Genomic DNA, 143,755 nt, shown 5'->3' on the forward strand with positions numbered 1-143,755 from the left:
TGACTGCAGCTCCAGTGCAGATTACGGGCTCTCACCAGCTCTAGTCAAAGGCAGAGTAGAGAAAGTTGATCCTCTCTCTCAGTGTTAGGACAGTCAAGACAGATCTGAGAAGCTGTGTTTGCTAAGTATTGACTTCTCCTTGGGGAGCCTGGATGGCATCTCTGCCTTCATCTTGTCTGTCTGTCTCCTATATATTGACTGAAAGCAGAGAGATAAATTGTTCTAAACAGTTGCTTTGAATTCCAGAAAAAGAAAATCTTCAGAGAGAAAGAGACCACCCGTAGAAGAGGAGAAGCAGGCTCCAGCAGGGTACAGAAGTTAGATCTTACAGGAACTAGACCAAGCCCCTCAAGCAGTGACAACAGGAAAGGTTTCATCAACACATTTCAGAGTCAGAAGCAGATCTTACCTTGACCAGGGTTGTTTAATTATGTATGTCCATGTCAAAGCCTTTAAAAGGAGACTACTTAATAATTAAATATGCTACAGTGATTCTAGTACAATGAATGTCCTGTATAGCTACGACTAGAAATGGGTAGAGTTGTGTGTCTAAACTGAAATATTATACAAAAGTTGAAAAGCTAAAGGCATCTGAATTGGATATGTGCAAAGAGACCAGTAACTGCTCTTTCATTGATTAGTTGTTTGAGATAGTTCCTGGTGTACCCAGATTAGCCTAAACTCATGGTGTACTCAAGATAACCTTGAGCTCCTGATCCTCTTGCCTCAGCTTTGCAGTGCTGGGATTGCAGGTATATGCCACTATACCCAGCAAACAAATGCCCTATTAGAGTTCTCTTTTCTAAACTTTGCATCACATATAACTCTGAACATGTGAATTGTCCAGTACAAATTTTGATGTTTCTGTGGTCTGTGTACCATTCTGATGGAACCCACCATCAGCCAGCCTGATAGCTCAACTAGTTCAGATCTGGCTGCCGTCTATCGGCAACGGCTCATTGCACATTTCATTGTGAGCTAAGGAACACTTGACATCAAGAATAAAACCTGGGCAGCTTGTGCTGTTCCTTACACTTGGCAATTTGAACATTAAAATGTCATTGACAAGTTATATTTTCCTTTAACCAGAAACAAGAATGTAAATGTATGGCTGGGAAGAAAATGAGGACAACTTGGGAGACCTAGCATAGCACTGTCAATCATAATCACTTTCTTCAAATGCTGAATGCAATGAAAATAAATGTTTTTTTCTGTGGCTGAGGTTTCTGAAAGACTAGCCCTGACTGTCTGAAGTCTTTGTCCTCTAAAGTTTTGATCCTTGTTTTACAATTAAATTAATGAAAAATTGTCTTGAGTGGCATTTTTCAAACTAGCTCTTTAAATATCTGTTCTCATGGTGTTTTATGAAAAGCTTCCTGACTGTTGTCTGCCGACATTCTGCAGAACTGCACCTCCTAACAAATGTAATCTGAACAGAATTTAAAATTTTGTATTTTATATGTATGAATGTTTTGTCTTTGTGTAAGTGTGCATGCATACCTGGTGCCTACAGGTGGGGGAAGAGGGGGCAGATCTCATAGGACTCCAGTCACAGATGGCTGTGAGCCACCATGTGTATGCTGGGAACCAAACTCAGGTCCTCTGCAGGAACAGAAAAGGCACTGAACCACTGAGCTGTTTCCCCAGCCCGGGAAAAGTATTTTTAAGATGCTAGGACATCACCTACACCGCAAACAAAATGAATGGGAGAATGGGCCCCAGGGAAGCCAGGCCTAAGGACCATTCTTTTCACATCAGTTACCTGCTTGAATCCTGTCCTTCCCAAAAGGATTATTTAGCACTGACTACTCCTTGGCAACTGCTTCCCTCCCCACATAGTCTATAATGTAGGATCAGAAAAGCACACGTGGGACAATCCAGACCAGATTACAAGGCCACTAACCAGGGTGTTCAACCACAAAGGAAGTACTCCAGTATACAGAAGGCTGAAACTTGAGAATCATGAGTTTGAGGACAGCCTAGGCTACACTATGAGACCCTGTCCAAAGGTAGCAACAACCAAAAAAAAAAAATAGATGAACCCAGGCAGTGGTGGCATATGCCTTTAATCCCAACACTTGGGAGGCAAAGACAAGCAGATTTCTGAGTTCAAGACCAGCCTGGTCTACAAAGTGAGTTCCAGGACAGCCAGGACATACAGAGAAACCCTGTCTCGAAAAAAATCAAAAAAAAAAAAAAAAAAAGTTAAGGAAAAAATCGATGAAGTCACTTGTACTTCATTCAGCACGGTCTGAAGAAGGTTCCCAGGAGAGTTTGTCTAAGTGCACGTCTGCTGACTTGGGCTTCTAACTGTATTCTGTTCTAGAGTGGTGCTTCTGCTTTTAGGTTTAAACAGCTAACTCTTTCACTTATATGCATCTGTCATTGTCACCTGTCCCCTTCTTGTGTACTAGTTTATCACTGGGCTAAATACCCTGCAAAGCCAGATGAACTAGCATCTGAATCCCCTCAAAACTGTGATGACTTCAAACACAAGGAGAGTTGAATGGGCACTTTGAAGGTGCTTATGCTAAAAAGTATACATTCTTGGATTTGGGCTCTAATTGCAGGATAAGGACTTGCCTCCACACCTCCATGCCCCCATTCCTCCATGACCCCATGGCTCCATGGCCCCTTGCCTCGATGCACTCGTGCCCCCATGCCTACAAACCCTCATGCCCCCATGACTCCATGCCTCCATGCCCCCTTGCCTTAACGCCCTCATGCCACCATACCCTCATGCCCACATGCCTACATGGCTCCATTCTTTAGAGGGAGACCTGCTCCATTGCTCTAGCACAGTGGATCCTGATGAGAAGAGGCAGACCATGGTTTTAAGGCGTTTATTGTAGAAAGGCATAGAGAGGAAGAGAGTAGGGAAGTAGAGGCTGACCATGGCCACATGGAGAGGGAAGGGAAAGGAATGCAGAGAGAGGGGGAGCAAGAGGGCAAGAGAGAAGCAAGTGGGAAACAAGAGTAAGAAAGAGAGGAGGGGACAAACAACCCCTTTTACAGTGGGCCAGGCCTCTCTGGCTGTTGCCAGGCAACTGTGGGGAGGAACATACCAGGCTGTTGCCAGGTAACTGGTGGGGCCTCCTGTTGGGAGCCTAGTGTCTGTGAGCGTGGCAAATGGGTCTTCCATCTCTTGCAGGAACACCTGCTGGGTCTCTGGGTTTAAACCAAACTCCACCAGAAAACAGATCTTTCACCATCCCACTACATGCACTCTTGCCCCCATGCCCCAAAGCCACCATGCCCCATGCCTCCATGCCCTCATGCCCCCATGGCCTCTCGTGCACATGCCCTCATTCTTCCAAGCCCTCATGCCTCCATGGCCCCATGCCTCCCCCCAATCCCGAGGGGCCTTTATGCCCACATGCCCCCAGGCCTCCATTCCCTCATGCCACCATGACCCCATACAATCATGTCGTCCTCAAGGTTCCATGTCCTCCTGCCCTCATGCGCCCATGCCCACATGCCTCCATGTGTCCATGACCCCATGATGCATGCCCTCATGCCCACATGGCTTCATTTCCTTATGCCCCCATGACCCCATGCCTACATTTATCCATGCCCCCATGCCTTCATACTTCCATGTCATAATGGCACTATGACCCCATACATTCATGCCCTCATTCCTCCATGTCCTCGTGCCTCCATGGCCCCATCACCCTATTCTCCCATGCACTCATGCCTCCATGCCCTCATGACTCCATACAATATACAGATTCAATGCAATCCCCATCAAAATTCCAACAATTCTTCATAGAGTTAGAGCAATTCTCAAATTCATCTGGAATAACAAAAAACCCAGGATAGCGAAAACTATTCTCAACAATAAAAGAACTTCTGGGGGGGAATCAGCATCCCTGGCCTCAAGCAGTACCACAGAGCAATAGTGATAAAAACTGCATGGTATTGGAACAGTGACAGGCAGGTAGATCAATGGAATAGAATTGAAGACCCAGAAATGAACCCACACACCTATGGTCACTTGATCTTTGACAAAGGAGCTAAAATCATCCAGTGGAAAAAAAGACAGCATTTTCAACAAATGGTGCTGGTTCAACTGGTGGTCAGCATGCAGAAGAATGCAAACTGATCCATTCTTACCTCCTTGAATAAAGCTCAAGTCCAAGTGAATCAAGGACCTCCACATAAAACCAGATACACTGAATCTAGTAAAAGATAAAGTGAGGAAGAACCTCGAACAGATAGGCACAGGGGAAAGTTCCTGAACAGAACACCAATGGCTTATGCTCTAAGATCAAGAATCGACAAATGGGACCTCATAAAATTACAAAGCTTCTGTAAGGCAAAGGACACTGTCAGTAGGACAGAACGGCAACCAACAGATTGAGAAAAGATCTTTACCAACCCTACATCTGATAGAGGGCTAATATCCAACATATGCAAAGAATTCAAGAAGTTGGAGTCCAGAGAACCAAATACCCTATTAAAAAATGGGGTTCGGAACTAAAAAAGAATTCTCAACCAAGGAATACCGAATGACTGAAAAGCACTTAAAGTAATGTTCAGCATCTTTAGTCATCAGGGAAATGCAAATCAAAACAACCTTGAGATTCCATCTCACACTGGCCAGAATGGCTAAGATCAAAAACTCAGTGGCAGCAGATGCTGGCAAGGATGTGGAGAAAGAAGAACACTCCTTCCTCCATTGTTGGTGGGATTGCAAGCTGGTACAACCACTCTGGAAATCAGTACGACAATTCCTCAGAAAATTAGACATAGTACTACCAGAGGACCCAGCTATACCACACCTGGGCATATAATAAGGACACATGCTCCACTATGTTCATAGCAGCCTTATTTATAGTACCCAGAAGCAAAAAAGAACCCAGATGTCCCTCAACAGAGGAATGGATACAGAAAATGTGGTACATTTACACAAAGGAATACTACTCAGCCATTAAAAACAATGAATTCATGAAATTCATAGGCAAATGGGTGGAACTAGAAATTATCATCCTTAGTGATCACAAAAGAACACACATAGTATACACTCACTGATATGTAGATATTAGCCCAGAAGTTTGGAATACCAAGATACAATTCAGACCAAATGAAGCTCAAGAAGAAGGAAGACCAAAATATGGATACTTTGGTCCTTCTTAGAAGGGGGAACAAAATACCCATGGGAGGAGATACAAAGTGTAGAGCAGACACTGAAGGAAAGACCATCCAGAGACTGCCCCACCTGGGGATCCATCCCATATACAGTCACCAAGCCCAGACACTGTTGTGGATGCCAACAGTGCTTGCTGACAGGAACCTGATATGGCTGTCTCCTGAGAGGTTCTGCAAGTGCCTGACATATTCAGAGGTGGATGCTCTCAACCAACCATTGGACTGAGCACAAAGTCCCCAATGCTTCAGTGGAAGAGCTAGATAGAGAAAGGACTGAGGGAGCTGAAGGAACTTGCAGCTCCATAGGAGGAACAACAATATGAATCAACAAGTACCCCCCAGAGCTCCCAGGGACTAAACCACCAACCAAAGAGTACACATGGAGGGACCCAGAGCTCCAGCTGCATATGTAGCAGAGGATGGCCTTGTTGGACATCAGTGGGAGGAGAGGCCCTTGATCCTGAGAAGGCTCAATGTCCCATTGTAGGGGAATCCCAAGATAGGGAAGTGGGAGTGGGTAGGTTGGTGAGCAGGGGTAAGGGGGTGTGGGATAGGGGGCTTTTGGAGGGGAAACCAGGAAAGGGGATAACATTTGAAATGTAAATAAATAAAATATCTAAGAAAAAAAGAAAAGAAAAAAAGCAGACAGACCTTGGGTCTGAACTCTGCAGCCAGTCCCACAAAACCCAGAGGAAGCTCCACTTCCAGGCTGTCTAACATGCCCAGGATCATAGGATCAGAGGTGAGGAGGACACATCATCTGTCCCAACACCACCAGAAGTAACTGGGACCAGGGGGATCCAGGGAAGGAGGAATCCCACAGGTTCCTTCCAGTCTGGGTCGGTGCCCTGAGCAGACCTTGGGCCCAAACTCTTCAGAGGAAGTCCCACAACACCCAGGGGAAGCTCCACTCCCAGGCACTCTAACACACCCAGGATCCCAAGTTCCCAGAATCACAGAGACAGCTGGACTCTGGGGAGTTCTGACACAACCAGGATCACAGGAAGGACAGGCTCCAGTCAGATATAGCAAGGGCAGGTAGCACATCCATCGAGAACCAGATGGTGGGAGGCAAGCATAAGAATATAAGCAACAAAAACCAAGGTTACTTGGCATCATCAGAACTCAATTCTCCCAACACAGCAAGTCCTGGATACACCGTCACACCAGAAGAGCAAGATTTGGATCTAAAATCACTTCTCACAATGATGATAGAGGACTTTAAGAAGGACATAAATAATTCCCTTAAAGAAATACAGGAGAACACAGGTAAACAGGTAGAAGCCCTTAAAGAGGAAACACAGAAATCCCTTAAAGAATTACAAGAAAACACAATCAAACAGACAAAGGAAATGAACAAAACCATTCAAGATCTAAAAATGGAAATAGAAACAATAAAGAAATCACAAAGGAAGACAAGGCTGGAGATAGAAAACCTAGAAAAGAGATCAGGAGTCATAGATGTAAGCATCACCAACAGAATACAAGAGATAGAAGTCAGAATCTCAGGGGCAGAAGATACCATAGAAAACATTGACAAAACAGTCAAAGAAAATGCAAAAAGCAAAAAGCTCCTAACCCAAAACATCCAGGAAATCCAGGGCACAATGAGAAGACCAAACTTAAGGACAATAGGTATAGAAGAGAACAAAGATTCCCAATTTAAAGGGTCAGTAAATATCTACAACAAAATTATAGAAGAAAACTTCCCTAATCTAAAGAAAGAGATGCCCATGAACATACACGAAGCCTACAGAACTCCAAGTAGACTGGACCAGAAAAGAAATTCCTCCCGTCACATAATAATTAAAACACCAAATGTACAAAACAAAGAAAGAATATTAAAAGCAGTAAGGGAAAACAGGTCAAGTAACATATCAAGGCAGAACAATCTGAATCATACCAGACTTCTCACCAGAGACTATGAAAGCTAGAAGATCCTGGGCAGATGTCATACAGACCCTAAGAGAACACAAATGCCAGCCCAGGCTGCTATACCCAGCAAAACTCTCAATTACCATAGCCAGAGAAAAACAAGACATTCCATGACAAAACCAAATTTACACAATATCTTTCCATAAATACAGCCCTGCAAAGGATAATAGATAGAAAACACCAACACAAGGAGGGAAACTACACCCTAGAAAAAGCAAGAAAGTAATGTTTCAACAAACCCAAAAGAAGATAGCCACACAAACATAATTCCACCTATAATGACAAAAATAACAGAGAGTAACAATCACTTTTCCTTAATATCTCTTAACATCAATGGACTCAACTCCCCAATAAAAAGACATAGGCTGACAGACTGGACCCAGCATTTTGCTGCATACAGGAAATGCACCTCAGTGACAAGACAGACACTATTTTGGAGTAAAAGGTTGGAAAACAATTTTCCAAGCAAATGGTCCCCAGAAACAAGCTAGAATAGCGATTCTAATATCAAACAAAATTGACTCAATAGAAACATGTATAAAAGTTGGGGTCATACACAGAGGCACTTAGCACTTAAAACGAGCAGAATGCATAGAAACAAACACTTTTGTAGGACTAATTGGCAATTCTGGGTCTTTTGTTGTTCCATATCAAATTGAGGATTTTCTTTCTATTTATGTGAAGAATGAGATGAAAATGTTGATTGTGATTTCGTTGAATCAGTAAATTGTTTTGGAAGGTCTTTTTTCATAATGTTAATTCTACCAAGCTTTACGCTTGGGAGGTGTAGCCGCCCGGTTCCCAAAAGAAAGGCTGGGGCTATATGGGAGAGACTTCGAAGAAACCGCAGGTGTGGCAGAACAACAAACCTTATCTAGATCGGAAGACTCCACCCTAGGTGGACTACCTGACAGTGGCAGAGCAGGTCTGAGCCAGCCTGCTCAAGGCTGGGAAGGCTATCAGGAGGTTTTCAAATTCTAGCATGTTTCTTAATCTCTTTCTTCACACATTTACAGTTTTCATTGTAGAGGATTTTTACCTCCTTTGTTATGTATATTCTAAATATTTTATTTGAGAAACTGGGAAGAGGAGTGTGTCCATGATCTCTTCCTCAGCATGCTTGCTACTTGTATGTATTAAGACTGGTAAATTTTGTTAAGTCAATAATGTATCATAACACTTTGCTGAAATTATTGATAATTTCTACAATTTTTCTAGTCAAATTTTGTGAACATTGGGTATAAGATAATATAAGTCTTCAATTGAAAATAATTTGACTTAATTTTTCCTATTTGTATCCCTTCTCTTGCCTTACTGCTTCAGCTAGTGCTTCAATCACATTATGGATAAGCAGTAGGAATAGTGGGCAATCCTCTCCCATTCTTGATTTTAATGGGGCTTATTAATGGCTTTATTCATTTAGGATGACATTGGCCATGGGTTTGTCATACATAACCTTTATTATGTTGGAATATGATCCCTACAATCGTATTTGTTCTAGGGCTTTTATTAAGAATGCATGTTGCTTTCACTTTTTCTTTTTTCTTTCTTTCTTTTTCTTTTCTTTTCTTTTTCTTTCTTTTTTTTTTTTTTTTGCTTCCATTGAGATGATCATATGATTTTTGTATTTTTTGCCCATGTATTTGGTTTATTACATTTATTTCTTATGTATGTTAAAAAATAAAAATAAAATAAATAAAAAAGGAAGGAAGGAAGGAAGGAAGGAAGGAAAGAAGGAAGGAAAAATAAACCTAGAGCTTATGTCAATACCAAGAAGGTTGTGGGACTGTGAAAGGCAGCCTAGTTTCTGGTTGAGCTAGGTTTAAAACCCCAGAGACCCATCAGATAACTCTGCAAGGGATGGTAAGCATTTGCCACGCTCCTAGACACGAGGCTCCAGACACGAGGCCTCAGCTCTCCTTAATTCTATGGCCATCAGTCAAGTAGGGCAATGCCTCAGAGGCCCTCCACAGGTAGAGAATGTGACCACAGATTGCGTAGCCTCAAGACAGATCTCCATTTTTAATGAGGCACCTAAAGGCCTGAAGGGCTTAGTCAATTAAGCTCCCCTTCCCAGACACTCCTCCCTGCAAAAGGTATGTAACCTCAGGCCCGCCCTGAGAAAGTGAGGTACAGTTTCACTCATCACAACTCTGCCATGAAAATAAATGCTTTAAAACCATGAACTGCCTCTTCTCATCGGGACCACCATGAGGAGCAATGGAGCAGATCTTCCTCTAAAGAGTCACATCTAATCTCCTGCAGGAGTCCTCTCTGCACTCCCAGTCATGGCCTCCATCAAGTCAAGCTGCTCTTCCGAGCAAGCCTAGGACATTCTCGTCCCAGTAGGACCCAGTGGGAGCTCTCCTCCCCTCTTTCCCCTTTGGCCCTAGGCTAGAGCCAGCCCTCGGGCCCCCACTCCATTCTCAGCTCTTTCGAGACATCCGGCAGCATCTGGGGTGTACAAGAGTCAGAGAAACTGTTGTCCTCGGCCTCTGTGAGGGCCAGGATCCCTGAGCCCGACTACGGCAATCTGAGGGGACCTCAGACTGTGCTTCCACACCCCCAGAGCAGGGTCCTGCAGCTTCACACAGCCCAAAGCTGTGACAGCATGGAAAACGGAGCATGGGAAAGATCTCCCTGTCAAAACTTCCAGTGTCCCACCTCGCCCTTGGGCCACCATTTTGACCCGCAGAAGATAACTTGGGATCACTAGAGTATATTATCTGCACTGCTTCCCACTGTGAACACATGGATCAACTTCCCCTCTGTTTTCCCCCAATAGTCCTATTGGCATGTTGGGATGGGTAATGTATTAGTCTGGATTCTCTAGAGTCACAGAACTTATGGGTAGTCTCTATATAGTAAGGGAATTTGTTGATGACTTACAGTCTGTAGTCTGACTCCCAACAATGGTCAGCAGCAGCTGTGAATGGAAGTCCAAGGATCTAGCAGTTGCACAGTCCCACAGGGCAAGCAGGCAAAAAGAGTAGATCTTCCTTCTTCCAATGTCCTTATGTAGGTCTCCAGCAGAAGATGTGGCACAGATTAAAGGTGTGTGTGACCACGCCTGGACCTGGGACTTGCTTTGTCCCTGATGACTTTGAACTCAGAGATCTCCCTGTCTTAATCTTCTGGGATTCATAGCCACTATGCCTCAAGATCTCCATGCCAAGATCCAGGTCAGAAACTTGTATCTCCCAGCCTCCAGATTAGGATCACAGGTCAGCCTTCCATTTCTGGATTGTAGTTCATTCCAGATATAGTCAAGTTGACAATCAGGAATAGCTGCTACAATCCACCCCCTGTCATTTGACACAAATAATATCTCATGTCCACATGAAACAATAACAAGGTCATGAATATGCCTAACATGAAAACTATGCCTTGTACAATCACAAATGCATTTGTAAATTTATAATGAGGCAATGTTCCTTGCGAACATTCTTTTAGTGTCTCTACTTAAATACCAATTGATATTAAAGAAATTGGAAGAAAGACAAATGTATTCTTAACAAAATAAAACAGAAGCATTCTTATTACTTTATAATCCTCATTTCTACAACTGGTTACATGGCCTTAACTGGTCTTCATAACTACATTCCTCTACTACCCATTCTGTATTTCCTTCACCCTCGGCAAGCATCTCAGCAGGTCTTGACTCTTCCTGGAGGATTGGCACATACCTTCGTTCCTGATGAGTCTGAGTCCTTTGTCGCCCTGCTTGGATTAGGCTGTTGTAGTTTCCCATTGACTTTAATCACAGGACATAGTAGTACTAAGAGACACCCTAAGGGATCTCCTGCACTCCAGACATAATCCTGTTTACATCCATTGTGGAGAGGCAATCCAATTTCCCTATGGTAATCTGGATCTATCATTCCCCCACCCCCACCCCGACACTGTTATTCCTTTCTTTGCCTGTTGGTTTAAGGGCATTAGAAGCCCAAAATGACCAGGGGGAAGTCTGAGCTTCCAGTTCAGTGGAATGTTTGTTGTGGGTCCTGGTAGGAGCACTTCCCACACTGGAACCAAAACTTCTAGGCCAACAGAACCTAGAGTTGTGGGGACAGGAAGCAAAAGTTTTCCTAGAGGATCACTAGGAGTGATAGTAACTAGAACTACTCCCTTTTCCACACCTTGATTCCTGGACCCATGGATCCTGGCTACGGGAGAAACTATACCATCTATCAGATGCTGATTCAAAGCATATACTGCCTTCTGAAGAACTCTGCCCAGCCCTCCATGCTGTTGCCACCTAATTGGAGCTGTAACTGTGTCTTCAAAAGGCCATTCTATCTTTCTATCAGATGAGCTGCTTCAGGATGATGGGGAACATGGTAAGACCAGTGAATTCCATGATCATGGGCCCACTGTCGCACTTCTCTGGCTATGAAATGAGTTCCTTGGTTAGAAGCAATACTGTGTGGAATGCCATGAGGCTAGATAAGGCACTCTGTGAGTCCACCAATGGTGGTTTTGGCAGAAGCATTACATGCAGGAAAGGCAAATCCATAACCAGAATAAGTATCTACTCCAGTAAGAACAAAAGTCCGTTCCACGAAGGAAGTAACCTAATGTAGTCAACCTGCCACCAGGTTACTGGTCACCTTGACGAATGGTACCATATCTGGGGCTCAGTGTTGGTTTCTGCTGTTTACAGATCTGGCATTCAGCAGCAGCTGTGGCCAGTTCAGCCTCGATGAGTGGAAGTCCGTGTTGTTGAGTCCAAGCATAACATCCATCTTGGCCACCATGGCCACTTTGTTCATGTGCCCATTGAGCAATGACAGAGATGGCTGAGGAAAGAGGCTGACTATCCACAGAAGGGGTCATCCTATCCACTTGATTACTGAACTCCTCCTCAACTCAAGTCACCTTTTGGTGACAATTTACATAGAACACAAATATCTTCACATCTTTTATCCATTTGGAGAGATCTATCCACATACTTCTTCCCCAGATGTATTTCTCACCAATTTTCCAATCGTGATCTTTCCAAGTCCCTGACCATCCAGCCAATCCATTGGCTACAGCCCATGAGTCAGTGAACAATTGTACAATTAGGCATTTCTTTTTCCAAACAAACTGTAGTACTCTGTGTACTGCGCAAAGTTCTGCCCACTGTGAAGATTTTCCTTTACCTTTATCTTTCAGGGTTGTCCCAGAAAGGGGTTGTAATGCTGCAGCTGTCCACTTCTGGGTGGTGCCTGCATAACGTGCAGAGCCATCAGTAAACCAGATCTCCTAGTCTTCTCTTCTTCAGTCAGCCAATCACAGGGAACATCCCATGAGGCTATAGGTGCATGCTTGGCAACAGATGGCATTGTAACAGGGATAGAAACCATAGGCATTTGAGCAACCTCTTCATGTAACTTGCTTGTGCCTTCAGGACCTGCTCTGGCCTGATCATATATATACCACTTCCATTTGATAATAGACTGCTGCTGTGCATGTCCTACTTTATGACTTGGAAGGTCTGATAGCACCCAGCTCATGATGGATAGTTCAGGTCGCATAGTAATTTGGTGTTCTATTGTCAAACTTTCAGTTTCCACTAAGGCCCAATAGCAGGCCAAGAGCTGTTTTTCAAAGGGAGAATAGTTGTCTGCAGATGATGGTAGAGTTTTGCTCCAAAATTCCACAGGTCTCTTCTGTGGGATTCACCTACAGGGACCTGCCAGAGGCTCCAAACAGCATCTCTATCAGGCCTGCTGGATCATATGGTCCAAGTGGTAGAGCAGCCTGAACAGCAGCCTAGACCTGTTGAAGAGCCTTCTCTTGTTCCAGGCCCCACACAAAGTTAGCAGCTTTCTGAGTCACTTGGTAAATGAGCCTGAGTAACACACCCAAGTGACAAATGTGCTGTCTCCAGAATCCTAATAGACCCACTAAACATTGTACTTCTTTCTTGGTGGTGGGAGAGGCCAGGTGCAATAACTTATCTTTCACCTTAAAAGGAATATCTCTGCATGCCCCACTGCCACAGACCCTCTTGGGTCCCTTGTCTGCGTAGAACAGGTCTCTAGTTGCAGATGGGCAAGGAGTCAGCGAATGACAGACAGATGCAACACAAGAGGTTGTGTAGAATCTGAATGTAAGTTTTCAAATTGAGCATCAAACTTTTTATACAGAAGAAAATAGGGAAGTTAGGTGACACATCGGCAAGGTACAAATGAGGTTACTGGATGCTTAATGACTCTTACACAAAACAGAGGAAATGCAAACACAAAGACTGGCAGGATCTGGGCAATAAAACACCTGAGACAAAGTCAGCTCTAAGGTCAGCTATATTCTTAGAAGCCAGGTGTGAAGTCTTTACATTCCTGGAGCAAGGGCTTTCACACCCAAGTCATGGTTCTAATTAGGGAGTTCCGCTCTAGCTAACCTTCTCATGAATAATGCAGTACTCTAAAACCACAGCCTGATCTACTTCCTAAACCATAGTAAATTCCTGTATATGGGAGTGACTCGGCTTTTATTCTAAGTGATAGTGTGGGGGGACTTTCTACTAATAAGTAATGTAGTCTGCCATACATAACTATAATAAGATTTCTAAACTTACTTTGCTAAGCTTGCCCTGAGATTTCTAACTCTATGTAGTAGATAGTAATGACTGATTTCTTTTACTATCTCTCTTACAATATTAGAGGCAATTCTGAATGTTACTGAATAGGCAACATTCTTACTGAATTCCAAGCCCAGGGTCGGCTCAAGGACTACCTAGGGCATTGGTGAAGGCCAGGAAGCAAAGTTCGATTTTGCTTAGGTATTTGGCAAGTCATTGCTTGGAGGCACCTATAACAAAACAATACTGAAAGGAAGCATAGAGATCCATTCGCAAGGACAAAATTGGAGCATAAGTGCTATGGAATGCCACAGTTCCAGGAGACTAAGTTTCCATGAAACTCTTTGCCTCAGGACTGCATCCAGGCTTTTGGCCTGTCATGCATGTCACTAGTGGAGTGGATGTAGCATCCCACACCACTGTACTTCTAAGAATTTCACTGAGGTAGATGCTCCTTGAATTTTGGTTAGATTTATTTCCCATCCTCTGATACACATGTGTTACCAAAGAGTCCAAAGTGGTTACTACTTCCTGCTCACTTGGTTCAATCAGCATAATGTCATCAATATAGTGTACCAATGTGATATTTTGTAGAAGAGACAAACCATCAAGATACTTCTAACTAAGTTATGACACAGGGCAGAGAGTTAATATATCCTTGAGGCAAAACTGTGAAGGTATACTGTTGACCTTGCCAACTGAAAGCAAATTGCTTCTTGGTGGTCCTTATGGACAGGTACTGAGAAGAAGGCATTTGCCAGATCAATAGCTGCATAACAGGAGATGTGCTAATTTGCTCAAGTAACAAAACTACATCTGGTATAGCAACTGCAATTAGAGTTACCACCTGACTTAGTTTTCAGTAGTCAACTGTCATTCTCCATGATCTATCTATCTTCTGCACTGGCCAGATAGGAAAGTTAAAGCGGGATGTGATGGGAACCACCACCCCTGCATCTTTCAAGTCCTTGATAGTGGCAGTAGTTTCTGCAATTCCTCCAGGAATACGATACTGTTTTGATTCACTATTTTCTTTGGCAGAGGCAACCCTAAAGGCTTCCATTTAGCCTTTCCAACTATAATAGCCCTCAGTCCACAGGTCAGGAAACCAATGTGAGAATTCTGCCAATTTCTCAGTATATCTATCCCAATTAAACGTTCTAGAACTGGGAAAATGACCACAGGATGTGTTCAGAGTCCTACTGGACCCTCTACTGTGAGTCAGACATCAGCCAAAACTCCATTAATCACCTGCCCTCCATAAGCCCCTACTTTAACTGGAGGCCCACAATGTTTCTTGGGATCTTCTGGGATCAGTGTCAATTCAGAACCAGTATCCCATAGACCCCGGAAAGTCTGGTTATTTCCTTTCCCCAGTGTACAGTTAACCTTGTAAAAGGTCGTAGGTCCCTCTGGGGAAGAATTGGAAAAAGGCTAACAGCAAAACTTTTAGGTGTCTTATCAAGATCCTTCCTCAGGGGAACCTGGCTTCTCCTTCATTCAAGGGGTTCTGGATCTGCAAACTGTCTCAAGTCTGGAAATTGATTCACTGGCTGAGATTGCCTTTTGCCATGATCCAATGTAGCCTTTCTTTCATTTTGATGAGAATTTTTCTGCTTATACAGATCAAACAGATATACAGTAGTCTTCCTATCTATTTCATGCCTGGAAACACCATGATTGATTAACCAGTACCAAAGGACCAAACGAGTCATGACATTATAAATTTCATCTGTCCTGTGCTTATTATGGGGTATGTCATTATAAACATTGTTTTGTCTACAATCACCTTGTCTCTGGTGATTCAATGCTGCCACCTGGCCCTTGTTATCTTGGGGCCCAATTAAACCCATTGAATTTAATTCATCTAATTGAGCAGCAGCATCTCTAACCCTAAGGTCTGGCAAGTGCTGGTGCCCCTCTCACCAGTTTGTATCTCATAGGACTGGTGAAGAGCACATCTTCTGGGCCTTCCCCTTGTGGAGGATTAGGTTTTACACAATGTATTCACTCTAGCATTGCCATTTCCCTAAGCCTTAAAATCCCTTAGTCAACACTAAGCCAAGAGATACCAGGCATCTTCCAACTCATTTTCAGTAGGCTCTTTTGATAAACACTTCAGCAAACCATTCAAACAAACTTCTGACACCTTTTTAAACTGTGTGAGCTTCCATATTAAACTCATAGGGCCCGTGTCAATAAAACTCAGCCTGATCTAGTTTTATATTCTTTCCACCATTATCCCACACCCTTAAAATCTATTCCCACACATATTCCCCAGACTTATGCTTGAATAAATTAGCAAACTCATTAAGTTCATGGACAACACTGTCTACCTCCCCTCTAGGGGCCTGCTTTGACTTGAGTCTGGTTATAGGTCTAGAAGAAACTATTGATGGGTCTTGAGAAACATCAGTATTGTCTTGTCTAGCATTTTCTTCAGCGAAAGTAAGTGCTGGTTTATCAGACTCTGCAGAATTAATTTCCTCATGTGGGGAAGGCATTATTTCAAGGGGTGGGGCTGAGGATACTACTTCCTCAGGTAGGGCAAATCCTTGAGAATCTGAAGATTCAAAATTCTCAGCTTCGGGGGCTGGAGAGATGGCTCAGTGGTTAAGAGCATTGACTGATCTTCCAAAGATCCTGAATTTGAAACCCAAGAATCACATGGTGGCTCACAACCATCTGTAACAAGATCCGATGCCCTCTTCTGGAGTGTCTGAAGACATCTACAGTGTACTTACATATAATAAATAATTTTTTTTTAAAAATTCTCAGCTTTAACAGGGTCCCCCCACACATCTCCATCCCAAGTTATAGGATCCCATTCTTTGCCAGTTAACGCCCTTACTTTAACTGCTGACACCCTCTAAGGCTGAGGCTTGAATTTTCACTGTAGTTCAGCCAACCTTACAATGAGGGTTTCAGTTTGATTTCCTGCAGCTTGAGCTCTATGGCTGCTGGAGAGAAGATGCTCGTCAAGGACACACTTAGCAACTTTTAGATTGTTTACTTACATCTGGAGACGTTCAATTTTATCAAACAATTCCTTCTTTTCCTTTATTGTTTTTTTCCAAGATGCTAAGAACAACCAGCTAGCAAAATCACTTTTCAATTTTTTTCCCCAACTTGTAGAAAGTTTTGTATACTGAATCACCTAATTCATCAAGATAATCAAGGGCATTATCTTCTTTAAGCCTAAAATGCAGTTTCAACCATGGGTCTTCAATATTCTCCAAGCTCCCAGGAGGGAGAGAATCTGGAGAGGTTTTAGTAGTTGAAGGTGCTGGTGAAAAATCAAACCAACTTCAGATTTTTAAAAGATTCATCCTTATACTTCTGCTCCTCCAGAACCATTCCCAGTACAACTTGGCAGGTTGGTATCAGCGTAGTGGGGTATTCCTGTGACAATCTGACCATGTTTTGGGGGAGGACTGTAGAAGGACTTTGGAACTTTGAGCTAAAAGAGCCATTGGGATGTTAAAAGTTCTGTGGGATGTTCTGTAGGAGCTTGGAAGATAATGTTGAGAACAGTGCAGACGATGGAGGTCTGGCTTGTGAAATTTCAGAGGGAAGATTAAAGACTCTTATCAGGGCTGTTGCTATTTTGACTGTGAAGGTTCTGTGGTTTTGGTTAGCTGGGGCTAAAGATTCAGCCGTGATTAACAATATATCAGAACTGGTAAAGTGAACCCTTTGCATTTCTGGGACTGTTGATGCTGGTTAGCTGGTGCTAAGAAATTAGTGGTGATTCGGAAGACACCAGCATCCTCTTAAACTCTCACCTTTCTTACTCTCTAGCCCTCCTTCTCTCTCTCCCTTCCCCCTTCTCTCCATGTGGCCATGGCAAGCTTCTCTCTCTTTCTACCTTCTCTCTTTCTCCCTGCCATTCTGCAATAGAGCTCTAAAACCATTGAGAGAGAGAGAGAGAGAGAGAGAGAGAGAGAGAGAGAGAGAGAAGCATCATTGAGGTAAAATCTTCTGGGAAGTGTTTTCTGAGCGCACAAAGAGGCTGTGTTCCAGAGATAGCTAAGGTTGTACCTCGTGCTGTGGATGGACATGGTACTGATTTTGAAGGCATGAAAGGGTCATGAAGAGCAGCCGAGGCTCGGCACTGTGAGTGGCCATGGAAGGTCATTGGTGAAGGTGCAGCCTCAGTTGCAATTGATGGCTCAGAACTGAAGGGGTCATGCAAAAGAGTTGAGGCTTGTCACCGTGAAGAGAGGCTATAGGTGAAGCCTAGTTGCAGCAGAAGACAGCAGTGTTTTAGAGATGCCAGTACCATGAGATGACTACCAAGAACAGCAGCAGCAGTGGAGAGCAGGCAGCTGGAGTCTAGAAGACAAGGTGTGTGCGACAAAAGGGCAGGGCTGGAGAAGTGACTCTTGGAGGAACCCAGAAGATCGTGAGTGGACCTCAGACATTGGAAGGTTGGAGTTTGATTTTGCTTTTGATTGTGACTTTGCCCTGATATTTTTCCCTCTTGAAGGAAGAAAGTATTTTAGTGGAGCCCACAGTTAAGAGACTTTTAATTGTAACAAGACTTTAGATTTTAAAAGAGATTGGATATTTTAAAGGGATTGAATTTGAGTATGTAAGAATTTGTAAAGACTGTGGGACTTTTAAAGTAATTTAGATCTTGGGGAATGAATCAAAAGTAAGGGTTGAGGCTTAATAGTGATGTGTTTGTGTGTCAAGTTGACAAGAAGTCAATTGTACTAGCTGGTTTTGTGTGTCAACTTGACACAGGCTGGAGTTATCAGAGAGAAAGGAGCCTCCCTTGAGGAAATGCCTCCATGAGATCCAGCTGTAAGGCATTTTCTCAATTAGTGATCAAGGGAGGGAAGGCCCACTGTGGGTGGTGCCATCCTTGGGCTAGTAATCTTGGGTTCTATAAGAGAGCAAACTGAGCAAGCCAGGGGAAGCAAGCGAGTAAGGAACATCCCTCCATGGCCTCTGCATCAGCTCCTGCTTCCTGCCCTGCTGGAGTTCCAGACCTGACTTCCTTTGGTGGCAGCCAGCAATTTGGAAGTGTAAGCTGAATAAACCCTTTCCTCCCCAACTTGATTCTTGGTCATGTTTTGTGCAGGAATAGAAACCCTGACTAAGACAACTGGTGAGTCTAGCCTGTTGTAGTTGCCAGTGCTGTGGCTTTTGCCCTGAAACTTGTTACACTACCACTGTAGGCACAACATATGCCAGTAATGATTAGGGGTCATGGAGCATTTTACTTCATATTTAAAATTACATGGGCCATTGTAAACATCTAGCCCAATTTCCCAACCCTGTTTCCCATCTTTAACAAGAAGCAGGTTTTTTTCAGGACATACATCCTGGAATGGCCATACAGATGCCAGCCTCCCTCTAAGCTAGCCACCTTCATATTTGGAAAAATGCTTTGACCACCAAAAACCTTCCTGGGTGGCAATAGCCAGTCTACCTGTCTTAGAAAGAACTGGCTGTATTTCTGGCTCTGAAGGACATACAAGAGACCATTCTATCCACAATCTCCCATCTTTGGAGAGTCAGGTGTTTTTAAACTTCTGTGGAATACAGAGGATTAAATGTGGCAGAGTGGGCAATCCCAGTCTGGGCAGTTTCTCTCCAGTGCTGGTCTACCCAGACCTCAGACCTGACCTCCTGCTGCCTATCAACTTCGTCTTCTTTTCTTTTCTTTTTCTTTTCTTTTTTTTTTTTTTTTTGGCATTGGGTATTTTATTTTATTTTTTTCCATTTTTATTAGGTATTTAGCTCATTTACATTTCCAATGCTATACCAAAAGTCCCCCATACCCACCCCCCCCACTCCCCTACCCACCCACTCCCCCTTTTTGGCCCTGGTGTTCCCCTGTACTGGGGCATATAAAGTTTGCAAGTCCAATGGGCCTCTCTTTGCAGTGATGGCCGACTAGGCCATATTTTGATACATATGCAGCTAGAGACAAGAGCTCCGGGGTACTGCTTAGTTCATATTGTTGTTCCACCTATAGGGTTGCAGTTCCCTTTAGTTCCTTGGGTGTTTTCTCTAGTTCCTCCATTGGGGGCCCTCGTCTTCTTTTCAAATGCATTGTTTTTTCTGTAAGTTTATTCATGTGAGATAACAGAATTTAGAATCCCATTGGAAAGGTAAGGGGAAAGACTGGGGAGAAAGGTCTGTGTCTGGTCACATTGCAGGACAAAGTAGACAAAAGAGGAGCTGAGCCAACTCTCTGAAAAAGCAGCATTTAGACAACTTCCTAAATGAAATGTAGGTGTGTGGGTCCAGTTAGAACGTGAGGGAAGGAGTCTGAGAGAAGCCTCTCAGGAGCTGAGAGAGACCCCAGCACAACAAACACTTGCTGCAAAGGCTGTGAGCATGGAGTATTCCCTCTATGTATAGACATTTATGTTCAGAGGGCAACGACCTGGTCTCAAGACTGGCTGCTGATAGCCTTGGGTAGGGGCTTCATTCCTTTCCCCAAATAAAACTTTATAGTAAAGATCTTGCCTAGCTTCCTGTGTCCTACTACAACCATATCAGTTGTATCTCTCAGAATCCACCCAATGATTGTAACTTCAAATTGCACCAGAACCCTAAATATGACTGACTTAAATTACACGAGCTGACCCAGAACTATGGCAAACACCTTTGGTCCCAGCACTCAGGAGGCAGAGACAATATGGACTTCTGTGATCTTAATGTCAGTCATAGAGAGACCTAGAAAGAAAAAGGAAAGAAGCCTAGCTTTCTATTTTCCTGTGAGTGGTAGTGGGGAGACTCCTCGGATGCTGTGGGGGGCGCTGCGAAGCTGATTTCTGTCTCAGCCTACATCAGGATCTGGGCTGCACCATAATATCATCCATCACCCAGCTCTGGGCAGGTCGTACTGTCTCGTCCACAGCCTGGTAAGTACTGTAGCAAGCACAGAGGCATTCGTGGCAGTTTAGTAGGACCAAGGGTCCGGTCTTCTGCTCTCTCTGAGTCTGACTTGGTAAATTTACAGGCACGGTTACTCCTCTGGGCAATGCAGAGTCCAGGCCTTGGTGAGTTGGATTATAGCCCCAGACAAAGGATAGATTCGCAGTTGAGTTGAGAGAATTAGATTTTTTTTTTAATTTTTTTAAAGATTTATTTATTTATTATATGTAAGTACACTGTAGCTGTCTTCAGACACTCCAGAAGAGGGCATCAGATCTTGTTACAGATGGTTGTGAGCCACCATGTGGTTGCTGGGATTTGAACTCCGGACCTTCGGAAGAGCAGTCGGGTGCTCTTACCCGCTGAGCCATCTCACCAGCCCGAGAATTAGATTTTAAGTGATTTTTACTTTGATTGGTTGACTGATTTTGTGTGCATGTGTATGAGTGTGCAGTATTTGGGTGCCACTCGGAAGTCCACATATACCATTCAGGACTCAGTTCTTTCCACTTTGTGAGCCCCAGGAATCAAACGCAGGTTACCCGTCTTGACAGCAGACACCTTCAGCCACTGAGCCCTCTTGCCAGCTGAAAGAATTATGACATGCTAAAGACCACAGGAAATCTAAGCTATATTACCACCCATTTTTTAAGGGTTAATTCATTAAAGGATTATGGGATATCTTTTGCCAGACACTGAAATAGGCACTGATGTGGAGAACAACACTGGGCAGTAAGTCTTTATCTAAGAGAACAATTCTAACACATGACCGCCAGGTGGCAGAAGTGTCTTTTTCTGCAGCTGAAAGAGCACATATCTCACCTGAAGTCTCTATCCAGCCTAATTCCTCCCCGGATCTCCATGTAGATACCCAATGCTTTGGCCTTTGCATCCTGAATTTCGCCTAGAATGATCTTGCTGTAGCTTTTCTGCCTTGATCTTCCTGACTGCAGCCTCCCTTGAGTACCCCCCACCCCCTCAGGCAGATGGGCTAAAGTCCTCAGGGCTGGTGGGCTTTAACCTCAGGCCACATTGTGTCCTTGCCTTTTCATGAAATCTGTACCTGAATGACATAAGACTCTGCCAGCTCACTGCAGGTCCAGTATACGTGAAAGGATATCCGAAGCCATTAAGGTTGTGGAAGCTAGTCTGCTGTCTGTGAGAGTGGGGAATGCTTTCCCTATGGACAATCACCCAGAGATGACAACATGAACCATTCGATTGGGAAAAAACAATCTTGGCAGCAGAGGACAAAGGAAAATTCAGGAAGGCAATTTTTTTTTTTTTTTGTAAAAAGGGTGTGCCAGAACCCGAACGCTGACAGCAAGCAGGACCAAGATGGCCTCTGTCTTTATCCTTGACATAGGTAAAGAATGCCTCTCTCATCCCATAATGGGGGCTCCACAGCCTGACATGCTCGGCAGAGGGGAAGAGTGGGAGGGTATTTGTTGGATTAACTATATTTGAGAGAAAAAGAAAATCCCTTTCAACTTCTCTTTACATCTTTAAAATGACTACCCTTCAGAGGTAACTCTAACTACCATTATGGAACTAGGTCAACAACCAGTCTGGCTTTTTCCAGGTGTAGCAGTCAGGGCAGTCCTCCAATGGGCCCATCTAAAAGACCCCCAAGAGTGTGCTGGTAGTTATCTGTGTAATAGCCAGGTGTGAAGAAGAAAGAACGACCTGGACTGGCACCTGAGAGAGATGAGATGAGGGCAAAGTGTGTATGCTGAGTGCTGTCTTCTTAAAGGGATGTGAAGGTGACGTTCATATTCTATCGGTCCTATTCCTTTAAAGAAGCTTGACTAATCCAGTTTTGAAGAGTGCGGGTAGCAGATAAAGAGAAGCAGCAGACACCCAGCAGGACATCAGCAAATTGATGTTTACAACAGACAGAACTGAGCTAGGGGAACCCTTCTAGTATGACGGACACCACAAGAAAACCTACCAAACCAACTAACCTCCGCCTATAGTGCCTCACTGAGACCGAGCCAACACCCAGAAAGCATGCAGGGGGTGGTCCTGGGCCCCCTACACATATGTAACAGATGTGCAGCTTGGTCTTCATGTGGGACCCCTAACAGCAGGAGCAGGAGCTGTCTCTGACTCTGCTTCCTGCCTTTGGACCCTTTCCCCAAACTGGGCTAACTTGTCTAGGCTCAATAGAAGATGTTCCTAGTCCTACTGCAACTTGATATGCCAAGGCCTGTTGATATCCATGGGAGGCCTCCCCTTCTCAGAGGAGAAAAGGAGGGAGGCCAGAGAAATGGTGGGGAGGGAGAGGGAATGGGAGGAGAGAAGGGAGGAAAGCTGGAATCAGATATCAAGTAAATAATGTACTTAAAAAAAACAAAACAAAACCCTATGAAGGCGGAGTTAAAAGACCTTGGAGAGCACAGGATCAGCAGACTCTGCCCATGGAGCTGTAACAAAAAAGCAAAAGCAAAGTGGGGAGGGGGCCAGTGGTTCAGAGTGATTACATGGTTACATATGTGCCACCCGCACACACACAGGCACAAATCTTCTTCTTCTCCTCCTCCTTCTTCTTCTTCTCCTTCTCCTTCTTCTCCTTCTCCTTCTCCTTCTCCTTCTCCTTCTCCTCCTTCTCCTTCTCCTTCTCCTTCTCCTTCTCCTCCTCCTCCTCCTCCTCCTCCTCCTCCTCCTCCTCCTCCTCCTTCTCCTTCTCCTTCTCCTTGTCCTCCTTCTCCTCCTCCTCCTTCTCCTCCTCCTCCTCCTCCTCCTCCTCCTCCTTCTCCTTCTTCTTCTTCATCTTCATTATATTTAAATACAAAAGCCAGGGTACCCAGGGCTCAATGGGCAGAAAGAGAAGTAAATAACAAACAGCAAACAGGAGTCTGGGGGAAAAGGAATAGTCTGAGCCAGATATAGACAATCAGGAGCAGGCACGGAGAGGCAGCACAGCCGCACCTCTGGCCCACTCTCTACCTCCACTGCTGTGGCCGCCCCCTACTGGCAGCTTGTCTGGCATGTGAGCCACCAAACCTTCAGCTCCAGCTGGAATTGTACTTTCCCAAATTCTCCCTGGGCTGCTGCAAATTCACAGAGGCTCTCTAAGTCTACAATTCCAAGTGTTGGCTCCCTCTGACAGCAGGCTAGTTTGGGGAGCACACCGGCTGGAAAAACTCCTAAGGCCTAGAAACCAGGAAATACAGCATGTAAAACAATATGTCAAAATTTACAAAACGAAACCTACCTTTGAGGTCTGTTGTTAACCTCTATAGTCTAATATAAAAATACATTGACCTTGGCATTGGTGATACACACCCAGGTTGCAGTCTCTTCCGGGTCTCCGATTCCATGATCTCACCAGGCAAAGTGAAAAACAGAAAGGAAAAGGAAGAGGGTCAGGGGGTGTGACCGTAGTACGCCTGTGGTTCAGGTAGCTCTCAGTGGTATCAGCAAGGTTTACAGGGGACACCACTTTAGTTGATTGATGTCATGTGGTGCATTAACCAAGATAGCAGTGAAATCATATGATCACCACCATCTTGATGATGTCAGGAACCCAGATGGTGGCTGTATTAGTCTGGGTTCTCTAGACTAGTCTCTGTATAGTAAGGGGATTTGTTGATGACTTAGAGGCTGTGAATAGAAGTCCAAGGATCTAGCAGTTGCTCAGTCCCACTAAGCAAGCAGGGAAAGGGAGGGAGGGGGAGGGGGAAGGGGGAAGGGGAGGGGGAAGGGACAGAGAGGAGGGAGAGGGGCAAGGGGGAGGGAGAGGGAGATCTTCCTTCTTCCAGTGTCCTTATGTAGGTCTCCAGCAGAAGGTGTGGCCCAGATTAAAGGTGTGTGTGACCACTCCTGGACCTGGGACTTGCTTTGTCCCAGATGACCTTGAACTCAGAGATCTCCCTGTCTTAAATCTTCTGGGATTCATAACCACTATGCCTCAAGACCTCCATGCCGAGATCCAGGTCAGAAACTTGTATCTCCCAGCCTCCAGATTAGGATCACAGGTCAGCCTTCCATTTCTGGATTGTAGTTCATTCCAGATATAGTCAAGTTGACAACCAGGAATAGCCACTACAGTGGCCAAGTGACAGGGTCAGCTCTACCCTGACAGGGTTGTCCTGCCATGATAGTAACAAAACAACATGGCTACTTTTGGAGCCCATCTCCCATCAGGGCATGAGTGCTATGGAGACAGGAGACAGCAGATACCGTCTAGGCATGTGGGCTAGAAAAAGGCAAAGAAATAGAGGAAGGAGAAAATGACTTTGGTGCCATTTTATCCCACCCAAGAATAATGTGGGCTGAGACCAGATGGATCTGTGAATATTGAATGGGGTCTGGGAGCCTCTGGATTAGCCAGGGAAGCTGTTGTCTCCCTTAACTTGGGGAATCTGTTTCATTAGAGCTCTCCCCCCCCCCCCAATTATTTCCCATTCTAGCATCAGGAGAACTAAGCTATCAGAGGTTCAGCTTCTCACACTCTGATGACCTCCTGCCCCAGAAGTTTATTCTGATTTTGAATGCTTTATCCATTTCCAACCAGCTCCCCTGTGGGGGTGTTGTATGTCAGGCAGTTCTTAGCAATAAGAGACAGACACTCATGACACCAAGAGTTATGGACTAGGACTCCGCCTTACACACATACCTTCATTTACTCTCTCTTATTCAACGTTTTTGGACCAGCCAAGAAGAGCTTTGCCATTCTTTGTGCCCCTATCTTGGTGTTATGTACAGGAGTTACCTGGTTGCCTTGGTATTTTCTTGGCCTTTCCCTGAAATACTTTTTATCTCAGAGGATGCTCTCCAGGCCCCTTCAGCTGGAGACAGCTCCATTCGGACCCAGGTCTTGGTAGAAAGTTAGCCTGTTCTTTCCAGTCTGTGGAGTTTTCTCTGAGGATAGGCTGCTGCTTCTGAGCTCCTTTCAGTTGGAACATCAGTCTGACACAGGCTTTGGTGGAGAGACTGGCGGGACCCTCCTGATTGGCAGAGCCCAAATGGGACAGGCTGCCATCAGCTTCCTTTTGGTTTATCTCCTGGACCCCTGTAGGGTTGTTTCTGTGTTTGTGTTTTATTTGTTCTTTTTTTTTTTTTAAGATTTATTTATTTATTACATGTAAGTACACTGTAGCTGTCTTCAGACACTCCAGAAGAGGGCGTCAGATCTCCTTACAGATGGTTGTGAGCCACCATGTGGTTGCTGGGATTTGAACTCTGGACCTTCGGAAGAGCAGTCGGGTGCTCTTACCCACTGAGTCATCTCACCAGCCCATTTGTTCTTTTTCTATTTTCTTGAGAACTACTATGAGTCAGACTGCTAGCTCTGCCCAGTGAACCTTATCCAGTCACACTTCGGGACTTCAAACACCTGCCAGGGACTTTGTGCCTAACTCTATGGTCTGGGAGATTGATTGCTTTTTGTGGGAAAGAATGGCCAGCTTTCAATGTGAGATGGCCAAAGGGAGGCTCGTTCCATCTTACCACCTTAAAAGTATCATATGTGTAAATCCTGGGCACCCTGACCAGGATCCACTGTCTGGTAACATCTGGTAGGGAGACCCCTGTCTGGCTAAGGCCTTTCCTACCACCTACCCCAGTGATCTCACAGGTCAAGGAGCCATTAAAGAAACGTAAGCTGGTTACCCTTAGCTACAGAAGAAGACAACTTCCTGCTGGAGAGATGGCTCAGTGGTTAAAAGCACTTCCAGAGACTGCTCTTCCAGAGGTCCTGAGTTCAGTTCCCAGCAACCACATGGTAGCTCACAACCATCCGTTAATGAGATCCGATGCCCTCTTCTGGTGTGTCTGAAGAGAGTAACGGTATACTCACATACATAAAATAAATAAATCTTTAAAAAAAAAAAAGAAGAAGACTTCTTCCTATGCCTTATCACTCTGTCCTGGTGCAGGCTCCTCCCTTGCAAATGGCAGATGCTAATTCAGGCCCTGAGGAAGCAAGAGGGAATTTAGTTAGCCCTCCTCACTCATGAGCCTGCATAGCAAGGCAGGCAGGTTCCACCACAATTGCACTGCCCTTGCCGGTGACTGCCCCACCCCCCACCCCTATAGGCAAGGCAGACAGTACATGTCTTAGTCAGGGTTTTTATTCCTGCACAAGCAAGAAGCAAGTTGAGGAGGAAAGGGTTTATTCAGCTTACACTTCCAAATTGCTGTTCATCACCAAAGGAAGTCAGGACTGGAACTCAAGCAGGTCAGGAAGCAGGAGCTGATGCAGAGGCCACGGAGGAATGTTTTTTACTGGCTTGCTTCCCCTGGCTTGCTCAGCTTGCTCTCTTATAGAACCCAAGATTACCAGCCCAAGGATGGCACCACCCACAATGGGCCCTTCCCCCTTGATCACTAATTGAGAAAATGCCTTACAGCTGGATCTCATGGAGGCATTTCCTCAAAGGAGGCTCCTTTCTCTGTGATAACTCCAGCTGTGTCAAGTTGACACACACAACCAGCAAGTACAGTACAGGATACGCATCTCCTTTTCCACTAGTGATCTATACAGCTGGAAGATGCAGAGTCCCAAGTTTTCAGAGAAACCCTCCATGCTCATAGACACATTAGACTCTAATGGTTACTCGTGAGTCCACTGAGGATGACTGCCAACAGCTATGGCAGGTATTCTTCATGACTGAGGAATGAGAATGGGTGACAGTGGCATCCCAGAAACTGGTTCTGGGTGCAAAGTCAGCCCACCACTGTACAGACCAGCACTGACATGGTTTTCCCTTGATCCATCTTGACTGGGATCCCAACAACCCTTTAGGTGACGAGAGGCTAAAAGTCTATCGCCAGATTCTTGTGAGGGGTCTCCGTGAGGACGCTAAGAAGCCCAATAATTTGTCTAAGATAGGACAAGTTATACAAGGTAAGGAGCTGATCACTATCCAGGGGCATTTCTCGAGAGGTTGATGGGAGCCTAGCACATCAATACGTCTCTGGATCCAGGAGCAAGGGAAAATCAGTCTGCTGTGACCTGTGATCCTGGCATTTGTCAACCAGGCAGCACCACACATCCACTGAAAACTCCAGCAACTGGGAGGATTTGAAGGTAAGCGCATGGCTAGAGCCAAAAAATGTCTTTAACAACAGGGAGGCGCTAGAGGATAGGTAGACTAGGGAACCCCCACTGAAAACTCCAGCAACTGGGAGGATTTGAAGGTAAGCGCATGGCTAGAGCCAAAAAATGTCTTTAACAACAGGGAGGCGCTAGAGGATAGGTAGACTAGGGAACCCGCCGAGGTGCCTCTAGCAGGTACTGGAAGAGAGAGGTCTGATGCCCATGAGTTGAAGAATATAGCATATGAAAAAGGAGGGGGGAAGCAGACCCTTCCCAGAAAGGGTGGACAATCTCATTCTCTCATTTGGAGTGGAGGCCCTGTCTCCAAAAGAATCAATGTGCATACTGTAGAGAAACAGGCCACTGGAAGAAAGAATGCTCCAAGATGGAGATAAAAGAACTGACTGACTGAGGGTGTCGGGGCTCACCCCTGGGTAAACCTAAAGGTAGAGGGAAGCCAATAGATTTCCTGGTAGTTATCAGGGCACATTCAATCCTGAAACAACCCATGAGATCCCTATCCAATTAAAAAAAAATCATGGACCCAAGGGGTTACTAGGACTGATCAATATTCATGGACTACCTGAAGGAAAGTAGATCTAGGAATGGGACGTGTAACTCACTCTTCTATGGTGATCCCAGGCTGCCCATATCTGCTCTTAGGCCAAGACCTCCTAACCAAAATGGGGGTGCAGATCCATTTCAGCCCTGAGGGAGTACAGTTCCTGAATAAAAATACATGTACTGATTGTGGCATTAGAAGAATATAAACTATGTCATATCTCCTCCAGACATTAATAAGGACCCATATCTAGAGAGGTTATGGGAAGAAATCCCAGGGGTATGGGCTGAGAAAAAAATCCCATGGAGCTGGCTAGGCATTGTGCCTCAATCCTGGTGCAGCTAACGGTCAATGCCAGCCCAGCTAGGGTGCCAATACCTCAAGTCTAGGGAGGCAAGACTGGGAATAGTGCAACACATAATTTGACTCTGGGAGCAGGGGGTACTGGGTCCTTGCCAATCTGCCTGGAACACACCCCTTTTTTCAGTAAGAAAACCTCACTCCAATGGCTACCAGCTCATGCAAGACTTAAGGGAAGTCAATAACAGGGTAGAAGATATTTATCCCATGGTGCCCTTACACCCTACTGAACAGTTTGCCTCCCAAGGGAGATGTCTATGCCATATTGAATCTTAAGGGTGCCTTCTTTAGTTTGCCACTAGCCCCGGCTAGTCAGCCTTTGTTCACTTTAGAATGGAGCGACCCAGAGATCAGATTCAATGGGCAGCTAACGTGGACCAGGCTGCCACAAGGATTCAAGGACTCGCCTACCATCTTTGATGAAGCATTGCCTGAAGACCTGGGTGAGTACAAGCAAGCCCACCCCCAAATAACTCTCTTGCAGTATATCAATGCAGTATATTGTAGCTGCCCCAGACAAAGAGACTTACCGTTTGGCAACTGGTGTCCTTTGCTCAGTCAGAGAGCTAAACCGGATGGGATATTTGGTGTTTGAAAAAAAAAAAAAAAAAAAAAAAGCACATCTCTGCCAAAATGAGGTAACATACCTCCAGAACATACTCAAGGGAGGGGGCAACGTCTGCTCTCCCAGGCTAAAGAAACGATTCTCAACATTTCCGTTCTCAAGACCTGGCATCAAATTCGAGTTCCTGGTTTCATCAGGACTGCAGACTGAGTACCAGGATTCACGGAGATTGCAGAGCCTCTCTATGATGCCACCAGGGGGCAGGAGAGTACCTTAAACTGGACTTTGGAGATGGGCAAAGCTTTTCATGGGCTCAAGGAAGCACTAGATGAGGTCCCAGCACTTGCCCTGCCAGACATCAATAAGCTTTCCCACTTGTATGTGGGTGAAAACAAAGGCATAGCCAAAAGAGTACTGACTCTTGGAAGAGGCCAGTGGTGGCCTATCTGTCTAAGAAATTGGAATCTGTTGCATCAGGATGGCCAGCTTCCCTGCATATTGCGGCAGCTGCTGCTTTGCTGGTCAAGGACGCAGATAAGATCACCATGGGACAAGAACTGATTATAACCACCCCTCATGTCATCAAGGGTGTGCTCAACCACCCCCTCAGACCGCTGAGTATCTAATGCCCGACTGGGTATCTAATCCCTGCTCCCGAACCTGCCCCTCATTACGTACCACCCACTCCCCCCCACACACCTTAAATCCCGCTACTCCCAAACCCATACCTGTCTCCAAACAAGAGTCAACATTCATTTCTCAGCTTCCATAGCACTTTCCTGCCATATCTGCTTTTGGGAAACAAAACTCTGCCTTGCTATGTGATAAATGACAATTTTGGAATTTTTTGGTGTCTTTGAAAAACAGAAATATTATGTTTCTCCTTTAATCCCAGGTCTGGGATATGGGGCTGCTTCAAATTGTCCACAGCAGCTGACTATGATTTGCCTCATGCTCTGGTAGGGACATGATTTTGTCAGCTGCAGCTTGTTTCTGTGATTGTGTAGTATTTGGAATTCTGAACTTTTCAGAGGGTATATAAATGCTATGGCCCTGAGAGGCAGTGAGGGTTGTTGGTTGCTGTTGGTCACTGGTAAGCAAAGAAGAAAAAGAAAATATTCTTACAGGGAAGATTAAGCTCCCTGAAAAGAATTTGATGCTCTTAATCATCAGGAAGTAGTCTAGTGATACCATCACCCTTTCCTCTCCTTAAGGGGCTGAAGGGGTGGAGGAAAAGGGCTAGAGAAGGGTGAAAGAAAGAACCCACAAAGTAGGCACCAAAAAGTGCCAGCCACCAGTAACCCCACCTGGGTGGGTTTACTGATGAAGCTCCTGCGGAGGGAGTGGTTGTGTGTAGTGAGTCTGTCTTTGGGCATAGTAGGTCCACATCCAGCTTTAGTTTATAGGGAACATTCTAGAATGTCAGCCCATTTCTCAGGTATACCAGGCCCACGGGCATTAGCAGAGGGTAGGAAGGGGCAAGAAGAATCTTGCTTCCCCTGCATCCCGGACCACAAACAAACACCATACAATTATCCAAATTCTTTAAACAGAGACCCAAAATAATTTTAATGCAAATGACAAACATGGGTTAGTCTGTCTCTGTTGCATACCCCACCCCCTGAATTACAGTACTTTATAAAAATGTAAGATACGCAAACTAAAGTTCCTTTAAATACAGTAACAGGTTTTGGTCCTAATACTTGCTTCTTGGATAACGCAGCTGTCTCTGCTGTTCTTTGATAACTAGTGATAAGCACCAATTGAGAGCTGATCCTACCTAGGAGAAGGGTGGATCTGTTCTCGCTCACACCCTCACCTCTTCTTAGCATCCCAAATGCAGGGCATAGAGCAGGAGAGGCACTTCTCATGGCACAGGTGGCTGTAGGCACAGGTGGCTGTAGGCACTGGAATGCTGGCCACAGTGGCAAGCAGAGACAACCCACAGGACTATTCCCATAGCGTTGGACAAGGGCACTTCCATAGCCCTGGGGTTCTGAAGTGGGAATCTGTGCTGGTCAGGTCAGGCTTTCAGGCCTCTGGTTCTAAGGTGGTCTGTCTGTTTCCATCATGATCATCAGAACAATTTTTAAACAAGTATTACAGAAAAGCCCCCAAGGGGAAGGTATGGAGGACACTTTAGATTGGCCTCCTTCCTTGGGCCTCACAAGACAAGGAGAAACTCTACGACCTAGCCAGCAGTGAGCTGTGGAAAGTTCATTAAGGCAACAGGTGATCGTTTGCCCTGTCGCTGTCCCATATCACCTTGGCAGCCCTGCTAAGGGAAGGAAGGAAAGGAGGATAGAAGAGAGGGAGGAAGGGAGGGGAGTCCGTTTGTACTGAGGTGGTGTCAATGATGGCCCTAAAGCCACTCAGACTCATCATCCCCCCAGCTCCACTGGGACTGAGCTAGAGGCAAACATCCCCTCCCCTCAGGCAGCTTACATGTGAATGTGTTTAAACAACACAAATATACACACCCTGTCCCAGAATCACCTCTCCAACTCGATGCTCAAAAATGGAAAAGGGTGTTCAAGGGAGAAGGTTGCCATCACAGAGCTCCTGGGACTCGGGTGTTGTCACTCTTCCAGGACTTCTGAAGACCTCCCCATAGCCTCAGGGTTCAGGGCCCACTTGGAAATGACTGGATTTTCCTTCGAGGACCATCTTAAGAGCCATGGCTCTGGGAATCCTTTCCTGTCTCCCTGTGGGGAGTATAGAATGCTCTACAGTAGTATTCTCTGGGGAAACCTCGTGGGCACTACCCATGATAGCACTGGACCAAGTGGACCTCTGTTCAGAGCAATCGAGAGCCATCAGGGCTCTTAGAAGAACACAGAGAAAGTAGGCTCCCTCTCACCCCGAGGTTTTGAATCCCTGATGTTCCATCGTGGTTGGTAGCTTCTCTAATTGGTTTCTGGCGTGTGCTCTTCACTAGACTGTGAGTCTCGTGAGGGATTGTTTTGAAAGAGTATCCCTTGCACCCAACACGTGACATGACCCATTCATGTTGAATGATGGATGGGTGGATGAATGAATGGAAGACAGATCTTCCAAGGCTCCAGAAACAGAGGATTAATGGAAGCATCCACATTAGAAAAAAGGGCGGGAAGAAAAGGAGAGACCTTCCCATGTAGGTCAGGGAGGAGGCTGTCCAGCCCACCTTCCAGGCTTGTATGGCCTGGGAATGGGGCACAAGTGTCCCAGATGTAAGCAGCTGTGGAAGAGGCAGCAAGAGCTGATGGAGGCTGAGACGTAGCTAGCAGTGGGGCCATCTCATTGTGATTAGCCTGATAACATTTACAAGGTGGCTCTGCTCCCCCCGGTTCTAAGGCTCTGACCTCCAGTTATAGTGCATTTAACCATATTGCAGGGAGCTCATCAGAAATTCAGACACCCAGGCCCAGCCCTTTAATGAAGGATTCTGAGGGTCTTGGAAGTAGATTTGTGAACCGACGTGTACTAGATGCCCTACGGAATGACCTATGGACACTTAATGCCTAAACATGACATCTGCGTCAGGCAAGGGTCACTATCCTTAAGGCAAACAGGAGCAAACATCAACAAATTAGTGTGATGACCTAGCTCATGGCAGGGGGGTTGGGAAACTCTGGGTCTCTTACAGACAAACCAGGGCCAGTCTTTGCCCACTTCTTACGTGAGCTTAGGTTTAATATCTGAGCATAGATGTCCCACATTTGGGCCCTCATCATTCCACCTGTGGCTGTCAGAGTGGAGTGGGCAGGGGAAGAGGGAAGGGCAGACTCCTACAAAGAGTCTGCTCCCAAAGACTGGCTTTCCCCACCTTTGGCCGTACCCACACCACAGAGCCACCCTTGAAAAGCATCCTGTGGAGCTTGCTGGGCCTTGCTGAGACTTTTGGTAGGCAGGCATTCTGAATGCCAGCTTTCATGGTCTGGTTTGTGATCCCAAGAATGCAGAAACTCCTTCTCTGTCTCTATTCTTTCTTCTTCTTCTTCTTCTTCTTCTTCTTCTTCTTCTTCTTCTTCTTCTTCTTCTTCTCCTTCTCCTTCTCCTTCTCCTTCTCCTTCTCCTTCTCCTTCTCCTTCTCCTTCTCCTTCTCCTTCTTCTTCTTCATAAAAGCTTTTAAAGGAAACAATATGTTTGCTAGAAAAAACACAAAAAATGATTATATACAAAATGGTTATGTGACCATGGATGCCACCCTGTGGGAGGGTGGTCAGACTTCTGACACTTATTTACGCTTCCTCAGGATCATGTACATGAGGCCGCTGATGAAAGTGAAGGCAAAGGCCACCCAGGCCAGGATGAAAGAGTAGCCGTAGCTGCCTTCTTGCAGTAGGTAATAGAGTTTTCTGTTCTGTTGGTGAAGGTCTTGGCGCCGGTCTGTATAGATGGAAGCTCCGATCATGACACACAGACCTGTCAGGAACAAAGACAGGGTTCAGAAATATTGCAGGCCACACTAGAATCTGGACCTGGCCTAACACTTGTTAATGGCTTCCCACCAGCTTAGGATACAGACCTCAAGTCCTTTCCGTGGCTTATGAGAGCCCGTTCAGTCTGCCCTCCTCATTCCGGCCCTCACAGCTCTGCTTCTTCATCCCAGCACTTTTGCCTGCCAAACTGTTCCTTCCACTCCACACCCAGACAACACATGGTACCCAAGCTCAGGCTTCAAGCTTTGCAGACACCTTCCCTTTCCCCCTAAATCCAAACTCCTCCATATGGAGTGTGTGCCAGCTTCTCCTTTCTGGGTGTTCCCCAACTTCCCTCCTTCAGTGATTTTGGTGGGATACAATGCAGAAGTGCAGCACAAGCTATAGGAGAAGAGCTTCACTTTGCCGGAAGGAGTCTGTGTGTCACCTGCTAATGGTCTGTCTGTTCTGAGTTAACCATAAATCTACATGCCGTCCAAAGTGGTGAAGGAGAAGGAACTCAAGACTTCATGGCCTTAGTGTGTGCAAGAGATGAGGAGGAGGAAAGATGGATCTCAGAGATGAGAGCCACCTGGCCAGAAGGCCATGCCTGAACTTGGAATTGATTTATTGTTTGCCCTCCACTAGAGGAGCCCAAGAAAAGAAGGAGGGCAGGCTTTGCTCTGGCAGACTGTCCCCTTTCGAATAATGTATGCTCTAAAGAGTCACTTCCTGGCTGTGTGTGTGTGTGTGTGTGTGTGTGTGTGTGTGTGTGTGTGTGTAGGCAGCACAGGCTGTCTCATGTGTGTACAGGCAGTACACGCGGCTTCCAGGTTCACTTACAGGACATGAGCTGGATGATGGACGTCAGGACGAACCTCTCTCCCTGCTTGAGGCGGAAGAGCTGGAGCAGAAAGATGAGGAAGGAGATGCAGGAGAGGATGGTGGAGAGGATCATGGTGGCCTGCACCGCCTGCATCACAGAATAACCTGTGGGCAGAAGATGAAGGCTTCACACAGAGGGTTATAGGACTGTCTGCAGCCAAGCATGTCCATCCAACTACTGGGCACTGTGACACAGGGTTGTCATCTATAAACTTCACACTGAGATCTGACACCAGGGTAAGCTCATGTCTTAAGTGAGTCCACAGCATTGTGTTGGGCCCCATTCCTAGTCACTGTGCTCCGTGGGCCACAGACTGAACATACCTGGCCACCCTGGCAGTGTGCCAGGCTACCTCGCTCTTCTCCTCCAGCTAGGCAGTTGATCAAATACCAACTTAAACAGAAGATGAAGCCAGAACCAAGACTCTCCCTGCTCTGGATTGCAGCTCCTACCTATTTGGCTTGGGAAAAGAGCAACAGCCAGGTCTCAACCTTTTTAGTTTGCCTGATGGCTGGAGGGAGCTTTGATTATAAGGGCTGGGTAAGGCGTTAACAGCAATGGATCGTATCGCTCACATTAAGCTGCACATCTGGGCCCCACAGAAAACACCTGGTCCTGCTTCCTGTTTCCTTATGGCAAACAAACGTACTCTCCAACAGAACACATCACTCCTCAAAGTCCAGGATCAGGGGTAAATAAGCTGGGGGGGTGGGGCTCTCTGGCTAGGAGTTGAGGGGAATGGGCCAAAGGACCTTGTGGGGTGTTAGGAAAGTCCTCTGCTTTGCTTTCAGTGGTAGTTTGCTAGGATTATAAAGAATTGTCAAAACTCATTGCACCAAGGAGCCCTTAAGAAGTATGCATTTCCATGTTTGTAAATGATGGCTATATTCTAAAAAATATTACCAGACTTTCCTGAGACAAAATGAACTGGAACACCAGGCACGGAGAACACTTCTAAAGTCTCCTAGGGAATTTCAAAGTGAGCCAACGTTGTGACCCCGTGGCTTTGAACATTAGTAATTAAATTTTCCAAGGAGCCACCTAGGAAGGCTTATTTAAAATGCAGATTCCTCACTCAGCCTCCATTCCTCTGGGGTTGGTGCCAAGATAATATATTTTTAGCAAGTACCCCAGGTGATTCATATCCTGTGACGAAGCAACTGTAGAAACTGGTTTTGTGAGAAGAAATGACTCGGTGCTTTTAGACTAGGTTCCTTGGCGATGAGCTGCTGAGTGTGCTGCTGGTGGCCGTGATGTCCGTGTGGGTGAAACCCAGCCAGGCCACCAAAAGCAGGAAGTCAGTCAGGGGAGGGCTGTGACCTTGCTGTGGTCTCAGGGTTCCTGGAGGCCTCAGGAATGGGCTCGCTTGCAGGGCTACCACCTCATAATACCTGCTAAGACAGCCAGGCCCCATAGCAGCAGTGCCTGTAGTCTTGGGCTCAACAACTATTTCTGAGGTGTGTCAGTTGAAGGGAGAACCCAGAAAGTTCCAGAAATCAAAATCTGAATCTGCCATGCACCATACCGGGTCACACAATGAAACAACATGCAGAGATTGTATTCGGTGTTGTAAGTCATCTAGAAACTACGGTGCAGAGGTGGTGTGCACCCTTCCACAGCCTTGGGGAATCCTTGCAGGGTTTCAGAACTACTCCCTGCACAGCTACATGGGCTACAACTGCATTTGAGTTGCTTAAATTTTGGTTTTGTTTAGCACAAAAAAATCAGTAAGGAGAGGATGGGCCAGAGAGATCTCACTAGCTAAGGCTTCTCCACCGTCCACAACCATGCTGGACAACCTGAGTTGGAGCCATGGAGAACTAACCCCCACAGTTCTCTCTGATGTCCACGTGTGTGTCATGGCCTCTGACAAACAGAGACAGAGGGAGTCAGTTGGGTTAGACTTCACTGAGGGTCTTTGGCTTTTAATTTAGCCTTTCCTCCTGTTTTCACGGCTTGTGACACCAGTTTACCACTGATGCTGCAGGTACATTTACTCAGGAAATAAATTTACATGTGGAAGAAGTTGGAGCTGGCACAAGGTTTTTTTTGTTTTTGTTTTTGTTTTTGTTTTTTTTCTTTTACAGGAAAGAGCCAGGCAATAAATTACTTTAAGCTTCTGGTCACATTATTATTATTATTATTTCTTCTCCCCCTTTTTTTGTTTTGAGGATTTTGTTCTTTTTACAACTCTTTTAAAATGTTAAAAGCATTCTTAGTTCATGGGCCACACCAAAGCAGGTCTTGGGCTGCATTTAGCTGGTAGTTCACGGATTCCTGATTTAAAGAGCTGTAATACAGGAATTCCCACAGGGAGGCATGGAACACCAAGAGCAGAGGCCCAAAAACACTGCTTCTGGACTCAGCAAGCTGTCTTGATGGGTCCAGTTTATCACCACTGCTGACTGTTTCTGGGGCTCAGTCAGCATTACATACAGGGACAGAGAGCAAGCAGATAGGCCTGGGTCTGCTGAGATGGACCTGACCTGGCTGGGTCTGCCAAGTCTCAGGAGGGAGGGGATATGGGAATGGTGATGCCCCAGCCACCCACACTCACCTTCAAACGCTTCAGGGCCGGTCAGCTCATTGATCTCGGTACAGTTTGTGCTGTTGGTGCACACTCTCCAGAGGTCAGCAGAGAAGCTGTCGCCTACCCACCAGGCCTGTGAAGGGAATGGAAGCCGCTGGTTAGGGACGCGCAGATCCTGAGTCCTGCTGGGCCAAGGAGTCAATGTGGGCCCTCAGGACTCACTGCTTCTCAAGGGCAGACCACAAGTGAGTCTCCTGAGGACTTGGTTCAAATGCACACTTGTGAGTCAAGAGGCCTCAGGTCGGTTCTGAGTCTCTGCTAAGTCCCATGGGATGCCAGGTCTTCAGAGGGATCTGAGGTGGCTCATGTTCTCATGACCCATGGGAGAAATATCCTGAGGGTCAGTGGAGGCCAGTTCTACCAGAATGGCACGGGGAATGTGGAGAAGAAAGGGTGACATCAAGGGACCAGGAGATCTGATGGGTGGATAAGAAAACATGGCACATGTACACAGAAGAAAAAAAATAAAATCATAACATTTGGAGGAAAATAGGTGAGCACACGAGCGAGGCTCAGGGAGACAAACACTCGAGTTTCTCTTACATGAAGAACTGGATTCAGAGCTGTGTATGCGTGTGTGTATCTGTGTGTGGTTATAGGCCATGGGATTAGGACCGGATCAGAACCCGGAAGAGGTGGGAAATAGAACATAACTGAATTCACGTGATGAGCAGAGGCAGGGTGCTAACTGTGAAAGGAGAAAGGCCCAGCTGGAGAAGGGGAGAGGGAAAGAAGGGCAGAGGGAGGGAGGGGAAGGAAGGGCAGAGGGAGGGGAGGAGAAGGAAGGGCAGAGGGAGGGAGGGGAAGGAAGGGCAGAGGGAGGGAGGGGAAGGAAGGGCAGAGAGAGGGGGGAAGGAAGGGCAGAGGGAGGAAGGGGAAAGAAGGGCAGAGGGAGAGAAAGGAAGTGCCCCACCCCCACAGGAATAAAAAAATATAAATAAATGCTTAAATGTTAAAGTATTCAAACAATAAAGAATTAAAATGAAAACTAAAAGCGGAGCGTCCTGCGCGACCAGTGGATATTCTCGCTGCCTTAGCTTTCCCTCGCAGCAGCCCTCTCCTGTCCCTGCCTTAAAGGCCGGGCGCCTCCTGCACACCCACTGAGCCTACAGGTGTCCACGGGGCAGCACGGTATCAAGATGTCCTGTCTCACAGGCTGTCTCACAGCTGCCACACTTCCACCTGTCCTCTCAGTGTCAAGCTAACAGAAACGCCTGGGTGTGGGAGCATATTCCTGCCCCAAGGCCTGTCCAGTCCTTTCACTAAGCTCGGGACCTTGCCGGAATCTCAAAGGACTCGATGCAGGAAACAAACAAAAACGACAATTCTAGAACAAAATTCAGTACCTTTCCTTGGCAGCTCCAAATACTTCAAGCCAAGGTATCTGTGTGACCACAGCCTGGGCCACTCAGCAGCTTAGCAAGACTCTCCAACAGGCAAACCGTGTTCAAATCCCTTGGCAGAGTTGAGAACCAGAGTTCCTGGGATGGTTCGAGTCCTGGCTCTACCTCCTACTACAGTGTAGCAAGGGCCAGGACCAACTGGGGGTTCAATTCCTTCTCTGGGAACCATCAGATGCAAGTCCCTACCTCCCAGACAACCCAGGATGATGCACACAAGGAGGCTGAATACTGCCAAGGGGGTCATCAGACTGACAGATGGAGTGATTAATGTTGCTGCTGTTACGATTACACTGGGTAGATATGTGGGCAGCCCTGGGTGCCATATGCACAGTGCACGTTAACTCCTGGGATATATGACCACGGCCATCCACTTGGTTAGACAAGGAGATGTCTAGGGGAGTCTGAACACACTTCTAAGTGTCTATGAGGATGTTTCCAAAGAGGGCTGATATGAAAGGGTAACAGAAGAAAATAAGGCCTGCTCTGAATATGGGCAGAGTTATCTACCCAGTGAACTGGTATCCTGCATGGGAGTAAGCTGAAGGAAGGCAGTGTGTGTGTGTGTGTGTGTGTGTGTGTGTGTGTGTGTGTGTGGTGTATGTTTAAACACATACACACATACAACACATACACATACACACACATATACACACACACACTCCTAGAGATCCCCAACTGACTTGTGCCTTCTGAGCAGTTTTCTTCCCTTTAACAGTCTCTGCAGTTTGAAATGATGAGATGAAGCTCAGCCTTTGGGTCAGGACCAGATCTCTGTTAGAAGCATCACTTCCTGCCCGAGGCCAAGAGGGAATCAAATATTCTCTTGCTATTATAATACAGCTGCCAGCTGGACTCTGGGGGAACAAGTTATATGTTAGGGGCCTGTGGAGAGTTTAGAAAGTTCCACTCATGAGATCTACTGGGAGTCCATGAGTAAGCTCCTAACACAGGGGTCTGGCTAGTAAGAAGATGCAGGAGACCAGGAAGAGATGACCTAGGTAGGTCATGCAGACTGATTTTACTCCCTGTAGGGTAGCTGTCAACATCTGGAGAAAATATTCCTTCAACTCTGCATTCAAGCAAGACTGATGCCCAGTGAGGAAGGCCAGGGATGTTGTTAGACCATCTGCAGGGCACCAGATGGCCTTCACATGAATTACCACCCCGTTAGCCATTGTGAATACAACAGCAGTAAGCATGCCTGTGTGAGCATCTCTGTGGTAGGATACAGCACCTTTGGGAGTGCTCCCTCGTTGATGTGTAGTATAGCTGAACTTGTGGCAGTTCTAGTTTTACCTTATTTAGAAAATAATCAAGACATACAGTATGGGGTTGGAGAGATGGCTCAGTGGTTAAGAGCACTGACTGCTCTTCCAAAGGTCCTGAGTTCAAGTCCCAACAACCACATGGTGGCTCACAACCATCTGTAATGGGATCCGATGCCCTCTTCTGGCGTGTCTGAAGACAGCTACGATGTACTCATAAATAAAAAATAAATCCTTTTTTAAAAAGTATATATTTTAAAAAACAAAAAGACATACAGTATTAGGTTTCACTCCGGCACTGTCAAAGTAAGTCTGTGCGGATTGCTTCTCCTGCTCTTCTCTTTCCTCCTCCTGACCTGCGCTTGACCATCCCTACACCACGACCTCCCCTTGCATCTACCTCACTCACGTCCTAGCATCCTCTCCTCCCACGCTCTCGCACCTCAAAGTCTTGGGAGATCTTGTTTGTTTTCTTTAACTTCTTTGAGTACTTCATATACACACGGATGCCCTCTCCTCCCTCTCAGCCCTCCTCTTCCTTCCCCACAGCATCCCCTCTTCTTTCCAACAAATTCCTTTGTACTCTCAGGTCTTTCTGATAGTTGTGTGACCCACTGAGTTTAATTGGACATGTCTGCATGAGTGTGGGTGGGGTTGTTCACTGGAATCAGGCAACTCACAAGTGGCTACACCACCGAAGAGAATGTTGTCATTTGCGTTCCTGATAGAGTCATTCTGATAAGGGTGAGGTGAAATCTCACAGGAGATTTAATTTTCATTACCCTGGTGGATTTATTGATCCATTTATTAACTCTCTCTCTCTCTCTCTCTCTCTCTGTGTGTGTGTGTGTGTGTGTGTGTAGGCTAAGAACCACATGAGAGCTGAATTCACCCTTGTGTGTGAGTATATGTGTCTGTGTGTATGTGTACATATGAGTGTGTATGTCTGTGTATGTGTTTAAAAGTTTTGCAGTTTTTAATGTATTTTAGATATTAGCTCAGGCAAAGCTTTGGAGAACTTATTTTGTATTCTAATTTAAAAAGTAAAATAGGAGCTGGAGAGATGGTTCAGAGATGGTTCAGCCAAGAGCACTTGTAAAGGACCCAAGTTCAATTTCCAGAGCCCATATGGTGCTCACAACCATTTGTGATTCCAGTTCCAGAGCATCAAGATCCTTTTCGGACCACAGTTGGTATACGCAAAAGCACACAGGGAAAATATTCATAAACATAAGATAAAGTAAATAAATTTAAAGAATAAAATAAAAATATTCAATAGAGAAACAGAAGAGTTTTCTAACTCCACATGACAATGGTGTGGAAACTGAGAACTGCAGGACAGCTGTGCTCATCCTTGGGGGCTTCCAGGACCTCATCCAGACCTGAGCTCAGGATGCCTGGGATGAGATGTTCCAGAGAAAGGACACCCCAGATCACAGTCGCTTGCTCCCTGTACTCCACCCCAACCTAGGGACTCCTCAGTGGCTGACAGGAACAGGAACTTACATTGTCAATGGTAGAAATGAACAGGAGTGCCGTGGACACGATGTGGAAGACAATGATGAAGGCAAGAATCACCAACATGTTCACAGGGCAGTGAAGGCCAAGGGGGCAGCAGGAAGTCCAAAGAGAGATGAGGAGACAAAGATGGCGAGAGACAAATCCAAACCTGTCAACAAGACAAAACTCGAATCAATGACTTTTAACAGGATCTCAGAAAATGTATGACAGCTCTTCCCATCTTCCTGCTTGGAGCCTTCACCATAGCAAAGTCTGGAGGGCTCTGCAGTGCCGGATCTAAGTGGAGCAGAGGCAGTGAAGGTCAATTCAAATCTCTCTCTACTTCAGAGCTGAGACCTGTAGATTTCTTGCTTTGCATGCAGGAGGCCCAGGATTTGATGTCCCGCCACTGCATAAGCATGGGGCACCTGCCTCTAATCCCAGTATTTGGGAAGTGGAGGAGGGGTTATAATTGCAAATCCTTAGTGACATGGTGAGTCCAAGAGGCCAGCCTGAGTTACACGAGGCCCTGTCTCAAAAGCAACAGAGCCCAAACACATGGATCTACAAGTACTTGTCACACCAACAATGGAAACCTAGTGACCTGAGTTCAACCCCTAGACCCTACTTCCAAGTGAAGGGAGAGAACTGACCTCCACAAAGTTGTCCTCTGACTGCCACGTCTGTACAGTGGCATGCATACACACATATCACAAACCATACGTGCACATACATACATTTTTTTGGTGCTTTTGCTTTTTGTTCTTTGAGACAGGGTCTCAGTATGTAGTCCTGGCTGGCCTAGGATTCACTGTAGACCAGGCTAGCCTGGAATTCACAGAGATCCACCTGCCTCTGCCTCCCAAGTGCTGTGCCACAGAGTTCAGTTTACATATACATTTGAACAATGTTGGCTCCTGAAATATTCATACAATGCATGGTAGATAGGTTTTATTTCACTTTCCTCTCTGATCTCACAGGAAGACTACACTTCCCAGAATCCCTTAGGATGGGCATTTTGGGTGGGCCAGTATAGCAAGGTGACACTGAAACCTCATACCTTGGATTGAGATTATGATTGACAAAACTGGATATTCAGCCCCTGAGATTTCTGGGTAATTGTTTTTAAACTCTGATAGGACAATCTGAATCATACAGAACAGGAAGCAACTTCGAAATGAAGCCAAAGTCCTATATACCACACTCAGGAAAGACAGGCCACTCCATGTGTGAGCAAAGAAGCAAAAAGGAATGGATGCCTGTGGTCAGCTCTTCTTCTTGTGCATTGAAGGACCAAGGAATGGTGCCACCCAAAGTGGATGTCTTCCCACCTCAAGTAACCTAGAGAAGACAATCCCACAGACATGGCCGGAGATCTGTCTCCCTGGTGATTCGAGATCTCACCAAGTTCCCAGCTAAGACTTATCGCACCCGTGATTCAGTGCAGGCTGTTTTCTTAGCAGGAATGCTACCTAAGAAATGTGGCATCAGCGCATCCCACCAGCAGACACAGAGTGTCCATCTGTCCCTCACTTGGTAGGGAGCTGGTCAGCTGGTTATGGTCTGTTGAAGTCACTTACTTTTCTTTTGTAATCACAAAGCACTCTGGGGATGGAGGTCTAGCTCGTTGGCAGAGGGCTGGCCTAGATGTGCCAGATCCTGGAGCTGAGCTCAGAACTCTGTGTTTGTGTGTATGTGTGTGTGTGTGTGTGTGTGTGTGTGTATGTTTGTGTGTGTGTGTGTGTGTGTGTATATGTGTGTGTATGTGTGTGTATGTGTGTGTATGTATGTGTGTATGTGTGTGTATGTATGTGTATGTATGTGTGTATGTGTGTGTATATGTGTGTGTGTATGTATGTGTGTATGTGTGTGTATGTGTGTGTATATGTGTGTGTATGTGTGTGTATATGTGTGTGTATGTGTGTGTATGTGTGTATGTATGTGTGTATGTGTGTATATGTGTGTTTGTATGTGTGTGTATGTGTGTATGTGTGTGTATATGTGTGTTTGTATGTGTGTGTATGTGTGTATATGTGTGTGTATGTGTGTGTGTATGTGTGCACATGTGTATGTGTGTGTATGTGTGTGTATATGTGTGTCTATGTGTGTGTATGTGTGTGTATATGTGTGTTTGTATGTGTGTGTGTATGTGTGTGTGTGTCACAGAAAGACAGAGACAGAGGTTGAGAGATAAAAAGATACACACAGAGATAGAGAAAGAGACAGAAAGAAAACCAGAGATAATAAAAGGAAACAGTCACAGAACCATCTGTAGGCAGGGGGCTGCACCAGCAGGATGGCCTGAGTCTAGGTCCCCATGAAAAGTGGATAGGACACAGTGTACCTGTTAACTCCCACCCCCACCCCACGAAATGGGGAGGTGATGGTCAGAGCCTGAGGGTCGGCTAGCCAGTCTAGCCAAAATGGTGAACTCCAGGTTCACGGGAAATCCTGTCTTGGAAAACAAGGTGGAGATTGATGGGAGAAGACAACTAATACTGAGCTCTGGCCATACACGAGTACACAAGGACCAGTGAGGGGGTCCACACACAGACATGTGTAACACACACAGGGAAAGACTTGTTACTACATGCATAATATTTTCAGGGAAAGATTCTTTATTGTGGTAAAATATGAATAAAATAAAACTTGCCCCTTGTGGCTTTATGTTCAAACGCTGTATCTCCATTACCGCTCCCCAATTCTAGAGCAACCTACTGCTCTAACATGAAACGGGTACCCACTATGCCATCGTTTCTCACCCACCCAACCCTAAGTCTCTGGATTGGTCTACATGGACACTTGACAACAGAATGGCATAGTTTGTGATCTTTTGGGCCTGGCTTCTCTACTCAGATTTGTACCCCTACATTATAGCTCGGTCATGGAGACGTCCTCAGATAGTGTGAGGACCCAGCCTTCATGAAATGCTCACCTCAAAAGCTTGAGTGGCACCAACTGTCCTGCCGGCTTCTCTGATGGATATGCCCTGGACACAGGCACTACCCCCTCTGCCAGCTCTCTCTCACTGACATGCTGCCTGCCCCTCCAGTATTCCCTCTGGAACTGATTGAGGCTTGTGGGCTCACACCGGCTAGTCTCTGAGCCCAGAAATCATCACACAACCCAAGAGATGTAAAGCCACAGAAGACATTCAGGGAGGTCCGGGCAGCCATTCTTGAAGTGGCCGGCTCAGAGATTCCTCCAATTCTCCACTAAGGGACAAATTCCCCTTTGTGGAGGCTGCATTACGCCCAGTGCCACCACACACTGACTCCAAATAACTGCACTCCTGACCTTCCAATAAAAGCTCCCTAGCCAGGCTGAATGCCACGGCACTGCCATCTGCCATCTGCCCAAAGGCCGGGTCACCAGGACAGAACTCCAAGACTGTAATGGTGGTCTTCAGAGAACATAACACAAAACAAACATGCACACGTACAAAACTGAAAACTCCTAAAAACGGATGGAAGCTTTAGCCACTTTTCAAGAGTATGGTATTTAGACAAAACCTGATTTCTTCATTATTTTGGTGTGTATTTGTGGGAGGGCACATGTACCATGCAATGTAGAAGTCAGAGGTCAACTCTTGGGATTTGGTTCTTGTCTTCAGCTGTGGGCTCAGCGTGCGTCATCAAGCTTGGCAGTCAGTACTTTTACTCAGTGGGTCATCCTGACTGCCTGATTTTGGATGTACACCAGCGTGGCATTAGCTAACACTAATTCCTCACGTAGTGTAGAAGAGCACATTCTAGCCTTTCTGAATACCCCGTGGAAAAAGGCATAGCTGACTGTCAACCTTGTCTCCATTGCCGCCTCCCCACCCTACCCCACAATGCTGGTATCTAGAATTTAATAACATCTTTTAGTTGTTCGGTTTTTTTTAAATATTCTTTCTTTCTCATAATACCATTTATAGTAGTGATACACAGCATCCTTTCAAACAAACCCATTCAGGTTTTAAAACAATTAATTGGAGAAAATGACTATGTTAAGCTTTGTGCTGAGGTAGTTGTGGGAGGACTGGGAACTCAAAACCAGCTTTGGTGGCATCGATAGTGAGTCTGAGGCCAGCTCGGGTTACAGGAAGGCCTGTCCCAAAAAAAGGAAAAGGGAAGAAGAAAGACATGAGAGAGGAAACAAGAGAGGGAAGGGATAGGAGGGGAGGGGGTGGAAGAAGGAAGTGGGTAGAGGAGGGAAAGGGAGAGAGGGGAGGAGAGTGACAGAGAGGGGAGGAGAGGGAAAGGGATGGGAAAGGGGGAGAGGTGGGAGGTGTTTAGCACCATGATTACAGCTCCTGACTGGTTTTCATATGAATTCTGGGGATCTGAACTCTGGTCCTCTGGCTTGCAAGGCAAGCACTTCACCACTGAGCTCTCTCCTCGGCCCCTTATTAACTTCCTTTTAAAATGCCTACTACATTTGTTTATTTTACATGTGACCCTGGGCACGGGCCCGTCACAGCGAGCTTGTGGCAATCAGAGGCTAACTATGGGAGCCGGTTCTCTCTCTTTCCAGAACTCCCAAGGCAGGTAGACAGGACCAGAGGCAGTCAGTCACCTTTACTTGCTAAGCCATCTTGACAGCCTGTTAACTTCTTTGTTGATTTAGTGTGCTGGGGCACACTGTGCTGATCAGGGGCAACTTTCAGGAGGGGTTCTCTCCCTCCACTGGGCTGAAGTAGCTTTGGCTCATTTCTGCTGCACTCAAGGTTCCTCCTCTTTCACACAACACCCCTGCCCCTCTCCTACCACCTAAGTGTCTCTGTGCAGCTAACTGTCATCCCTGTCTGGTCATCATTTTGCCTTCTTTTTTCTCCAAGAATGCCAGCCCATCTCTCTTTGTCTCTGTTCCTTCATTTTCCATACTTCTTTGTATGTTCTTCCTACATTAAAAAAAAAAAAAAAAAAAAAAACCCAGGCCTTGGTTGCAGAAGCCTAGATATAAGTGCACCCCTCGCAGAGGGCATTTCCACTCTGTCCCTCTCCTGGCTCTGTCCTCCCCAGACTCTTCCCATGTGCAGCCTCAGCGGTGGCTGCTGCCCCAGGCTGAGCCATCCACACACTTCAGGGACGACCAGCAAATCCCACTGTGGGCGGCTAGAACTGCACGACCTGCAGGAACTAGAACAGATTTCAGGAGTTGGGTCCCCAGAGGATCCATCCCACATGAAACCAGACTCCCTGTGATGAAGGGTGGAGCTGTGTTTACACAGCCTGTCTTGGAATCAAGCTTCATGAAGCTAGCTGAGCAAGGGCTCATTAGCCCCATTTCACAGATGACAAACTGAGGCTTCTGAAGGCTTCAGAGCAAGACCCAACCCTTGGTCCTTTTCTGTGTTTCTCTGTCCTTCTCTCTCCTGCTCCTTTACAGATTCAGATACCAAGGAAAGCACAGAAGGGCTCACTGGCCCTCCAATGACACCATTCTCCAGACGTCACTCTCACCTTGCCAAGAATTGTGGGGTACTGTTAGCAAGGTGCTGTTGATGGGGAGGACTCAGGACTGGTCTACAGGCAGCCCAGGGTCCCCTCCTGTCCTTCCTTCATATAATCCCCAAGGCAGGAGCCCAGGACCTCAACTTTCGCCAAGAGGAAGTGGCTTTGGCACAGGCCACATCTGTGCAGAGAAACCAAGTGTCTAGGGAGGATCTACTGTTTGGATGGCTGATCTGTCCCTCCTGTTCCTTTCTACCACACCTCCCTATAACTGACACCAAGGCCTGGGCTAGGACCATTACCAGAAGATAGACAGATAGACACAAGAGCAGGCTGGAGTTGTGGAACCTTCTAAGGCAGACCTAAGTTAGCTGGTGAGATCTGGGCAAGTCCAACCCCCTCCACCCATAGTCTTGCCCCACGGGTACTGGCCTAGCACTGGGAAGGGTGAGCCAGAGAAACGCTGGGCCCAACAACTGAGGAAATCTGGTACCCACCCTGAGCTTGTGCCTCCACCCCAGGCGCCTAGAGCCCGGGCCTCTTGCACTCCCTTAGCATGCCAGCCGAGAGTGGCTCTGGCCTCTGTTTTCAGGAAAACAGAGCACAATGCAGCCTCCTGGGCTGGTGTCTGGACACCAGCCAGAGGGAATGTCGAGGCTTCTGGGATGCCTTAGGGACAGTGGAAGCCCACAGACCCTGGACAGTCTAGCTTCACGCTCAGGCTTCACTCTGGGGCTCTTAGCTAAAGGCCAGTATTTGGCTCTGTCCGGAAATGGCCACAGGCGGGACACTGGAATTTGGCAGAGCCCCAGTGCAGAAGCCTCAGAGACTGAATGGCTTGTCTGCACCCCTGTAGGTCTCCCATCCCAGTGGCAGAGTAACCATAGCATCAGCAATAAGGACAGCCAATGTGCATTGCCCAAGTATACCAGACTCTCCCAAAGGAGCCATTGTTCATGAAATGAACACTGATTGGGCACCTGCTGTATACCAGGTACTCGGTGACATGTGAATACCTGAATACTGTGAGTTCTGTGCATCTAGGAGGTTCTAGCCCCAGGAAGTCCAAGAGTACATAAACAAACAGATGTGGCTTGCCAGTGCACATAGTGGTATGGTAGGCCCTGGGTGAAATAAATAACACCCAAGCTTGGTCTCCAAGGTTCGCACCAGAGATGCTGAGATGAACCTATGCAAGGGGAGCATGTGCCCAACAGGAGCTGAACCTCCGGCTGGCAGAAGCTTAACAGACCTGAAGAGCTGTGGGGCAGCCATGGGGAAAAAGCCCCAGGCCCAGATTGACTCACTGGTTAACTCAGCCAAACATTTAAAGGGGAATAACCCCAATTCCAGGAAGCCTAACAGAGGGCAATGACTGTCCCTACCACTGGCCATTGTGAAAGGCCGACATGACTGGACAACCCTATAAGAATGGCCAGCCCTGAAAACATATAACAGTAAAATCACATGGGCTGATTAGGAGTAAATATATATATATATATATATATATATATATGCATGCATGCAATAACAATTAGTGAAAAAAGAAGCCATGGATTTGAAGGAGAGCAAGGAGAGGCATACGGAAGGGTTTAGAGGGAGAAAAGGAAACAGAAAAATATTATAATTTGATTATAATTGAGAGAGAGAGAGAGAGAGAGAGACCAGAGTCCCAGAGTCCCTCATGTACATGAAGGAAAAGGTTAATAGTTTCAGCAAATTAGAGCATGAGCATGTGTGTGTGTGTCTGTGTGTGTGTCTGTGTGTGTCTGTGTGTATCTGTGTCTATGTGTCTGTGTGTGTGTGTGTGTGTGTGTGTGTGTGTGTGTGTGTGTGTGTATCTGTGTCTGTGTGTGTGTAGGTGGAAGGACAATTTTGGGAACGAGTGTGTGTAAAGTCTGAGACTCAGACTCAGGTTGTCAGGTTTGGTGGCAAGCACGTTTACTCACTAGGTCCCACACTGTGGGATCCGGGAGGTGGGCCTGGCTGGAAGGAGGTAAGGAGGGGTGAGTCTTTGAAGATGAGAGCCTGACCTTCCTGAGTTCCTTCATACTGCCTGCCTCCCAGTCCACTAAGACCAAGGAACCCGGGCCACACACTCCTATTGCCACGCCCTCCCCATCGCCATAGGTTGAAATCCCTCTGACATCATAAGTCAAACAGACCTTTCTCCCCTTCAGCTGTTTCGGTCAGGAATGTAAAAGTAACAGCCAGCCGTGCAGGATCCGTCCCACCACGGAACCCCAGCTGATCTGGCTACTTGTTTATCTACAAAAAGTGGCAGAAAGAAAGCTGCCCAGCTTCTGACCCACAGCTTTAAGAGGTGCATATGTCCCCACTCCTTGTCCTCTGTCCTGAGGGCCTGGACAAGGTCAGACTGGCTAGCTGAAGTATAATAGGCCACATGGTTCAAAGACAGGCTATTCTAGAAAAGACATCCCTACCCTAGCTGTACACAGAGGCTCAAACCCTAACTTTTCTCTCCTTCCCAGAGCCCAACTGAACACAGCCCAGAGTGCCCACCTGGGAAATCATAAACCAAAAAAGCCGAGTTTTCTGTTGAAGTTGTTACCCTCTGGGAAGATTTTTATACAGCAAGAGCTGATGGATACTCAGAGACAACACTGCTTTATTCCAGTCAGAGTTCCTCAAGGACAGAAACCACTTCACATCTCCCCCAGTGGCAAGGCTGCTCGCAAATACTTGTTAAGTTTACTTAATGCTTAATACTTGTGGAGGTTCTAGCAGGGAGCACAGTTACTCTAAACCCTTGAGTGTGGAGGTCAGCCCTCCTCTATCATAGAAAACTACCCTCAACAATCCAGGATGACAAGTATCACAGCCAGATGACCTCACACACAATACTTGTTGAATAATTACTGTTATTCTACCAGTGACTGCTTCCTGCCCCAGACAATGACAGTGCTCACCCCTGGCACCCAAGGGGCTTCCTGTAATTAACACTGTTCAATAAACCCAGCAGGCATCCCACAGAGGGTGCTTACAGGTATTTGTGTGTGTGTGGTGGGGGCTGGCTTGGAAGGGGTTCCTAGGGGTGGGTGAGCCCCAGATTCAGGGTGCTCCCAGTACATGCACCCATTAGCAATGTTCTTTTCATTCTAGAGCACTTACTATTAGTGACTTGGAAGTAATCCCATATGAATTCCTTTTAATGGCCACTTCCTCTTTCATAAGGGACAAGAGCTGTCACTTCTATAGATGGGTTTTGCAGGCAGCTCATTTAGGAAACCAGCTATCCATCTGATTAACTAGTAAGTCAATAGAGGAAGGAGCCATGAATCAGTCCAGTGGCAGGAAGTAACTCCTGCAAAAGGAGGTTCAGACACAGGCTGGGCTGGGGATGTGGCTAAGGTGGTACAGCACTTGCCTAGCATGCACAAAGATCTGTGTTTGATCCTCAACACCACATAAGACTGGACATACATAGTGGTACATGCCCAAGAACCCGATACTTGGAAAGTTGAGGCAGGGGGATCAAGAATTCGATGCCATTCTTGGCTATACAGCAAGATTGACACCAGCAGAGGTTTACCAAAGACTTGTATAGTAAATAATTAATAATAATAATAATAATAATAATAATAATAATAATAATAGACAGCCACAGACTGGAGCCGGGTAGACTGAATGGGTCTATTGTATAACTGTTGTGCCTTGGTTTCCTCATTCAAAAACAGTGCGGGTGACATGGATATACCCACCTCTGGGACTACTGGGAGATAGTTAGATAAAAGTGATCTTATCAGAGCTGGCTCCTGGCTATGCTATGGGCCTGCGGTCATCACCAGTCAGGAAGTAGACCCTTGAGAGCAGAAGTACCACAAACAAAGCCACACCCATGGTAAAGATCCACGAGGCTGACTGAGAGAGCACCTTGATTGTAGAGAGCTGGAATGTGGTGAGTCTAGATTACCTTGCTCTGTCTTTAGTCCTCCTGACAGCAATTCATGGGTGTTAGACTGGACATCTTGTGACTGTCAGGTGAATCCTCTTGGAACATTCAAGCTTGCCAGAGTGGCAGCCACCAACCACAGGATCCGAGGATGTCAGCAGACAGTGAGACCTCTTGCAGAGCTCACCTCTGGTACCTATCTGCCACCCTCACCAGTGTATCTGGAAAAAATGCCTTGATTGGTGACCTCCTGTTGTTCTGTGACTACAAAGAGCTCATGTAACCAATTCCACTGGAAAGCATCATTCAGGGCAACCAGAGCTTATGTTCCCTGGGCCACTGCTGTCATTCTCTTTGGACCTATAGCTGTGTTTTGCATAAACTCCTTGGAATCCCCTCTCCCATCTCCCGGCTTTCCCCCACTGCCAACTTTATTTGCCCAGTACCCTTGCAGGGCAGTCACCAGGAGAGTAAACCATCTGGGCCATCTTTAGGAGGACGGGGAACAGGCAGCTGTCATGGGGACAACAGGGATGTTTAGGAATCACCCTAGCGGGCCCACATGGACATCTGCCCACAGGACATCTTGTCCCTAATGTCCAAGTACTGTGCAATGAGCAGTCAGACATTTGCTCACTTCTGAAGCCTGCAGCTTTATAAGAGGAAGCATCTGCTCACTAAGGAAAGCCCTCAAAAGCGCGCTGGGAGTCACATAGAAGCAAGGCCACCTATGGGCATCCAGACAAATCCCTCACTGCTGAAGAAGGTCCAAGTGCCAGGCCAGCTAGTTCTCTGCTTAAACAAGATGCCAAGTGTGGATGGGAAGTTTTCAAATGTGTTAGCGCCAAGCCAAGATTTCCTCTTGAAGGGTCGAAGGGGAATTGAAGAAAGATTTTGCTTTACTTAATGCTACGTGCCTGGTCCCATTAAAGTGTTGGGGAGGGAGCGGTAAAATGGCTAGGCGGGTAAAGACACTTGCTCCACGCCTGACCATTCTAGTTCAATCCTCAGAACCCACACAGGAGAAGGAAAACTGACTCTTACAAGCTGTTCTCTGACCTTTACACATGTGCTTTGTCAAGCCAGTGCCTGGCCACATCCACACAGACATAAGTAAGAAGCAGCCAGTGGGAACTCCATTTCTGCTGTTCTTTGTGGTACTGAGGACTGAACTGCCTGCATGCTGGGCAAACACCCTACCACTGAACCATACCTCCAGGTTCCCTGACCTACAGTGTAAAAAATAAATTCTGAGATAGGGTCTTACTCAGCTACTGAAGCTAGTCTTGAGCAAAACTAGTGTTTCTCCCGCTTCAGCCTCCTGAATAGGAGAATTTCAGACCAGAGCTATCAGGTCCAGTGGGAGTGTGCTATGGTTTTCTGGAGTGTGTTAAGTTTGTCTGGGTATTGCTGAGAAGGTAATTGCGATAAGGTCCACATTTGAACCCATCGGCTTTGGAGCAACCAGAGAGCCTTTCCAGACGTGGATAGGTCTTGTCTGATCAGCTGAAGGCCCAAGTAGCTCAAAAGGCTGATCTCCAATAAATGAGGGAATCTGCAGGCAGCGACGGCAGTGGGCTGAAGACTGAGTTTATCCCTAAGATCTGCAGGACAAAGGAGAACTCTGCCTCCTGAAGGTTGTCCACTGACCGCCCTTAAGAATTTTTATTACATTGATTACTGTGTATGGGTGTGCGAGCGCCACACGGCACATATGTAGAGGTCAGAGGTCAACTGGATGGGGTCTGCGCTCTCCTGCCTCCTTTATGTGGAGTTCAGTAATTGAACTTGGGTTGCCAGGCTGGCTCAGCAGCTGTCTTGACCCATTGGGCAATCCCTGGTCCTCAAGGAATAATATTTTAAGGACCAGTTGCTCTATATTACGAATTGAGGTTGCATTTAGAATATGTATACACTTTATAAAGAGTTTATACTTTTATATACTATATGTAAAAAGAAGCTGAGCCTCCCAGACACAGTGTTCTTTTGAGACTCAGGAAAGAATGCTGTCTTCTGGGAGTTTTGTTTTGTTTTTTCACTGTGGTGGATAGAATTCCAGGCCCTCCCATGCCAGGCGGGTCCTTGCCCAATGCCCCCATGCATCTACAGCTTTATTCTTGCTGTCTCACTACATTATTCAGGCTGACCAGGAATTTTCTCTACAGCCCAGACTGGCCTCGAACCCCAAACAGCTGGAATTGCAAGTCTGGATCACCCAGATTGGCTTGTTTTATGTTTCTAATACCAAGACCCCATTGGTGCACACCTACCATGAACACTGTCAAGGAAGGCAAGCTCTTTCTCTGGCCCGTTTTCACCTCCTTTATCTTCAACCAACTCTGTCTCTAAGTATCCTGGGGCAGGTAAGCACCTGCTAAGCTAAGTGGACCTGGACTCCTCAGCAGGCCGAGGGACTGGAGGCAAGCTGAAGTGCACGTGTCAGTCCCTGAGTGGCAGCAAAGACTGGGTGCCATGGGAGCAGTCTTTAAGACTCCTCTGGTGAAAAGTGACAGGAGGCAAGGGAAGCAAGCTGGGCTTGCTGAAGACCCACCTGTGCCAAGCCTGCAGGAGGTTCCAGAAGGTGAGCAGCACTAGTGTTGCCCAACCCTGAGACTCAGTGCCTGGGCCTTACTCCTGTGTCCACAAGCGCAGACCTGGGACAGGGGTAACAGCACAGTTTCCAGAGGATAGATGTCATTCCATGCTTTCAGCAGCTGGGAAGACAGGTCCTCAGCCAGTGATGGCTCCAGGGTAGACACCATGAGTGTCAACGTCCCCTTGCATCACTTACTGTTCAGATTTCCCTTTAAAACAGGTTAAGTTTACACGTGTTCCTTTCTTCTTCTTCTTCTCCCCAGCAGAATCTCACATAGCCCGGGCTGCCCTTGAACTGGCTATATACCTCAGAAATCCCCTGATTTCTGCTTTCACCCCCCAAGTGAGGAGTTACAGGTGTATCCCTCTGTCATGCTGTCTAGTGGCATTTTAGGAACACCCAAGAGTAAATATGACATGCCACCTTTGTTTTTGAATATTTCTTGTTTACTATAGAGATCATCTCTAAGTGGCTTCAGGTACTTGGACTCTACCCGTCTGTGCCTGTGATTAAGCCCCTTTAGGCCCTGGCTTGGAAGAGTGACCTTGTGTCTCTAGGATATAAACAGGTGTCACATGGTTTGCTGTGACCCCAGCAGAGCGAAGTGTGTGTATGGGGTGGGGGGTGGCAACAGCCCTGATCCTGGCTGTCATCTCTGCTATCTCCCATGCCCTCCCTTCTGAGACTCCTCCCCAGGGGCCCAAGAAGGCCTGTGTACCTGTGCCGGCAGGGGGGATGCAACCATGAATTCTGCAGACACAGAAGCAAGGTCCCTGTGCCTGCCATCCCTAGCCACTCAACACAATGCCACTGAAAGTGACCAGGAAGGGAGTGTGCCCTAAGGAATGTGCTCCTCTGAAAGGAGGGAGCACCCACTGCTCACAGCAGGGGAAAGGAAGGAAAGCTAGCCACTGTAAAAGCAATGGTAAGGGGGTTACAAGCTGGAGCCTGCTGGTGGTGCACGCCTTTAATCCCAGCACTCAGAAGGCAGATAGATGGATCCTTGAGCTCAAGGCTAGCCTAGTCTACAGAGTGAGTTCCAGGATAGCCAGCACCACACAGTGAAACCCTGTCTCAAAACAAAAGGGGCTGGAGAGATGGCTCAGCGGTTAAGAGCACTCACTTCTTCTGAAGGTCCTGAGTTCAAATCCCAGCAACTACATGGTGGCTCACAACCATATGTAATGAGATCTGACTCCCTCTTCTGGAGTGTCAGAAGACAGATACGGTGTACTTAAATATAATAAATAAATAAATAAATAAATCTTTTTAAAAAACAAAACAACTACAAAAAACAAACAAACAAACAAACCAAGAGTTGGATCCTGCAGGGACCTGTCTACTTCGCATAGCCCAGGTAGGGTGATAAATGCCTGTAATCTCACTGCTCCAGAGTTGGAGACAAAGATGACCAGTCTTCCCACTGCATTAGAATGTGAGGTCAGTCTGCTTTCCAGCTGAATTCCAGGATACCACAGGACACAGGATATCCTAAGAAGAGCCCATAATCTCAGATCTGGAGGCTGTCAGTTCAAAGCCAGCCTGGGCAATTCAGATCCAGTGTCAAACTTCTAAAAAGAAGAACGAGCCGGGTGTGGTGGTGCACGCCTTTAATCCTAGCACTCGGGAGGCAGAGGCAGGCAGATTTTCTGAGTTCAAGGCCAGCCTGGTCTACAAAGTGAGTTCCAAGACAGCCAGGGCTGTACAGAGAAACCCTATCTCGAAAAACCAAAAAAGAAAAAGAAAAAAAAAAAAAAAAAGGAAGAAGGAGGAGGAGGAGGAGGAGGAGGAGGAGGGCCAGGATGTAGTTCAGTGACCGAGCTCTTGTCTAGCATTGAGCGCTGGGTTCAATCCACAGGACCACCAAAGCGAGTCAGAGGAACTAAAGTCCAGTGACCACACACAAAGGTGGCCAAGGGCTGAATATCAACAGAAGCTGATGAGTTTGAGAAAGGAGGCAGTTTGTGCCCAGCACTCCTGGGGGACCTGAAAAACCACCTGTGAATGGCCATACCCTCCCAAGGGGCTGATGTCACTCCTGCCAGTGGGAACTGGAAATTGCATTTTATCACTGCTCTCTGGGCGGTTTCTGATGGGCAGCCAGCCAAAGACTTTGGAGCCAGATCATGCAAAGCCTCATTTCGGGGCGGGGGGGGGGGCCTTTATTTTAGAAGCAATTGAAACCACTGAAGTCTCTCAGGAGAGTGGGTGAGAGCCACTTGCCAGCTTTGCCTCTGATACTTCTGGGCAAGTATGGAAGGTGGCTCTCAGGGCCAGGACAGACATGGGGACAATCCATCTGTGCCTACTGTGAAGATAAAACAAAGGATAGAAAGGAATCAAAAGTTTGGATAGTCTATCAATGAGAAAGACGATGGTGTCTAGGCCAAGATAGTGACCCTGGTGAGCGAGAGGGGAAGGGGTCAGAAATAGGGCCTGCAGGGAAAAGTGAAAGACAGGTGCTGGCAGCCATAGCCAGTCAGTGATGCTGTTAGTGGGCTCACTAAGGGCTAGGAAATTCGTTCTCAGCCTCCTTAGGTACTTGGGTCCATGGTCATCCGACTGGACTTTAAGTCATATTCTATAGTGACAAAAGGTTTCCCTGACACCTTTGGACTTAAAAAAGAACACATTATCTCATGACATTAACTGTCTTCGAAGGCTGGGCTTGTAAAGGGCGGGCTGGGAGATGGCTCAGTTGATAAAAGTGGTTGCCTTGCATAGGAAGACCTGAGTTCAGTCCCCAGAATTTGCTTTTTAAAAAGGCTTTGAATACTGGTGCATGCTTATAATCCAAGTGTTGAGAGGTTCACCGGCCATCCAGTCAGTCTACTTAGAAGGTTCCAAACTAGTGAGAGACCTTGCCTCAAAAACCAAGGTGGACAACACCTGAGGAACAACAGCAGAGGTCATTTTTGGCCTTATGCACATACATGCCAACACACACACACACTTCCACATACAGAGTGCGCTAAGAAGCAAAAGAAAGAGGTGACATGTCATCTTATCCTAGCCCTGGAGGACTGAGATCACCTATATTTGACATCCAGGATGCCCATCAGGACTTGCAGACCAAAAGAACATTCTGGACCCAAAAGACCAGATTATTTCAAGAGGAAAAAGCATATGTCGAGTTTTGACAGAAAGAATCGAAGGGAGATTGGTGTGTCTGATGGCTCCCGGGAGCCCCAGCAGCAGATCCTAACTTGCAAGCTGTGAGATTGGAGCATGTTCCTTGACAGGCTCATTCATGAGAACAGAGATAATAACAGTTTCTACCCTTAAATGAGTGCAGGGAGGTTCTGCACGTGGCCGGCAAACTGCTCTAAAGGCAGCAACGATAATTACTGTCATTACTGCTGATAACACTGCTAAGTAGGGGCCATTTTCTCCTGCTTTAAATAATGCCAAGCTAATGCTTAGTGTGAGACTCAAGTCTTCACCCATCTGCTTGAGATTTCTGCCAACCCCTGAACACCTAATCCTGATGCTGTCACCTGCTTGGGTGACTGCCACACAAGTACTAGTTAGTCTTTCTTCTCCAAACCACTGCTAGTATCCACAGCAGCCAGAACAGAACTTATCTTATGTACTGGGCATCCACCATGTGCCATACCACAGAGATGCCCACAGGGCTAGATGACAGCTCAACTCACCGTCTTGTTCCCAGATGACCGTGACTGCCTTTATCCAGCTGAACCACTCCACCCCCACCCCCAGCCATGAGCACCCTGTGTGGCTCCTGCCTTCACACCTGTGAAACCCACTGCTCCCCCCCAGTGAAGGAAAGACCAACTCATTGGTCTTTCTAAGATTCAGACACAGATCTCTGCTACAGATGAAACAGGAAGCCCTTCACTCATTCAGCTATACCAGTTCCTTGGCCTCCCTTTCCTCAGTGGCTAATCTAGATGATGCTCGATTCTGGGCATTGTTCCTTTAATAAACACAATTCATATGAGGGCACAGAGCATGCAGTGGGAATTCTGTTTCTTTTTATATAAATAGTACATGCTTTGATATATAGCTGTTTTGGTAGTTGTTCTCTCTCTCTCTCTCTCTCTCTCTCTCTGTGTGTGTGTGTGTGTGTGTGTGTGTGTGTGTGGTGAGCATGGGCGCACATGAGCATATATGTGGACATCAGAGGTCAACTTCCAGGGTGGGTTCTTCCTTTCCACCATGGATCCTGAGACTCTAATTCAGGCTGTCATGCTTCCACAGCAAGAACTGTTTACCCAGCTGTCCATTTTACTGTCCCTCGCATAATGTGTGTGTATGTGTATCTGTGTATGTGTTCATGTGTGTGCAGATACAAGTGGCTCATGTGCGTGTGAGGCCAGGGGACCTCAGTACATGTTACTTCTCCCTCCTTCCTTCCCTCTCTTCTTTTCTTTTCTTTTCTTTTGAGACAGAGTCTCTCACTAGTCTGGACTTAGCAATAGGCTAGGTTGGCCAACCAGCAAGCCCCAGGGATCCACTACCTCTGCTGGCCAGCACTAGGAAGGCAAGCACATTCAGTCTTTTGTTTGTTCGTTTTGTTTTTTCTTGTTGTTGTTGTTGTTTTTCAATGTGAGTCTTGGGAGTCAAACTCAAATCTGTTTTGCTCTTGTTTTCTGATGGAGCTATCTCCTCATCACAATAATTTTATTTTAAAAAATTCAGTAATGCACTGGGCAGCAGTGGTGCACACCTTTAGTCCCAGCAATCAGGAGGCAGAGGCAGGCAGATCTCTGTGAGCTGGAGGTCAGCCTGGTCTACAAAGTGAGTTTCAGGACAGCCAAAGCCATACAGAGAGATGCTGTCTCTGAAAACAAAACAAAACAAAACAAAGATCATTAATGCAGCCCTGTGGTAGAGCACCTTTCCCTATAAGTCATCTTGACAGCCCAAACTTGTTCTTCTTAATGCTATAAAATATTCTGTAAAATGCCTGAAGCATAATGTAGTTACTGTCCCCAGAAGCATGGCTACCTGGAGAATACTATGCCCAGCCCCACAGGCTTAAGGAAATCCTAGCACATCATACTACAAGCTTCTCTGGAATGGCAGGTACACCTTGACTCAGCATCCCCTGACTAGATGATAGTTGCCTTGGAACACAGGGCATACCCCTGCCAGATTGCTCATAGAAGACAGCTGCTTAATAACATTCACATGGTAGCAGGAGAACCAACTCCTAAAAGTTATCCTCTGCTACATGCACATGATGACATGTATGTGACTTCACACAACACACACACATACACAACACACACACACACATCGTAGTAGTAGTAGTAGTACTAGTAGATCATTTAAAGTATCAGACTAGCCAGGCGGTGGTGGCACACGCCTTTAATCCCAGCACTTGGGAGGCAGAGGCAGGCAGATTTCTGAGTTCGAGGCCAGCCTGGTCTACAGAGTGAATTCCAGGACAGCCAGAGCTACACAGAGAAACCCTGTCTCAAAAAAAAAAATTTTTTTTTAAACTAAAAAATAAATAAATAAATAAAAATAAAGTATCAGAATACATCATATGAATATATGAAATTCTCATACAACTATTTACAATGTTATACTAAATATGAGTGAAATGTGTTCATTCCAGTCCCCACTAGACAATGACCTTCTGAAAAAGCAGCCACAGAGCACTAAGATTTTTGCCAAACTTGAAGATCACCTGTGCTTATTAACAACTTTATTTTTTTTAAGTGTCTAAAATTTTAAAAACCATGACCTTTCATCTGACCCATGCAGCACCTGTGAAGCTATGGACTCATGTGCCACTTTGGGTTTTTTTCAGATGCCAACCAAGGAGAACATATAGTTAGTCTTTCTTCTTTCTATGTCAAGCCATAGACCTTTTATTTTAAAATTATCCTGGGCACCAGCAGAAATGCGTAACACCTACAGGAAAATCATCTCATGCCACATTTTCTCAGAGAAATGTTTAAAAATACCTTTCATTTTAAAGAAAGCTAAAGTGACAAGATGGGTTGGTGATAGCACAACAGGAGGAAATGTTGAGGGCCAGCAAGATGGCTCAGTAGGTAAAGGCGCTTGCCACCAAGTCTAGCCTGAAGACCCGAGTCCAATTCCTAGGACTCATAGGGTAGAAGGAGAGAACCAACATTCATACACGTGTGCCGTGAGATGTGTACATGGCAACACATACGTATACATACAAGAAAAGCATAATAACATTTTTTAAAAGGAAGGAAAATCTTACATGAGGACTCTGTTACTGAGGAACCAGCCTTAGTATAGGAGCAATTTGTAATGAGGTCTAAGCTGTCCATCTATAGCCTGCATCATAACCACTATTTTGCATCTAGATTTCTGAGAATAGTATTAATACCAAACACCACACTGGCGACCCATCACTCAGCTCTGGACCCTAAGATCTAGGAAGCTTCTAGAAGCTGGTGCAGTCAATCCTGGCAAGAAAGGAGCAGCTGTCTGGTCTGGAGACCTCGGTCCCCAAGGAACAGAAGCCTGGCTGCCCAAGGAAGGTGCCGGCCAGGAGCTCAGTTCCAAATCGGATGAGAACTTACTAAGGGAAGGCAGTATCCCAGCCGGGAAAGGAAGGGACCATCTACTTGGTTTCTTTCCAGCCTCCCTCCTCCCTACATCCTGCTCCAAGATGAGCCCAGCATGTGGGACTAAAAATCCCCAGATGCTCTAGGGAAAGGGACCCAGTCCTTGAGTGTTTCCCCTAACATTCCTCCACTGAAATACTAGAAAAATGACTTATGCCACAAGAGTCCCTCGTGGCATGAGGCTGTGAACCCACAGACCCCTTCCTGGTCATTGAACTCCTCAGCTGGGACCTATGTCCAGAGAGAAGCCTAGGTCTGCCACCAACTCATACCATGTGACTCGCTGCCAAAGTGAAGCTTTCTAAATTCAAGTTCTGAAATTCTTCACTATTTTGCGCACCCCAGTGAATGCAGAGAGTGCTCCCCCTACCCCTTGCAGGCATCTGTGCCCAGGTTGGCTAGCCTGGAGGAGCCCAAGTGTCTCTAGAATCCAGAGGTCCTCTGTTGTCATCTCTATCTGTCCCAACCACCAGCCTTTCTTGAGGTGTCAGGTTACCAGCGAGCACTCTGGCTGGGTGGCAGCCCTGCCTCTGATATTTTTAGAGCTCTCCTGGGCCTGGCCCTAACAAGAGTCAGATGTGCTCAATTCCTGATTCTGACAAAGGCTGTCTACATCCCACCTAAATCATGGTCTTGGGGCAACACCTGCAGAGAACGAGACAACACCTTACTAGTGATGGGGTGAGGCAGGGGTACCTTCTCTTCTCATCCTCTCCCCAGGGACCCTATCTTTCCTCAGGCTCAAACTCTGGTTCCTTGTAGCACAGAGGAGTACACACTCCAGCTCCAGCCGATCTTCTGCCAACCTTTAGTTTACTCCTCCAACAGACTCTGCTCCCCAATCCCAGACAGGGACCCAAGCCCACCTTTGGGCTCCAGTTGAGCTACCCATGGTTTTTGAAGGAGCTGCCCCACCTTTGGTTTTGAAACCCGTGTCAGAGCTCCCACCTGATAACAGACATGGGCATCAGTCACACGTTGCAACATGCAAATATACAATTATCTGTCCCCCAGGAGGTGACTGGACTCCTGACTCCTGGTCAGCCTCAAGGTCCCAAGCCATTCCATGTGCCCTGGAAAGGTATTTATATAGTTCCTGTGGTATCCCTCAGAGTAGATTCACTGATGAGCAGGAAGGCTCTGGGAAGAGGGAAGGAGACCACAGGCAGTAGAGTGGCAGTATGTACCTGGGCATAAACAAGAAACACTGGCAAACTGGCCCTCCTGGTGGTTAGTGCCTATGGTGAAGATAAGACAAAGGAGAGAACGGGATCTAGATGTCATTACCTGTAAGGAGGGTGTGTGTGTGTGTGTGTGTGTGTGTGTGTGTGTGTGTGGCTGCTAAATAAATATGCTCTGTATTTACAATTAAATTCTCCCTTGGGGCAGAGTGAGCTTGAGAGGGGGCCTCTCTTGATGGTGGGGCGGCACCTCCCCGCCCTGCTCTGCCCTCCCCCTCCCTATTGGCTCCCTCCCCAGCTTCCCACACAAACACCCTTGCCCAGATTGCAGGCCAACCTCAGCTTCTGCATTTGAGGGACAGAGAAGGCTCCAGGCTGTGTGACCGGCTCTCTCTGATTCTCCATTCTTGTGGGGGTGGAGGTGGTAAAGATCCAAAACCCCTTGGAGGAAAAACAGGTTCTGCACTTTCTGGCCACCCCTAGTGCCTCCCTGGGCTGTGGGCCGGGTATCTATCTGCCCAATACCTTGCAGGGGACCCACACCTCTTACAAGGTCTCTCCCCATTTCCTGCAGCCCACTGAGGTATCTCCTGGTGGGAATGAGTGGAGTCACGGGGAAGACAGGGTGAAGGTGTGGCTTCACAGCCTTGAGTAGCTAACTCTGCCAGGTCTCTAGGCCAGGTGTCTCCCAGAATAAGGCTTTCTGGGAGGAGGCGGGAGAAGCCCAATGCATACTCCCATTGGCCTTCCACATTCTCTTCCCTTGGGTCTCTCCTGTAACCTGCATGGATCCATCCTACTGAACCCCTTACATTATTTGAAAGTGACATTCCAGGGAGAGGTGGTCAGCCTCCATGTCTAGGTTTTGGAATTTCTCTCTGATTCGGAATGCTCAAGCAGAGGCGGCTAGAGGCGTCTTTTGTGCCTCTCATTGTGGTAAGAGCACAGCATTTATGATGTAAACCATTTGTAATTCTACAAGCACATGGCCTGAAATGAACCAGCAATGTTGAGTGACGCCCACTACTATCTATACTCAAAACGTTCCATCATCCGCAATTAAATCTGTACCTGTTAAATAGTCCAAAATCCCAGCCATCTCCATCGCCTGGCAATGATCACCACCCACTCTGGATTGCCTTTGAACTTGTAGGTTCTAGATGCCTCATAGTAGTGGGACCCTCCTGAACTGAACCTAGATGCTTCAGTCCTTCTCCAAGCTTGGCATGCACACTCAGTTATACCTCCTTTTCCCGTGGAATCATGGGTGCCATCCCTTCTTCCCTTTAAAGCCCACAGATCTGCCACAGTAGTCAAGAGCAGGCAGGGGGGCCATCCTTGGAGCTTACCCCCCAGGCTGGGACACCGTTAAGAACCCAAGGAAGCTGCCCCCTCGCCGCTGTGGGGCGCCACGGAGCCCAGACCCGGAGGAGTGCGCGGCCCTCAGGGACCCGAGGACCAGGTCCTGTCTGATTGGTACTGCTTGGGAATCAGACGCTGAGTACAACAGGCAACAAGTGGGCTACTCTGGAGTTCAGAGCTTTGGGCCAGCGATGGTGGAGAGGGGATCCGCCCTGACTCTTTCCCAGACTTTTCCCGCCCACTTGGACGCAAAAGGTGGCGAATGCCACCCAGGGGTGGCAGGGTGGCCTTGGGGGGCACCAAAGGGAAGGTCTGCGCCACAGAAATCTGGAGAAGGAGCAACGGGACTGCCGCACGAACCGCACCCCAACCCTTCCCCGTCAAGCACGGATCCCCTGGCCTGTCCCGATTCCTAAAGAGGGCACACTGCTCCCTGTCATTCCGGAACCCCGACGTCACCGCAGTCCCTTGTCGCGCCCCCAACTCACCGGGCACGGGCGTCTGGACACAGTGGCGGGCTGCGCGTGGGGCGAGGCGCCGGCTGTTTTGAAGCTTGGGGCTGGGACTGCGCGGCGTCCTCCGCCCTCCGGGCTGCCGAGCCTCCTCCCTGCCGCCCTCTCCCTAGCCCGCCTCCCTGCCCGCCCGTGATGTCAGGAGCCGCCGATCCAGGGGGCGGGACCACGGGAGGCCGGGCGCCCCCCCCCCCCCCACCTCCCCTTGCTGGGCCGTCCAGCAGCACTCTGTAAAGTTCGAGGGAGCTGGAAGTCTCCTGCTGGGATCATCGCTGCCCTTCTCATCTCTGCCGCCCCTCTTCTCCTGACTGCAGGGTCAGGACCCTGAGATTTCCACTTCTTTCCGAGCAGCCCTCTCTGTCTCTTACTAATTTAGCTGGTTGTTAATCTCTCCTGCCTCAGTTTCCTATGATAGAAAAGGAAGGCGTGGCGGGACCTTGTCCTGAGGCCTAAAGGCCACACTCGGTGCCTCCTGGAGAGGCTGAGTTGATATGAGCCAAGCCATAACTGAAAAATCAATTCCTTCCCCGAAGTAAGACCACCATAAGGACCAGTCTTAAGATTCCTTCAAGCCTGGCCAGGCCTGAGAAGTTTGATATAGAGGATCCAAGTTGTGATCTCAATTGGGCATTGTATCCTTGCTTTCTCTTTTTCTTTTCTTAAGCACTTTTAATCTCTCTCTCTCTCTCTCTCTCTCTCTCTCTCTCCCCTCTCTCTCTCCTCTCTCTCCTCTCTCTCTCTCTCTCCCCTCTCTCCCCTCTCTCCTCTCTCTCCTCTCTCTCTCTCTCTCTCCCCCCTCTCTCCTCTCTCTCCTCTCTCTCCTCTCTCTCTCTCTCTCCCCTCTCTCCTCTCTCTCCTCTCTCTCTCTCTCTCCCCCCTCTCCTCTCTCCTCTCTCTCTCTCCCCTCTCCCCTCCTCTCTCTCTCCCCCCCTCTCCTCTCTCTCCTCTCTCTCTCTCTCTCCCCTCTCTCTCCTCTCTCTCCCCCCCCTCTCTCTCCTCACTCTCTCTCTCCCCCCCCTCTCCTCTCTCTCCTCTCTCTCTCTCTCCCCTCTCTCTCTCCTCTCTCTCTCTCTCCCCCCCTCTCTCCTCTCTCTCCTCTCTCTCTCTCCCCTCTCTCTCCTCTCTCTCCTCTCTCTCTCTCTCTCTCTCTCCCCCCCTCTCTCTCTCCTCACTCTCTCTCTCTCCCCCTCTCTCTCTCCTCTCTCTCTCTCTCCTCACTCTCTCTCCCCCCCCCCTCTCTCTGTGTGTGTGTGTGTGTGTGCACGCGCGCATGCACTTTGAAGAGCTGATTTTCTCCTTCCTTCTTGGCAATGCTCCTGAGGATCACCAGGCCACCAGGCTTGGACAGCAAGTGCCTTCACCTGTCAGAGCCTTCTTGCCACATCAGTTATTTCTGTTTTCAGTATTTTTTTAATTACATTTGTTCACTTACTTATTTGCTTGTGTGTATGGAGAGCACACATGGAGAGCAGAGAGAACCTTCCACTGTATAGATCCTGAGGAGAGAACTCAGGTCCTCACATCTAGTGGCAAGTGTCCTTATTATCCTCTGCCCCTGCTGCTGTGATAAACACCAGGTCCAAAAACAACTCAGAGAAGAAAGGATTGGTTGCACCTCACACTTCAGGAAAAGCAGAGCTCAGGTGGGAACCTGGGGCAGGAGCTGGTGCAGACTGTGGAGGAAGGCTGATGACTATGGCCTTTGACTTGCTCAGTACCGTATATAGTCCAGGCCCACCTGGACCTGGGAAAGGACCCAGGGATGGCCATGCCCACATGGTGGTCAGGAAAATGCACCACCACCATACCCACAGACCAGTCTGATGGAGGCAATTGTTCAATCTCTGTCTCCTTCTCCCAGGTGTCTCTGAGTTTGTGTCAAGATGACAGCTGAGCTAACAATGACAGCCATCTTGCCAGCTCTTGGTTTATTTTATTTATTTACTTATTATTTGTTGAGACAAGATCTTTAATGCAACCCAGGCTGTCTTTAAACTTGCAACCCTCCAAGTGCTAGGGTAACAGGTACACATGGCAAATACCACCACCCCTACCACCGCAAGCCCGGCTGCTACATCTCCATGTTCACCAACATCATTTGAAATCCAATTGCAGATCTCTCTAGAAGGAAGCTCTCACTGGGTCAAAGTTAGAGATTCCTTGGGGGACATGACACTCCCAAATCCGAAGGGTCACTCCTCCAGGCCTCAGGTTGATAAAATTGGTCTAGGATCTCACTTGCATGGTCAAGGCAAATGAAGACTCATTCCCCAAGCAAGAGAGTCATTGCACAGGGGTCAGGAGACATTACTTTGAGCTAAGGCCTGTCTGTCCCATGGTCATCTTGAAAACAACAAAAACAAAAACAAAAAACCCAAAGGCTTTGCAAGAAGGGAGAGTTTCAGTGGCTACTATTATTTACTAACCACTAGCCACGTGTCAAATACCTTACCAACATTAGCTTATTATTGTTGTTGCTATTGAGACAAGGTTTCATGTAGCCTAAGCTGGCCTCCAACTTGTTACTAAATAACCAAGGATGACCTTGAACTTCATTCCGATCCCCCTGCCTTTACCCCAAAGTGCACTAAAGACAGGCGTAAAGCCCACTCTCAGCTTTTGTGGTGTTGGGGATGGAACCCAGGGCTTCGGGATATTAGTCAAGTTTCTTGCTTGACAAACATTAGCTGGAATGTAACACAACAGCCCTGAAAAAGACAGCCAGATTTTTATCGGCAAAGAAGCTATGAAAGGACCCTGCACAAAGGCCCGATAAGAATGACAACATGGCTTTAAACCCAGGCCGACTGCATCAACCCCTTTTTACTCTTTCTTTGCCAAATAACACACCCTGTTTATTTGAATATATTTATTTGAAAGGAAGCCCCATATTGCAAACAGGAAGCCAATGCCATCTTCTAAAAATAGAAGACAAACTTACAAATATAAACAGCACCAAAATAAAAGCGTTAGCAAACTGAAGCCAGGTGGTGTTGACTGAAGGGGCTACAGCCCAAAGATTAAGGTCTATGACAAAGGTCAGCGGAAGCAGTGACCAAAGGCTGGCCTAGAGAAGAGCGCTACCAGAGCTCAGGCAGAATGGCTGCTGATGGATCGAGACCAAGTGAGTTGGTAGTTGGGTGTTGCCTCCTCCTGTATCTTTCCCAGGGCCTCCTGCTGACGGGTGTGTCCTGAACTGGGAAGAACAGGACTGAAGAAAGGAATGGGCGGGTTGAGCCTCTCCCTTTTCCAGACCCTCTGAGAAGCCTCACCCACCTGTTCCCTTCTCCTGCTGTTTGCTAGTTATTTTCCCTTATACCGCTCTCTCCACAGGGAAACAGAAGCCTGCCCTATATATGCAGTACGCTTACTCCTGGCATCTCAATAACTAACTTGAGACCCCAACATGTTGGGGGGGGGGGTGCAGAAAGGTGTGTTCCATGGAGTTCTCACTCCCAAAACTTCGATGAGGTAGTGCACAAGTCTCTCTACCTGCCCTAGGTGGGAGGGGCACATTCTCTCACAAGCTGGAGCTCGGGCTGGACCACGTGATTTGCTTCAGCCAATGAGTAATTAACAAGGCACTTGTGAAAGCTGGAAGCCTTTGGGCTCCTTTCACAGTTTTGCCATTTGGAATCAATAAAAGAGCATTCTGGTACCCAAGTGGCCCCAAATAAATGAAAGCTCCTTGGGACAGGGCTACACTGGGTAAGTTGTAGAATTTCCTGCCCTGAGGTCCCAGAGCTGCAGTAAGGTTGGTGAGACACACATGGCCGTTTCTGTATGCCACTGTGGCTTCTTGGCTATTTGTAAAGAGCTAGTTAGTAACAGGATCATTTTGCTTGGAGACAGGACATCTGAAGACATTGAAAGCCATGGAGAAAGAATATATCAAAGGTTGGCTCAGGGTTGGGGAAAGAGATAGAGAGTCTATAGACATAGCTCAGCCTTAAGGGTATTTCATCCACAATTATGAGAATTGGAGTTTAGGTTTCAGCACCCAGGTAACTAACTGGGTATCCCTGGAAACACCTATAACTGCAGCTCAGATGGGGGCAGAGACAGGAGGATGGTTGAGGAGTACTCGCTTCTAACCTAGCAAAAGCCCCATGCTCAGAAAGACTTTGCCTCAAAGGAATAGGTTGAGAGTGACAGAGGGGGACATCTGACACCCTCTTCTGGCCTCCATATGCGTACGTGCACACATGTGCACGTACACATACATAGAATCACTCACACACACGCACATGTGCACGCACGCACACGCACACACACACACACCACATCACATATTTTCTTCTTAGAGAGACAAGTTGGGCTTGATGGTTCATGCCTTACATCCCAGCCCTCAAAAGGCAGAGAGGTAGACAGATCTCCATGATTTGGAGTCCAGCCTGATCTACATAACATGTTCCAGGCCAGACAGAGCTAGATGTAGTAAGACCCTCTCTCAGAAGAGAAAAAGAAAGAGAGCTAGAGAATGTAATAATCTCTCACTGGCCGTAGTCCAGCAGATGCACTTCAGAGTCCCTTCAGTTTCTTGTCAATGTTTCTGTTGACTCCTCTTTCTCTCCAATGGAACGCACAGAGCTGGGTAAGCCTGGAGCAAATCTGGTCACAGGCATAAGCAGCCTGCATTTGTTATGTGTCATTGGCTGTGACAATACCTGACAAAACAACTTAAGGAAGGGGCTATTTTGGTTCCTGGTGTGAGGATACAGTCCATCATGACCGGGGGAGTCATGGCAACAGGAGTGTGCAGCTGGTCACACTGTGGGGTGCTGCCTACAGTCAAGTGTAGGTTTTCCCACCTCAGTTCATTCAATTTAGAATACCTCGGGCCAACACGCCCAGAGGCTTGTACCCTACATGGTTCTAGATGGATAATCTATAGGAACCACCACATGCACCACCCAGCAGAGTAGGTCTTGAAGACAGCATAGAGTCTTGTCCAAAAGGATTGAGTCTTTAAGCAATTGTGGTTTATGTTCACAGTGTCATTAGGGACTAATCAAAGTTGGGTGTGGTTCAAGCATCATGGCTGGGGAGTTGAGTCCTCGAAGATGCCACAGGGTTCATTGACTTCCATTCGAGGACCGTTTCTTTGGAGAAGAGTTTGGTGTCTAGGCTACTGTGCTGACCTCTAATGCCTGAGGAGGAACCTGGTATTCATCATCTGTTGTCCCCAACAGCAGACTGGATATTATGACTTATTTCTAGTGAGCATGTTAAATGTAACTTGTGTCACTTGACTAAGTTGCGAAATACTGCAACATCAGTCTCACCAGCCAACTTTCTCTGTTGCCTTCTAAGCTTACATCCTTCTGTATGGTGAGCTGGCTCATTAATGACCCCACTTGATAAAGACTAGCAGACGCTCCAGCCAACACCTAAGCAAGAACTGAAAACTTCAGCTTGCCCCACACTACACCCCTTTTTGGTTTGTTTTTCAAGATGGGATTTCTCTGTGTGGCCCTGGGTGTCCTAGAACTCACGGTAACCAAGCTGGCCTCAAACTCACAGAGATCCTCCTGCCTCTGCCTCTGGAGTGCTGGAATTAAAAGTTTATGCCACGGCCACCCAGCCTCTCACTGGCCATGGCCCAGCAGACACATTTCAGATTCCTGTCAGTTTCTTGTCAATGTTTCTTTGTTGGCTCCTCTTTGTTCTCAAAAGGAATGCAGAGAATTAGCTAAACCTGGGACAAATTTGATCACAGATTCGCCTGCCCTGTAAAGGACCACAATGCCCCAACACCATGTGAGCTTTGAAGTGAATCCTTCCCCAGCTGAAACTCCAGAGAAGACCCAGCTGTGGTCAACATCATAATGGAACCCTAGAGAAACTGAGGTAGAGGGATTAGCTAAGCCCTGCTCACAACCAAGATCCACTCAGACTGTGAAATAATGAACACGTGCTGCTTGGGGTTGCTAAATTGTGGAGCAGTTTGTTACACAGCGGTAGACAACTGACACACAAAGAATGGAGTAAACTTTGGATCACTCAGAACTGAAGGCTGAGTCCCAGTCCTTGCCTTTGCATCCATTAGCATAGAATCCCAATCCCAGTGGCTTACAAGTGTCCATACCTCTTATGTGTGTCTTGCGTTCATCGTGGATTGAATGAGACACATGGTCCATGTCATCTTTACTCGAAAACAAAGGCTGGTTGTGCCTATTACTTTCTGTTTGCTGTTAACAAGGCATCTTGCAGAGCAACTTAAGGGAGGGAAGTTTAACTGGCTCACAGCTTGAGGCCAGAGTCCACCATGGCTGGAATGTGAGCTGGCTGCGAGTCACCCTGCACCCACAGTGCGGACCGAGAGAATTAATGCTGGTGCGCAGTTCTCTTTTTCCTCTTTAATCATCCGTGGTCAGTGCCACCTACTTTAAGGTGACTCTTCCCACTTCAATTAACTCAGTCCAGAAAGTCCCTCACAGGCCGCCCCAGAGGTTTGTCTTTAGATGATTCTAGATGCTGTCAAGTTGACAACTGATATCAATCATCACCCGTTGGAACCACCTCCCTTTGAAAGCTGCCGGGTCTCAGGGAAGAGCAGGGCTGGGCTGAGGAGCCGGCTTCTGCAGACTAACATTTCCTCAGCTGCACCGCACGGATCTCCCGCTAGCTGCGGCACCGTGGCAGTTTGCTTTATTTGACATTAGCTTTCCATGCTTCTGGTTACAGGAACAGAACAAAGGCCTTCCAAGTTTCCTATGCAATCCACCTCTTGGCTACTCTCTCCAAGATAGAGAAGGGTCCTCAGATGAGGAATTCACAGAAAAATCTGGAGTGTGATTGACACTTAGGTGGAGACAGGGGGATCAGAAATTTGAAGTTATCTTTGTCTATGTAGTAAACCTGAAGTTAGCCTGGGCTACATTAAGATGCACTTTAAAACACCATAAAACATGTTTTATGTGTTTTATATAAAACATGAAAGACTGGCAGGCAGAGTCCAGACTCAATAGCACTGTGCTGTGTTGTCTTGAGAGCCTTTCCTCTTTATCACCCACTTCCTCTACCATCTATGAGGGGCAGGTTGCAGACAGTGGCTTCCAGCAAAGACTAGAAGATACAAGCCCTTCAAGGCACTGGCTTCAAGCTGTGAGCTCTGGGTCTCATGGATTCTTCCTGTGAGTTGGGCATGGGGCCGCACCTGCAAGATGTGATTTTTCTGTCTGTAATAGAATGGCAGAAATATCTATAACCAATCTCCACGAACCTTCCTAAAGATAAGGGAACTAATTCAGTAGCTAGGCTGTCACCCTTCCACTCTGATCCCATTCCACCTGCTCATTATAGAGCTCTATGCCAGGAGATCCTGAAGAAAATGCCTTTGTGTGAGTCCTTCAGAATACAGCACCCAGAATCATCAGGACTTTGCTTTTTGTTTGCTTGGTTTTGCTGTTGTTGTTGTTGTTTGATTTGCTGTGTTTGAGGAGGGACTCATGTAGCCCAGACTGGCTTCTAATTCCCTAAATAACCAAGGTTGATTCTGAGCTTCTGATCATCTGCCTCTGCCCACCGAGTGCTGGGGTTGCAGGTGTTCACCATTGTTCCTAGTGGCTGTGGTGCTGGTTCTGGAACTCATGCATACTAGGAAAGCACCATACCAACCGTAAGCACTTCAAGAACCACGTTAGGATGGATTCTAGAGCTGGCTGCAGAGGGAGGCCCTTCATGGCTATGGGGTGACTGTCAAGGTGTGGTTCTGACTGTCTGTCTTGTGATATTTCTTCCCCATAAAGTTCAGAAATTGAACCCGAAAGATTAATGTTACAGTATCATCGGCTTGCTTATGACAAAGAGGTTTGATAATTTTCAAAGACAGTGATCTCAGAATCCCCCATCCCCTGGATACATAGCCTCAAAGCATGCTGCCTTGGGCTGGCTTGTGTATTCTAAAGCTATGATATCAACAAATCCAGGACACATGTTTACAGCAATATGCAAAAGGTGTATCCAGGGCTTTCTCACTGTCATGCCATGTGCCCAAAATGCCTGTTGCTTTACCTCCGGCTCCCACATTTATCAGGATCTTTGGCACCATAGGGCCAGAGCTTAGCTCTCTGATTTCAGGTTCTCTGATGTAGGGAAGAGGCTAGCAGGGATCAAGAAGGAGCCTGGGTTCCAATCCTCTGCCACCAACCTCACCATGCTCCAACCATCTGAAGACCAGGGTGGCTAAGACTAGCACTTGGGAGGCAGAGGCAGGCGGATTTCTGAGTTCAAGGCCAGCCTGGTCTACAGAGTAAGTTCCAGGACAGCCAGAGAAACCCTGTCTCAAAAAACAAGAGAGAGAGAGAGAGAGAGAGAGAGAGAGAGAGAGAGAGAGAGAGAGAAGAGCTCCAGTGTGAAAGAGTAGGGAACAGTGTGGTGCTGAAAGGCCCAGAAAAAGAGAAGAGGAAAAAAGCCTATAGGGTGTGGCTCATTAGTAGAGTTATTATCTAGCGTGCACAAAGTCCTGGGTTTGAGTCCTGCATCCCATAAGCTGTGTGTAGTGGTGCATGCCTATAATCTTGACGCATGAAGATGGAGGCAGTAGGATCAGAAATCCACGAACATTTTAAGCTACATAGTTTGTATCCAGTCTAGGATCAGAGATACATGAGACCCTGTCCAAAAAAAAAAAAAAAAAAAATCCTTGTCACTAACATTTCAGAGGTGGACAGTTACCATCTAGACATCTTTGGTACCATCGCGCATGTACTTCCTTCAGCCTGTGAGAGCATCTTTGTGTTCTCTAAATATTTCTAATTCTTCAAAACAAAATCCTTTCCTTCTGTCAAACAATGTCTCCAAGAAACAATACTCCCCCCAGTCATTCACTAAACTTATATTTACTTGGACTCTTCCGAGTGTCTAACACTGAGGCCCTAGGACCGCAGCAGTGAATAAAGTGTCCCTGCATTTCTTATGGAATTCAGTAACCGATGCTGGGAAGGTCCATTGTTACCCATTTTCTTGCTACATGTGTTTTCTTCCCAAGATCACCGGAGAGCTGTGTGACCATTATCTCTTAGGCTGTGAGACCATGGAAGTCCCCTCAAGCAACTGACCTCAGGACCCCACTGGGCCAATCTGTAAGACCATGACTCAAGATCCAAATGAAGCTTTGGGTATGGGCAGTGCTGGTGAGCTTTTTCTTGTCAACTTGACATAAACTGGAGTCATTTGGGAAGAGGGGACCTTAGTTGAAGGATTCACAGTCAGATCGGCCTGGGAGCGTATCTGTGAGAGATTGTCTTACTGATGATTTATATGGGCAGGCCAGCCCATGTAGTTGCTCTAGGAAGGTGGGGCTGAGATTTATAAGACAGCTAACAGAATGAGATAGAAAGCTCAGTCGGTCGGTAAGCAGCCTGACTTTCTGCCTCCTGCTCCTACCCTGAGTTCCCAGTCTGACTTCTGTGACCCGGAAGTATAAACCAAACTAACCCTTTGCATCAGCTGCTTTATCACAGCCTTTGTAAATCTAACTAAAACAGGCTGGAAGGGAAGCCCCTCCCAACCCAGTCAAGAGTTCAAAGGTCACAGCTTTTGGGGTGGGGTGGGGGGCTGGATGAGACCTATACTGTCTCAGTGAAGCTATTCCCATGCTTCTAGGCAGACAGCTACCTTTATGGTAAACCAAACTCTTGCCCTGCAAAGCCTTATACCCAGGCAGCCTGGTGCTCCATTCCTAGAAGGAAATGAAATACTTCTGTTTATAATCTGTGTTTCTTCCCCAACCCCACCTAGAGGTTAAACATCCAGGATTAGGTAGCCTTGGTCTCCAGACTCTGGCTTCTGTCTCCAGCAGCCAGTACCTACAGTGTGCCCATTCAAAAGACTTTTCTTCCATAGCAGTTGTATTCCTTCATTTTTCAAAACTGTAACAAAACACCTGAGGCTGAGTAACATATATATATATATATATGTGTGTGTGTGTATATATATATAATATTTATTTATTTAATATATACAACTACACTGTCATTGTCTTCAAACACAGAAGAGGACATCAGTTCCCATTACAGATAATTGTGAGCCGCCATGTGGTTGCTGGGAATTGAACTCAGGACCTCTGGATGAGAAGTCAGTACTCTTAACTGCTGAGCCATCTCTCCTGTCCTCCCTTCCCCCTGCCCCCTTTTTAAAGGTTTATTTTTCTTGATGTTTCAGCAACAACATTTTTACTCATGACTTCATGACATATCTGAGGTTGAATAATGTCTTAGTTGGGTTTTATTGCTGTGAAGAGACACCATGACCACAGCAACTCTTACATAGGAAAGCATTTAATTGAGGCTGGCTTACAGTTTTAGAAGTTAGTCCATTATCCTTGCAAACTTTATATGCCCCAGTACAGGGGAACGCCAGGGCCAAAAAGGGGGAGTGGGTGGGTAGGGGCTTGTGGGGGTGGGTAAGGGGGACTTTTGGGATAGCATTGGAAATGTAAACGAGGAAAATACCTAATTAAAAAAAAAGAAGTTAGTCCATTATCATCACGGTGGGAAGCATGGCACTGTGCAGGTGCTAGAGAAGGAGCTGAGAGTTCTACATCTTGACCCAGAGGCAGCAGGAAAATGTCTTTCAACATTGAGTGCAGCTTGAGCATATAAGATCCAAAGCCCATCACCACAATGACATACTTCAACAAGGCCACACCTTCTAATGATGCCATTCCCTATGGGCCTATAGGAGCCAATGACATTCAAACCACCACAGGTAACTTGGTGAAGAGGTGTATTTTTAGCTCACAGTTCTGGAAGTTCGTGTAGGTATCAGCTCAGCTCTGGTGAAGTCTTCTAGGATGACAGCATTACAATGTGGGAGCCTGTGCAAGAGGACAAGACTTGCAGTAAAAAGGAGGCTGGCAGGAGGGGAGGAGCCAGCAAGAAGGGAGGAACCAACAAGAGGGGTAGAACCAGGTGTGTTCCCAGTCAGATCTCCCAGGAGAAAAAAACTAATTTCTGCCAAGGGCAGAGCCCCAGACACATTCCCTAAGCCCTGCCCCTTAAAGGTCCTTTAAAGGTCCCTTAAAGGTCCCACAAAGGTAGGTGCCCAGTAAGCAGTGCCCCAGTAACCCAGAATATGCGATCCACTCATACTTTACCTAGCTTACTTTAGGTTTGGCTTGTTTAGGTTTGGTTAGGTTTGGTTCAGTTTGGTTAGGTTAGGTTTAAGTCAGTATTATCATATATTCCAGGCTGGCCTCCTACTCACTATGTAGCTGCTAATAACATTGAACTTCTTATCCTGCTGTCTCCACCTCCCAAGTTCTGGGGTTATAGAAAACACTACCACACCAAGTTTATGTGGTGCTAGGAATTGAACCCAGGGCCTCCTGCATAGGAAATAAACATTGTACCAGCTGAGATAAGTCCTTAGCCTCCATTCACACTTTGGAATGATTCTGGGTCTAGGAAAAGAGTAACCCAAAGAGACTCAAAGTTTCCAATGATGGGATGTCTAGAGAAAACCCATATTATTTACAGGGAGTCAGATGCAATGAACACTTCTCTGGGACCAAATGTGAAGGCCTGGCTCTCAACTGGGCATGACTGATGGTATAGGATGCTTCTTGGATGCGGGTCTGGAGCCCCACTGGCTCAGCCGAGGCTCTACAGATAGATTCTCTGGACAATTGTATATTGAGGTATGCTTGAGAGTGGGTGAGATGACAAGAGTATCCAGGGTGCAGGGTGTGTCCCTTCAACACCTAACCACATGAGAAGCTCCTGTATTCACTCCTCCTCCTGCCTAGATCCCGAAGGGACGCTTAAGGCAGCGTATGCTCAGAAACACTGACACAATAGGGTGGACACAAAGAGAGCACAACCTGGATAGAAGACCAGGAGGAAAAGATATAAGCTGTCTACACTCAGTTCCCGAGTCATCAGCCATGCAGACTTTCCACTGTTCCCAAGGACGCTGGTGAAATCTCCAAGAGTCTGGGCAGAGCTCAGGAGTCTGTGTATCTAACAGCTCCCTCCTTCGAAGAGTAATGGTGATGTTGTGATGAATGGACGAGTGTGTGTGTGTGTGTGTGTGTGTGTGTGTGTGTGTGTGTGTGGTATAAGCCCATATGTGTGGCCATGTGTGAACAAGTGTGCATGTGAAGGCCAGAGATAAAGATCCAGTGTCTCCCTCTGTCACTCTCCACCTGGAAGCAGGGTCTCTCACTTAGCCTGAGCTCACTGACTGAGCATAAGACTAGAAAGCAGCCCCAGGGCCCCTCCTGTCTCTCCTTATCCCCAGTACATGCCACCCCTGGCTTTTTCTGGGGTGCTGGCTCATGTACTCACTCCTTCTATCTGGATTTCAAAGGGAAGCTTAAGGCAGATCCAAACTCCAGTTCTTAAGCTTGCAGACCAAGCACTTTACTCACCAAGCCATCTTCCCAGCCCTGGGAACCACATTTGGAGAAATCTTGCTTTAGTCCTTCAGTCAAATATGGGCATGGCGATTGAGCATCAAAAGTGACATGCGGGGGTTGGGGGGAGTAACACTGGAGCTAGAATTCTGTGCAGAGAGGTTTCTTGGAGGAAGAGAGGTCACTACACACTCCCACAGAGGTGGGTCACAGGAGAGGAGGAGCATCTCTGCTCAATCCAGCTACCTTTAACTTCAGTTGAATTTCATGGCTGCTGTATGTGTCTGGAAGGGAGGGAAGGAGGGAAGGAAGGAGGAAGGGTGAGAGGGAGGGAAGAACAGAGAGATAGAGAGACAGAGACCAAGAGACGGAGGTGGAGGGCTGTGTAAAGCAGATGTTGGACTGTGCATAGTGAGCCTGGTACAGGAATGAAGACAAGTTGCTAACCAAAAGAAACCCAGAGTTTCCGGCCCTGAGAACAGCTCATTTTCCTCCAGGAGAGGTTCTGAATGCATGCAGTGGGGCCATCTTTGTTAGCTCCTGGAACCAGACAAACGGGCGCATGCGGGAACAGGACAGCTCTGGAAGGTTGTTGGGCTTTGTGTCCTGCAGCCTCAATTGCTACTTGGCTCCACTTGGGTTTCATTGGCCCACATTTCATTCTGGAAATCCCAGACCTTCTCCTGAGCTGAGAAGAGAGAGAGGAGGTGGTGAGATAGATAGCCAGCTAAGAGAGACTTCACCCAAGCTACTGCCACATGTCTTGAGAAGGTGTGATCCACAGTGGTGGCAGCGGCAGCCCAGACCGCTATGTCGACTCAGAACCCGCATTTTAATAAGATCTTCTGGTGACTAGTGTGCACACAAAAGCTTGAGACGTGCTGCAAGTCTTCTCGTAGCCATTGTCCAGTTACAGCTTCTGGTGGTCTCAGCAAGTGTGTATGGGTGTCTGCAGAGGCCAGAAGAGTGACAGACACCTGAAGGGGGAGTTACAGGCTGTTGTAAGCTAACTGGTGTGGGTGCTGGTCCCTGGACTAGAACTCGGGACATCAGGCGTGACAGCAAGGGCCTTTATTTGCTGAGCCATCTTACCAAGTTGTTGTGAGTTTGTTGTTGTTGTTGTTTGTTGCTGCTTGTTTGCTTGCTTGCTTTGAGAGAATGTCTCTGACACCAAGTAAACTAGCTTGACAAACCTCAAGGAGCCTCCTATCTCTTCCTCCTCAGAGCTGGTGATACTGGCACATGCTACCGCACCCAGCCATTGTATAAGGGCTTTACAGGCACAGCCATCTCCTCAGGCCTGTACTGTTTGATTTTTTTAATCCCTGTGCCCCAGTAGTGGGCAGAAACAGATTAAGGGAGCAAAGACTCATTTGGGCTCATAGTTTGAGAGGCGTTTCAGTCCATCATGGGTGGAGAGGGCATGGTTGACTTCACAGCAGAGGAAGTGTGTGACGGAGACTCCTAATAAGAATTTAAGTCAACAGTGGCCAGAACTCAGAGATTCCAACCCTCTGAAATGGCCTGTCCTAATGACCTACTCCCAACCGGTCCTACTTCTTAGAGGCTCCAGTCTGGAAACCGAGCATGAGCCTGTTCATACTCCACACAATAATACAGGGACTAAGGCACCCGCCACATCTTCTCTGGACCCAGAGGGAGTCAACCCCATCTCTGCTTACTTCAAATCCCCCTGCCCAGAGTGGCAAGGCATTGGGCAGAGGTGATACTCAGTTCTGAGAGAAGGCAATGAGGCCGAGTGGTGGCAGGAAGAGACTGATCTGGGTAAGGTCAACAGCTTACTCTCACACCACACAATCGCTAGTCAGGCACCAGTAGTTACTGTGTTTTACAACTAGTACGCGGAGCCACCAGGGACCCTGTGAGCAAGCGAACAGGATAATTATTAACACAGAGGGAAGAAGTCCAGAGAGTTGCTTGCTCAAGGTTGCAGGGCAGGGGCTGTGTGAGAGGCAAGTGCTTTAGTGCTCTCAGCATGCGCTGGCAGATCTGTAGGACCCACCTGCCTCAGCTCCGAAGCCTGCTGGCCGGCAGCCTCCATTCAGAATTGCAGCTCATTGTTTACCTCTGGTGCTCTGTTACTTTTCTGACTTCCTCCCATTCAGGCTGGACTTCAAGGTGGAACCAAGAGGAAAGTTTCACGCCTGGGGTTGGTGGTGCAGCTCAGCGCACGGTAAAGCATAGGCAAGACTCAGCACCTTCTCTGTAAAGAACAGAAACAGTCCATATTAGAGTAAAGTGGGGAGGGTGCTTTGTTTGTTTTTCATTAAGAACATTAGCTGGGCTGGAGAGATGGCTCTGTGGTTAAGAGCCCTTGCTGCTCTTATGGTTGTGTTCCCAGCACCCACTTAGGGTGGCTCCCAACTACCTATAACTCCAGTTCCAGGGGTTGCACCCCACTCTGACATCTGTGGGCACTGCACACAATACAAATGTGTGACATATAAGCACACACACACACACACCTAAAAACAAAATAAAATATAAAAGGGGGCTGCTTTGCTTTGGTTCTCCTTGGTTCAGGGTGGTATTCTGAGACTTCCATCTTATGTAGTCCAGGCTGGCCTTGAATTTAGATATCTCAGGATGACCTTGAATTCTGATTATATTGCCTCCACCTCCACCTCCAGAGTGCTGGGATTTTTGTTTACATTCCACTACCTTGTTTTGTTTTGAGACAGAGCTGACTGTGTAGCCCAGGCTGGCTTTGAACTTTCAGCCTCCTGAATATGGGGATTACAGAGAAAGCTTTGTTTTGTTGATGAAGTAAAACCAAGAATCAGCTCTTTTTTTTTTCTTTCTGTAAAGGGTCAGAGAGCAAAAACCTTGCTTGGAAAGATGCATAACTGCTGCCACAAGCAAGCTAGGAAGGAATGAAGTGGTTGTGGTCTAATAAAACTATTGGGCCTGAGGAGGAGTTCATTTGGTAGAGTGTCACAGGTTCGATCCTCAGCGCCACATAAAGCAGTGGTGGTATACATTGGATAACTCCATGGCTTAGCATTTCTCTATTGTAGTGACACCATCACAAGGCACCTTATAAAAGAAAGCATTTAATTGGAGTTACAGTCCCAGAGAGTTAGAATCCATGACGGTGGAGCAAAATCCTGGCAGCAGGAAGAGCTGAGAACTCACATTTTGATCTTCGAGCAAGAAAGAGGCAGAGAGTGCACTGCGAATGGCTCAAGTCATTTGAAACCTGCCTGATTCCAGATCAGAGAGAGATCCAGAGCAGTCAATCAGAGAGACAGAGACAGAGACACATTCCTCCAGAGCAACTGAGCCAATCAGAGAGGCCTGGGTTCAGCTGAGACCTTAACTCAATCGACAGGATGCAAAGTGACCAGGAAGACCTCTGAAGTGAACTTATATATGGCCTCGGGACATATAAGTGCATGTGCACACGCACGCACACACACACACACACACACACACAGGGTTCAAACATGTGCACATGAGCCCTCCACACAGAAGCATAGACAGTGAATGGCCTTGAAGATGGTACTGAGATGGGCATATTGAAGGGTCCTCTTCTAGAAACTTCATAAGACTCAAGGGGAAAACCACAGAGGAACCCTGGGGCTTCTTCCCATGCAGAGCCTCTGTTGACCCCATCCTTCTGCAGAGGCCAAAGGGATCTAATCCCCAAGGGGATGTTAGGACTTTCTTTAATTCCCACCTCCCCTCTTTCGGGGTGTACCCCATCGTGGTCCATCTAATATAACCAAGGCTGAGTGGAAGGGTCATTAGAAGACATAGGGGACTCAGGAGACCCCCTGAGCTCAAACTTCCCTCTCACACTCTACCCTTCTTTTCCCTTTATGCTTTACAAAGAATGTTCCTTTGGCTTTTCAAGCTATTGACTGTTCTGTTAGCTGCTAGGCAGCCACTAATACCTTAGCTAGAAACATTCTCACAGCTTGACTTATTTTGAAACAGGAGCTCACTAAGTAGCCCTGGCTAGCCTGGAACACACTATGTAGATGAGACTGGCCTTAAGCTCCAGACATTCACCTGCCTCTGCTTCCCAGGTGCTGGGATTAGCAACATGGGTTACCGCACCTGGCCTGCTAAGGCTGCTCTCAATCAGGTTTTAAATTAATGTAACAGAACATTGGGCTAGAGAAGACTGGTCCTTCTGTGCTTTCCCTTTATTCTTCTCCTCTCCTCTCCTCTCCTCTCCTCTCCTCTCCTCTCCTCTCCTCTCCTCTCCTCTCCTCTCCTCTCCTCTCCTCTCCTCTCCTCTCCTCTCCTCTCCTCTCCTCTCCTCTCCTCTCCCCTCCTTTTCTTTTCTTTTCTTTTCTTTTCTTTTCTTTTTTTTTTTTACTGGATTTATCTATGAGGGAGGTCAGAGGACAACTTGAAAAATATAGGTTCGACTCTTCCACCATGTGGTGTCCTGGGAATTGAACTCAAGTCTCAGGCTTACTGGCAAGTGCTTTTAACCACTGAGGCATCTTGCTGTTCCACCATCTTGTGCATTTTCTAGGAAAGTGAAACTTGGCAAGCACACAAGGAAACGAGGCAGTCCTCACACACTGCCCCTAAGCTCCGCCCCCTCATGAAGAAAGCTTGAACACCTACTAGATACTAAGTACCTACAGCCCAGGTTCTTACATCCTCACCACAGCATTAGGACATAAATACCATGATCTGAGGGAGCCAGAACTCAGGCTAATCAAATGAATAGTAAGAGCCAGGATGCAGAGACTGTGGTCCCCACGTTCCTAATGACTACACCCAGCTCTCACCACCTGCTGGGAGCCTCTCCTTATCAACCTCCAGGCCCACTTCTCTTGACCAGGCTTCTGCTCATCCAGGCCAGCACAGTGACCTCACCCTCTACCCAGAGGACAGCACTGTTGGGAAATCCTCAGGGAGTGGCCCTGTTCCTGGCACCTCCTCAGGGCTTGGAAGGATGCTGGGGTCCTGTGGGGGTTCTGGAGTGGATGATCCCAGTCCCAGAGTCAGCACTGACAAGAACTAAAGACAGGGCAGGAGGCAGTGTCAGCATGGAGGGCCTCCATCTGCAGAGGGTGAGTGTCACAGCTCGCCGGCTTCGACTCTCACCAGCTGCCACACCCCACACTCACCCAACCAGTCAGGCCATGCCACCCACATGTCAGCCCGATCCATTTGGACGGGCACAAGGCATGACCCGGCTTGTCTGACATCTGGGCCAGTTGCCACTCCCTGCTCTCCTCCTCCAGGTTCAGAACTGCAAAGGAGGGCACAACTGTCCGCTCGTGGGGGGCCACTCCTGCAAGTTCCCTTCATGGGGGTGCTCTGTGCAGAAACACAGAAAGACAGAAGCACAGGCTCCACTCTGAAAGTACTGTGCAGGACAAAGTGTGGCTGGTCAGGGGCATCCCTGGCTCAGAACTGGGGGAAGTCACCCCAGAGCCCACGCACACCTGCCGTGAGGGGCTTCAGTGAACTGTCATCTGACAGGAGGGAACTTCAACTGAGGAAATGCCTCTATAAGATGGGGACATAGGCAAGCCAGTAAAGCATTTTCTTTATTAGTGACTGATGGGGGAAGGTCCAGCCCACTGTGGATGGGGCCATCCCTGGGCTGGTGGTCCTGGGCTCTAGAAGAAAGCAGGCTGAGCCATGAGGAGCAAGCCAGTAAGCAGCACACTCCATGGCCTCTGCATCAGCTCCTGCCTCTGGGTTCCTGTCCTGACTTCCTTTGATGATGAACAGTTATAGAAGCTTAAGCCAAATAAACCTTTTCCTTCCCAGGTTGCCTTGGTCATGGCGTTTCACCACAGCAATAGTAACCCTAACTAGGACAATGTCAAACAGGAGGGGTCCGTGAACACAGCTGGTGAGATGGCTCAGTGGGTAAAGGTTCATGCTGCCAAGATGGCCAGTCCACAGATGGTTGCGATCCACCACAGTCTCCGAAGTCCAGCCTCTGTTCAGTACCCACCCTGGTGTCAGAGCCCACTCTCGGCCATCATCCCTCCTCCACCCCACAAACTTCTGGGACATTTGTTGATGTCACCCATTTGTCCCTCAGGAGAATCACAACTCTATCCTGTTACACTGGGACGTGGGAAACTGAGACAAGCTAGGAACCTACAATTCCTGAGGGATACTTTGTCTCTTCCCAGCTTCACTGCCCTCATGAAACATCCTTCATCTTCTCTTCCCACTCAACAAAGCAGTGAGCCTAAGAACCTGCTCTCCACACACAGGGAGCTGTGGATGGGATGTGTGTACCCTCGCAGGGGTGGTTTAACCTCTCTGTGCTTTCACTTTGCTCACATGTAAAATGGGAATACTCCTAACTAGCTCACAGTTAGGTCGAGTCGTGAAGCATTTAGAATAGAATAGGAGCATTTAGAAGCAATTAGAATTGTCACATATCACGCTCAGAATAGTGACAACTTTAGAACCCCTGCAGTGCCACGCATTTCTGTTGTTAAAGTGATCTGTCCATTTCATTCATTCATTCATTCATTCATTCAACAAACACTACTAAGCTCAGCCAGACTCAGATGAGGAAAAACCTGGGGTGCCAAGGGAGCATGAAGGTAAGATAACCCAATGACCTAAGTGGCAGAGCACTGCCCACTGGCAAACAGTAGCTCCAGAGCTCTTCAAAATGGGCAGATAACTGCAGCACAGGCTGCCCCACCCTGAGGTGCAGGCCAAGACCATCCGGGCTCCACCAGCCCTACCTCAATCCCCCGGGCTGGCCCCTGTCCCACCTCCGGGGAGGACCCGGGACAGAAATCCGGCCCTGCCCACCTGGCTGTGACCTGATGACCCCTGTGAAGGGGAAGCCGTTTGTTTGGAAGGAAACTGTGCAGAATGAGCACAGCTGAGGTCAAATGGGCTGTGCTGGGGACACAATGCCCGGTCCTGGCCTGAGATGCTGGGGAGCAGTCAGGGGCCACACAGCTCTGCTTTCTGCCACAGAGACACTCAGGCACTGGATGCTTCCCTCCTAGGTCCAGAGGGGCTTCGGGTGAGTGTGGGCACAAACCCTCTGTGCCAGACTGCCCCAGACCCCTTATAAGGAGGAAAGCGTGGCAGGTAAACCTGTAACCTCATCAGTATCAGGGTGATGGTGGGGTGGGGGTGGAGCCCATAGACAGCAGGCGCTCTCCAGAGCTGGAGAGTCAGCCTGTCTAGCCAAAACATCAGCCTCTGGCTGCCAGTCATATGCACACAGGTATGCAGTTCAGATTGGCCTTGAACTCACTCTATAACTAAGGATTACCTTGAACAACTTTTAATCCTCCTGCCCAGGCCCTACCCTCCAGTATTGCAGCCTGGGCTTCTAAGGCTTCCTGCTATGAAACACCCCAGGTAATCCCCAAGGGTGACCACAGAAGAGCAGCTCCAATACCCCAGTCTCCTAGGTATGCTAATAAGAAAACTGAGACCCAGAAAAAAAGGGGGTAATTTTGTCTAGGGTCTCGTGGCCAGCGATTGGAGGTGTAGAGTTCAAAGTTATGATCTCAGATTCTCAGGCTAGCTCAGCCCTGATGGGGAGGGGTTAGACAGGGCAGTGTGAGCATGGGGGCACAGCTGCTAGTTGCAGGGTAAGAAGATGCTCTGCACCCCCACTGACCCCCAGTGTAATCCCTGGAATGGGTGGAGCTTGCAGGTGGGGGGAAGGTGCAGCTCTAGAGCAGAATGTTTCAGCAGAAGGCAGAGAGCAGCAACCAGAGGTGGTTAAAGAGGGGGGTGGTTGGGGATGGGTTCATATAGACAGGAAAAATAAAGTTGAGAGATGTGTGGCACCAGGCCTGGAAATGGGCCTTAGTTGGTAGAGTGCTGGCCTAGCATGCACTAAGCCCTGGATTCCATCCCCAGCACTGCAGAAACAGCATGGAGCACACATGTGTGAACTCTGCACTCTGGAGGTAGAGGTGGGAGAATCAGGAGTTCCAGGCCATCCTTGGTTAGCTCATCCATTGCGAGCTCAAGAGCAGCCTTGGACTGTATCAGTCACTGCCTTAAAACACACACGAGAGCTGTGGTACAGAGGGGCAACTAGTTAATGCACACACATCATTCGCCCTCTCTTCTCTCTCCCTCTTCCTTTTCCCCTTCTCTCTCTCTTTGCTTTACCGCTTCCTTGGTGCTGGAGATTGAGGCCTAGGGTCTTGCATACCCAACGCCAGAGAGCTGCTGGGTCTTCTCCTCACCTTCTATTTTTTAACTTGGAAGGGATGTAGGTTTAGATTTTTCAAAAGTTACTTTAATTATGTTTCTTAAATGCTTCAACCTCCCTTCTAGTCCACCACCTCCTGGAGATAGTGGGAAACAAAGGTTAATAGGAAATGGGGGTTGTGGACCTATTTAAAAATAGTTCTTTGGGGCTATTTAGCAGTCTAGTTCAACTAGGCAATCACAGCTCAGAAATCAGCAGCAGCAGTTGGATTCAGAAGAAACCTCAAGTCTCTGACAATGAGCCCGAGTCCTCAGCAGCAAGAAGCCGCTGAGATAGCACGAGAACTTCATTGGTGAGTTACAGCGAAGATCAGCAAGACAGAGCAAGGCGAACCAATGCCGGAGCCTCCTCCCATTGTCTATGAGTCATAGTTATATTCTTTGTAAATATCACAAGTCCTCTTATGTGTCTGCTTCAGCAAGATATCCTTTCACCTGTGTCTGCTTCAGCAAGACATCCTTTCACCTGTGTCTGCTTCAGCAAGATATCCTTTTACCTGTCTGTCCCAACAAAACACATGACATAACTGAGTTTCCAAGGAAATGAGAAATTTCCAGTAACTGTAGTGAATGGGGAGTCTTCCAACAGCCAGATGATTTGGGTTTTTTTTAATAGTGGGAATTGAACCCAAGGCTTTGCATGTGCTGGGCAAATGCTCTGCTCCTGGCCTGCAGCCCCAGCCCCTCCTTTTAACTTTTTCTTTCGAGTCTCATTAAGTTATTCAGTCTGACTTTGAATTTATGCTGCAGTCCTGGCAAGCCTTGAACTTGCCATCCTCCCACTTCCCAGAGGCAGGGATGGTGAGCCTATGTCATCAGTCTAGGCTCTAATGATGGTGGTGTTTGGAAGCAGTGTCTTCCTCCCCCCCCCCCTGCCCCCAGATCCAAAGGCTAAGAGGACAGCTCATCGACACCCTGAGGAGCCTTATGAAAGAAGAGCTGAAGCCACCCAGGCACAGCACTCAGGCTTGAGGCCTGCAGGGCTGTGAGGTAGCACTAGCGTTGTAGAATGCTGCTGTCTGCAGGGACTTGTTATGCAGGCATCTATGCACTTGTAATAGCTGAAGATGGCTGTGAGGTCCTGACCTTCAGACCTCAAAAGCAAAGTCCTCCATCTATACAGAGAAGTTGAAAATAAAAACAAAAAACAAAAAGCCCAAGTCTGGTTACTCATGAATGACCATTGGAAAACACAGATATTTACATTACAATTCATAACAGCAGTAAAATTACAGTTATGAAGTAGTAATAAGGCTGTCTTTCACACTTTGATGACAATGGACCCAGAGACCTGTCACCACACACACACACACACACACACACACACACACACACACACACACACAAGTGATACAGTCTACTGGCCCTAGAGCTTCAGTTCAGCTAAATCCCTCTGCTTGAATTGCCGGTGTCTGTCCAGGGTCCATCGTCCATCGGGAGCTAGGCCTGCACACCCCCTCAGCTGTCTTACCCCTTTGTATTCAGCTCTGTGAGCCTCCAGCAGCTCAGCTGGGCTCATTACTATCTTTAACCACTCAGTGACTCTTTTTGTGACTTTTGATGAGATTTTCTTTTCTTTTTGAAGACAGGCTCTTGTGTAGTCCAGGCTGACCTCAAACACAATTGAAATCAAAGGATAACACTGGATTTATGATCTTTTTGCCTCTACTTCCTGGGTACTGGGATTACAGGTGTGTGCTACTACACCCAGTTTATGCATCACTAGGGATGGAATCCAAAGTGTCATTGACACTAGGCAAGCACTTTACCAATGAGTCACAGCCTGAGCCCTGCAGTGACACTCACCTGCAGGAGCTTTCTGTCTCTGCCTCACTTCAATCCTCTCTACGATTGTGGAAAGACACAGATCTGTCTGTCTGCAGCATGGAGCACTCTGGGTAGGGTCACTGGAAAGGCGATACTTAGTTCTCTTCTGAAACATCCCTTCTGTGCACCAGTCCAGGAGCCTTGTCTTCACTGAAGCATGCTTGGGATTCCCAGGACCTCAAAAGTGACACACCCTCACCATGACCCTAGTGGGGAGCTCTGGTTAAAACCCCAGTGTTTGTCAAGGTCTGGGAGACAAAAAAATGCAAGGCCAGTGGCCCAGACTGCTCCATACAGCTCTGCAAACAGCTTCCTGTTGGAAAGTTCCGTAGGGCAGTTTGTTAGATCATTTGTAGGGAAGGGCTAGAGACCGTCTGTGGGTGTTTAATTCCAGGTCTTCATGAAGTAGTACTTCCCTATAGGTAACAGCAATCTCAGCGCCTGCACCACCAGTGCAACAGCCAATCCCATCGAAGGTTCCTTACTACAACAGCCAATCCCATCGAAGTTTCCTTGCTACAACAGCCAATCCCATCGAAGGTTCCTTACTACAACAGCCGATCCCATCGAAGGTTCCTTACTACAACAGCCAATCCCATCGAAGTTTCCTTGCTACAACAGCCAATCCCATCGAAGGTTCCTTACTACAACAGCCAATCCCATCGAAGGTTCCTTACTACAACAGCCAATCCCATCGAAGTTTCCTTACTACAACAGCCAATACCAACAAAGGTGTCCTACTACCACAGTCGACCACAATGAAAGACTCTTCCTCCCCTTCCCTCTTCCCCTCCCTCTCCTCTTTCCTTTTCCTTTTTCTTTGAGCCAGAATTATATTGTGTAGCTAGGCGGGCCTGGAACTCACAGTCCCTCTGCTGCTGATTCCTAAGTACTGGGAAGACAGGCATGAGTCTCCATACCCAGCTGCCATCGAAGGCTCTGAAGCATTTGTTCTCTGGGTCTACTTGGCTGCCAGCGAAGAACAGCGAAGAGATAGACAAAGTCACAGATGGGTACACGAGTGTTGGCTGCTACACAGCACAGCTGCCTGCCCACATGCCAAATGTTGGAGCAGAGATTGCAGGGCGGCACCAGGGCAAAGGCTGTGCCCCTGATAGTAAAGTGCCAAGGCTGGGAATCCCTTGGGGGAGGCAGGTAGAATTGAAGACCCACCCTGTACCTGGGCCCTGGGTCTCCTCTTGCTCAGGATCACCTCACTGAGGGACGGGAAATTTGCTTGACTCAAGGGTACACCTGTCACCACCATGCCACTTTGGCTTACTCTTCTCTGGAGATGTTTGTCTTGTTCGTGGTACAGATTCCAGCCCGAGAGGAATGCACTCTAAGAGCAAGAGGCAGCGTCAAGGGCTCCAAGTCTGGGGACAGCCTGGGGACAGCCTGGGGACAGCTGGCCTCAGAAGGCCAGGCATGAAGTGATGACAGGGGCGGGGTGGTGATACTGTCCCAGCCCAGCATTCAAGAGATAGCAGCTCAGGTTGTTTGGCCCTACCCCTCCCAGGTCCCAAGGAGCCCAAAAGGACGAGAGCAGAGAGTGGGCGTGGAGGAAGGGAGGGCAAAGGCACCTTTTCTTCTTAAAGAGTGAACCCACCCAGTGCCACACGGCTTTGAAGCTAGAATTCAGAAATGCCTCAAGCCCAAGTCTTGCGCACAGTAGGGTGTCCCACACACAGTAGGCACTGAAAACATTTGCTGAGGACATGTACAGGCTCCAAGCAGGTTTTGGCTAGACTCCTGGCACCGCCCACTCTCCAACCTCATCTCAGGCTTACATTGTTACCATTCCTCCAGGTTTGGAATACGCCTGTTTGCAGTCAGTGTCAGCTGGATCTGAGGACAGCCAGATCCAGAGCTCTGCTGGGGTCTCGTGAAGAATGCAGGGCTTACCCAGAGGAACGGATCACACATGGACCTGCTAGCCCCCTTCTGTGTCTGCCAGGAGAGAACCCCAATCCAGGCCTGTTTTACTCTGAACCCTGAAACCCCATAATTAGATACACAGCAGAAGCAGGAATTGCTAGGCCTGCGACCTCTCTGCCTGGTTTTGCAGCCCCTGCCTCACTCTCCAAGGGCCCCGACCTTCTTTCCATCAGGCTGCGAGGTATCTGGGCTTTGCAGGAAGGTTATGTGTTTGATCTTTCCTCTTTTTTACACTGTGCTGCCTTTGGTGGAATCACGAAACCTCTCTTTGCTTTTGTTTCCTCGTGTGTAGAAGTCAGGAGCATGTCCCATACTGTAGCCACTCAGCTTGGAAGCATCTTTCTGTCTGAGTTTTCCCTGGGAGACTCTCATGCGACCTTATACTTGATAATGTAGACGAATTCAGAACTCAATTTCTCAGACCAACTGCTCATGCTGGCTTGTCTTTTGGTGAGCATGGTTGCAGAGGCAGCTCTATGGTAACAGTGACTGCTGAACTCACAAATATCTGCAGGGACAGCAGTATGTACTCGATCCCCAAAGAGGAGTCAGTGTCATTTCTAGCTATCTCTCATGTGTGTCCTTGTCTCCACTACTCAAATTCAGTGGTGTGTGTGTCTGTGTGTGGCTATGTGAGTGGGTGTATAGTTGTGGGTGTGCATCCACATGCTCATGTCAGTGCAAAGAACAACAGCAATCTGGAGAGATTGCTCAGTGTGCAGTGTTCTCTGTGCGAGCATGAGGACCTAAGTTCGGATTCGTATAAAAAGTGTATAGTGTATAGTGATACACAACTGTAATCTCTGCACTGAGAGGCGGAGACAGGGGCTCTGGGCTCCAAGCCAATCATTGAGCTCCAGGTTCAGTGAGAGACCTGTTTCAAAAGTAAAAAAATAGAAAAATTAAAATAAAGGGTTAGAGAAGTCACTTGCTGTTTTTATAGACACTGACTTCTGTTCCAGCATCCACATGGCGGCTCACAACCATCTGTGACTCCGGTTTTAAGGGATCCAACACTCTCTTCTGGCCTCCCGGGACCTCAAGCATGCACATAGTACACATATGTGGTGGTTTCAATGAGAATGGCTCCCATAGGCTTATATGTCTAAAAGCCGGGTCCCCAGGTAGTGGAACTGTTTGGGAAGGATTAGGAGGTGTGGCCTCATTGGAGGAAGTGTGTCACTGAGGCTTTGAGGTTTCAAAAGTCCACACCAGCCTCTCTCTAACTCTGTCTGCTGCCTACAAATCAAGAAGGAGCTCTCAGCTACTTCTCCAACACCCTGCCTGCCTGCCTGCCTGCTGCCTGCCTGCCTGCCTGCCTGCCTGCCTGCCTGCCTGCTGCCTGCCTGCCTGCCTGCCTGCCTGCCTGCCTGCCTGCTGCCTGCTGCCTGCCTGCCTGCTGCCTGCCTGCCTGCCTGCCTGCCTGCCTGCTGCCTGCCTGCCTGCCTGCCTGCCCGCCCGCCCGCCTGCTGCCTGCCTGCCTGCTGCCTGCCTGCCTGCCACCATGCTCCCAGGCATCACAATAATAACCCTATGAAGCTGTAAACAAGCCTCAATTAAATGTTTTCTTCTATAAGTTGCCTTGGTTATGGTTTCTCTTCACAGCAATAGGACAGTGACTAAGACAGCATGCATACACACAGATGCTTATGCACATAAATTCTTCATTAAAAGTAAAATGTAATAAAGAAAGGCACACAGTATCCTCTTCTTGCCTCCACAGATGCATGTCTGAGCAAACATCCACACATCAACATGTGTGCATACGCACACGCCACAAACACATCTAGAGTATATAGATACTCCTATGTACATCTCTTTGTGGATATGTATGTATTTGTAGATATATCAGACAGCAATGAGATCAATCATGGCCCCAGAGAGCGTCAGAGGGGCGGGCTGAGAGACAGTAAGGAAACCCGCAGCCGCACCTTGGCAGCTGTCTACCAGTGGTCAGAATGCCCCTTTGTGGTTAAACACCCTTGAGGCTGCAAACTAGTTGTCCCCACCACATTAGAAACTAAGGTGCCAGGACATTTGCCCACACACGTGCTCTGCTCTACGGAACAGTCTGTAACCCCAGAGGCCCCGGCTTCGTTACAGTATCATTTACTTTGCAGTTTTTTGACCTTCCTAGAGAGCTTTCCTAGAGGATCATGGGAAGAAATACTCTAAAAGTGTGATTCCCATCCACCATGATTTGGGAGGGAAAGAGACTTTACCTCATGAATATGCCACTCGCCTAATAAATATTCATAAAAATCTTTCTAATCCGCAGAGTCACAACACAGAACCCACTCCGCTGCCCCATCCTGGCACAGCCCACTCTAGTCTCTCCGGAATGCTTTGCTAAAGAAACTCCTTAAACTTAAACTGTCTGTGTCTCTGGACTGAATCCTTTCGTGTGAAGAGACAAGAACAGAGAATTTTCTACAATGCCAGTACTGGGTTGGTCCGCAGTCACTTAGATTGGAGAAACTTCTTACAGTAGCTGAGCCTCTTTTCTGTCTTTTAATTTTCTTCTTGCCTCACACACACTAGGCAAGCATTCTTGCACTGGCTCATAGCCCCAACCCCTGTTCCCTTCTTATTAAGTAATGGCCAAAGACACGGTAGGTGTTGCCTTTCTAACCTGGACTCTGTGCAAAGGAAGATGAGTCACCTGTCCCTTCCTCCCATGCTGTATGTCACTTCAAGGCAATCAGGATTGTAGTTAGGAAATTTTCCACACAGAGGTTCCAGGGCCATAGGGCAAAGGGATGTCCCCAGAAAGAAAGTGACATCACAAATATCATTTTATATTTTCTAATAGTCACAGTAAATAAGCAAATGGGTAAGCTGTCTTCAATCCCTGCACTTGGGAGCCTAAGGCTGGATGATCAAGAACTTAGGGCCAGTCTGAGCTACACAGCAAGTTCAAGGCCAACCTAGGCTATATAACAAAATTCTAAATTAATTTTAGTATGTTTTCTATAACTCATTATATCCTATGCGTTATCACTACAGCAAGTAAAGTATAGAACTATTTTCCTTTTTATCTAAAGAATGACACTTGAAAACTTGGTGTTTATTTAGCACTCAGAGTCCTTGGCAATTCCAAATGAATGGCTCTGTGTGCCTGATATCCCATATTGGGACAGCCAAGCCTTCTTCCTCAGAGCCAAAAGCTTTCCAAACTAACTGGGACACACCCTGCTGTTTGACCAAGGTTGGGTGTCGAGAAGACCAGGATCCTCTGAAGCAAAGCTCTCTAGACATAAAAGGGTCTAAATTAAAAACCTAGTTGCCATGTTTATGTACCGTCTCCTCGTCCACAAGATGGGGCCATTCCAATGCCCCCTGGTGTATTTTTGTTTGTTTGTTTTTGAGATTATGTGAACCCTACATGTTAGAAGTATTAAATGTGGGCTCAAAAAGGAGTTGACACAAAAATAGCCTTCAGAATAATTGTTAGGAGAGAGAGCCTCACAGCTCAAGGGAGGGGGAGGGGGATCAGGATCAGGAGCTCATTAACACATCATGTTCCAGGTGGCATGGCAGGGTTGGAAGGGAAAATGAGCCTTCCCTTCAATAAGGTGCTGCACCAAGAGAGACGGCTGCCATGCATAGCAAGATGGGATTGGAGCAGATAAAGGAGCGAGTCTCCACTTCCCTGAACAGTGGGCTCTCTGACATGTTTTCAGGAGACAATGAAAAGTTTCCCAGTCGTGACTCAGCCTGGCTTAGCCAAGAGCACAGAAGCAGGTACTGGAAAGGACCATAACCCATAACGGTGTGCAGTCACAAGGGAGAAGAACCAGGCTTGCTTTTCCCTGGAGCCTAACTATTCTAGCCTGTGCCTGTTCTTTTGTTCTTCTAGGGACAGACTGCAGAGAGCTGTGGCCTGATTTTTCCCAGGCTGCCATATGTGGTTCCTCAGTGGCAGGTTCCCTGCTCTTAATGTGAAAAAGTGGGGCTGGAGAGATGGCTTAACACTCTTGCAGAGGACTTGAGCCATTCCCAGAACCCACTATAGGTGGCTCTCAGCTGTTGTAACTCCACCTCCAGGAAGCTAAAACACACACACACACACACACACACACACACACTATTAAAGATAAAATTTTAAAATGCTAAGAAAGTGAAGACGTTCAATGTATTTGTAGACCTTATGGTGGGTCACAAGAGTGGCTGGAATCAGAGACGACCCTGTGAAGGCTTCACTTCTACCTAGGCATGGTGGCTCACAGCTACAATCTTGCCACTCAGGAGGGTTTCAAGTCTGAGGCTAGCCTAGGCTACATAGCAAGATATTGTCTCAAAAACAAACAATGAGCCTTTCAGTTCTTTTCTGTACTTAGGGGCCAAATCCTGTACCCAGATGCCAGCTCCTCGTCTGGCAGCTTTATCTGGTGACCTATGGTGATGATCACGGGAGAATTACACAGAACAATACCAAGGGTGTGGCCCTGTGAGTCCTGCTCCACCGCTCTCAGTGTTTGAGATGGGAACTCCAGCTCACACACCCGACGTGAGTCCTCTGCAATTCCATGTATTTTGTCCAGTGACAGACAAGCTAGCGCCTTTCTTTTGCTGCCTATGAATTCACACAGCCACAGCAAGACCTTGAACATCTCTACAAAGCTTCACAAACCAACCCTTTGTGTTGTGGGGGGATCCTGGGGTGCTGGAGTGGCCAACTGGGCTTTTGGGAGGAGTGAATGTAATTTCTCCTTTCCGATACCAAGCCCAGCCCAAGCAGAACTTTCTGTGATAGCGGGGAGACAGGTTCACTCAGGCCTGGCACTTTCAGCTGCAGGAAGAGGCTGGATCCTCCCTTAAAGCTGCTATGACAGACGCCCAGATGTGAGAGTCTTGGCTGAACCCTCCAGAGAGAGGTGCAGCTCAAGCTAAGCTGGAACTCATGGGCAATCCTCCTGCCTCAGCTTCCCAAATGCTGAGACTACAGGTATGAACCATCAGGCCCAGCTGCAAGATTTTGACATTGGGTGCATTTGGTCAGATTTGGCTGTGGTCAATAGGAATTGTGGGCACGACCTGGGCCTTGAACTCTCAGATTAGTGTCACCTGCGAGGGTACCTTGGTTATTCTTAGTGTCCAAGGACAGATGTCACATTTCCCAAAGTGTGGTTCAGGAGGTGACTCACCTGTATGGCACAGTGCATTTGATTCCAGGGAAAGACTCCCAGAAAGGAGAGAAGACCTCTGGCACACGGATTTCTGGCCCTCAGGGAAGATCCCCAGCCTCGGACCCTCTGAAGAAAGGGCCTAAGAAGCTGCACATTTGCTAGTTCCCAAGTGACAGTCAAACACAACGACACTTGGCACATACATAGATTTTTCTGCATGCAATTTACTGCGTGACCATGGGTGTCACCTTCCTGGGAATTAGTGCCCACATAGGTTTAAAAGATCTGGTAGAATCTATTTCTACAGTGCTTTCTAACCATATTCTCCCCTTCTTTTCTTCTTTAACATTCATTCATTTATTCATTCATTCATTCATTCATTCATTCAGTGTGTGTGCATATGCTATGGCACACTGTGGAGGCCAGAGAACAGCCTGTGGGGTTGGTTCTCTCATTCCATCATGTAGGCCACAAAGATCAAACTCAGGTCATCAGGCTTATTATCCACCCAGCCAGTTCAGCAGCCTATCTAACCCCATTTCCTACGTCTATGTATACAGAGCAAGTATACTCCATGAATGTGAGCGCCACCTCCAGCCCCCCACCCCCACCCCCCGGGTGTGTATCCTGCAAGATATGACTACAGCAGCCAGTGATGAGACATCTGTTTCCCTGGACAGGTGCTGCCTTAGGGAGACATAAAGATGTGGGCAACACAAAGCATTTGTGCATAATATATATTAATTTGCAAGTGTGTGTCTGTGCATGTGAATTCAGATGACCAGAGAGGCCAGAAGAAGGCATCAGATCCCCAGGACCCTCAGTTATAAATGGTTGTGACCTGCTGGAAGTGGATGCCAGAAACAAAACTGGTCCTCTGGAAGAGCAACATGCAAGGTAACTATCACTCCAGCCTCATCTCTCCCACTCTTACGATTTGATGGTCTCAAATCTGACAGAAATACCATCTCCAGGCTACAGGGAGATTTCCTTTGCCTGAGTTCAGACCACCAGCACCTACTTTAAAAAGCATACATGATTACATATACCTATAAGCCTGGCACTGGTATGTGTAGACAGAAGGATTCCTGGGGCTCACTAGCCAACCAGCCTAACTGAACCAACAAATTCAGAGAGAGACCCTGCCTCACAGAGACAAAGTGAAGAGTGATTGAGGAAGACACCTAACATTGACCTCTGACCTCTGCCCGTGCATACCCATACACAAACATGGAAACACTTTATACAAATTAAAAGCACACAGAGTGCCTGGTGAGTGTTAACTCATTCTCCATTGCTGTTGTTTGCCCAGGCAGCTTAGAGTGGACCATTCCCTACCATAAGATACCTTCAGTGTGGTCCCTTTGGAGTCTCTCTCCTGTGGCACCTTTCTGAATCCCCAGGTCCCTCCTCCCTCTGCAGACTCACCCAGGGGAAATTTTGGTCTTTTCTCAGCCCTCCAGCAAGTGGGTTCACCCAGGTCTCATCCTTCACTGCCCAGCCAGATCCACAGCCCTCATGCAGGGCACAGCATCCTGCTCTTGGTGTGATCAGGATGCAGCCTTCCTGAAACCATGTGGGCTCCAGACCATGTTTGCCTCAGCAATTGTTCAAAGCTAAGAATTGGGAGGCCAAAGCATTCAGGGTCTCTCTGAACAATAGGTGGGGGGAGGAGCAGGCTTCCCAGAGGAGGAGGAAGAATGGGGCTGTGGGTGAGTTGGAGGTATGGCAGAGACTGAGAGCAAGCTGGCTGGACATAGCCTGCCGGTGGCCCGCCCTCCCATAGGTCAGCTCTCCTCCCATTAAAATCCTAGGGCTCTTTTTGTCTGCATTCCCTCACTTGCATGGATGAAAGAAAGACACCCGTGACCTTCCTGGGTTCGTCTGCCAAAACTGCCCCTTTCCCTAGCTTCATATTCACAGTACCTAGACCTGCCTTCTAGAGAAACATCCTCTTCCCCAGCTATCTAGCCCATACCTGCTATTCCCTCTGCATGGAACCCCCTTGCCCATCCTGGGGCTGGGGTGATACCTCAGTTGTCACATATAAGGACTGGTTAGATCCCCCTGCCCTGAACTCTAGAGCATTTCCTCCTCAAAGACCAGGTAATATTCTATCTACCTAAAAGAGCAGCTCAGCAGACCTGGGGTACTATCGTGCTACTGGGACCCCAGAACCCTTGCCCAGGTTGCATTGTTCTGCCAAAGGGAACAGAATCCAAGATGTGGGACAAAGGAAGCATACCAGTAGCGAGGGGACACTGTTTATAGACAGAGGTGGCTCCTTCAGACCAGTGTTGTCTTGTGGTGATCCTGCCAGAAGTCTCCAGAATGGACTCCTGTCAAAGATCCAAAGCCAAGCCCTGGGCCAATAGTGAGCATCTAACAGTGCAGTGTCCAAAAGCACCGGCCAGCTGTAATTCACAGAAAGCTGGCCTTGGAGAGCAAACTGGGGGATGCCCTGCCTTTGCCATGTCAGACCACTAGATGGGCATTGTGAGTCCCCCTCCCACACCCTGAGTCCTCCTGGGAAGTGGAGAATGGATCAAGGAGGAGCCAGTGGATAAGTTCAGAACTCCAACACTGTTTGGTGGAGGAGCACCTCACCTCCATCTGCCTCCATGAAGCACCCCTCTGTCACCACACACACACACACACACACACACACACACACGCACGCACGCACGCATGCACGCACATGCACATGCACATGCACACGCACATACACACATACATAACAAGTAAAACCACCAAATAAAATAAGACAAAGCCAGGCATTGTGGCCCATACATGTAATCCCAGTGCTCAGGAGGCTGAGGCAAGAGGATCACCATGAGTTCAAAGCCAGACTAGGCTATATCATTGAGGCCCTGTCTCAAAGTACTAAAAACCAAAGGCTGAGAATGTAACTCAGTTGGTAGAGTGTTTGCCTAGCATATACCACAAAGCTCTGTATCTTATCCCCAGATCACTGTAACCCAACAAGGTGGGACACACCTGAGACCCAGCATGGTGAGGCACACCTATAACCCAACATGGTGAGGCACACCTATAACCCAACATGGTGGGGCACACCTGAGACCCAGCATGGTTGGACACACCTGAGACCCAGCATTGTGGGGCACACCTGAGACCCAGGATGGTGGGGCACACCTGAGACCCAGCATGGTGGGACAGACCTGTAACCCAGCATGGTGGGGCACACCTGTAATCTCAGCACTCAGAAGGTGCAGGCAGGAAAACCAGAAACTCAAGGCTGGGCCAGTGAGAAGGATCAGCTGCAAAAGCGCTTGCTGCCAAGCCTGACGACCTGAATTTGACCCCTGGGACGTGCATATTGGAAAAGGACAAGGGTCTCCTGCAAGTTGTCCTCAGACCTTCATGTGAGCATGGACAGACAGATAGACAGATGGACAAACATGCACACACACACACACACACACACACACACACACACCAAAGTAAGTAAGTAAATAAAGAAGTGCATGTAAAACATAGAAAGAGTTCATTGGAACAGGAGAGATGGCCCAGTGGCTAAGAACCTTTGGCGCTATTTTTTTTTTTTAATGTGTGAAAGTTTTAACTGCGTGAAAGTTTTAACTGCATGCATGTCTATATATACATGTGTGCAGTCCACACAGAAGCCAGAAGAGGGCATGGCATCTCCCTGGGACTGGAGTCTCACATGGTTGTGAGATACAATGTGGGTTCTGGGAATTGAACCTGGGTGCCCTTGAAGACTGATCAGTGCTTTAATCACTTAGCCACCTCTCCAGTCCCACATCTACTGTTCTTGCAGAAAACACAGGTTCCGTTCACAGCACCTACATGGTGGCTCACAACCACATGTGACTCCAGTTCCAAGGTATCTGACACCATTTTCTGGCCTCCTCAGGTACCAGGCACATACATGGTACACATTCATAATGTAAGCAAACCCCTCACACACATTAAATAAACCTTAATAAGAGATGAGACTGTCAAGGTCTAACACATATGAAGTGGAGGCCATCCCAGGAATTATGAGATTTGCTCAGTTTCCAAGCTCACCTGAGTGCCTCACCCCATGCAATGTGGCTGAGGGCAGTCCCAGCTCACAGAGCCCTGAGCACTGTAGAAATGAATAGTTGCAATGAGCAGACAGTATTGGCGAGCTGAGAGGTACTCTGGCAGCACCAGGCTGAGTGACAGGTTCGGCAACAGGAGAGTCACCCCTGCTAAGTGCTGCCCGCCGCTTGCTTTGCATTGGTCTTGGAGTGCGTTTTCTAGAACTTCCGCAGAGCAGAATGGACTGAAATTTCTGCACTCTGGGACCTGCTCCAGGGAACCAGCGGGGATATGTTTGGACCTGCCCATATTCCTCTCCACCCCTCACCGCCACCTCAAATCACCCACTTGGCCAGCACCCTGCTTCCAGGGGGTGGGGCTGGCAGAGCCTCAGCCTTCCCTGCCTCCAAGGCACTCTGTTTACCAGGCCTGGCAACACCCCGGGATTGTAGCTCACACTGGTCCCTCCCCACCATGCCCTAAAGGTCACTACCCAGGGATCCTTGCCCTTTGGGGCATGCTCACAGTGGTCACAGGGATGTGCGGGGAGGTGCCTGGCATAGGCATTTGTGCAAGGGAGTAGCCTCAGGGTGCGCAGCAGCCCAGGCCTGTGGGCGTCAGGCAAACAACCCTTCAGTGTCCAGCACAGCCCACCCAGCCCTTCTGTCCCGTGGGGGTGGGAGCCTACCAGTAACTCTGGGGTAATAGGGGTAAGAGCTTCATGGCCATCACCCTCTCCAACCCTAGCCCTCTTTTATAAACCCACCTACACACACCCTAGGATGAGAAACCCTAGTGGCTCCGCATGCCTGAGTGTAGGCTGGGTGGCTTTGGATGGATGGCAAAGACACTATCCACTCAGTCAGTCAGGGTACTGGGAAACCCTTGGTCCTTCCCTCCCTTTCTGTCCATTCTTGACCCCTGCATAGTAAACTTCAGGCAAGCAAGCAGGCAGGCTTGCAGCCAAGTTCAAGATGCAAGAAGGCAAGCAGCACTCTCGTGGGTGTCAAGGGCAAGGGGAGCTGGGTTTGAGGCCTTGGTTCCCTGTTGCCCTCTACCCTTGCGCATGCCCTCTGTAGCAGAGGAGCCTCTGCCACCCCACTCCTGTCCTCCAGGGCATTTGCAATGCTTGCAGAAGTCTAGTTTTCAAGAAGCGCCACTGAGGAGAGGTGAGCCGTTTGAAACCCATACCAGGCTGGTAGGAGCAGGAGCAGCACATACCTGGGCAGCTGGGGGAGGGGAGATACACGAGGGAAGCTGTGCAGGAGGGAGGTGCTCAGGACACTGCACTAATGTATGCAGGGCTTCCTGGGCACCTAGCATGATCGGATGCTGGAAGTGTCCATCATTGTTGTGGTCACTATGGTCGCTCTACTCTCTGTGAACTGAGTTCCCTTGAGTGTAAGTAGTTTCTTAGCCTCCACAGAACGGGGGGACATGTGCTTTTTCAGAAGAGGAGGCCCATTTGGCTTCAATACCACCTCAAGAGAGCTACCAGCCTCACCTTCGATTTTGGACTTAGCTTGGGTTTTATTGATGCCCTGGTCCCTCTCCCAGGATCCAATTTTCAGAGACTCCCTCTCTCCATCCTCCATTGTTTTGGGATGCTTGTCTCATTTGGACAAATCCACCAGGAACTATTGTAAAATTACCTACTACATGACGCCACTTACCCTGGGACATCTATTCATCTAACAAGAAAAGAATGTTTTGGACTGCACGGCTATAGGCCAGCATATGGAACTTGAAGCAGGAAGATTGCTACAAGTCCAAGGCCATCCTGGGCTATATATAGTGGGTTCAAGTTTTGCCTGAATTATGGAATGAGTCCAAGACAGCCTAGACCAGTTTGGGCAAAGGGTGAGACGCGTCTCATTTTTTCCCCTCCAGATCCTTAGCATATTCCAGAAATTGGTACAGGAGGTAAGGTTGCAAAGTGAGAGAAAAGATGCTCTCAAGGCCCTCGGAGAGGAGGCTAACCACACCTAGATTCAGTCAACCCTGGAGTTCCTGACTCTACAAATGGGGAAGGCTCAGGAAATTTGCTGGGACCTAAGCAGGTAGCTGTGGACAGGACCAATGTTGCTGGTGGAGAGAGGACACCGCACAGAGGATGCCATGACCAAGTAAAGCCCAGAGGAACTGAAGCTGGAGGAGCAAGCCTGATTTAAAGGCCTGAGAGTCCTGCATAAGAAGCTGCTATGATTGCGGTGTGAACAGACACTTTGAACCTCAGGCTCCTTGCCAGGGTTGGGCCTCACTCCCAGCTCCCTCCTCCTGCTCTGGGGCCCAGGCAGTTGGGAGAGGAATTTGGAGACAGGCTTGAGTTTGCCCAGCTTCAACAACCAGGAAGCTCCATCGTGCCTGTGACTCCTACGTGCTGAGCAGTTCAGCTTCCCTTCATTCCTAGAGGTCAGTAGGAACCTGTTATCGATGCCACACAAAGATGCCAGTGCCATCAAGCCCCTAGAAGGCAGGACCAGAATCCCACCCACCCTCTGCCCTCCTTCTCAGGTGTTGTCTACCAAGATGCTGACTGAGAGCATGCAGGGGACTAAGAACAGAAGAGCAGCAGGCCCTCTACCTATCTGTAGTCAGGATCCCCACCCCCACCGCTCACACATCCTGCAGCTCCCCTCCTCCTGGAGGAATCCACACCGGTGCCTATGGGGCTGGGTTTGGTTGGCATGGAGCTGGCAAGTGCTCCCTTCTACTCAAGGACATGTGAGGGATTGGCGCAGGGAGCCAGTGGGAGAGGCTTAGTGTGTACTTCATTTGTGTACAGTGAGGAGTGCTAGAGGCTTAGCTCCTGATGTCATTCTTTATTGTTTGTTTAAGCTGGTGGGTGTGTGCGTGCGTGTGTGTGTGTGTGTGTGTGTGTGTGTGTGTGTGTGTGTGTGTGTACGTCCGCGCGCGTGTGTGTGTGTGTCTCAGAATGAACCGTTTTGATGGTCAGAGAATTTGGGGGGTGGATTTTCTTCTTCCATCTTTATGTGGGTTCCAGGGATTGGATTTAGCTCACCAGATTTGTTCAGCAACTGCCTTTATCTGTTGAGCCATTTCCAAGATGAACCATTTAAAAGGGTGCCAGTGGGCCCTATCTACAAGGTCATGTGAGCCTCACCTCTGGTTAACAGCAAACCACACTCTCCACCCAAATAAGAGCCCATACTCGTGCCTGTTGGGCAGCTACTACCGATGCCTCCCTGCAGAACCTTCAGAACCAAATGGCGGTCGGCCCAGCCAGCCAAAGTGTTTGTTATACAAACCTGAGGATATGAGTTCAATTCCCAGAACCCATGTAAGGGAAGAGGAACCAGCTCTACAGACTTGACCTCTGGTGTTCACAAATAAGCCATGGCACAGTGCCCCCCACCCCCATTAGTAAATAAAAGTAAATACTTGCCGGGCAGTGGTGGCGCACGCCTTTAATCCCAGCACTTGGGAGGCAGAGGCAGGCGGATTTCTGAGTTTGAGGCCAGCCTGGTCTACAAAGTGAGTTCCAGGACAGCCAGGGCTACACAGAGAAACCCTGTCTCAAAAAAACAAAAACAAAAACAAAAAAACAAAACAAAAACAAAAACAAAAATCAAACAAACAAACAAAAAAGTAAACACTTAAAAACAAACTGGGTGACCTGCCCTGAGAGACAGCAGGGTGTATTGTGTGAACAAGATATCTAACCTCCCTGCTTGGTTATGCCAGGCATGTCCTTCCATGTTCATGAGGACAACCCCAAACGTGGAAAAGAGACAACCACCACCCAAGTAAGTCATTTTTCTCACCCATATTCTCAGCTATGGGTCTCCTTCAGTGGGCATCACCAAACCTGAGCCCAGCACTGCAGCTGTGCCACCCCTGTCAGGACACACATGCCACCAGCTGTGCGGTGCTGAAGGGATGGGGCAGCAGTCCCTCACATGCCCGTCTCAGTTGTCTGGGGCTCTGTCTGCATGGGTGCCCACACCCCAAGCTTGCCCTCAGTGGAGTGCCAAGAATGCTAAGTAGTCTGCTGGGTGGGGAGGAGGTAGAGCTGACCATATCTCGGGGACACAGAGAATTCCATCCATGGGCACGTCCGAGGTCACATGATACCAAAGAAGGTGCAACCAGATCCTGGAAGCCCAGCCCCCATCCCGTATCAGACCAGGAATGTTCTGTATGTCTTCAGGGGAGGAACGGACAGAAGAGTCTGCAGCAGCCCCTAGGAATTTCAATTGTCTTCTGACCCCTCCACCCAGCCTGCAGGAGGGGGCACTCGTCTAGAGCACTTTCAGATACACAGGAGCAAACAGCTGAGACTTTGTGTGATGGTGACGCGCTGACATTTCAGGGCCAGGCTAAATGACGTGGGCATTTTACTCTCTAAGCCTGTACCCCAAGAAGCTGGGAAGCGGGGAGGATATTTGGAGTACCCAAGGGGAGCCAGGGCCAGTTCATCCTCACTGTGTCACGGTGGGCAAGTGTCATCACCTCTCTGTGCCTCTGTTTTCTCAACTGTAAAGTGAGAAAACACCCATCTCATGGCGTGAACGTGGGGTTACCTCACTGTCTGCCCTTTATCACCGTTCATGGCTAAGGCCTCAAGAGGATGGGGAAACGCTTTCTCAGGTCAGCCAGCGGATAGGGCTATGGTGTCCTGCTCTTTCATACAGCCTGTAGGGTTCACCTTTGCCAGTGGCCTTGCAAACAATAGCTTTCTTTTATTTGGGAAGCTGAGTCCAGCCATTCTGGATTTGAGTATCTGCGTTGAAATCTTACCTCTCTCACTTATTTACTGTGAGTATAGGTGAGTTCCTTGCTGTCTCTGTACTTGAATCTGTGTAGTTTTGTTTCTTAGCCGCATTTATCTACGTGTGTGTACCAGAGTACACGTGTGTGGTGGTCAGAGCACAGCTGCTACCATATGGGTCCAGGTATTGAACTTGGGTCATCAGACTTGGCAGCAAGCACCTCAACCACCGAAACCAGCTTGCCAACCTTTTTTTCCTGCTTTACCAATTTTTATCAATGTTCACTGACCCTTTATCAGTGCCCGTGGCACTACTGAGAGCTCAGCTCTTTCTCAAGAATCCATAACTTCAAGAAGAACACAGGCTCCTATCTGTGAAAGATCTGCCCGCTGGCTTTTCCTTATCACAGTTTAAGAGTGGTAAGAACTTGGTTCTCTTTGTGACGTCAGGGTCTTCAGCTGACTGTATGAGATGCTGGAAGTCTGCCCTACTAATCTTTCCTTGGCCATTGTCTTCATCAGTCTTGCATGCAGCAGCTCAAATGACACCTGTCATGCACACGGCTCCACATAGGTGTGCCTTGTGAGCACGCTGGAGGCCACAGTCAAGCTGGATCACCTTTCCCTTCACACCCATCAACCCAACGAGAGAAGAAAGGCATTCGTCTACATGGGCTATGGGAACGAGAGTGACATAGTGGTCAAGTTCAGGGAAGACAAGGACACTGACCCAGTGGGACTTCTGATGGACTGATCCTGTGCAGGGTGTGAGACAGAACCACAGACAGACAGAGTGGCTAGGCTGTGGTAAGTCATTAGTCACTGCTGAGATAGTTTGAGTCAAGTGTCCCCTCTAGACACACATTTTGAATGCTTGGTTCCCCAGTTGGTGACGATATCTTGGGAGGCTCTAGAACTGTGGGAGGTGGCAGTTGGTTGGCAGAAGTATATTGTTAGGATGAGTCCTTCTCCTAATTTGGCTGCCTCTCTATTCCTAGGTCCACCATGCTGTGAACAGTGACTCCCTGTGCCTGTGTGGCTCCAACTGCCACAGACAACAGCACTCTGCCATCTCTTCCCTGATGTGACATACAGTAAATGCCTTGAGTCATCTTCATGGATTTTAGTCACAATGGTGTAAAAGTAACCGATGCCCAACACACAGGAGGGGCCTTTGGCTCAGTGATCAGACATGAAGGCAGAGGCCTGGATTGGCTCTGGTGAGGCCTTCCTGAAGCATAGCACTGTGGAGTTTCACATCTGACATCTCTCAACTCAGCCATTGGTGGCAGAAAAATCCATATCTTCAGGAGGGGTGTGTGTGTGTGTGTGTGTGTGTGTGTGTGTGTGTGTGTGTGCAAGGAGAACCCCAGGGCTGTGAGGTAGCTCAGCAGGCAAACTCACTTGCTGTGTCTAACCTGGCGGCTCTTGAGTTCTGCCCCCAGACCACACACGGTAGAAGGACAGAACTGGCTTGCTATGGCATGAGTCTCCATGACACACACAAAGAAAAAAAGTAATTAAAAAAAAGTTTTTGTCAAAGAGTCTTTGGACTCCTCAGCTGACCAAAGCTGCTTTCTGGGGGTGCTCAGGCGGAAGGCCTACAAGAACAGAGCCATCCCATTTGGAGTCTCTTGAAGATATACGTTGATAGTGAACAGGTCACACTAGAAAGCACGGAGCCACAGGAAAGCTGGCCAAGTCTGTTCTCCATTCCAAATCTTGAGGGTACCATTCAAGTCCCTTCTAAAAAAAAAAAAAAAAAAAAAAAAAAAAAGGTTTATTTTACATATATGAGTGTTTTGCCTGTGTGTATATATGTGCATCACGTGAATGCCTGGTGCTGGTGTGTTCAGAACAGGGGATCGGTTCCCCTAGAACTGGAGCTATAAAAGGTTGTGAATCACCATGTGGGTGCTGGGAATCAAACCCAGGTCCCCTGGGGGAAAAAGTGCCCTTAACTGTCAAGCCATCTCTCCAGCCACTTAAAGTGCCACCTTGTCTCCACCCCTAGAACTCTGACTTTCCAGAGGGACCAGGCTATTTCTCTATCTTCCCCATGCTTGCTCTTTGAGACAGAATCACATAGAAATCAGGCTGGTGTCAGACTCCATTGATAGCTGATGACTTTGAACTCTCGATCAGTCTGCTTTTACCTCCAGAGTGCTGGGAGTAAAACACGCTCCATCACACCAGGTCACTTGTGGGGTTTTTTGTGTATGTTTGTGCTTGCATGGATTCTTGTACACCCCATGTCCTCAGAGGCAGAAGAGGAGGACACCAACTCCCTTGGACCTGGAGTTCACAGACATTTGAGCCTGGATGTGGGTTCAGGGATCCAAAGCCCTGTACTCTTCAAGGGCAGTATGCTCTCTTAACTGGTGAACCATCTCTTGAGACCCACCACGCCGTTTTATGCAGTGCTGGAGGATGGAACCAGGGCTTCATGCATGCTAGGTAAGCACTCCACCAAGTCAACCACATCCCCAGACTCAAGGAGTTCAGAGTTCTTACCAAATCCCAGCAAGAAGGGCCTATGCAATGTCAGCGGTGACATCTTTGAAGCAGGACAAGAGGGGATCAGGGATCAGTAAGACATGGGAAGGGCTGTGTCAAATGCATATGTATCAACCATACCAATGAATATGGGTGGAAGGTAACATGTAAGCTATTTTCTTCCCCCTGAGGTGGGGCTATATAGCCCTGGAAAGCCAGGAATTTGCTACACAGAAACCTGCCTGCCTCTGCCTCTGCCTCCTGAGTACATGGGCCACCATAACCAGCTCCATATAGAAAAAAAAAAAAAGCCAAATGCACATATATATGCATATAAATGTAGCCTTCGTTATTCAAAGGCCAGCAAAGGATGTGCTGGGCTACAAAAAGGCCTCCTCACTCCCAGACCATGGGCTTCTCTTTCCTCTCTCTCCAAAATCTCCTAGAGTTCTAACACAAGTTCTGGTCTTCAGGAAAATGCTAACACTAATACACACACACACACACACACACACACACACACACACACACACACACCCTCCTTAGAGACTGGTGTTTCTTGGAGCCTGCTAGCTGGACAGCATCTCTCCTGTGCCAACTTGGAAAGTGGGTCAGCTGGGAATTCCTCTATAACCTCTCAGGCTGTTCTTGGGCCTGGAATGAGGCCAGCCATGGGGCTGTCTCTGAGATTTCCTGCCATGGGCCCTGTCTGCTGCAGAATCACTACCCTATTTAACTGTGGTTAGCAGCATGCTGACTTCTGAGAATCATGGTGTGTGTGTGTGTGTGTGTGTGTGTGTGTGTGTGTGTGTGTGTGTACATGTGCACACACATGCTCATGTGCACACATATGCTCATGTGCACACATGCGAGCATGCATTGGGGTGGCCACCATCATCTGGGCCTTCTGATATATTTGGCAGGTGGGTCTGGGGTTCACTTTTCCCACCCTCAATACAACCACACATCTCAGCCTCGGGTGTTAGCTGCCTACCAAGCACAGCATGGAGTCAGCCCTATCCATTTGTATACAGTTATGCGGGCTCTTGCTCTTGCCTGAATGAAGGTTTATGACCACTGTGTGTAGTGGCTGAGATCCAGAGATGACGAGGTCTCAGGTACCCTGATTACTTCTGCTTGTTTTATTTCCAATTTCATCCAAAACCTTCTAAACATTGGTTTCTCAAAATCTTCACGCATAAGCATGAATGCTGGCATTTCCCCTCTGTCACCTACAAAGACAGTGGGGCTCCTCCTTCCTAATGCCGAGACCCTCTAATACAGTTCCTCATGCTGTGGTGACCCCCAACCGTAAAATTATCTTCATTGCTACTTCATAACTGTATTTTTGCTACTGTTATGAGTCATAATGTAAATATTTTTTGAAGTTTTGCCAAAAGGGTCTTCACCCACAGGTTCAGAACCACCGCACTAAAGGGTTCTTTAGAGCAACAGTCTATAGGACACAGCATCAGACTGGAACTCAAAGCATAAGATAAACACACGTCCACACTGCTATGCTAAACTTCAGAAAGAATTCATTAGGGGAGCCAAAGAGAGGAAGCTCTCCTCCAGATGAATTGCAAGAGTATGCAGAAGCTGCAGCCAGCCAGACGCCCTACAGGGGAAAAGCACTTGCTAGGCCTGGTGACCTGAGTTCTAGCTGCAGTGCTCACAAAGGGTAGAAAGAAAATGGCCTCCTCAAAGTCACCCTCTATCCCACACACACAAGAGAACAAACAATAAAAAAGTTTTAAAAAGATGAAAGATCCATTTTAACCCAGTGGAATGTGGAATCTGGTCCAGAAAGAGGAAGTGGACCGAAAAAATGGTGAAATCTAATGAACTCTGGGGTTTAGTTGACAGAAATATGTGGATATAAACCTCTTAGTTTTGGCAAATTCTCTATAACAGGTACGATGCCAGTAATCTGAGAGCTGAGTGTGGTGGGTACAGCCTTCAGTCTCAGCACCTAGGAGGTAGAGGCAGAAGAATCTGTCAGTTCAGGATTAGCCCAGGCTACACAATGAGATTCTGTCTCAAGAAAAAGAAAGAAAATTCAGGTATAATGGGTGAGCAGCACCATGAGGATTTACGGACAGTTGTGACACACCATGTGGATGCTGGGAATCAAACTTCAATCCTCTCTATGAGCAGTGAGCATTCTTAGCTGCTGAGCCACTTCTCCAGCCCTGAGAGGCTTTTTGTTGCCCAGCTCAGCTTACTCCAGGCCTGTGAGCTTCCTGGCAATCTTGTTTCTGCCTCCCTTCTAGCTGTAGGAGGGCTGGTTATAGAGATATGCACCACCTTGTTTAGCGTTTTTAACATAGGTCCTGGCTATGAAGTTTGCAGAATCAGCAAAGACTTACCAGCTGAGCCATCTTTGCCCAACTCTGTTACTTTTGCACTAGTCCGTGAATCTGAAATGACTGGGAAACAACCCATATCTATTAAATATGCTAAACAAATAAGTCGCCACAGAGGCAGAATCGCAGCTCATATTCTGAATTCTTAAATAGTGAGGAGAAGAAAGATAAGAAAACAGAGGAACCAAACACAGACACTATTGCACATGCCAGCAAGATTTTGCTGACAGGACCCTGATATAGCTGTCTCTTGTGAGGCTATGCCAGTGCCTGGCAAATACAGAAGTGGATGCTTACAGTCATCTATTGGATGGAACACAGGGCCCGCAATGGAGGAGCTAGAGAAAGTACTCAAGGAGCTGGAGGGGTCTGCAACCCTATAGGTAGAACAACAATATGAACTAACCAGTACCCCCAGAGCTGGTGTCTCTAGCTGCATATGTAGCAGAAGATGGCCTAGTCCGCCATCATTGGGAGGAGAGGCCCTTGGTCTTGCAAAGATCATATGCCCCAGTACAGGGGAATGCCAGGGCCAGGAAGCGGGAGTGGGTGGGGTGGGGAGCAGGGCTGGGGGTGGGGTATAGGGGACTTTCGGGATAGCATTTGAAATGTAAATGAAGAAAATATCTAATAAAAAATTGCTTAAACCGTCGGGCGTGGTAGCACACGCCTTTAATCCCAGCACTTGGGAGGCAGAGAGAGGCGAATTTCTGAGTTCAAGGCCAGCCTGGTCTACAGAGTGAGTTCCAGGACAGCCAGGGGAACACAGAGAAACCCTGTCTTGAAAAAAAATTTTTTTAAAAGAAAGAAAGAAAGCAGAGGAGAGGAGAGAGAGGAGGACGGAAGCTTCCTGTGTACCTGGGATGCCCCAGATACTAGGCTTTTTCCTTGTGGAATCTTGTCCTATCTCCCAGGACCTCCCACCGAGCTATCCACCCCTGGAACTAACTCAGAGAGCTTTGATTTAGTTTGGTCCTGTATCTTCACATTTTCCTAAAGACAGAAAGGGGAGAAAACGACTCTTTTATTTTCTTTTGAGCCTTTTCCAGCGTTATGCCATTTAACACACCGGTGCAAAGCCAGGGCCTGAACGGGACACAGAGTGGGAACAAAGCGCGGAGCCACAAGGGGCGTGACCCCCGCAAGAGGCCCCTCCTCCACAAGAGGCCCCGCCCCCACACGAGGCGGGGCCTTTACAAAGCGCTGAGCCGCTGCAGGGGCCGGAGCTGATACGAGGGGCGTGGTTGGCGTAAGGGCCTGAACCGATGGCAGAGCAGGTGTAGCCAGTCAGGCGGGGTGTGCTGGGGAAGGATTTGCGCATGCTCATGCATTTGTCCTTGTCAATACACAAGGTGTTGGCTTTGATGGCCAGCTCGTGCTCCAGACGGGACTTGGTCATCACCAGCAGCTGCAACGTGTCTTGCGTCTCCCGAAGCCTCAGCTTGAGCGTCTGTAGAGTGTCGTCTATGGTGAAGACCTCATTCACGAGCCTGGGGTGGGACAGAGAGAAACCTCCATGACTCTCCTTTAGCACAGACACCCCTGTATGACTGGTAAAGTGTCTAGGGGTGGCCACTGCAGTGCAGTCCTCAGCCCTAGAGGGGAGCACAGATGGATGAGCACCTGGGGGGGGGGGGGCGGTCACCAAGACTGACAAAGCATGAAGGAGGAGACAGATGGTACAGAGCAGAATCTGTCAATAAGCTAACTACCAGCTTGCCCCCAGGGCCAGCAGTCCCCCCCCCCCACCACCACACACACACACACACACACACACACACACACACACCCCGCTTCTCTAAGCTGAACTGAAAAAGGGTGTTCATACCAAGTGCCTACAGCAGTACCGTCCACCATGGCCCAGAAGAGGGAAAGACAAACTATGATATTGTCACTCTGAAAAACTATTCGACCATCACCCAAAGGAATAATTTATTCTGGTTTGTTTGTCTCTAAGATAGTGTCACTATGTTGGCCATGGTGACATTGTCTCCAACTCTAGTGCTCAAGCTGTCCTGCCTAAGTCACTCAAGCACACCTGGCCTATTATGTGACTTGTTTTGTCTTGCCTTTGCCTTTTCTGGTCTTGTCGCCCCCACCCCCACCCCACCCCACCTTCTCCTTCCCTTTCCATTCCTTGCCCCACACAGTCCAGAACAGCCTCAAATTCTCTACATAGCCAGGTGAACACTGCTCTCCTTCCTTCACATCCCAAGGGCTGAGGTCATAGGCAAGAGTCCTGCCTGCTCTGCCAGGTGCACTTTAATGAGTGTTGGCTACTTAGGAAACATGCTCTCCACAGCAAACACAGGAACCAGCCTCAACGACATATGAGATCAGGTTCTGGTGACTTGTGCTCCGGTCTCTTCCATCAGGAACACACGTCTATGCATACTGCGCTCACCCCTCTTGACTCACAGGTTCAGTCCTCAGAGAATGATGGCTCCCAACCAATGGAAGCCACCTGGCCTGGAAGAGAGCCCCGCCCAGCAGCCCACAGCCATTGGCCAACTGCCTCAGAGAGACTGAAGAATGCAGCACAGCGGAAAGACCTCTGGAGTGGAGTGTGCACCTCAGAGACAAGGGGGAGGAGTCTGAGGCCAGTCCCCACCTTATCCTGCCTCTGCAGAATTTCCCCAAATTCTGGAAGGTCTCTGATGGGGAACTTTGAAGTAGAGAAAAAAAGATAAGACTAAGTAGGCCATGTAGGAATCAAGGAGGAAAAGTTGAACCACAGCAGTGCGAGAGGCACTCAGAATTGGCCATGCTGTCTGCAAATGAGAAACCCGGGAGCTACATGAGGCTGAAGAGCTGGAATGTGGCCTCTTGATTCAGAAAGTGATATTTTAAAAAAGCCCTCTGTTCATTCAATTCATAGTCTATCTTTTAAATTGAATTTTAAAAACTTTTAAAGGACAAAATCTAATGTAGCCTAGGCTGGCCTCGAACTCTGTATAGCCAAGGATCATCCTGAACTTCTGGTCCCTCTTCCTCTACCTCCTGTGTCCTGTGAATCTGTGTTTCTGTGCAGTTTCTAAGGTGCTAGGAATCAACTCAGAACCTCATTCAAACTAGGCAAGCACTTGAATAATAGAGCTACATCTCCGACCCATTCAATTTTAAGTTAAATTTAAGAGAATGAGGATGTGGGTCAGTTGGTAGAGTGTTTGTCTCCCATGTGTAGGGCACTGTGTTCGATCCTCAATTCTACATGAAAAGAAGAGCAAGCATGAAACAAGAAAAAAGAGGCCAAGAATAGAATGATGATCGGCAGTGAGGAGCTCCAGGGCTGTGGCCGCCATTAGACGCCAGAGAGAGGGAGGACCCACCCCTGCCCTATGTGTCTGAGGCCCTTGCTGGAGATGTCTGTGCTTTCCACCCTCTCTCCTGAAGCAAGCCCACTTAGCCAGCAGGGTAGGCAGGATCTAGCCAGCCAGGGTTGACTTGGGCTCTTTGCAAGGAGAGAGGTAGGAGATGAACAGGGATGTTCACCCATCAGATCCTGTGGTAAGAGAAGCTGAAGAATGAAGGGGCCAAGATTGTGGTCTATCCCTACTGCTAAGGTCTCCTTGGCCTTTCAGAGGAAGCAGGAGGGCTTCCTGAGCAGAGATGTGGTGTTTGAAGGATGGGGAAGCTCTAGAGAGAGACAGGGTGGAACCCAGAGCTCTAGACCTCCAACCCAGCTCACAGCTGAGCTCTGGGACTGGGTGTCCTGAGTCATGCAGGGTTTGGTTCTCAGACGCAGTGTTCCTGCTGTGACCATCCAGGCAGGACTGAAAATATTCTGAAGAGACACCGTGTCCCTCATGTTGGCTAGCACATGATTGAAACTATAGTTCCCAAGAAACTGAAGTTTTCTCCCATCCCCACCCCCAGGGGTCTCATGATGGAAAGGAAAGGACTGAAGACAGCAATCAGGAGACTTCACCAAGTTCTAATAATCTATCAGAGCACCGTGCATGAGGGACAGGAGCTCAGGCAATGGCGGGTGAGACCAGGGCTGCTGTGCAGTCCTCTTGTCCTTTATTTGAGCCTGAATCTCGTGTGAGGACCTGAGGATGCACTGGGCAGTGTTGGAGCTTGGCTTCTGTATGAGTTCCTTTCCCCAGTGTGACCACACTGCATAATCTCCCGCCCATGCTTTTCAGTTGCTCGTCTACTTGTCCTGTTAAGAATGAGTAGACAAACCTAGCTTGTTAGAACTGCCAGGAAGAGCCTAGGCTCCGATACCTACAACCCCAGGAACAGTGGAGCCTCTGAGATCCACCCTTCTCATCCTGGAGTCCAGTAGTCTCCTCTCACCCCAACTCACCTGAACTGTGGCACATCCCTGCAGAGTTCCACATTGGGCCGTCGGGTCCTGCATGCTAGCATGGTCTGGGCCATCTTCAGTGGGTATTCCTTGGCCACAATGGCCCTCTCCAGCAACATGATGGTGTTTTCTGCCTGGAAGATCTCCTGCAGTATCTGTGGGGATGAGGAGACTATCACAGCCTGCCAGAAGTTTCTCACCTCCTCCTCGTGGGGGGGCAGGGAACTGAAGTCACCTCAGGGGCCTCTAGCCTTTCCCCAACCCTGAACACCTGTGGGACAGGGAGTGTGATTTGGGTGACCTTTGGAAACTGATACCATTCCTGCTTGTCACCATGACACTGACTGCTGGGGCTGGGCCAACATCAAGACTAATTTTGGGTTTTGAAACTCTGCGGGAGGAAGACAATCATTGTTTATCGGGAAGAGAAGAAGGAAGGAAAGGAGGGATGGAGGGGGAAAAAGGAGAAGAAAAAGGAAAAAGAAAAGGAAGAAAGGAGAGAAGAAGGAAGAGAGAAAAGGTGTGTGAGTGTGTGTTTGATTTTGTCTGTGTCTGTGTGTGAGTGTGTCTCTGTGTGTGTGGTTGTGTGTGAGTGTGTGTGTGTGGTGTGTGTGTGGTATGTGTGTGGTTATGTGTGTGTGTGGTGTATATGTGGTTGTGTGTGAACGTGTGTCTATGTGTGTGGTATATGTGTGTGTGAAAGTGTGTGTATGTGTGTGTGAATGTGTGAGTGTGTGTGTATGAGTGTGTGCGTGTGGTTGTGTGAGTGTGTGTGTGTGTGTGTGTATGTGTGTGTGGTGTGGTTGTGTGTCTGTTGGAGAGTGTTATCTAACATCTAGTCATAGAAATTAGGTTCCCCATATAATGCTGCCATTGTTTCACTCTATGGAAATGTGAATCCCAGCAGAGGCAGGAGGGAGCCTGCTGGGATGAGAAGTGACCCACATCAGAGGTCTGACACTGGAAAAATCTCCTTAGAATTCATTGGATTGCATGTACTTTTTGTTGTTGTTGTTATCAGACTGTTATACATCAGTAGAAGAGCAGGTGAAAGACTGCACTGTGGCTCAATGGCAGAGTGCTTGCCCGGCATGAATGAGAAAATGAGAGAAAAATCACACAGGAACAGGTCAGTGACCAGTTGACATTCGTCCTGGGAACATGAAAGTCATCATGTGACTTTTTATACTTTTATGTGTTTGAAATTTTTCATAATAAAAAATAAAAGAACTGGAAATGTATGTGTGAAGCCCCGGCTTCCATCCCCGGGAGGTCAGAATCCAAGCACATCCTTAACTACAAAGTAAATTTGAGACCAGCCTGGGCTACATGAGACCTTATCTCAAAAATTAATGCACAAATAAAACTAATATAACAAGTATGCCAGTAAAGTATAGGCACACTAGGCTGATCTATTACTGCTGAAGGGACCTGGCTTTGCCCCTGGCCATCCCTAGCCTTTCCCAGGGTTGAGTGGACGGTTGTACCTGGAATCTCCACACTGATAGCAATAACCTCCTGTGAGAAGGCTCTTTGTGCTGATACCCACTCCACTTTGGAATTACCCAGTACCAAAAACACACATGTTCTATTCCTGCCAAGCCTAAAAGTAATGCTCTCTATGATGGCTTGATTGCCAGAATCTTCTGCAATTATCCATCACCACAAAGAGTTCAATTTCATATAACCCAAGATCCAAGAATGCTTGAAGAAGAAAAAAATGCATCACTAGGCTCAACCATGACATTGTTTGACCCTGCTTGATCCAGTTTTACTGTAAATAGATGTTGGCTTTGTGTGCCACCAAGTTGAAATTAGACCCAACTCATAAAAGGGCTGTTTATTATTCCTGCTCTGCCAGTCTAATGTGTGAGGAGCATAAAAGCCAGAGAAATCGCTAGTAACATAGCACTGGGGGTGTCCCATCACCCAGGCAGGGGAGACTAGAGGGACAGAGGGAACCAAGAGGAGGAGCCAACTTCATCAGAAGAGTGGCCAAATAAACCACAGGACACCTGGCTACATCCAAATTCCAGAGTCACTGAGTGCCACTACCACTCTCCAAAGTGTGTGTGTGTGTGTGTGTGTGTGTGTGTGTGTGTGTGTGTGTGTGTATGGAAACCCTCTCTTGGTATGCTGGCTGGTGAAGGTGGGACATTTGGAAATTGAATAGATCATGATGTGGGGACCATTTCATCATGCAAGAAATCAATAATTTTCTAATCTAGAGGTCTCTCTGATACTGGAGACTTCCAGCCTCCAAAACTTGAATTTCATTGTTTGGGTATGATTTTGTTTGTTTGTTTGTCTGGTTTTTTTAAAAAATACTCTGTACCCTGGGCTAGCCTGGAGCCCATACATAGCCCTCCAGTTTTAGCCTTCAAAACGCTGGGAATATAAGCATGTGCCGCTGTACCTAAGTAAAATCCACTGTTTGTAAAGTATCCAGTCTATGCTATTTATAACAGCCAAAACAATCCAAGACATGCCTCAGTTATGGTATAGCACATGCTGAAACTCAAAAATGACATAATCTGATGTTCAGGTGTAATAGGGTGTCCATCCTGTGTTTTCATTTGCTAAATTCAAGAAGCCCACCCAGTACATGGACTAAGACTTGCTGCAGAGATTCCCTCTTCTCTATATTATTAAAAGCAAGGTCTTAGTATATAGCCAAGGTAAGCCTCTGCTTCATGAACCTCCTGCATCACCTCTCGAGTGCTGGATGTAGACATATGCATGACGCTGTGCAGGTCTTCCTTACTGATTCTTTTAAAGAGAACTTCACTATATATAGCCCAGGATTCCCTCAAACTCAAGACAATCCTCCTGCCCCAGCCTGCAGAGAGCTGGGATACCTGGCCCATAAACTGTCACTACTAAATAAATTATTAAAGATTGAGGTGATTCTATTTATAATCTTAGGTGCACAGTAATAGTTAGCTGTGCAGGTGGGTGGTAAAGTGGCGGGGGGGGGGGTGACTCTGAGGCTCCTTTTCATGTGTACACAAATAAGGCAGGGATGGAGCTGGATAGATTTGCATCCATGGTGACACAGGGACAAAGGGGGTGAAGACAGGAGTGTATGGGATTGCTTTCCTCCTGTCCCCTCCTGTCCTTCCCCAGGCTCCAGGCTGGAGCCCTCAACTGCTTAGTCCATCATACCCCTTTGCCCCTCCTCGCTGCACATCTTGATCAGACCTGTCTGTGGGTTTTCCAGAACACTGGGGGTTTCCAGAACCTTCTGCTACGGCCCACTGATGATTCACATCCAGGGCACATCTGCCCAGGCCCAGGTGGGTGTTTCTGCTGCCAAAATGTTCCTTCCCCACAGCCTCTTATCCAGCCCATCACTGAGAGCCAGGGTTGTCTCCATCCAAAGGAGACTAAGAGCCCCACAAGATCCACTGAGATAAACTCCCGGAAGCCCGAGTGTCTCCAGAATCTCCAGTGGGAGACCCAGTCTCTGAAAGACTGTGGACCATGATCCTGACAGTGTTCTCTGGCCAGGGCCTGGGCCTTCCTGAGCTATCAGGGCCATCACCCTGAGCAGGAGAGCATCCTGGATCAGCCTTCCTGGTGAGCAAAGTGCTTCTATCAGGCTTGTGTCACAACACAGAGAAAGATGACAAAGGTTAACGTCCCAATCCCCTGTGAAATCATTGCTAATCCAAGCGAGTAGATAGCATGTATGGTTGGTTGTAATGGCACATAAAATGAAGAGCCACAGAGCAATAATCAAAACCAGTGTCTAGGAATGCAAAGCACACTGCTAGTGGTACCACGGAGCACATAAAGATGGGAGCCAGGAACTTCACATGAACAATGTGTGCCAAGCGCTAACACAAAAGATAACCTCATCCTCTTCATCAGGACCAAAGGCAGAAAACAGAAAGCTCCCAGTCCTAAGAGTTTCTTTCAGTTGGGTGTTGTGACACGTTTCTCCCATCCCAGCATTCCGGAGGTAGACGTGGGAGGATCATTTCCAGTGAGGCTAACCTGGGCCACAGGAGACCCTGACTCAAAATTAATTAGTTAAATGACTTGCCACTGTGCCTGATGATGACTTCAGTTCTAGCCCTGAGACCCTCCCGGTGGACAGAGGGAACTTGCTCTCTGAGTCCTCTGATCTCTACCCATGCACCATCCCATGCACACATACATACACACAAGATAAAATACATGTAGACGAAACTTTCCCTTTAAGAAGAATCTTCAGTTCAAAGGGGAAAATACTATCTAAACAGTAAAAGTCAAAGTTCTAGAGATTCTTGGGCTCTGCCCCACTGAGGTTCTGACTCTGTGGATGGGACACTTCTCAGAATCCTTGGTGACTTGGTCATAGAAACCCCTGTTTGACTTAGAAGTGCAGAACTACTAGGTAAACTGAGGCTCTTCAGCAGGAAGGGGCTGGGCTAATTGCCTTGCTGCAGGTGGAGATGTGGAGCTAAGCCCAGGCTGTCTGTTCCAGCAAGGAGTCCTAAGCAGGATAGAGTTTGTTTACTATCTGTGCATGTGAACCCACAGGCGCTTCCCACAAGGGAATTGGCCCCACCCCAGGCTTCCAGCTTCTGGGAGAAATGTACAGACAATTTTGAAACTGGACACCCCCCGCCCCAAGCCCCAGCCCCAGCCCCAGAGTTGTGCTTTCTCCTGTGGCTCAGACTCTCCAGGCAACCAGGCAGGAAGCAGAGAACCCAGGAGGCCTCTGGAGAGGAGAGCCTGGGCAAGTGGGCACATGCTGCAGAATGCAGAGCCTCAAGTTCCAAGCTCTTACTAAATGTATGTAACATGTGTACACATACCCACACACACTCTACCTCCTTTGAAGCCACCCCAACCTGTTCCCAGAGCTGTGCTATTCCCACGTTTATATCAAATGCGGCAGGTTGTAGGGTATGGTGGTGTACATCCGCAAGTCAGCACTTCAGAGGATCACAAGTCCAGGTCCTGACTGGACTAAACTCTGAAAGCTGTTCTCAACAAGAACAAAGAAGAAAACTCAAGCAGGCATTTATCACACACAGGGCCTTTACAGAAGTTGTCCCCTCTGCTTAAGGAACTCCTTCTCAGATGCCAGCAGGCTCCCTTCATCACCTCCTCAGGCTGGGGCCTAGGCAGCTCTGGTTGCACCTCATTAAACAACGCTTCAGAACTTTAGCCAATGTGTGAGTCCCTTTCTTTGAGGCAAGGCCTACTCAAGTTTTCAGCCATTCAGAGCAGAAGTGGATGCCCTCTGGAAAGAACAGATTTCTCTCCAGACTAATACCCTCCTGCCTTGTTATACTACACACTCAAACAAGGGCACGCGCGCGCGCGCACACACACACACACACACACACACACACACACACACACGGCTGCCTGGCATCTTGGCCCAGGCTCTGAGGGATTCCCCTGGAATTTTCATCTTTCCGTTCCCACAAAGCTAGGGAAACAGGCTCCAGGGCACAGTTTGGCTCATCCCAGAGTCTGGGTGGGACCTCTGGGGATTGGTCCCCAGGGGGTCACCCCATGGGAGGAGTTTTGGCACACTGGATCAGGCAGCTGCCAGGCTTTTCCTGCCCTGGCTGGGAGTGGTTGTGAAAGGGTGGCATGGGAGAGAGAATTCCTTTTTCACTCCTCTGCATCCCCATAAGGCAGGGTGCCTGCCACTCAAAATAGGGAGCCTCGGCAGGGTGTGTCCGAAGCCTCCCTGGTGCTGCACGTCAGAGGACAGATGACTCCATCTCCCTAAAACTGACCAGTATTGGAGTCACACACGCTCCATAGCTCAGCTACTGTTCTTATTTGCTGTGACCTTGTGAGTTTCCCAGCCTCTCTGAGCCTAATGCAATCTGTACTCCACGTCTACAGAGCCCTTCCTAATTGACAGATGTGTTTTCTTTCATTTGCTAGACTGGCAAAATTACAATAACCTACTAAGGTGTAGCTATGAGGACTGAATGAGATGGCTAACTCTTACATTGGCAGCTCTGGATGGTTCACAGAGCTGGTGAAGATGTTACGGGATATGTCTGTGAGTGGATGGATGCTCAGGAGTTCCATCAAGCCGGGCGTTGGTGGTGCATGCCTTTAATCCCAGCACTTGGGAGGCAGAGGCAGGTGGATTTCTGAGTTCAAGGCCAGCCTGTTCTACAAAGTGAGTTCCAGGACAGCCAGGGCTATACAGAGAAACCCTGTCTAGAAAAAAAAAAAAAAAAAAAAAAGAGTTCCATCAAGATTGATGGTCTCAGCAGGCATGCCCAGTTTGAGTGGCCCTCATCTCATCCATCACAGCCCAAGTCCAAGCTGCATCGAAGCACAGAGAAGAAGTGACCTCTTTCTCCTGAGCTCTGAGGCGCACGCCTGCCTTCCCCACAGCTCCTTGCTTTCAGACTCAAGTGAGGACCTCACTGGTGGCACAAGCCCGCTGCTTGCTTATAGGGGACTAAGATATGGTTGACTCTGAGCTAAATGTCAAGGGACCATGGACTGGGAACCATAAGTTCAAGCTGCACGGTGGAAAGGTGACTTTTCATAGTCACAGGATAAAACAGTCACAAGTACCAACTCACTGCTGGGAACACCAGGTTGGCAGGTCACAGCAGGGTAGGAAATCTCCTGGTTGCAGGTACTGCCTGGTGACCACCTTGGCCGCAGGGACCATAGAAGCTAGAGGGTTGCTTGGCTGGACCATTACAAAGGTTCTTCCTGCTGACTACAGGGATGTTAGGTCAGACAAGAGGGGATTAAAGATAGTCCAAGATAATTGTCTCTGGGTCTGCAACTTTACAATCACAAAGCTCTAATCAGCCATCAGTCTGTAAGAATCCTAACACTGTGTTCTGGGAACTCCAGTTCAAGTCATTTTCATCCTGGGGACAAGCTAACCTCCAGTGTTCCTGGGTATCTTCTCTTTGATTCTCCCTCTTTCCTTTTACATTTTATTTATGGGGACTGGGGCAGCGCTGGTGTGAACCATGACACAAATCAACAGGGAGATGAGAAGACAACTTCTGGGAACCAGAGATCTCAGAGTTGAACCCAATCTGTTGGGCTTACCCAGAGAGTGTTTTTACCCACTGAGCCATCTCTCCAGCCTTTCCTTTTTGAGACAACCTCTCACCTCTGTAGCCTAGGCTGGCCTAGAACTCAGGGTGATCCTCTTGCCTCAGTCTTCCAAGTACCAATGTATACTGTATGCATCATCATATCTGCTACACTTTGTAAGTCTTCAAGTCGATCTCTTCCAGATGACTCAACTTGGCGTTTGTAGTATGAGGGCTGCCAGTGTACGTGGAGTTGGGTGTGGCTGTGTTTTAATAAAACTTTATACAACCAGGTAGGGGCTAGAATTTAGCCCTAGGCCTATTCGTTTGTAACTTACTACATCACCACAAACCGAGTCATGACCCCTCAGTGCTACAAAGCTGCTACTCCTTAGGCTGCTGGGATTCAGAGAACAGCTACTCTAAAGCTGTGGTTTTTCAACTTAATGCTATGACCTTTAATATAGCCCCCCATGCTGTGGTGACCCCCATCCATAAAATTATTTTTTTTGCTACTTCATAACTATACTTTTGCTACTGTTATGAGTCCTAATGTAAATATTTTTGGAGATAGAGGTTTGCAAAGAGGTCATGACCCACAGGTTGAAAACCATTGCTTTAGCACCTTGCTACTCAAAATGTTAGCCAGAGGCCATTGACGTCTGAGAACTTGCTGGAGAGAAAGACGGTCTTGTCCCAGCCTAACCCTGCTCTCTGGCTCTGCTAACAAGGCTCTCAGGCGATTTTCCTGCATGTTCAAGGACAACAAGCAGGGCTGATGTGTGGTTTGAGACCAGTCTCTGGTTAAGTTTGCAAGGCAGAGGGACATGACTGGGAACGGGAGGACTCACAGCATCATGGTAAGGACAGAGGCAGGAAGAGTAAGAGGACATCTGCCAGGTGGAGCTGGGAAGGGAGCGGGGTGGGGTTGGGATCAGCACGACTGCAGTTTGCCTACCCAGCAAAATCCAAATGAACCTTCTAGAAAAGAGGCCTTGGAGCGGACAAACTGTACCTAAACAGGCACCACCTAATCCTGAACTTCTCCGAGCCTCAGTTTCCCCATCTGTACCTTGGCCACAGAGACAAAGCTAAGGAGTCTCTGTTTTCTCCCTGTTCCCCCACCCCCACCCCACTTAGGTCTCCTGTCAGCAATAGGCTGGGATTCAACTGCAGACAGAGTACTTGCAGAGCGCGCACAAAGTCCCAGCTTCTATCCTGGCACTGGGACACTGACTGGCACTGTACAGTGTGGAAGGCAGTAGTCCCCAACAGCCCCAAACAAAAGGACTTTACTGGGTAGAAAATTGGGCTGCTCTTCCCAGGTGGAACACAGACCAGGGCGATGACTTTGGGGGGAGGGGGATATGTGGCAGAGCTGCCTGCCTCATAAAGCTGCCTGCCTGCATCTTGTCTTGTGACAGCAGCACAGGCCTCCAAGGCCAGGAACTGAAGTTTAATGTGGACAGAGGAGTGGATTTAGCTCCAGCTGGCAGTCACCTCCTCCAGCTTTGTGCAACCTTGCAAATTTATTGTTTTCTGATTTGCACAAACCCAGGGGTTTCCAAGGAGATGCCTGCCTTGATCCAAACAGACTCTCCAGCTTCAGAAAGGGAGTACTGGGGCAGTGGGGGAGGGGGGGGAGGGGGGAGGGGTCAATAGTGAGATATTTTTCAACTTCATCCAAGCCCAGGAGCAAAACGTGGAGAGAGAAGGGCTCAGGAACCCTGCCAGGAACCCAGGACATGGAAGGTCCTGTGCTAGGGTCCTCCTGTCAAGCTCTTAAATGTGGGTATTGAGAGAGGAGGGAGGGAAGCGGTCCTTGGGTAGGAGTACTTGATGCATACAGACAAGGACCTGAGCTCAGTCCTCAAGGCCCACAGGAAAATCTGGGTGTGGTCCTGTGCCCCTGTGACTCCATGCTGAGAGGAGCAGAGACAGGAGGATTTCTGAGACTTGCTGGCTGCCATCCCTGTACTACAACCAGAGAGAGACCCTGTCTCAGGGGGAAGTGGTGGAGATGATAGGGCAGGGTGCCCTCAGCAGTCACAAGACAAAAAGTCTCCAAACTTTGATAGACACATCAGGAGTAAATTTGGGTTGTAAATGATTGCTCAGATATGCAGACGCCAAGCAAGCCCTGAGCACAACAGCGCCTGAGGAGCACAAATGTCAGATGTTAACAGACAGCCTCCAGCAGGGGTCCTGAAATCCCTGCTAGACTTTGGGAATGATTTGGGGTGGGGACCTTCAGGATGGTTGATCAGGTAAAGGTGCTTGCAGCCAAGTCTGAGGACCTGCATGGTGGAAGGAGAGTAGGATTCCCACAGTTTTTCTCTGACTTCCACAAATGAACTATGGTGCCTCCTCCAACAAATTAATGTAAAAATAAACCAAAGTGGAATGGGGGCACTTTATACCGCTCTGGAGCAAATTCTTGGAAATCCACTGTCTGAAGGCTTCAAGGGCATTTCCTCAACACATTTTTCTTTTCTCCTTCCTTCCTCCATCTCAAATTTCTCTCTCTCTCCTCTCCCTCCCTCCCTCTTCTCTCTCTCTCTCTCTCTCTCTCTCTCTCTCTCTCTCTCTCCAGGATCTCAAACTCATTAAACATAGCAGAGAATAGCCTTAAATTTCTGATCCTTCCAAGTGCTAGGATTACAGGTATTGATGATGATGCCCCTCCCAACACACACACACACACACACACACACACACACACACACACACACACACACACTTTGCCTGAGTTTTCTCTAGCACTGGGGACCAAACCCAGGATGTCATGAACACCAGTCATGCACTCTACCAACTGAGCTACATCCCTGGGAACTTTTAAGAGGATTATAGCCAGCCATACCTGATGTGGACTGTGGTTGTTTTGAAGGCCAGTGACCTCCATAGGCTTGTATTTGAATGTTTGGTTTCCAGTTGGTAGACTATTTAGGAAGGGGTAGGTGTGGCCTGTTAGAGGTGCTCCTAGGGTGAGCTTTGAGATTTCAAAGCCCAGCCCCCCACCCTCCAACTTGTAGATCAGGATGTAGGCTGTTAGCTACTGCTTCAGAGCCACACCTGCCTGCTGCCAAGCTCCCTGCCATAATGATCATGGACCAACCCTCTGAAACTGTAAGTAAGCCCTTAGTTAAATGCTTTCTTTCATAAGTTGCCTTTATTACGATGTCTCTTCACAGCAGTAGGAAAGTAGCTAAGACACCAGCTCAGAGGCTCCTGGAGGTGGATCTAACCATCATCACTTCTCCAACACAAAGTTAAGAAGACACATGCCCATGTCACCTGCCTGTCACCTGCCTACTGAGTCTTCTCTTGCTGCGTCTCCTAGTCCACATCACTGTTACAATGGTTTATTTCTTCTCATCATCATGGTCCTCTTCCCTTCCTCCTCCTCCTGTCCCTCCTCCTCCTTGGCATGTATATGTGCATGTGGTGTGTGCTAACACATGTGAGTGCTCATTCACGTATGTGTGGGGCATGTGGGTGTGTGGATGCAAGTGGTGGTCTGACGTTGATGCTAGATGCCTTCCTTAATTGCTCTCCACTTTTTATTAAGGTGGGTCCATCACAGAAGCCAGGTTCTCTGGTTCTAGCCAGTCCACAGCCATCTTACTTTGGAGTTCCTGGCTTTGCTTCCCAAGTGCTGGGGTTACAGGTGGGCCGCATGCCTGCCAAGCTGTCATGTGGTGCTGAAGAGCTGAGCCCTGATCTTCATGCTTGTACAGGAAGTGTTTTTCCACAGAGCCATCTCCTTGATCCTTTCATTATGGACCAGGATCCTGCAGTTCACAGGAACTAATCTCCAAAAACCCCTCGGCTGGATCTAAACGAAGTCACTCTGCTTGTCCACACACACCTTTGCCTTTCTACATTTTTAAATTTTTTTAAACTTTGTGTGCATAGGTGTTTTGCCCTAATGCATGCACCACATGTAGGCAGTTCCTGACAGGGCCAGAAGATGGTGTGAACATCCAGTAAGACAAGAATTGCAAGTGTTTGTGAACCACCAATGTGGGTGCTGGGACTTAAACCCAAGCTCTCTGGAAGAGCAGCCCACGCTCTGAACCACTGAGCCATCTCTCTACTCATTTCTACAATGTTTAGAGCTAAGGCTCTTTCATCTAATACTGAGTGTATGCACAGGGCCAGGCAGGGCCAGGCCAGCAGCTCTGCCTCCAGGACTTGGCCTGATTGAGAAGCCAACCGTCGTCAGTAGCTTGGTCCTTCACCCCAGTGCTGGAAGGGATCCGGCTGCTTGCGAGGCACAAAAGCATTTCCCATCCACAGAAACCTCACTGTCAAACAGAGGCCAGCAGCTAGAGCTGGGATCTTGGCTCCCCACTGACTGTCAACCCTCAGACTCTTCATTTTCCTGTCCAGTTCCCAAGCAAAGGGGTGGTTTTGATGATGCTAACAGCCATTTGAAAGTCAAAATGCCAAGGACTTCAGCAGAAAAGAAAGCCTTGTAGGGTTTAAGACTCACAGCCTTCTGTAGTCTGGTTAAACTCTTTCCATGACAAGTAACTTTCCCCATCCCTTCTCCCCTTCCTACACTCCTCCCCCCTTCCTGTTCTCCCTCTTTTCCTTCCTCTCTTCCCCCTTCTTTTCTTTTTCTTTTCTTTTTTTTTTTCTTTTTTTTTTTTTTTTTTTTTTTTTTGATAAGGTTTTACATATCCCAGACTGCTTCAAAGCCACCATAAAACTGAGGAAGACCTCAAAGCTCTGACCCTCTGTCTCTATCTCCTGAGTGCAAGAATTGCAGGCAGGTACCCCTGTGCCTAGTTTATACAGCACTGGTGGGTGAACCCCGAATGTCATGCATGGTGGGCAGGCATTCATCCAACTAAGCTACATTCAGAAACCTCCCTCAGGTTTCTGAAGACTCTAACACAGCTCAGCACCCTCTGCTGTACAGTCACCTACTCAAGGCTTTGAGGCTCTCCAAACTAGTGGCCAATTAATCAGTGGACTCTAGGGTTTGAAATACAAAGGGGATGGTCTCAGGAGGTATGAGGCCTAGCAACAAGCCAGGCAAAACAGGCAGGTGGTCGTCTCTGTCGGGTAGAGATAGAGTATGTCAGGATATAAGCCACAGTAAGATTGGGTTTAAGTAGTGGAGTGCATCCAGAGTAGGGGATAGAAGCAGGCAGAATTATTCTCAAGTTTGCAAGTGAGCACTTACAAGTTGAAGCCCTAGGAAACCCCTGGAATTATCTGGAAGTTGGAGCTACTAAATTGAGGTGGGGAAGACTCTCGGTGGAATAAGCAAGAGGGTGAAAGTCCTGGAGATGGGGGTTCAAGCCTGTTAAGAAGAGGCCTCTTAGAAATCCATGTCCAGGCCTGGGGTGGCTCAATAGGTAAAGTGCTCACCCACGAGCATGAGGACCTGAGTTCGGACCCCCAGCACCCACTAAAGGACTGTAGTTCTGGTTATGGGAAATGAGAGACAAACCCTAGAGCTTGCTAGTTACCCAGCAGAGCTGAATAGGTGAGCTCCAGGCTTGGTTAGAGGTCTTGTGTCAAAATGTAAGGCAGAGAGTGATGGAGGAAGATACCTGATGCTGGCGTCTGGCTTACACACACACACACACACACACACACACACTTCTCTCTCTCTCTCTCTCTCTCTCTCTCTCTCTCACACACACACACACACACACACACACACACACACACGCACTGCACACACCACACAAACATGCACATAGAAAAAAAGACATCCAAGTGCAGGTGTGGGCATGCAGCTGGGTGTGGGACCAGAGCAAGGCTGAAGAAGGTGTGACTCAGCAGTCAGGGCTGACTATGGCTGTGGGAAACAATCACCTGAGGGACCGGGCAGAGTGATGTAAATACAGTGCTTATACTGAAATTCTCAAAACTAAATAAGAGAAAAAGAAAAGACTCATACAAGCCTGCCTGTGGTGCGTGCTCCAAAGTCTAGCATTTGGGGGTCTAAGGCAGGAAGATGATAGTTTGAGGCCAGCCTGGGCTATATTGCAAGTTCTTGGTAGCCTAGGCTATACAATGTATCTCAAAAAGGAAAAAAAAGCATTTATTATTTCCCTGGCCATCACACACCGCTCCCCTCAGTGATGGTCATACCTGTCTCCTGTCTGCTCCGTGTCTCCTGACTACATACAGTTCACAGCCAGCAGAGAAACAGCCTGATTGAGGCTGGGCTTCTGGCATGTCTGGCTCACCTTGGTGCCAGCCTCCTGATGCCACACCCCTGACCACAGCAAGAGGGAAGTGATATTTGGATCCAAGGACTGCAACAGGTTACCTGGGGGCCAAACCCCACAGGGGCATTTCACATCCCTGCACAAATCTGCCTAGGTCTATGTAACGGGAAAGCCTGACTTGGTCGCTTCACTTCCCAAGTGGGAAAGTGGGCAGGAGAGGGAAGGAGAGAGCTAGCTGCTTGCCCAGAAGTTCATCCAGGCCAACACACACTGCTTTTGATCTTCCCAGAGAAATCCGTGGCGTCAGCAGCCAAGGCTCCAACGTAGCTCATTAGGAACGCTGATTCCCAGGCCCCGCCCACTGGCTTAGTCGGACCAAACACAGGGAACACAGTGCGCAGGTCTGCACGGCTGGCCAGGTTCTTTCTTCTCTCACCCCGTTTACTCCTCCACTTCTGCCTTACTGTGCACAGCTTACTTCAGGATTACCTGTATCTTTCTCTAAATCCAGTCACTTTATTTTATATGTCATTATTGTTAGGATTTTCTTGTTTGGGGTTCTTATTATATTTTTAATTGCATTTACTTGTTGTATATATGTGGTGCGCACACAGGGGTGGGGGGCGGTAACAAATGAGACCAGAAGGCAGCTTCAAGGATCAGTTTTCTTTTTTTTTTCCCACCATGTGGGTCCTGGAAATAGAACTTTAGACAGCAGGCTGGATGGCCGTTACCAGCTGACCATCTCCTTCCCCTAAGTGTTTTGTTTCTGCTGGCTTAATTTTGTTGTTGTTGTTGTTGTTGTTTCAAAAAAGGGTCTCTCACTCTGTATGCCAAGAACTAGCAGCAATCCTCCTGCCTCCACCTCCCATGCACTGTGAGTCTCCACGCCCAGCTCAACTCAGTTTAGAAACAAAAAGAGCGCTTATTTTAAGTGGAAGCTTTCTATCTCTAACTATCATTGGTGTAAATCAAACAGCATTGCTGTATGTGGAAAGAACATTAACAATGCATAAAATAAGAAAGAGGCAAATGTGTGTGCTGGGACTCTTTAGTTAGGCATTGAGACCACCTGCACCTAAGGAAGGCTGCTGACGGACGGAGGGGCTGTGTTCTTACTATTCAGCTCAGGGATACTAATGGTCCTGTAACAGAACACAGCAAATGTCATCTTGCCTGCTGGGACCTGCCTCCAACACCTTTAGAATAAACATTTTCTTGTTCTTGTTGTGAAGACAGGGTCTCATTAGCCCAGGCTAGCCTCCAACTCCGTGTGAGGCCTGAGGATGACCTTGATTCTTTGACCCTTTGACTCCACTTCCTGAGTGCTAGGATCACATCACATGATCGTGTGTGCCATCGTGTCTGCTTTCAAACACGTGCTTTCGATAGCAGGGTCACTGCCCCGAGGTCTCCTCCTCGGCACATCTGTGAGTCCCATTCCCCTGTCTTGCACTGAATTTCACCCTAGCACACACAAGTAGATAACTGGATGTTGGAGAGGGAACATGGAGGATCCCAGGCTCTTGGCTGCCAGAGAACTCAGACCACCTAGGCATTATCCTCTCCCGCTCTGGGGCCAGCAACTACTTCCCTCCAGAAGATGGCTAAAAGCCTCAGTGTTCTCCTGTAAGGACCAGACCCCAGGGCGGTTACAGGTTTGGAGCAGCAAGGTGGCTTATCAAATAGAGGCACTGTCACAAAAGCCTGGGGACATGAGCTCAATCAATCCTCAGATCCTACATTAGAGAACCTCCACAAGTGCACATGTCCAAACAAGCACACACACACACACACACACACACACACACACACACACACACACACACACACACAGAGAGAGAGAGGGGGGGGGAGGGGGAGGGAGGGGGAGGAGAGGGAGAAAAATGAAATAAGTATTTTTTAAAAAGAAAGGAAGATTGCCCGAGGTTATAAGGGACTAGAGCCCCAGCAGTCGCGTCAAAGCCCATCCTCAGCACAGCACAGCTGGAAGCAATGAATGCCAGCCTCTATTGCATCTTACTCTGTAAAATAGTGTTTTGTCATCAATTTTGCTTCAGTAACTTTATGGCGAATTAAAAATCCTAAACTCTGATGTCAAATTAAAAGGGAAAAATCCCAAGTTCTGTAGCAACCCAAAGACAAGTGGTTCTCAGAGGTCAGGAAGGAGGGGTTGCTTGCTGAACCCAGTTCCAGGGTACGGACTGACGTGCAGCCTGTGAGCCAAACTTGGTCCACTGCATGGCCTTGTAAAGAAAGTTGGTTGGTTTTACAAGCTAAGGTTTCTCTGCGTCGCCCTGACTGTCCTGGAACTCACTCTGTAGACCAGGCTGGCCTCAAACTCAGAGATTCACCTGCCTCTGCCTCCCGAGTGCTGGAATCAAAGGTGTGCACCATAACCACCCAGCACAAATAAAGTATTATTGGAACACGGCCATGTTCATTTGTGTACAAGTTATCCATAGCTGCCTTCTTACACACCCTCAGGATGGAGTAGTTGTGACAGCAACCATATGGGTCCACAGACCTAAAGCTATTCATTATTCAGAGCAAACTCTATGATGGAGTCTGAAGATTCAGTGTGAGACTGGAAGGTGCGGCCGTGCTGTCTCTGCCTTCTCTCTCTCTCTCTCTCTCTCTCTCTCTCTCTCTCTCTCTCCATGTGTGTGTTTGAGTGTGTGTGTGTTCGAGTGTATGTGCGAGTGTGTGTGCGTGCGCGCGTGTGTGCTCTCACTCTCCACCTCATCCCCTGAGACAGTCTCCCACTGAACCAGGGTGACAGTCAGAGACCCTCCCGTGTCTGTTCCCCTCAGCACAGGGTTACAGCAGGGAGGGGTTTGTAGGACAGGAATGTTCAGGGTAGGCTTTGATAATAAGTGACATTTGAAGCAGAGGTTGGCCACAAGGACACCAGAGGAAGACTACCCCACCCCCACCCCACCCCACCCCCACCTCGGCAGAGGAAAGAACACACCAAGGTCCTGAAGCACACAGTGAGCAGGTGTGTGTGGGGAAGGACAGGGACATGGGAGGGGCTGTAGTAAACAACAGCAGGGAATGAGGGCAGAGAGAAATGGGAGCCAGGATGTTGTTTTTCTTCCCACTGACACAGAGAGCCAATAAAGACTTTAGAGCAGTGGAGGGCCTAGATCATTCCTGAGAGAGTACAAAACCCTACAGGAATGGGCCCTCTTTACAACATTCTGTTGACTTCAGCCATGTGTAAAGGCCAGAGATTGATATCAGGTATCCTCCTCAATCTCTCCCCACCCTAATTTTTGAGGCAGGGTCTTTCATTGAGCCCAGAGCTATATTGGCTGGCATTGACCCTGCAGATCCTCCTCTCTCTGTTTCCCTAGTATTAGGGCCGCAGGCTCATACTGTAGAGTCTGTCTCTTTATGTGAGACTGAATTCAGGCCCTCACTTGTAAGGCAAGTGCTTTGCCAACTGAGCAGCCCCTCACCCCCTTACCCCCTTGCTGCTTCCCCCCCCCCACACACACCCTCTTTCTGGCTTTGCTGTAAACATCCCTGTCTGTCTGTTGCATCCATGGAGGCCCCCTTCTGACTCACTCCCTGCTGCTTCTCTCATTACAGTCTTGCAATTATTTTCAAGAAACTCATTTTGTCTGCACACCTGGGCAGATGCAAGTTCAGATTCGAGTGGGCGTAGACTGCTCCAGCAACTTCTAGCAAGGTCTGTCTGCCTGCAGCCCACTACACCACAGACAAAGAGGTATACAGCAAAAAAGCTGCTTTCACAGGGATTCAGGGCTAGTATCCCCAAATTCCCATACCTTGCAATAAGATCAATACCCCAAAGTTGCTCTGTGTAAATTCCACACCTACCACCACTCTCAGACGGACTGTTAGCTGCCTGTAGACAGGCGTGTTTGGGAGGCCCCTCCCTTTATCCCTAGTGCCCAGCATAGCTTCCAGTAGCCAGAAAGCACTCTACATTTGTGGTGTGCAGAGGAAATAAAGTTTGTGAAGGGAGGTTCCTCAGAGGTGTGAACTGACACATTGTACCCCAGTTACAGAGTAAACAGAGGGGAGAAGATAGGGTGGTGGGCAGAACTGAGCCATCCTCTAGCTCAGAAAGCTCCCATCCCTCTACAGGGGGACATCATGCCACAGAAAGCCTTTGAAAGCCAAAGGGTGCTGCTGTGGCAGAGAGGATGCGCTGGAACCCTCAGGGACAGTGCTGTCCTGGTCAAACTCAGCTCCAAACTTAGACAGAGAAGGAAGGGCACCAGGAGCCACAACAGTGCCCAGGGTGCCACAGCAAAAGCCAAAATTTCCAGTTTCCATCAATGACCAAAGATGCCCTCTTCCCCTGGGATGCTCACAGCCCTCTCTTGGACAGGCTTCAGCACCTGATTGGACACAGCACCTTGATGCTCCACCTGCTTACCTTAGCCAGCTGTGTCTGCAGCTTGTTCTTCACATCTGTCTCCTCAGAGATGCGAGCGTTGAAGGCTAGGTTGGTGTTGGTGAACTGCTTCCACATCTGGTCCGACAAGGTCTCAAACAGGTGCTCTGCCTCTTCCCGCAGCCGGATGGAGTTAGCCCGCATGTTCTGAGCATGTCTGATGTTGTCATTGCTGAACTTGGCCCAGGTTTCAGGAATGGAGACCCTGCAAACATACAAGGGCAGGCAGAAGTCAGCTGGGGAGCTGCTGACAGGTCTTGGTAACCCTGGTTCAGGCGATACTCAACCTTGGCATGTGGGTCTTCCATGTTTCTGCACACCCAAGGGTAAACCTGCCTCCTGCTTTCCTTCTCAGGAGCCCCCAGCACAGCCTCGATCACCACAGACAACCCTGTTGGGGACACTTGCCCTAATTCATCCCTCCTTTTCAGGCACAAATGCAGTCAGAAGGGCTCGGTGACTTTCGATAAGGCACTTGGGAGTGGATGGGACAGGTGGTGGTCCTTCAAGTAGCTCTGCCCTCCACCTCCAAGACCATAACAAGGTTAAGAAGCCCAGAGTGGCTCAAGTGCCCCAACTCAGTGACGAACCTGTGGCTATGCACCTAACCAACCTGTTTACTCAACAAATAGGGGCTTTAGTTGGCGGGTGTTGTGCCAACAACACACACACACCCTACCCTAATCATTACATTTTGAAGGTCCACCACAGCCACACTTTATTCTAAGCCCCAGAAGCAGAGCTGTGAGTGACAGCACCCAGGTCCCTGAGGCAACTCATACCCAGAGCAGGAAAGCATAGTAAAGACAGCAGCTGTTCACACATTCTCTATGTGCCCAGAAGGAATTTAAAAGCAGGTGATGACGACTCTGAGTCAGTTCTGAATTTCAGCTGTTTAATTCAACTGAGATATGAAAACACCACATGGGAACTTCCAGAAATAAACACTTTATACATTTTATTTGATCTATTTTAACACCTTGTATGACATTATGTTTATTTACTTATTTAGTGTGGGTGTGTGCCTGTGGAGTCAGAGGACAGCCTGCAGAACTCCCTCCTTCTACAGTGTGGGTCCTGGGGATCAAACTCAGGTCATCATGCCTGCAGCAGGAGTCTAGCCCCTTAAGCCATCTTACTGACAAAATTCATAAATGTTAAATATCTTCCTCTATGACATGTTGCTGTGATCATTCTGTTTATTAGGGTTATTGTTAACTTTTGTTTGAGCCAATCCTTATCATAAGTTTTTATGAATGTATTAAAAAAACAGATGTTGTAGTGGTACACATCTGGAATCCTAGGAGGCTGAGGTGGGAGAACCATGAGTTGTCTCAAAAAGACCAAAATAAAAAACAGAACAAGAACCTATAATATTGAAGTGTTTGGGCACCCTACATTTCCATTCACAGGGAGAGTGTGTGTAAGAATATAACCTGGGAATCTGCAAGGGCTAGCCTGGGAGACCCTGTCTAAAAAAACAAAACAAAACAGAAACCAGCCAAGCAACCAAACAGCAACCAGCAGCAACCCCCACCCCAAGTGTATGCTAAGACAATGTGCTCCCACAATGTGAGACGTTATCATTGTCAGTAGATCTGATGCCATGCCCCTGTCTTCCCCTGGGTGAGATCCCTAGAGATAATTTCCCAATTATTTCTAATAATTCTTGGGGGAAGTCACCAAAGATGGCTTGTCTCCCCATATGTTATGCACCTCAGTAGCAAGAATGTACTTGCCCAGAGCCCAAGTCTTCTAAAGACAGAAGGGAGTGCAGGCTTGGGTGGAGAGGCAAGGAGTCACCACGGGCAAAAAACATAGACATAGTGCCCATTGTGGGCTCAAAGCTCAGCTCTGCCAGCTGCTGTGTGAATTTAGCTCAGCCATTTCATCTCTCTATGAACTGGTTTCACAAAATGGGGATAATTATAGTGCTTATGGCCAGGATAAAATTCCTATCATAGTTCTTGTCAAATGATTATTAATTCATAAGATGTTGTGTGTAAAGCTCTCAACACAGCAAATGTCACCATCACCACCTCCATCTCTGTCAGCACTGTGTTATCACTGCTGTCATCATCAGCATCATGACCGTCACCAGCATCATGGCTCCTAACCCAGGCTGCTGAGAACTGCACTAGGCAGAGGCATTGCAATCCATCCAGTCAGTCACTAGACCTCCTCTTTACTCTGCCTCAAACCTGCAAACAGAGTCCTGAGCCAGCACATCCAGGGAGCAAAAGTGGCCACAAAAGGCAACTCTGAGTGTCCAGTCACTTGAGGGCTAAAGCAGTCTCTCTTAGCAGAGACGACTTGGTGCCAGGTTTAGGGGAAGGCATTCACAGGGAGAGGGGCCCTCTTGGTCGCCCTGTGCAGATGGACAGCTGTGGCTCCAGCGGCAGAGCCTCACTATTCCAGGGCCTTGACTTTGTTGGAAAGAGGAGGAATGATCCCAGGAAGTGACACCAACCAGAAATCAAAGAAAGGCACCTTACCTTACCACTTGGCTAAAATCTAGAAGATGACCACTATAGGCCACAGAGCCTAGCCAGGGGCTTCTCTTCCTCTCTTTCTTCTCTCTTCCTTCCCTCCCTTCCATCCATTTCTTTATTCTTTCATTTCATAAATGCCTACTGTGTATCTACATAACAATAAACGCCTACTGTGTATCTATATAACAAAAATGCCTGTGTATCTATATAACAATAATTGCCTACTGTGTATCTATATAATGCCCAGTACAATTCTATCTGCTAGAAAAAAAAAAGACAGTGTGTGAAAGACCAAAGATAGACTACACCCTCTTGCCTATTCCCAGAGCATCTCTCTCCAGCCCTCTTCTCCTCAGACTGCAGCCTATGGATAAGGAAAGTGTGACTTGTTCTATGACCCTCCATGATATAGTGACATGCCCTCTACAATGTGCGACACATTCAAGAGGCACCTGTGTCACTCACAGCTGCCAGGGAGAGAAAATTATGCTGCACAGGAGCCCCCAGCCAGCGTCGGCTGTTCTGTCAGACACTGAGCTCTGGGCGCTCCGCATCCTGGATTCATCCTTTCTCCTCACAGCAACCCAGGGAAAAAGGTACTATTTTGCCCCCATGGTATTGATACATAAATATACCCCAAGAGCTCAACTTGGTTAACTTACCCACAGTGTGCACATGGAGGCTGGACCACAGCAGCCTTGTCAGCCTGGCTGCAGAATTGGTGTGTGTATGTGTGCGTGTGTGCACGTGTGTGCACGCGCGCACGCGCGCGCGCACACACACACACACACACACTAGACAAGCACTGAGCCTTATTCCCAGTCCCCCAAAATTTAATCTCTTCCCCATAAATCACAGTGCTGGTGGACACTACTAAATGGAATTTCTGCTCCTATTGGTGACAGCCATTATGTTTTATGCTTTGCTGTAACTGGCATGGGGGTTATTCCCAGAGTTCTCTGGCACTGTGGCAGTGACCCTGAGATGCTCTGCTAAGCCAATCACATAACCTGGATCTTGGAGATGGTGGAACAAGGATAGAAAGGTGGTACTGTGAACATGTACCCAGTGCCTCCCACCCACGGTCACACAGGACTGCAGGGCGAGTGCAGGGACTCCCATGACACTGATCAGTAGCTCCTACTGCTTGGCTCCCAGTGGCTTTCAGAACCTTCCCTACAGCCTTCTGCTTGGCTCTGGTGCTCCCCTACAGACTTCTGGTGAACTTTCATCTTAACCTGCTGGTCAAACTGAGACCCCACCCCTTGCAACAGAGGATGCCATTCAAAGACTGCTTGACTGGCACACAATACTCTTTATGCCTCTTGCCCTTTACTCTCGCTGGACCTGGCAAGAAACATGGAGAGAGAGCTTGGTACTCACGTTCCGTCAAACTTCTCCACGCCGTGGAAGAAGCTGATGGAGTCAGACGTGCTTCTTAGGTTAAAACAATTCTCGTCAATATACTGTGCAGAGCTCTTGTCTTCAATATCCCGCTCTAGGGAGTGCTGAGCATCCCGGTTATCTCTGCAGGGAGAAGCAATGTGTGGTCACCCTGAGTCCTCCACCAATGGCCCAGGCCGCAAGTCCAGTCCTCAGCCTCCCAGGAAAGTGCTCTGTGCACACCCAGAGGCTTCTCAATTCTATTTCCACCTGGTGTCACTCGCACCCAGAGCCACTAGCACTCGCTCCAGGACAAACTCACCTGTTCAGGTCAGGAAAACAGAAATGAGCCAGGCCAACATGGCTCAGGAGGTAAAAGAGCTTGCTACTTATGCTTGATGTCTTGTGTTTCATCCCTGATGTCACAGTGTAAGGAGAGAACTGACTCCTGAGAGTTGTCCTCTGGTCTCCAAATGACATGGGAGTGTGTGCCTGAACACACACACACACACACACACACACACACACACACACACACACACACGTAATGCAAATTGGGAAGAAAAAAAAAAGAGGATGGGCCAGCATTTACTATAAACGGCTAAGTAGTCAGTATCTCAGGGTCCAAGTAAGACAGCGTCGCAGTGGCGTTCACTCAGCCAGCCACAGAGGATATGGAGGTGTGTGTGTGGCATGCCCCTCTCCCACCCCTAAGTAAAGAGCACCTGCCAGAGGATGGGAGTCCAGTTCCCAGTACCCACGTGGTAGCTTACAATCATCTGTAACTTCGGGTCCATGGGATTTGTCCTCTCCAGATACCCGGTACACATCTAGTACACTTATGTACTTGTAGGCAAACACTCATACACAAAAAATAAAAATAAGGCTTTAAGAAAAATCCCTGTATTGCTGGGCAGTGGTGGCACACACCAGGCAGAGGCAGGTGGGACCTCTGAGTTCAAGGCCAGCCTGATCTAGAGTAAGTTCCAGGACAGCCAGGGCTACACAGAGAAACCCTGTCTCAAACAAATAAAACAACAAAATTGTATTTTATAAGAACAGATGGCAGGCTAGATTTAGAAGATCCCAAACATCTTCAGACAAAGTCTGTTTGGAGTCATGTCCATCACAAACTGTCACTGTGAGAGGGAAGGCTATCTGAACAGAAGGGTCACCGTGCAGATAAAATCCCCTCACTGCCTTCAGGTTGCTCAGATTTAAACAAACCCAGCAAACGCAAATATAATGACCATGGTAAAGGGAATCATGGGGGCTTTAAGATGACAGGAAGTAAACAGCAGAGGGAACCGTTAAAGCAGCCAGAGAGAGCTAACATGGAGGACTTCCGGGGTTGAGTTCGGTGCTCAGTAGGAATCAGCACTCTGGACAAAACTGCACAGGTGACCAAGAATCCAAGCTAACATAGAAGCAGAAAAGCTGGAAGTAGCCAGCTCTGGGGGCCGAGGAGCAGCTCAGAGTCAGGGACTGGACAGAGTGAGGAGCTGGGTGGAGTCGGAGGCAGGTCAGGTGACGAGGAGAGGAGGGGTGGGGCAGGACTCTAGTTCAGGCTCCTGGAACCAGAGATAAGAAGCTTGGCCAAGGCAAACCATCTTCACGATTCTCAACCAAATGACATCTACAATCAGATGAATGCATTCCGAAAGGGGAATTCAGAAGCTGCTCTGCAGGAAAACAGGAACTCTTGACTCTTAGTAGAAGTTTGCTTCAGATCTAAACGTACCAAGTAGACAGTAATTCCTAGCTAGGGTCTAGCGGCTCTAGAAGCTTCTAACCTGAACCTCTTCCTGGTTGTTTGTTTGCTTGTGTTCCTGTTTGTTGAAGGTGAGTTCTTGTTAATAATAGTCAGGGTCTTTAAGTGATAAGGCAATGACTTTACTCAATTAGGGTTCAGCCAGGCACCAGTTACAAAGACAGCCTTCCCTTTAGCCCCTCCCCTCTCCTCCCTCCCTTTAGCTCCTCCCCTCTCCTCCCTCCCTTTCTTCCCCCTCTCCCTATGTCTCTATCTCTCATCTTAATCTCTGGCTTTTCTGGTTTTTCCATCTAAATAAGAACCTTCTACGTCTTCCTTTCCTGTCCTGTGGATATAGCTGGTATTGAAAGGTGTCTAATCACTCAGACGAAAGGAAATGCAAGTCCCCAATGGTGGTGCTACCACACGTATACCCGGGAACTCCTGTTAGGACACCCCACCAGGATCCACCCAGGGGCCACATTAGGTCAGGATAAAGAAATTGGGCTCTGTCTTGGCTGATGAACTGGGCTGTAGTGAAAGCCAGAAGATAGCTGGGAAGTCCGAGTGCAGCTGGCACTGCTGCTGTGTGCTGGAGGCCAGGAGGAGGCAGAGAGGCCTCTGTGTTGTCCTCCTTTTGGCCTACTCTCACCCGGCTGTCAGTCCACCAGGAAGGGCCCAAGCTTGGCTCCTCCCAATCAAGAGGAATCTTTTCTGTTCTTTGTGGATGCATATACCTTGAGAATGCCCTGCTTCCTATATATAAGTCTCAGACCTGGCCCAGAAAACCCGTGTTAGCCTTGGAGTCTCCTAGCAAGCTAAGTCTGAGCATTCCCACGCTACAGACCACCCTCCTGGTCACATCAGGAAGGGCAGCCCGGGCCATGCCCTCTGAGACAAGAGCCAGCAAACAAGAAAAGCCAGCAGAGCAGCGTGCCCGAGTCTAGGAAAGGTAAATGCCGCCGAGCTCTGGTGCCACGGGGAGAAGCCGTCTCCTGGGAGCCGAGGGGCCCAGGGGCTTAGCTGGGGGCCCCAAGCCCAGCAAAGCTTAGGCCTCCCTTTAATTACGTTAGGGGCCCCCGGCTTGGCATGATACCAGCTTGCATCATGGTCTAAGAACAGAAGCTGGTGCCTTTTGAAGACTCCCTGCTCAAGCATCCACCGGCACCCTTCTGGAGATGTCCCAGTCCATTGGCTTATTGCCTAATGTCACCGAGTGCCGCCCTTCCCAAATTCAGACCTAGCCTGGGGAAGCTATAGCTAAGATGGGCCTAGGGAGGCTGGTGCCTTCTGTCAGGGCCACCTAACAGGGATGAGCTAACTCCAGAGAGCAGAGAACATCCCTTGGTGGTTCCATCCATTGAGAGGAGCATTGGCAAATCAGGGCACACCTCCACCCTTCCCACCCACAGAACTGATGTTAAACATCTAGCAGCATACCATGATACTCAAGAGTTACCCAGAGACAAGTTTCCCAGAAACCTGGGAACCCACAAACAATCCTGAAGGAGAAGGTTCCTTACCGAATCTGGAAATCAATTCGTTTAGCTAATTTTCTCATCTGATCTTGGCAACATTTTAGTAAATCTACTTCCTGAAATGGAAAAAAAAAAAAGGTCAGAAAGAGCTGTCACAGGTGAAAGTTCACAGCTCACTCAGGGAAACACCAGAGTGGGGATTCCAGGACATGGAAGCTAAGAGTGGATGGTAGAGGCCTCAAACTCAGCATCCTCCTGCCTCAACTTTCCTAGTGCTGGCATTTCCATGTGCTGCCATACCTAGGTTTCTTCTTTCTCTAGACCCTTTCTCCCTTCTTCCTTACCCCTCTCTTCCCTCCTTCCCTTCCTTGTTTCTTCCTCCCACCCCTCCCTCTCTCCCTCCTCCTCCTCCTCCTCCTCCTCCTCCTCCTCCTCCTCCTCCTCTTCTTCTTCTTCTTCTTCTTCTTCTTCTTCTTCTTCTTCTTCTTTTTTCTCTCCCCCCTCTCTCTCCTCTCTCTCTCTCTGAATTGAACTCAGAGCCTAATATGAACTAGGAAGGCAATTCTATCACTGAGCTATCCCCCACATCCCCTTTTTATTTTGAAACAGGAGCAGAGTGATCACAGATTATTTTATCAATAAATTAAATCATGCACCTGAAGTGGTTTACAGTGTATAGTATATGCTTAATAAACACTATCTTTAGGATCAGAAGTAGCATTTGTCAAGCATACGTGAAGCCTTTGGTTGGATTCCCAGCACCGTATAAACTGGATGTCATAGTGTCTGTCTGTAATCCCAGTGCTCAGAAGGTAGAAGCAGGAGGATCGGGGGTTCAAGGTCATCTTCAGCTAAGTAAATTTGAGGATTGCCTGGGCTACATGAGAACAAAAATAAATACACGTGCTTTTACTATTATCATGGTGCCATTAAAATGGCCATTTTTAAAATAACAAGATTGAAATAAAATAATCCCATTATATTTTGGTTTCTCCCCATTCCTTCATGAGGACCTCAGGGCTCCACTCATGTTCTCTGAACCCAACTCCATGGGGCATCCTATCTGCTCTAGACAGGCCACTCAGAACCATCTGATCAGCCAGCTGTCCTCTCTCCCACTTCCAGGTAGTATCTTACCCGGATAAGGTTTTTCTCCACGTTGTCATGGACCAGGTCAATCCCGATCCTTTTCTCCCGATTGTACAGACACTCCAGGGCCACCTATTGGAAAAATGGGAAAGAGGGTATCCTATGGAGGCCTGGGTAGGCGCTGAGTGTAGGTGACATATGACCTATGCCTCAGGGGTTCTGTTCTATGAGAAACCTAGTGTTCTGTGGGCCTTGTCACTGTGCTTTTGGACCAGGGCCCCTGTACTCAAAGCAGGACAAGGACATGTCCTAGGAAGCAGAAGAACTGGGAGGGAACTCATAATGGTTCCCCTTGAAATCACCTTGATAGGGCATAGAAACACCTAGAAACCAGCATGTAATGCCTTTGTTCCCAATACTCAGAAGACAGGAGCAGGTGGATTTCTATGAGTTACTGGCCAGCCTTACATAGTGTGTTCCAGAACAGTTAGAGCTACATAGTGAGCCTTGTCTAAAAAGAAAAGAGAACGAAACAAAGAAAGATGGACAGAAGGATAGAGATAGACAGAAGATAGATAGATAGATAGATAGATAGATAGATAGATAGATAGATAGATAGATAGATAGATAGATGTAGATGATAGGTAGGTAGATAGATAGATAGATAGATAGATAGATGTAGATGATAGGTAGGTAGATAGATAGATAGATAGATAGATAGATAGATAGATAGATGATAGATGATTGATCGATAGATAGATCTAAGAGATCACCAAAGCATACCACTGGGTGTGTCCATGAAGATGATTCCAGAGGTGAGTAGCTTAGGAGGACTCAGACCTCATCAATGGATTAAGGTCAGAGGTTAGGTCTAGGTGGAAGTAGATCACAGGAGTATATCTCACAGGCTCTGGTCTCTTCCTGTGTTTCCTCTTTGCTTCTTATCTTCTAGGAAGTGAACAACCTCTGCCACTCATTCCCATGGCCATGATATTTGGGCCAATTGATTCTGGATGAAATGCTCTGACACTGTGAGTTGTCATCAACAGGCATTGATTACAGGGCCACATCCCTCCTTCACTCTCCTAAGCTTCCCCAAACTATGATGACAGTAAAGCCAAGTTCTGCTGCCACTTCAGATGTGACCTGTCAGTGGCTGTCCTACTTCTAGGGTTCAAACTCAGGCTCAGCCACTTCTTACTGTGTGCACTTGGACGTGCTGGATAACCTCTCAGACCTCCTGTGTCTTCATGTACATGAGGCCTTGGGATTGGTGCGTTATCTCACCAGTCAGGTTTGTTAGCAGACCATGTCCACCACCAAGTGTCAACCCTTCATGCGGAACCTGTCTGAGATGGAGCATCTTCCCTGTCAGCTCCACCCATTTCCTGAGCTGGGGTCTCAGACTGAATAAAGAGGAAGGGACAAGCTGAGCACCAGCATCATCTCTCTTTGCTTCCTGACTGTAGAAACAGTGTGGCCAGCTGCCTCACACTGCTGCCACCATGATGGACTGCTCCCTCAAACTGCAAGTAATAAACCCTATCCCTCAGCTGCTCTTGCAAGGAATTTTGTCATGGCATGAGAAAAGAGATTTGTCAATGGTCCCTGTTGGGGTTTTGATGACAATGCTCACCCTGCTCCATCAGCTCATATATTTGCATGCTTACTCCCCAGCTGGTGAACTGTTTAGGAAAGATTAGGAGACTTGGCCTTGTTGGAGGGGGTGTGGCCTTGTTGAGGAGGTGTGGCCTTGTTGAGGAGGTGTGACCTTGTTGGAAGGGCCTTGTTGCGGAGTCAAGGTGTATGTGTGTGTGTTGGGGGGGGGGATTCAAAAGCACACACACCAGGCTGACTCCCTCTCTGCTGCCTGCAGATCAGTGAAGCTCTCAGCTACTGCTCTAGCTGGCGCCATGCCTGCCTGCTTCCCACCATGATCACCATGGGTTAACCCTCTAAAACTGTAAGCAAGCTCCCAGCTAAACTCTTTTGTAAGAGCTGCCTTGGTCATGGTGTGGCTTCACAGCAATGGAACAGTGAGGAAGACAGTCCCTGTGGTGCTGCTCAAGTGGAAGGTAAGCTCCTGAAAGGAACAGGGCCTGTGAGATCATGACAACATTGCCACGGTCCCCGGCCTTCGTTCAGCCGTCTTGGGGACCTGAGCACAAGAGAAGGCAGGAGAATGAGCTTTGGGTATGGATGTTCTTATAGGGATGAGGAACAGTGATCATCCACCAGCTTGCCTGTGACATCATAAAGGCCAACAGGCTTAAGAAGTGAGCAGAGGGTCCCTAATCACAGGCACAGAGGAGCGGGGTCCAGTGGCTTGTTGCCCAGGAGCTTCGGGGGCGGCCCTCTGAGGTCTGCTTGGCTCAGGTGCAGAGGTGAAGCCCAGTGAGTGCACAGACAGCCCTGTCACAATCAGCCTGCATTCCAAAGAGCAAGAACATACCTAAAGAAATTCAAGATGGTTCAGTGGGCAAAGGCACTTACTGCCAAGCCTAATGACCCAAGTTTGCTCCCTAGGACTCACATGCCAGGAGAGAAGCAACACTTGCAAGTTGTTCTTTGAGCTCCACATACATACCATAGTGCACATGCATATGTGAATGCACACACACACATGTACAATACACACACATGTACAATACAAAATAAATTTTAATAAGGGATGCAATGAAAATAAGAGTACTCAGTGGGTGGTCAGGGAGGGAAAGATAGATGGTGACTAGTTACAGGATATTTGAACTGGTTTCTAGTTAGGGTGTGGCTCAGCCCTTGGCACACACCTTTAATCCCTTTGGCTGGAATACAAACGTGCCCTTACTACAAACCTTTAATCTCAAACAATGAAGGTAAAGGAAGCACCTATGTTTGAAAGTGATGTCTAAGAGGAAGATTTGACAGAATAAGATATGCCCAACTCTCACGAGAAGAGAGGAAAGGGAAGCTACTTAGGGAGAGACAGACATACAGGAGAAGAGAGTACAGCACAGGATACAGTAGAGTCCATGGAGAGCAGCGCAGTAGAGTTGAGAGGGAGAGTAGAGCAGCCCAGAGAAGGAGAAGGAGGCAGCTTTACTGGGAAAGTTTTACAGAGACAGACTGAAGAGAGAGCAAGCTAGACACAGGCAAAGACAGCGAGCAAGAGAATGAGAAGGAGCCAGAAGATTAGAAAAAATTGCTGGAGTCAGTTTGAGGCCAAGCAGAGCAATTCAGAGGCTGAGAGAAAAGCCAGATTGAATAAGTTATCTGGGAGAGTTTAGGCCAGATCAGCTGTGTTGAACCAGCCAGCCAGAGCTCAGAAAGAACAAGAAAGGGTGAGCTTATTCAGCAGCAAGTCTCAGAGGCCGAACTCATTCTAGGCCTAGGTTAGCAGGCAGAGGCAGTAAACCTCAGAGATAATTATATCAGGTGAATAAAAGATACTTTTATTGTGACAGGAACATAGAAAGGCAAAGACAGTAGGAATGATGAATATTCTGCAGTGCAAAGGCCCTGGGGTTCGAGAAACAAGAAGAAAGCCACTGGGACTGGAGTGGAGAGAGGAAGGCCAGAACCTTAGTACTAGTTACGGAGGAAGGAAATTCAGGATGTGTCTGGCAATATAGCTGCAGAGTGCTCGCTTTGCAGTTCCCAAATACCACATAAACCTAGTTTACTGGTGAATGTCTGTAATCCCAGCACTTGAGAGGTGAAGGCCAGAGGAACAAGAGCTTAAGGTCATCCTGGGCTACATAGTGATTCTGAGGCCAGCCTAGGCTACATAAAACAGCACCCTACAACACTGCCCCCCTCCAAAGGTGTTAAATTTAAGGAAGCCATCTAGAACTAGTAGGAGAAGGATGCACTCTCTCTAGGTTGATATTTGAAACCACGCCTTCCTCTGGCTACTGAGGTGAGGAGCCTGGGAGCATCAACACTCCTGTTGCTGAGAAGCATCTGGTCTGTGGTAACCCAGGGACAGGGAGAAGATAGAACTCAGGTATTTCTGGTGCCCAAGTCCCTGTGCTCAGGCAGACCTGGGCTTCCAGACAAGCTGAGGGACTGAAAAGATGGGCAAGGGAGAGCAAGACTTCCCATGATGCTGCGTCTCTGCCCAAGCAGGGGGCGGGGGGGGGGGGGGAGGGTGGAGAGAAGGGCAGAGCTCTCCCCAGGTGGATTTGGGAGTTCCAGAGTGATAAGACCCTATGCCATGACCTTTTCTGTCAATGTCCCAACATTGGTGTAGACACAGCTGTCAGGTGTATCAGGCTTTTACAGGCAGCCGAGCACACTCCCACCTCACCCCCAACCCCCATGATCCTGTGAGACCCAGAACTAATCCCCACAGTTGGAAGCACACAACCACTTTGCTCCCAGCACCCAGCTTCTCTACCCAAACGTTCTCCGGGGCTCCTCTGCAGCCAGGAGGCCCCTGTGAGCTCTGGCAAACAGGCTAAAAAAGGGTAACCGGGATTCTGGAGACGCTATTGCCTGCTAGTGTGGGACAGAGTTAACAGTTAGTCTTTTGTCCTAACCTCACTTCCTTCTTCAAATAAGACTATCAAATGCTCTCTGCAAACAGGAGCTTGTCATTTGAAATAGCATTAGGACAAGAGCCACCTGCTGTGGCTGCCAGAGAGGGAAAGGGAGGAGAGGGAAGTGGGGAGGGAGGGAAGGGTCCCAGGCATGGAGATGGGTCTGCATGTGTCTCTGGAATCCTCATCGTGACAGAAAAAGTGGCTAAGCTACAGCTCCTGAGCAACAATTACCGGCAACCCAGAGACATCTAAACATGAAAAACTAGGGACCTGGGAGGCCAAGGAAGTGTCGGGAACGTCCACATGAAGATGGGTGTTTACTTATTCAAAAGTGTCCACTGATTCCTGTAGCTACTAAGGAAAGCTGGATGGAGGTACACACGCACACATGCACACATGTGCACATGTATATACACGCACATATATACACATGCATGCATGCACATATATACACACACATACACATATATACATGCATGCGTGTGCATACACACACATATGCACTTACATGCACACACACACACACACACACACACACACACCAAAAAAATAAAACCTGAACATGGACCTAACATGTGGCCCGCTATCACACTTAGTATGTACTTGAAGAACTAAGTTATCATTCCATAGAAATACCTGCAGCTCTGTGTTTATAGCTGTACTATTCACAGCAGCTAAGAAATGGAACCAATCTAGATAAAGAAAATGTGGAATATCCCATGGTGGGATTTATTCAGCCTAAAGAAAAGCGCAATTCTGACACTTGTAGGAAGGTAAATGGAACTGGAGATCATGCTAAGTGAGATAAGTGAGACTCAGAGACAAACAGATGTTCTCTGTTCTATGGTAGATCTGCAGCTGTGTGTGTGCGCGCATGCATGCGTGCATGTGTGCATGCGTGCGTGTGTGTGATCTGTATTTCTATGTGCTGAGACGAGCTAAGATGTAAAAGGGGGCCATGAGAGGTCAAGAGGAAATCTTAGGGATGGGGGTAATGCTATGTTTGATAGCAAAGCCGAATGGGGAGGGCCATCAGGGAGAGAAGGGAGCCTGACGGAGGTGGACGAGGCATGGAGGAGGAGGTACAAGAGGACTGCTGTGGCGGTTTAGGGTGAGGAAGTGTGTCCGTGTTGGAGGAAGTATGTCACTGCGGGGTGGAGGTGGGCTTTGAGGTTTCAAAAACCTACACCGGCTGACTCCCTCTCTGCTGCCTGCAGATCCGGATGTAAAAAGCTCCTGCTGCAGTGCTAGACCTGTCTGCTTCCCCCATGACGATCATGGACTCACACTCTAACTGTAAGCAAGCCCCAAGTAAGAGTCCCTTCATCACAATGTCTCTCCACAGCAACAGAACATTGACTAACTAAGACAACCAAGGACCTTACATAGGCGTGTGTCTTAGAGTTTCCATTGCTATGAAGAGACATGACTACGGCTACTTTTATAAAGGAAAACATTTAATTGGGGCTGGCTTACAGTTTCAGAGGTCAGTCCATTAACAGTATGGCAGCATCCAGGCAGACATGGTACTAAGAGTTCTACATCTTCATTAAAAAAAAAAAAAAAAAGCCAGGAGCAGACTGTCTTCCAGGTAGCTAGGAGGAGCGTCTCAAAGCCCACCTCCACAGTGACACGCTTTCTCCAACAAGGCCACACCTCCTAATAGTGCCACTCCCTGGGCCAAGCACATTCAAACCACCACAATGTGTATGTGCAAGTGCACATACATATTTGAGTGCTGGGTACCACACTCCACTTTAGACTGGGTGTGTGTCCAAAAGCATTGGCTAGACAGCAATCAGTACATAGGTCAATAAGGATGCAAACAGACATCAGGGCAAACAGCAGGCAGGGACCACTCTTGAACATGTCAGTTAGAAGACAGGTTCTTTGTCCCAGTGGAGCCTAATCCCAGTGTACATAGAAGACTCAACCATAGAGACTGGGGAGACAGCGTAGTCACGAGGTTGCTATGCAAGCCAGAGGAGCTGAGTTCCAATCAGCCAGGCCCAGAAGCACATACTATAATCTCAGTTCTGGGAAGACAAAGATAAGGATACCCAGAGGACAGTAAGTGAGCTACTAGTTTAGTGAGAGACTCTGCCTCAGAGAATAAGCTGGAGAGTAATTGAAGAAGACACATGAAGTCCACCTCTCGTCTCCATGTGTTGTACACAAATAGACCCACAAAGTCAATTGTGGTATCTGTTAGAAGATGTTATCTCCAATGTCCTAATGACCACAGCATGTGTGTACACACTTGCATAAGCAGGTACACAGTATCTTGATGGAACCCTTATGTGATGACTGTTATTAGCTGTCAACTTGATTGGCTCTGAGGTCAACTGAGAGGCTCTGGGAAGGTGTATGGGAAAACTCCCTAAGAAGGGGAACCTTCCCCCACACCCACAGTGGGCAGCAGCTACACATGAAAAGGGTTTTTGAGAAAACCAGTGCAGCTTTTGCCTGCCTGCCTTCATTCCTTTCCAGTGAGACCACCTACCCTATTGCAGCTGCTCCTCCCCTTCAGAAATCAGCCTGCCAACATGGACTGAAGGCCTGCAACTCTTTAGGACCCGCCCCCCTGGGCCTCCACCACCACACTGGGACGCTGAGGCACCCAGACAATTGCACTGAGCAGCTACAGGGTTCTCAGCCCCTTCAGACGGCCATGTGTCACTACTCAGTATGAATTGTGTAGACCAATCCAGTAAATCCCCCTGTGGTCTGTATTTGTTTTAGAGAACCCTGACCAGCACACCTAAGGAGGAAATTGATCCAATCTGAAAACTCGCATCTGATTGAGGCTATTCTGAGTTGACTGAGATTGTAATTATTATTTAATTTATTTATTTTTGTTATGTGTGTATGAGTATTTTGCTTGCTTCCATGTCTATATAAGCATATATATATATATATATATATATATATATATATATATATATATATATACAAGCATGCAGTGCCCTAGGAGGCTAGAAGATTGTTTCCGAACCCGTGAAATTAGAGTGAAATTAGTGTCAGCTGCTGCCATGTGGGTGCTAGGAACCCGAACCCAGGTCCTCTGCAAGAACAACTGCTCTTAGCCCTGAGCTATTTCTCCACTCTTTTTCACCTTAAAAATCTGACCGTGAACGACAACGCAATTCAACCCATCTGCAAGATGCCTGCCACCTTGACTCAGTAACAGCAGGTGCAGTGGTGTCTCCCTTCCCCCACTCACCTGCAAGGGACAGTTCACCTCCTCAGCAGCGCAC

At 47.9% G+C, this 143,755-nt stretch overlaps 2 protein-coding genes and 3 long non-coding RNA genes across 5 annotated transcripts in view; 2 read left to right on the plus strand and 3 right to left on the minus strand.

The window, feature by feature from the left end:
- Window positions 1-30,617: 30,617 nt before the first annotated feature.
- Window positions 30,618-62,837, minus strand: Emp2 (epithelial membrane protein 2). The gene is made up of 5 exons (NM_007929.2): window positions 62,681-62,837; window positions 41,131-41,293; window positions 36,924-37,029; window positions 34,324-34,470; window positions 30,618-33,484 (listed from the first exon to the last, which is right to left on the minus strand). The coding sequence occupies exons 2-5, from the start codon at window positions 41,206-41,208 to the stop codon at window positions 33,297-33,299; spliced, it is 519 nt and encodes a 172-aa protein (NP_031955.2). The 5' UTR covers window positions 41,209-41,293; window positions 62,681-62,837; the 3' UTR covers window positions 30,618-33,296.
- Window positions 62,838-72,973: 10,136 nt separating this feature from the next.
- Gm1600 (predicted gene 1600) lies at window positions 72,974-80,154 on the minus strand. Its single transcript, NR_126064.1, has 3 exons — window positions 79,838-80,154; window positions 77,089-77,289; window positions 72,974-76,945 (listed from the first exon to the last, which is right to left on the minus strand). It is a non-coding gene; the product is annotated as a predicted gene 1600 (long non-coding RNA).
- An 18,356-nt stretch (window positions 80,155-98,510) lies between these two features.
- Window positions 98,511-102,274, plus strand: Gm30724. Its single transcript, XR_384652.2, has 4 exons — window positions 98,511-98,632; window positions 99,926-99,987; window positions 101,475-101,759; window positions 101,951-102,274. It is a non-coding gene; the product is annotated as a predicted gene, 30724 (long non-coding RNA).
- Window positions 102,275-106,820: 4,546 nt separating this feature from the next.
- Tekt5 (tektin 5) overlaps window positions 106,821-143,755 on the minus strand; it is a 37,504-nt gene continuing 569 nt past the window's right edge. Inside the window, exons 1-7 of the mRNA NM_001291001.2 lie at window positions 143,722-143,755; window positions 136,024-136,107; window positions 134,932-135,002; window positions 131,659-131,802; window positions 127,766-127,988; window positions 110,127-110,281; window positions 106,821-107,304 (exon numbers count right to left, since the gene is read on the minus strand). The exon at window positions 143,722-143,755 is cut by the window's right edge and continues 569 nt beyond it. Of these exons, the coding sequence (NP_001277930.1) occupies window positions 106,875-107,304; window positions 110,127-110,281; window positions 127,766-127,988; window positions 131,659-131,802; window positions 134,932-135,002; window positions 136,024-136,107; window positions 143,722-143,755 (1,141 nt within the window). The 3' untranslated portion in view covers window positions 106,821-106,874. The remainder of the gene's footprint in view (window positions 107,305-110,126; window positions 110,282-127,765; window positions 127,989-131,658; window positions 131,803-134,931; window positions 135,003-136,023; window positions 136,108-143,721) is intronic.
- Window positions 120,219-127,794, plus strand: Gm41419. Its single transcript, XR_875900.3, has 3 exons — window positions 120,219-120,283; window positions 126,949-127,087; window positions 127,718-127,794. It is a non-coding gene; the product is annotated as a predicted gene, 41419 (long non-coding RNA).

This window comes from Mus musculus, chromosome 16 (assembly GCF_000001635.26).
Source record: "Mus musculus strain C57BL/6J chromosome 16, GRCm38.p6 C57BL/6J".
In the NCBI taxonomy this organism is placed as follows: domain Eukaryota; kingdom Metazoa; phylum Chordata; class Mammalia; order Rodentia; family Muridae; genus Mus; species Mus musculus.

What these genes read in the sequence shown, in the direction of transcription:
- Emp2 (NM_007929.2), bottom strand. Translation starts at nt 41,208, where the DNA reads ATGTTGGTGATTCTTGCCTTCATCATTGTCTTCCACATCGTGTCCACG. An exon ending in TCATTTCTACCATTGACAAT is followed by an intron (nt 37,030 to 41,130) that starts GTAAGTTCCTGT and finishes TTCCCTTCACAG; the next exon opens with GCCTGGTGGGTAGGCGACAG. An exon ending in CGGCCCTGAAGCGTTTGAAG is followed by an intron (nt 34,471 to 36,923) that starts GTGAGTGTGGGT and finishes TTCTGCCCACAG; the next exon opens with GTTATTCTGTGATGCAGGCG.